This window comes from Hordeum vulgare, chromosome 3H (assembly GCF_904849725.1).
Source record: "Hordeum vulgare subsp. vulgare chromosome 3H, MorexV3_pseudomolecules_assembly, whole genome shotgun sequence".
NCBI classification, from domain to species: Eukaryota; Viridiplantae; Streptophyta; class Magnoliopsida; order Poales; family Poaceae; genus Hordeum; species Hordeum vulgare.
The window spans coordinates 388,501,763-388,645,941 of record NC_058520.1 but is presented as its reverse complement, the minus strand read 5'-3'; the positions used below and the strand labels follow the sequence as shown (position 1 = coordinate 388,645,941).

Below are 144,179 nucleotides of genomic sequence, written 5' to 3'. Positions count from 1 at the left end.
AAGCTCCTGGAAGCAGGTATTATCTATCCTGTTGCTCATAGTGATTGGGTAAGTCCGGTGTATTGCGTCCCTAAGAAGGGAGGATTACCGTTGTCCCTGATGATAAGGATGAATTGATCCCACACAGGATTATTACTGGCTATAGGATGGTGACGATTTTAGGAAATTGAATAAAGCCACTAGGAAAGATCATTACCCTTTGCCTTTTACCAACCAAATGCTAGAAAGACTGTCTAAACACACACACTTCTGCTTTCTAGACGGTTATGCTGGTTTCTCCCAAATACCAGTTGCACAATCTGATCAGGAGAAAACCACTTTCACATGCCCTTTCGGTACCTTTGCTTATAGACGTATGCCTTTTGGCTTGTGTAATGCACCTGCCACCTTTCAAAGATGTATGATGGCTATATTCTCTGAGTTTTGTGAAAAGATTGTTGAAGTTTTCATGGATGACTTCTCCGTTTAAGGGTCTTCTTTTGATGATTGCCTCAGCAACCTTGATCGAGTCTTGTCGAGATGTAAAGAAACCAATCTTGTCTTGAATTGGGAGAAGTGCCACTTTATGGTTAATAAAGGAATCGTCTTAGGACATAAAATTTCTGAAAGAGGTATTGAAGTCGATAAGGCTAAGGTTGATGCAATCCAGAAAATGCCATACCCCACAGATATCAAAGGTATAAGAAGTTTCCTTGGTCATGCTGGTTTCTATAGAAGGTTCATTAAAGACTTCTCTAATATTTCTAGGTCTCTTACCAATCTCTTGCAAAAGGATATTCCTTTTGTTTTTGACGATGATTGTGAGGAAGCCTTCGAAATACTTAAGAAGGCTTTGATAACTGCACCTATTGTTCAACCACCTGATTGGAACTTACTTATGAAATCATGTGTGATGCTAGCGATTATGCTGTTGGTGCTGTCCTAGGGAAAAGAGTTGATAAGAAGTTGAACATTATTCACTATGCTAGTAGAACTCTAGACAGTGCCCAAAGAAACTATGCTACTACGGAAAAGGAATTTTTAGCATCGTGTTTGCATGTGAAAAGTTCAGGTCTTACATAGTTGATTCCAAAGTCACTATTCACACTGATCACGCTGCTATTAAGTACCTCATGGAGAAGAAAGACGTTAAACCTAGACTTATAAGATGGGTTTTCGTGCTACAAGAATTTGATTTGCACGTTGTCGACAGGAAGGGTGCTGATAACCCAGTAGCGGATAACTTGTCTAGGTTGGAGAACATTCTTGATGACCCACAACCAATTGATGATAGCTTTCTCGGTGAGCAATTGGATGTCATCAAAGCTTCACGTAGCGCACCGTGGTATGCTGATTATGCAAACTATATCGTTGCTAAATATATACGACCTAGTTTCACATACCAACAAAAGAAGAAAGTCTTCTTTGACTTGAGACATTACTTCTGGGATGATCCTCACCTTTATAAGGAAGGAGTAGATGGTGTCATTAGACGTTGTGTACCTGAACATGAACAGGGACAGATCCTACAGAAGTGTCATTCCGAGGCCTACGGAGGACACCGTGCGGGAGATAGAACTGCACACAAGGTATTGCAATCAGGTTTCTATTGGCCCACTCTCTTCAAGGATGCCCGTAAGTTTGTCTTGTCTTGTGATGAATGTCAAAGAATAGGTAATATCGGTAAATGTCAGGAAATGCCTATGAACTATTCACTTGTCATTGAACCATTTGATGTCTGGGGCTTTGATTATATGGGACCTTTTCCAAAATCCAATGGGTATACTCATATCCTAGTTGATGTTGATTACGTCACTAAGTGGGTAGAAGCTATCCTCACTAGTAGTGCTAATCACAACACCTCTATCAGGATGCTTAAAGAAGTTATTTTCCCTAGATTTGGAGTCCCTAGATATCTAATGACCGACGGTGGTTCACATTTCATTCATGATGCTTTTCGTAAAACGCTTCCTAAGTACGATGTCAACCATAGAATTGCGTCTCCCTATCACCCTCAGTCCAGTGGTCAAGTAGAGCTAAGCAATAGAGAGATTAAACTCATTCTGCAAAAGACTGTCAATAGGTCTAGAAAGAATTGGTCTAAGAAGCTGGATGATGCATTGTGGGCTTATAGAACTGCCTATAAGAATCCCATGGGCATGTCTCTGTACAAAATGGTGTACGGTAAAGCATGTCATTTACCTCTTGAGCTAGAGCATAAAGCTTATTGGGCAATCAAAGAGCTCAACTTTGATTTCAAACTTGCTGGTGAGAAGAGGTTATTTGATATTAGCTCGCTTGATGAATGGAGAACTCTGGCATATGAGAATGCCAAGTTGTTCAAAGAGAAGGTTAAGAGGTGGCATGATAAGAGGATACAAAAGCGTGAGTTCAATGTAGGTGATTATGTCTTGCTATATAATTCTCTTTTAAGATTTTTTGCAGGTAAGCTTCTCTCTAAATGTGAAGGTCCCTATATTGTTGAGGAAGTATATAGTTCATGTGCTATCAAGATCAACAACACGGAAGGTAATTGTCCGAGAGTGGTAAATGGGAAGAGAATCAAGCATTATATCTCACGTACTCCCATAAATGTTGAAAGCAATATTATCAATACCATAACTCCGGAAGAATGCCTAAGGGATATTTATCAACCTGTTTCAGACTCCGAAAACGAAGAGGTATGTGTTCCGGTAAGTAAACAAACTCCAAAACTTTTCTAGTAGGAATTTTTCTCCGTTTTGGAATATTTAAAAAAATACAAAAATCGGAAGTAGTCCGGAAAGCGCGCAAGGAAGCGACAAGCCTGGCACGCGCGGGCCCACCCCCTGGCCGCGCCTCGGGGGGCTTGTGGCCACCTCGTGTGCCTCCCGGACTCCGTTTTCGTACGGAGTACTCCTTCTGGTCTGGAAAAAATCATTATATATTCCCCTGTAAGGTCTGACCCTCATATCACGCGATTTTCCTTTGTTTTCGTTTCGAGCCTGTTTTCTACCACATATTTAGGGCAAGATGTCATCTCAGGAATCTGTGGGGGAGAAAAATCTCCCTCAAGTCTATGGAGAAGTAAGTGTTGTTCTGAAAAGGATGGAAGTCATGGAGGCTAAGGAAAGGTTACCTAAAGAAACCAAGGGCAAAACTAAGGAGAAGAATCAGGCGTGGGACAAAGTGCAATCTGTGCTCAACAAGGAAGAAGTTGAAGAAGTGGATTTCCTCCAACCCTACCTCCACCTACTGTCTCCATCCTTGATTGAACTCTTGAGGTTTTGTGAAACAACTCGTGCTCGCAATACTTATCTCACTCGTGAAGTTGTTTTGCTAGAGAAACATATCACAGATCTCCAAGGTATAAATCAAAGATTAATGGCCCTCTTGGAATCAAAGATTGCAACAACTCCACCACCATCACCTCCAAAGGAAGACAACTGAGAATGGGTACGGGCAATCCCCTTGGCTTGTGCCAAGCTTGGGGAGTTGCCCCGGTATCGTATCACCATCACATCTTTTGCCTTTACCTTTGTTTTAGTTTGTTCCTTTTCAGTTTTCTCTTTCTCTTGTCGATTAAAAGTCTTAGTGTTTTAGGCTTGAGTTTTGCTTTGTGTCACCCCCGATGTATTCGAGCTCGTGATCCATATAATAAAGAGTGTCTTAGTTGAAGGGCTTTGCCTCTTGACATGATCAAAAGATTGAGAAAATAACAAAAGCATGAAAGATCATGTCATGATCTTATGGAAAGTGATGGCTTCACATATAAAAAGAATGATGAGTGAAACTCGTTGAGGGTAGACAAACGTAGACCTTGGTCATTGTTGCAATTAATAGGAAGTGATAAAGAAGGATAGGTTCACATATAAATATATCATCTTTGACACCATCTATGATTGTGAATTCTCACTAAACTATTGCATGCCTAGAGATCCGTTAGCATGTGACGCTTGCTTCAACCCTATATCAGCCAAAACTCCCGCAACAAGTAGAGATACTACTTGTGCATCCATAAACCTTCAACCCAGTTTTGCCATGAGAGTCCACCATACCTACCTATGGATTGAATAAGATCCCTCAAGTAAGTTGGCATCGGTGCAAGCAATAAAAATTGCTCTCTAATATGTATGATCTATTAGTGTGTGGAAAATAAGCTATGTACGAACCTCTGATGAGGAAGACATAAAAGCGACAGACTGCATAATAAAGTTCTTTATTAGAGGAGGCAATATAAAGTGACATTCCGTCGCACTAAGAGGACATGCATCCAAACCTCAAAAGCGCATGACAACCTCTGCTTCCCTCTACGAAGGGCCTTTCTTGTACCTTTACTTTTTGCCCTTGAAAGAGTCATGGTGATCTTCACCAATTCCTTGTTTCGCCTTTATCTTGGCTAACGTCATATGCTAGGGAAAGATCTATATTCATATGTCAACTTGGAAGCAAGTATTCATGAATTATTATTGTTGACATTACCCTTGAGGTAAGCAGTTGGGAGGGAAAACTACAAGCCCGTATCGTTCTCTGTGTTCAGCTGAAACTTTGATCTCATGAGTACCACGTGAGTTGTAGCCATTGTAGAGAACGAAAGGATGATTGAGTATGTGGATTTGCTTTACAAGCTATTATTTGACTCTTTATGATCTTGTGATAAATTGCAATTGCTTCAATGACTAAAGGCTATCGGCTATTACTTCTCGGTAAGGTTCTTGATCCATGCTTTTCTTTATGAAGGAGTTATCACTTTAGTATGAGAGATTATATGTTGTTATTGTTGTTCTGATCATGATCATGATGCCTGCATGTTCGTATCTTGTTTTGTCGACACCTCTCTCCCTAAACATGTGGACATATTTATTGAGCTAGGCTTTCGCTTGAGGACAAGCGAGGTCTAACCTTGGGGGAGTTGATACGTCCATTTTGCATCATGTTTTCATGTTGATATTTATCGCTTCTTGGGCTGTTATTTCACTTCGCGGTACAATACTTATGTCTTTTCTCTCTTATTTTGCAAGGTTTACATGAAGAGGGAGAATGCGGGCAGCTGGAATTCTGGCCTGAAAAAGGAGCAAGTTTGAGATACCTATTCTGCGCAACTCCAAACGCCGTAAAAATCAACGAGGATTTTTTCGGGAATTATAAAAAATACTGGGCCGAAGAAGTGCCACAGGGGCGCCAGCAGGTGGCCACAAGCCTGCTGGGCGCGACCACCCCCCTGGTCGTGCCTAGGGGGCTTGTGGGCACCCAGCTGGCCCTCTGGCTCCCCCCTTCTGCTACAATATGGGTTTCGTCCGGAAAAAATCACGAGGAGACTTTTCGGAGGATTCTCCGCCGCCACGAGGCGAAACTTGAGCAGAACCAATCTAGAGCTCCGGCAGGACGATCCTGTCGGGGAAACTTCCCTCCTGGAGGGGGAAATTGTCGCCATCGTCATCACCAACACTCCTCTCATCGGAGGGGACTCGTCACCATCAACATCTTCATCAGCACCATCTCATCTCCAAACCCTAGTTCATCTCTTGTAACCAATCTCCGTCTTGCGACTCCGATTGTTACTTGTAAGGTTGCTAGTAGTGTTAATTGCTCTTTGTAGTTGATGCTAGTTGGATTACTTGGTGGAAGAGTTTATGTTCAAATCCTTGATGCTACTCATTACCTCTCTGGTCATGAATATGATTATGCTTTGTGAGTAGTTACTTTTGTTCCTGAGGACATGGGATAAGTCATGCTATAAGTAGTCATTTGAATTTGGTATTCGTTCGATATTTTGATGTGTTGTATGTTGTTTTTCCTCTAGTGGTCTTATGTGAACGTCGACTACATAACACTTCACCATTATTTGGGCCTAGAGGAAGGCATTGGGAAATAGTAAATAGATGATGGGTTGCTAGAGTGATAGAAGATTAAACCCTAGTTTATATATTGCTTCGTAAGGGGCTGATTTGGATCCACTAGTTTAATGCTATGGTTAGACTTTGTCTTAATTCTTCTTTCATAGTTGCGGATACTTGCGAGAGGGGTTAATCATAAGTGGGATGCTTGTCCAAGTAAGGGCAGTACCCAAGCGTCGGTCAACCCACATATCAAACTATCAAAGTAACGAACGTGAATCATATGAACATGATGAAAACTAGCATGACAGAAATTCCCGTGTGTCCTCGGGAGCGTTTTTCCTCCTATAAGACTTTGTCCACGCTTGTCCCTTGCCACAAAAGGGATTGGGCCACTTTGCTGCATCGTTGCTACTTTTGTTACTTGTTTCTTGCTACGAATCATCTCACCACACAATCACTTGTTACCGATAATTTCAGTGCTTGCAGATATTACCTTGCTGAAAACCACTTGTCATATCCTTTTGCTCCACATTGGGTTCGACACTCTTACTTATCGAAAGGACTACGATTGATCCCCTATACTCGTGGGTCATCAATACGCAGCTCCTATCGGGATCGTCGACACATCGGGCGGCCTTGCTGGATTACTTTTACCTTTGACGAATGTCTTGTGCATCGAGATTCCGGTGACGCTTTGGGTAATCTCAGAGTTGAGGTTTTCCACTAAGGAGTCCGACGAGATCGCGAGTTACGTGATCGAGGACTTCTATGCGGCTTGTGGTAATTTGTGATGGACTAGTTGGAGCACCCCTGCAGGGTTAAATCTTTCGGAAAGCCGTGCCCACGGTTTTGTGGAAACATGGAAACTTTGTTTAACATCTGGTTCTAGATGACCTGAAGTAAAACTTAATTAAAACTTGCCAACTGTGTGCGTAACCGTGACTGTCTCTTTCGTGAGCTCCTTCTCCGACTAAGGACACGGTGGGGTTATGTCTAACATAAGTTGGTGTTCATGATCATTCATTTGATCATCGGTAGTTCACGTACGCTATGCGTAGATCTTCCCCCCTCATATTCTAGTACTCGTAAGTTAGCCACCTCATATAAATGCTTAGACGCTTGTTGCAGCCTCATCACTTAACCATTCCTCACCCATTAAGCTTTGCTAGTCTTGATACCCTTGGAAATGAGATTGTTGAGTCCCTGTGGCTCACAGATTACTACAACACCAGTTGAGGTACAGGTAAAGTGATACTAAGATGTGAGTGAGATGATTGTGCATTTGGAGTTTCTTCTTCTTCTTATTCTTCGTCAATCTAGGATGGGTTCCAGGCTGGCAGCCTGGGATAGCAAGGATGGACGTCATTCCTTTATCGTTTGTTTTCGTCCGTAGTCGGACCCTGTTTTTCTTCATGATGTTTATGTATTGTACTGATGTGACTCTGATGTAGCTTGTGGTGAGTGTAAGCTAATTCCATATACTCGTCTTTTCAGTACATGTACTTGTAACGATATCCATTATTGCAAAACGATGAGATGCGCTTCTATTCCTGTCGAGGCCCTCATGCCAAAATAAGGATAGAATTGCATCTTGGGCGTTACACCTAGGTAAAACATTGTCTTCTTCGTTTCTTGTTACCCGTCGACCCTAGATCCACAGTGCGGACCCCCTACTCGAGATGAGACGGTTTTGACACGGACACTCCCCTCTAATGTCCACTGACAGCCGAGCACGCGCGATTTTATTAACCCTAATAAAATGTTTTAGTTAATTTAACTAAGTGACAACCTACTTACTCTGCAGCTGCCCACCAGTCAGTCTTTTGTGACTTGGAGTTGACCCAGTCAACAAGACCCACCGGTCAGCTCGTGTGTGTGCTGAGTGGGTACAACTCTGGGAGCACTTAGCATTTACTGTTTTGTATATTTCGAATTAATAAATAAAATTCAATTCTAGTATATTATTAAAACATTGTAAATTCATATAAAATAAATTATAACCCGTTAGCTAGTTAGGGCCCGTTGGTGTTTTTTTCCGTGCAGCGTTTATTCGAATTTCAGAAAATGCATTGTTTTTAAAACGCTCGTAGATTCTTAACCGTCCACCGGATCGAAGTGATTTAAATATGTAACTTGACTAGAATTTTGCGTAGATTAATATTTTTCAACTCTCATGCATGATTAAAACTATTAACCTTGCTATTTACCTCGTTTTGCGTGTTGTGTCGTGTTTAAATGGTTTAGGTCGTAGTTTATTAACCGTAGCTTCGTTGGAGATGTTCCATGTGTGTAAAGGGACTAGAACGACGTGTAGTTTCACGTGAACCACTTTTTTCGTTTAACAAACATAAAATGTGATTAGGACAAATCTGGATAGATTTACAAAGTAACACATGGGGTCATTTCGGAGATGCTATATGTTGTTTCCGGACTCATTTAAATGCCTTGATAGGTAGATTATTTGTGCTTCACCCCTTGCCATGCTTAACAACATTTAATATTTCCGTGTACCTAAACGGGAGCGAACTAACGTGTAGAGTTTGCGTGATGTGAATTGCCATGTCGTGCCTTGCATAAATAACCCAGACATGCATCATATGTGTTGTGCATCATGTCATGCTTTTGTGATGTTACGTGTGTGATTGTTGTTCCAGTTGTTTCCTCTCGATAGAGTTCCGACCGCTTCGGAGAGTGAGGATACGTTCAACTACATCGGTTCGCCTGCTTCACGGAGTCATTCTTCTTCCAAGCGGGATCTCAGGCAAGATGACCGTTTCCCTAGATACCATTACTATCATGGCAATGCTAGTGTTTCATTTCTATCGCTATGTCTCGTTGCCTACGACATGTTAAATGTCAGCCTCTCAATATTGCCATGAAAGCTTTCAACATGTTCACAACCTAGCAAACCACTGATTGGCTATGTTACCGCTTGCTTAACCATGTGTTAGTTTTGCTAGTTGCAGGTGTAGTTGCTTCCATGTGATAACATGGGTTCCTTGCTATATGACCATATAATTGCTAATTAATTTAATGCACCTATATACTTGGTAAAAGGTGGAAGGCTCGGCTTTCTAGCCTGGTGTTTTGTTCCACCTTTGCCCCCCCTTAGTTTCGGCTATCGATGTTATATTCCATAATTGAGCGCTCCTAACACGGTCGGGGTTGTTATGGGGACCCCCTTGATAATTCGTTTTAGATTCAAACTGGTCTGGCAAGGCCCAACTTTGGTACTATATTTGCCTAATTAACTAGTGAAGCACATAGGGAGTAATTAACCCGATGAAACTTAATCAACCCCCGGGCCAGTGCTCCTCATGAGTGTTGGTCCAAACTAGAGCATCGTGCGGGGCCAACCCGGGGCAACTCGGGAGATCTCTATCAGGCCACCGTATGCTTCGCTTATCCGTCGTGTCCTGAGAACGAGATACGCGGCTCCTATCAGGATCGTCGACACGTCGGGCGGCCTTGCTGGATTAGTTTTACCTTTGACGGATGTCTTGTGAATCGGGATTCCGGTGATGCTTTGGGTAATCTCAGAGTTGAGGTTTTCCACTAAGGAGTCCGACAAGTTTGCGAGTTTCGTGATCGAGGATTTCTATGCGGCTTGTGGTAATTTGTGATGGACTAGTTGGAGCACCCCTGCAGGGTTAAATCTTTCGGAAAGCCGTGCCCGCTGTTATGTGGAAACGTGGAAACTTTGTTTAACATCCGGTTCTAGATGACCTGAAGTAAAACTTAATTAAAAATTGCCAACTGTGTGCATAACCGTGACTGTCTCTTTCATGAGCTCCTTCTCCGACTAAGGACACGGTGGGGTTATGTCTGACGTAAGTAGGTGTTCATGATCATTCATTTGATCATCGGTAGTTCACGTATGCTATGAGTAGATCTTCCCCCCTCATATTCTAGTACTCGTAAGTTAGCCACCTCATATAAATGCTTAGTCGCTTGTTGTAGCCTCATCAATTAAGCATTCCTCACCCATTATGCTTTTCTAGTCTTGATACCTTTGGAAATGAGATTGTTGACTCCCTGTGGCTCACAGATTACTACAACACCAGTTGCAGGTACAGGTAAAGTGATACTAAGACGTGAGCGCGATGATTGTGCATTTGGAGTTTCTTCTTATTATTATTCTTCGTCAATCTAGGATGGTTTCCACGCCGACAGCCTGGGATAGCAAGGATGGACGTCGTTCCTTTATCGTTTGTTTTCGTTCATAGTCGGACCCTGCTTTTCTTCATGATGTTTATGTACTGTACTGATGTGACTCTGATGTAGCTTGTGGCGAGTGTAAGCTAATTCCATATACTCGTCTTTTCAGTACATGTACTTGTAACGATATCCATTCTTGCGAAACGACGAGATGCGCTTCTATCCCTGTCGAGGCCCTCATGCCTAAATAAGGGTAGAATCACATCTTGGGCGTTACAAGTTGGTAACAGAGCGGTACCGACCTAGGAGCCCCCTTGATTGATCGAACTTGGTCGAGTCGAGTCTAGTGAAAAACTGCTTTGAGTCTAGTTATATATTGGAGAGTAGGATTCTTTTTTCTCCTCTTCTATGCTCTCGTGAGGAATCTTGACGTAATATTTTTTATTCTACTCCTCTTCTCACTAAAAAAAAATTAGGATCACGGGATATTTTACGAATCTATATGATGTCGATGTGACGGAGTTCTGTCTTGGTGCCTCCTGTCTGACTTGATTTCTTCCGGGGAGTTGAGCTCCAGGGGATTCTCGAGCACATTGTTATCATTCAGATTTCTTAGTATCTCAGGACAAAGTATGTTCGAAATTGCTTCAATAGTAGTAGTGGCGAGATGATTCTGGCTTCCCCAGTACTGGTGTAGATAGGTCCGGATGTATCGCCACACTTAGTATCGTTGTGATCGCGAGGATCTGAGATAGATGAGTTTTCGAGATCTCTGGTTATGTGTTGACGGATGTGATACAATTGACGGGTTAGTATAGGAGTTGAGTGATATTACTCCTTGTATCCATGGACCAGATTGCATGACCAGATATTTCGGAAGTTCTTAGGTGAGAATTCAAGTAGTTGCTTATAGGACAATCTTCCAACGGATGCATGATGTGAGGTTGGGATTCGACATCTAGTGGATTCGTTTGATCACGGTCGTCTTACAGCGGTTCACGTTGTGTCTTAAAGAGTCCTTGTAGCTTGCTACGACTCGGGGACGCTTCGTATGTTGTGTGCACTGCCTTGCACATGACGGCTACTGTAGTATAGAGCCCGTGCGAGCCTCATCCACGAAAATATCAGACGAAATCTCTCTCATGAATTTGTTCCGGCTTGTTTCATAAGCCTCATCCTTTGTTTTGTTGGAGTATGGTAATTTGAGTTGCTTTGATGCCAAGTGGTGAATTCATATCTTTCCCAACCGTGTTCTCATATTCATATGAGTGTGCAAATTATTTTGGTCAATCAAGTGTCTTATCAATTCTTTTCAACCAGAGTCGTCATGTCTATTGTTTTCCACCCAGTGTGCTTCTCTTCAAGTCAATTCAATCCTCTCCAATTTTGCAAGATCAATCTCTCATTTATTTCCGGAGTTCTTCTCATGTTTCCCAAGTTGTCTTTTTTTCACCGCCCTCCCTCCCTTTTCTTCAGTGATTAGATTATCATCCTAGTGCCTTCCTTTTCAGTGTTGCTTCCGCTATATTCTCTTCCATGTGGTATCCGGTGATTCATGTGAAGATTCTCAGGAGCTTCGTGTTCATCATTCTTCATTCTTGTTTTCTTCTCCCATGGATTCAATTCAAGTTATCCGTGTTGATCATATCCTTTTCATTCTTTAAATTATTTTCCATGTTGAAAATTCTTATCAAGTCTTTCTTGTTTTTCATCTCTCCTTTTTTACCCGGAGTGTTGAAGATATCCCAGAAGTTTCAAGTTTTCAATTATTTTAATTATTTCGAGGGCCTCACCTCATCAAGTTTTTATTTATACCAATGCAATATCTCCCTTCCTGAGCAATCCATTCATTCGGTGTTTTCTTGTAGTGGGCCCATAACCCATAGGTTTCTCCTAGGATCTTATCTGGTTCTTCAAATCTTTTCCCGGAGTTCTTTAATTCTTTTCAATTATGGCGTAAGTATGAATTCCATCAGTCATATTCCTTCTCCAAGATCGCTTCAAATTTATTTTCATCGTTGGCTCAACATATTCCTCATTCTTATTCCGGAGTGTCTTAGTAATTCTTGGTGGTGTTCTCCTCATCATTTTCAGCTTGGAAGACCGAAGGAGTGTTTCTCTCAAATCTTGTCCATTCTTTGAAGTTTTTCATCTCACCTCGTGCTATCTTCTCAATTATTCCCAATCATGAGAATCCCTTTCTTGTTATCCGGTGCATTTCTGAGTTGTTTTCATTCTTGATCCTCCGAAGGCCATCATTTCAAAAGTTTTCTTCGTTCTCAGCTTTCAGCTTTCATCCTCCAATTCTTCTCAATTACTGTCTCTTGGTTCGTCTCTCAATTATTCTGGTGGCTTGTTCATGTCTTTCTCTCAGGTGGATCATGATCTCTTCATTCTCATGCATATCCATTTATTCTTGGTATTCCCATTCATTTGCAATTCTTACTGGTGCTTCTTCCAAGACTTCTTCAAGTCTGTGCTCTATCTCTCTCTTAAATCTGTCTCAAGAAGAATAAGTGGTATGCTAAATCCGTTGTTTGGCGTCAATTTAACTTGATGAAGAATGAGCATAACATAATTCTTATTCTTGTTTCATCAGTGATTTCAATTCTTCTTCCGGAGTTGTTCATGATATCTTATTCTTTCATCCTTTCATTCTGGTGTTCTTCAAGAGGTTTTGTGGTGGTTTTTCAAGGATTCAATTCATTTTCAAGGTATTCTTCAAGATTCTTGTTGTAGAACCTCTAGTATTCTTTCTCTTGCATTTCAAAGAGCAATTCTTTCCCCTTATCCTTGTGGTGGTCTTATAGCGTTCTTGTTAGTGGAGGAGTCTTGAAGCGAGTTTGTTTCAAGAATGACATATTTAAATCCACCAATTCTTCGATCATGAGTTATTTCAACCCATATTTCTTCCATCGTTGTTATCGTGTTGCTCCCAATTTGTCCTTGTTTCTGTTACTGGCCGGTTGTCAACTCATTATTTGAGATGGTTTTCATAGTCCACAACAAGCTTGTTCTTTTCGTTGTTGGTTGCCAATAACTCCGTTCAATTCTTCTTTATAGGTTGCTTGTCAAATTCATTTGATAGTAGTTGTCATTCTCTTATTCATTGCTTCTTCTCAATGATCTAGTTTCTATTCTCTTGCTCCGGAGACATTGTGATGTTGCTCTTTTGGGTCAATCATCTTGTTCTATGAAGATCATGTTCTTTCCTTGTTTATTCAATTTGGTTGGATTGTTTTGAATCTTTCAAGTTCTTTCTAGCTTATCAAATTTTGTCCTCTTTTCCTACCGAAGTGCTGCTGAAATTTTGTGTGAATTCTTGCTTGTTTCTCATATCATTCTTCATCTCTTTGCACCTTCTAGGATTGCTAGTTTCATTCATTTGTCAAAGAAGCAACTAAGCTTTACCTTTTTGCTCTTCTCACCCTCTTCCCCTCTTCATTCTTAGATCTTGGGGCAAGATCTCTTGTTATTGTAGGAGAGTTGTGATAACCCGAGACCGACGCCCCAGAAGATTCCCCTTTTAGTCTATTGCCGCCCTGTGATTAGGTTGACTGTCGCATTCATCATCGCATCATGCGCATCATTCGCATTGCATCGGCACTCACTTGCCGCCAATTTTCAAACTTGCATCCGTTATTAGTTGATGGTTCTCTCTACCTTCGTCGTTGACCGTTTCGAGCCCGACCACACACGCACGCGCCCGCGGCATCGTCAAATCCTTGTTTTTAAAAGTGTGTATAAAATATTCTCCGATTGGGTTGAAACTTGGCGTGCGGTCTTATTTTTATATAGGTAGGCCGCCTGCCAATTTTCGTCGAAATCGAAGTCTGTCTGGTACCCGAATGGTCGACCGTAGTGGCACCGTCTTCGGTTTATCGTCGGACGTTTTTCGGTTTCAAATTTCGTTGTCGGGTCGCCTGTTTTCCCTCTTATCTCCGGCTAGTCTACTCTACACGGCCACTTAGCCCGTCCCCGCGTTCGAGACCGTCCGATTTAGATCACAAGGTTGAAACCAGGGCGAAAAATGGCTAACCATAGCCCTCTTTTGCTATAAATAGACCCCAAATCCTACCTATTCTAGCCCAACCCTAATCCCCACCTCGAAACATGTGCCAGTCGCCACCTGGTCGCCTCCCACCTCTCTCCGCGCCGCCAACCAGCCAACCACCGCTCTAGGCCCGCCAAAGCACATCGCGGCCCGCCCCGGGCCCGGATCGAGCCAGCCCCGCTCGCCTCGAGCTCCAGATCGGGGCTCCTCTCGATCCAGGAGCTCGCTTGAGCCGCTGTTCGCTGCAGTGCCCTCGCTCCCGCCGGATCCTGCGCCTTTCGTCGTGTTGGTGCCCTGTCGCAGGAGGCCCGCAGCAGATCCCGCCGCCCAGAGCTCCGGTCGCCTCTTCAGCCCGGCCACCGTCTCCCGAGGTGCCACGTGCCGCCTCGTTCCGTTGCCGCCACTGGGATCCACCTCTGCTGCCAGGATCCGACCTCCAACCGTCGTTCCGCGCCCGGACCTCGCCGGATCCATGGGCCCTCGCTCATTCCGGCCAGCTCTGTCGTGTCGTGCGCCGCTGGCGAGCCCGTCAAGCTCGTTCTCCATGAGGGAGACAACGGGCACGACGCGCTGGCGTTCGCCCAGCCCGCATGGGCCACGCCCCGCCGGCCCAGCAACCCGGTGGCCATCCGCTCCACCGGCTCGGCCCAGCGAGCGAGGCCAGCTCGCTACTCCTCGCCAGCGCCTCCTCCCTTCGGCCCACCTTCCTCCCTCCAGCCAGCCCGATGGACCAGGTGAGCAGCCTCGCCCCTTGCGCTATCTCCCTCCCCCGGCGTAGTATAGTATTTAGCGCGTGCCTCTTTTCGGCCCGTTAGCTAGTTAGGGCCCGTTGGTGTTTTTTCCGTGCAGCGTTTATTCGAATTTCAGAAAATGCATTGTTTTTCAAACGATCGTAGATTCTTAACCGTCCACCGGATCGGAGTGATTTAAATATGTAACTTGACTAGAATTTTGCGTAGATTAATATTTTCCAACTCTCACGCGTGATTAAAACTATTAACCTTGCTATTTACCTCGTTTTGCATGTTGTGTCGTGTTTAAATGGTTTAGGTCGTAGTTTATTGACCGTAGCTCCGTTGGAGATGTTCCATATGTGTAAAGGGACTAGAACGACGTGTAATTTCATGTGAATCACTTTGTTATGCCGTTTAACAAACATAAAATGTGATTAGGACAAATCTGGATAGATTTACATAGTAACACATGGGGTCATTTCGGAGATGCTATATGTTGTTTCCGGACTCATTTAAATGCCTTGATAGGAAGATTATTTTTGCTTCACCCCTTGCCATGTTTAACAACATTTAATATTTCCGTGTACCTAAACGGGAGCGAACTAACGTGTAGCGTTTGCGTGATGTGAATCGCCATGTCGTGCCTTGCATAAATAACCTAGACATGCATCATATGTGTTGTGCATCATGTCATGCTTTTGTGATGTTACCGTGTGTGATTGTTGTTCCAGTTGTTTCCTCTCGATAGAGTTCTGACCGCTTCGGAGAGTGAGGATCCGTTCAACTATGTCGGTTCGCCTGCTTCACGGAGTCATTCTTCTTCCAAGCGGGATCTCAGGCAAGATGACCGTTTCCCTAGATACCATTACTATCATTGTCATGCTAGTGTTTCGTTTCTATCGCTATGTCTCGTTTCCTACCACATGTTAAATGTCAGCCTCTCAATATTGCCATGAAAGCCTTCAACATGTTCACAACCTAGCAAACCACTGATTGTCTATGTTACCGCTTGCTTAACCATGTGTTAGTGTTGCTAGTTGCAGGTGTAGTTGCTTCCATGTGATAACATGGGTTCCTTGCTATATGACCATATAATTGCTAATTAATTTAATGCACCTATATACTTGGTAAAAGGTGGAAGGCTCGGCTTTCTAGCCTGGTGTTTTGTTCCACCTTTGCCCCCCTTAGTTTCGGCTATCGGTGTTATATTCCATAATTGAGCGCTCCTAACACGGTCGGGGTTGTTGTGGGGACCCCCTTGATAATTCGTTTTAGATTCCAACTGGTCTAGCAAGGCCCAACTTTGCAACTATATTTGCCTAATTAACTAGTGAAGCACATAGGGAGTAATTAACCCGAGGAAACTTAATCAACCCCCAGGCCAGTGCTCCTCATGAGTGTTGGTCCAAACTAGAGCATCGTGCGGGGCCAACTCGGGGCAACTTGGGAGATGTCTATCAGGCCACCGTATGCTTCGCTTATCCATCGTGTCCTGAGAACGAGATACGCGGCTCCTATCGGGATCGTCGCCACGTCGGGCGGCCTTGCTGGATTAGTTTTACCTTTGACAGATGTCTTGTGCATCGGGATTCCAGTGATGCTTTGGGTAATCTCAGAGTTGAGGTTTTCCACTAAGGAGTTCGACAAGTTCGCGAGTTTCGTGATCGAGCATTTCTATGCGGCTTGTCGTAATTTGTGATGGACTAGTTGGAGCACCCCTGCAGGGTTAAATCTTTTGGAAAGCCGTGCCTGCGGTTATGTGGAAATGTGGAAACTTTGTTTAACATCCGGTTCTAGACGACCTGAAGTAAAACTTAATTAAAACTTGTCAACTGTGTGCGTAACCGTGACTGTCTCTTTCATGAGCTCCTTCTCCGACTAAGGACACGGTGGGGTTATGTCTGACGTAAGTAGGTGTTCATGATCATTCATTTGATCATCGGTAGTTCATGTACGCTATGCGTAGATCTTCCCCCCTCATATTCTAGTACTCGTAAGTTAGCCACCTCATATAAATGCTTAGTCGCTTGTTGCAGCCTCATCACTTAACCATTCCTCACCCATTAAGCTTTGCTAGTGTTGATACCTTTGGAAATGAGATTGTTGAGTCCGTGTGGCTCACAGATTACTACAACACCAGTTGCAGGTACACATAAAGTGATACTAAGACGTGAGCGCGATGATTGTGCATTTGGAGTTTCTTCTTATTATTCTTCGTCAATCTAGGATGGGTTCCAGGCCGGCAGCCTGGGATAGCAAGGATGGACATCGTTTGTTTTTGTCCGTAGTCGGACCCTGCTTTTCTTCATGATGTTTATGTACTGTACTAATGTGACTCTGATGTAGCTTGTGGCGAGTGTAAGCTAATTCCATATACTTGTCTTTTCAGTACATGTACTTGTAACGATATCCATTCTTGCGAAACGACGAGATGCGCTTCTATCCCTGTCGAGGCCCTCATGCCAAAATAAGGATAGAATCGCATCTTGAGTGTTACACCTAGGTAAAACATTGTCTTCTTCGTTTCTTGTTACCCGTCGACCCTAGATCCACAGTGCGGACCCCCTACTCGAGATGAGCCGGTTTTGACACGGACACTCCCCTCTAATGTCCACTGATAGCCGAGCACGCACGATTTAATTAACCCTAATAAAATGTTTTAGTTAATTTAACTAAGTGACAACCTACTTACTCTGCAGCTGCCCACGAGTCAGCCTTTGCTGACTTGGAGTTGACCTAGTCAGTAGGACCCACCCGTCAGCTCGTGTGTGTGCTGAGTGGGTACAACTGTGGGAGCACTTAGCATTTACTGTTTTGTATATTTCGAATTAATAAATAAAATTCAATTCTAGTATATTATTAAAACATTGTAAATTCATATAAAATAAATTATAACCTGGATGAAAATATTTTATATATGAAAGTTGCTTAGAAAAATCCCATGAATCTCAATACGCTGCTGTTCATCTGTCACATGCGTGTAACATAGTGAACATGGACATTTGGTGTTAGGATCACCTATCCAGTAGAAGCCCGAGACCCGTGAAATATCGTCAGATATTTTCCTGCCCCGTCTGTGACATTTAGTATTGCGTTAGCTCATCCCTAGCACTTCATATTGCCATGACATGCATCATGTTGCATCTGCTTGCTTGTATTTGTTGTTTCTTCCCCCTCTTCTCTCCCGTAGATATCGAGACTGACGCTACTGCAGGGTCCGGCTACATCGCTGACATTTCGCCTTTTGTGGTATAGCAAGAAGGCAAGCAAAACCCCCTTGATCATTCTCATATCACCCATTCTTTCTCCCTCATGCTTGCATTAGATTTTGCTACTATTATAGTTAGCTCCTATTCTGATGCATAGCATGTTTTTGTTAAATTTCTATTGTACCAATTGTTGTGCTAAATGCTTAGTATAGATTGATTAGTGATCCCCACTGACCCTACTATGTTGCAGTTGCCCCTGCTTCAACATCGAAGACTCGACAACTCGAAGACTCAATCATCTTGATCGACGAGCCAGACCTGTCACATCACCGCACACCCCTCAGTTGTATGACTCTACACAGCTACTATCAAGTACTGAGGGTGATACCTCGTAATGCACCCCTCAGTTGTATGACTCTACACAGCTACTATCAAGGCCAAAAAGAAAGTTATCCCTACAAAATCATATAGTCTGGCTATCCTCTATCATCCTTGCACAATGAATTTAAATCATGCACAACCTCGGTATTGGCCAAGTATTTGTTTTCACACCTTTACTTTCTCAAACTTTTTCAACTCTCATGCAATACATGAGCGTGAGCCATGGTTTTAGCACTATAAGTGGTGTGGAGTGTGGTGGAGGTTGCAAGACAAAAAAGGAGAAGATGATCACATTAACTAGGCATATCAATAAGCTGTGGAGATTCTCATCAATAGATATCAATGTGAATGAGTAGGGATTGCCATACAAATGATGCACTAGAGCTAAGAGTATGTGAAAGCTCTTAAAGAAAACTAGTGGGTGTGCATCCAACTTGCTTTCTTACGAAGACCTAAGGCAATTTTGAGGAAGGCTATCATTGGAATATACAAGCCAAGTTATATAATGAAAATTTCCCACTAGCTATATGGTGGTGACAAAATGAGAGACTCTCAATCATGAAGATCATGGTGCTTAATATGCACAAGTGTGGAAAAGAGATAGTAGCATTGTCCCTTCTCTCTTTTTCTCTCATTATTTTTTGGTGGGCTCTTTGGCCTCTCTTTTTTGGTGGGCATCTTTGGCCTCTTTTTGTATATGGGCTTCGCTGGCCTCTTTTATTTCCTCACATGGGACAATGCTCCATCAATGATGATCATCACACTTACAACTCAAAACTTAGAGCAATGATGACTCTATATGGAATGCCTTCGGTAGTGTACCATGACAATGATCTAGCATGGCATAGACATCAAATGGAAACATCATGCTAGCTATCTTATGATCATGCAATGGCAATGTAGAAGAGGTGGCACATGTCATGGTGGTAGTTGCATGGCAATATATCTCGGAATGGCTTTGAAAAAGCCATAGTAGGTAGGTATGGTGGCTGTTTTGAGGGAGGCTAATGGTGGGTTTATGCACCGGCGGAAGTTGCACGGCACTAAAGAAGATAATGATGGTGGAAGGTGAAAGTGCATCTAAACCATGGACTCAACATTAATCATGAAGAACTCATATACTTGTTGCAAAAGTTTTATTAGTAATCGAAACAAAGCATTCAACGCATACTCCTAGGGGAAGGGTTGGTAGGTATAAACCATCGCGCGATCCCGACCGCCACACAAAGGATGACAATCAATAGACTAATCATGCTCAGACTTCATCACATAGCGGTTCACCATACGTGCATGCTACGGGAATCACTAACTTAAACACAAGTATTTCTAGATCCACAACACCTTACTAGCATGACTTCAATATTACCAAAACCACAACTCAAAACTAATTGAGATGAATCAAACTTCTCTAACTATTCAATGCACATGAAGGTGGAAGTTTCCGTATCCCTTTGGATAACTGCCCCTTTTGAGACTACTTTCAAAGCATAGATCAACTACCAAGCCACGCACCGCTGCACTCTAAAATATATAAGTGAAGCACATAGAGCAAAAGTATCTAGCTCAAAAGATATAAGTGAAGCACATGTGAGCTGAATTGTCTACCAAAGGATATAAGTGAAGCTCGACAAAATCACGGTGAGTGCATGTCTCTCTCTCTGTGTGTGCAGCAAGGATGATTGTGACACAAAAAAAAATACTCCTACGATACAAGATGCTCCAAGCAAAAACACATAACATGTGGTGAATAAAAATATAGCCCCAAGTAACGTTACCGATGGATCGAAGACGAGAGAGGGGATGCCTTCCCAGGGCATCCCCAAGCTTAGGCTTTTACGGCATCCTTGAATATCTTGGGGTGTCTTGGGCATCCCCAAGCTTGAGCTCTTGCCACTCTTTATCTCTTTGTCCATAAGAACTTCACCCAAAACTTGAAAACTTCACAACACGAAACTTAAACAGAAACTCGTGATAACATTAGTATAAGAAAGAAAACCACCACTTCCTTAGGTACTGTAGCAAACTTAAATTCTACTTATGCTGATGTTGGGTTACTGTATTTTCAATCTTCCATGGATAATACCCCCCCGATACTATCCATAGTTTCATCAAAATAAGCAACCAACACAGCAAAAACAGAATCTGTTAGCAGCAGACCAGTCTGTAGCAATCTGTATATTTCGTATACCTCTGGTACTTCAAAAATTCTGAACAATTACGAATGTCTGAAGAAATTGCATAGAAATCATAAGCAAAAGGAATCAACTCAAAACCTCTTACAGAATAAAAATGAAAATTCTTGTCGTGAGCAGAAAGTTTCTGTCTTTTTCCAGCATGATCAAACAATCATCACCAAGACTAATCATAACAGTTTTGCTTGGCACAAACACAAAAAGAAACACAAAAGACACAATCATAACAGAATTATGATGGTGTGGAGAAAACAAAACAGTAAGCAAAAAGCAAAGAAAAATTTGTTCATTGGGTTGCCTCCCAACAAGCGCTATCGTTTAACGCCCTTAGCTAGGCATTGATTTCAATGATGCTCACATAAAAGGTAAGGATTGAAACACAACGAGAGCATCATGGAGCAAATGGCTAGCACATTTGAGTCTAACCCACTTCCTATGCATATGGATTTTGTTATCGAACAATTTATTGGAGCAAGAATCAACTAGCATAGGAAGGCAAAACAAGCAAAGCTTCAAAAATTTCAACATATGGAGAGGAAGCTTGATACTATTGCAATAAGTAGAAGCATATGATCCTCTCTCATAGTAATTTTCAGTAGCATCATGAATGAATTCAACAATATAACCAGCACCCAAGGCTTTCTTTTCATGATCTACAAGCATAGGAATTTTACTACTCTCCACATAAGGAAATATATTCTCAATAATAGTAGTGGGAGTATCGTGAAAGACTTGAGCACTACAAATTGTGTCCACAATGAAAAAGCAAGGTTTAGCAAAGGGGTTTTCTAAAGTATGACAAGCTTTATCATCCCTATTCTTCAAAGCATAAGTATCCTCACAATAATCATCATAGATAGGGGGCATGCTTTCATCAAAATGATTTTGATCATTCAAAGTGGAAGAACTAAAAAGATCATATTTATCAAATATAGCATCCCCAAGCTTGTGGCTTTGCATATCATTAGCATCATGGGTATTCAAAGAATTCATGCTAAGAACATTGCAATCATGTTCATCATTCACATATTCTATGCCAAGCATTCTATGCAATTCTTCTTTCAGCACTTGAGCACAATTTTCCTTCCCATCATGCTCACGAAAGACATTGAAAAGATGGAGCATATGAGGCATCCTCAATTCCATTTTTTTTGTAGTTTTCTAGTGAAAGAACAAGAAAGAAAAGATTCGATTGCAAGATCTAAAGATATACCTTCAAGCGCTAACCTCCCCGGCAACGGCGCCAGAAAAGAGCTTGATGTCTACTACGCAACCTTCTCCTTGTAGACGTTGTTGGGCCTCCAAGTGCAGAGGTTTGTAGGATAGTAGAAATTTTCCCTCAAGTGGGTGACCTAAGGTTTATCAATCCGCGGGAGGCGTAGGATGAAGATGGTCTCTCTCAAGCAACCCTGCAACCAAATAACAAAGAGTCTCTTGTGTCCCCAACACACCCAATACAATGGTAAGTTGTATAGGTGCACTAGTTCGCTGAAGAGAAGGTGAAACAAGTGCAATATGGATGATAGATATAGGTTTTTGTAATCTGAAATTACAAAAACAGAAAGGTAACAAATGGTAAAAGTGAGCACGAACAGTATTGCAGTGCGTGGAAACAAGGCCTAGGGTTCATACTTTCACTAGTGAAGTTCTCTCAACAATGATAACATAATTGGATCATATAACTAGCCCTCAACATGCAACAAAGAGTCACTCCAAAGTCACTAATAGCGGGGAACAAACGAAGAGATTATTGTCGGGTACGAAACCACCACAAAGTTATTCTTTCTGATCGATCTATTCAAGAGTCTGTAGTAAAATAACATGAAGCTATTCTTTCCGTTCGATCCATCATAGAGTTCGTACTAGAATAACACCTTAAGATACATATCAACCAAGACCCTAATGTCACCTAGATACTCCATTGTCACCTCAAGTATCCGTGGGCATGATTATACGATATGCATCACACAATATCAGAATCATCTATTCAACCAACACATAGAACTTGAAAGAGTGCCCCAAAGTTTCTACCGGAGATTCAAAACGTGTGCCAACCCCTATGCATAGGTTCCCAATGTCACGAACCCGCAAGTTGATCACCAAAACATACATCGAGTACTCACATGAATCCACATGTGCCAACCCATATGCATAGGTTCCCAATTGTCACAAACCTGCAAGTTGATCACAACAGATAGACTCGTGCAAGACATACATCAAGTGTTCTCAAAGACTCAATCCGATAAGATAACTCCAAAGGGGAAACTCAATTCATTACAAGAGGGAGAGAACCAACTATAGTAGCAAAGCCCATGGTACATCGAGATCAAGACATCTCAAGAACACGAGAGAGAGATCAAACACATAGCTACTGGTACATATCCTCAACCCCGAGGGAGAACTACTCCCTCCTCGTCATGGAGATCGCCGGGATGATGAAGATGGCCACCGGAGATGGATTCCCCCTCCAGCAGGGTGCTGGAACGGGCTCCAGATTGGTTTTTGGTGGCTACAGAGGCTTGCGGTGGCGGAACTCCCGATCTATGTTTCTTTTTGGGGGTTTCTGAATTTATAGGAATTTATGGCGGTGGAATTACGTCGGTTCGGCCCACGAGGAGGTCACAAGCCTGGTCGCCACCACCTAGGGGGGTGGTGGCGGCGTCAGGGCTTGTGACTCCCTCGTGCCTCTTCTGGCCTTCTTTCAAAGCTTCGGGGGTCTCTTTTGGTCCAAAAAATCATCGTAAAGTTTCATTCCATTTGGACTCCGTCTGAAAATGGGCTAAAAACACGGAAAAAACAGAAACTGGCACTTGGCACTGAGTTAATAGGTTAGTCCCAAAAAAGATATCAAATACCATATTCATGCATATAAAACATCCAAAGTTGACAAGATAATAGCATGGAACCATCAAAAATTATAGATACGTTGGAGATGTATCAGTGATTCATCCCGGGTAACCTTGATGGTTACCTCAGATTCCTTTGATGTTATAGACAGATGGTTACTTTATCTTTACTACTTGAACATGATGAGATGTGTGGAGCGGGTGGATTCCCGAATGATAGTGATGAGGCGTGGCCGGGCATTCTTGGCCCTTGCCACAAGTCCTCGGGACAGGACGACGGGACCACATATCATGGATCATTGATCGTTGCCACAATTAAGGAGCGGGTGGATACCCGCGTGATAAGGGACGAGGCGTGGTTGGGCATTCTTGGCCCTTGCCACAAGTCCTCGAGACGGGGCGAAGGGACCACATATCGTGTATCATTGATCATCACCGAAGTTTAACAAAGCATTAATGGGTTTGGATATGTGATCTGAGAAGGCCTCTGGCCCGTTCTCGCACTAACCACCATGCGGGAATAAGTATGGGCACTCTGCGTCGTACATTTTCCCAAAAGCTCTTTGGATGTCACACTGAGCTGCACGTGCCCGGGGGGTGCGTAAGCATCGTCTTTGTATATAGAGGTGCCAGGACTGACACCGGCTGTCCTTGCAACGCGCAAGATTGTGAGGCGAGATTGGCCCATGACCCCTTTGCGGTTAGGATGTAGACCGACGTGTGACCCTCTGTTGAGCCCAAGTAGGACTACGACGTGTCAACCGGCCGAGGTCGGGCATTACCCGAGCAAGTGTGTCCGACCAGAGTTGATCAAGCTTGTTGGGTAAGTTTGTGCACCCGTGAAGGGAAGTATATCTATTCAAATAGTCGTGTCCACGGTAACGGACGATGAGCGTTGTATCTCGATCTAATACAACTAAAAGTGTGACTTAAATGGAAATGTTGGCTCCGAATTGCTTTATTGCACGGAGTCGAGGAAGGACCTCTTGGCATTTTTAAATAATTTTGCTACAACATAATTATTACATATGTGTGATCTACACTCTTCTAATGTTGCAAGACCCTGAAGATGCTAGTTTTCGATAGGACTAGGTCTTCCTCCTCTATTCTGGCATTTATGTAGTTTAGTCCAAAGATATAGCCCCGTTCCTTTAATACTGACGCATACTTAGCATAGTTCTGATGTCAGTCTTGCGAGTACTTTGGATGAGTATTCACCGTTGCCTTTTTCCTCTTGATACAATTGCTACGACAAGATGGCGGAGCACACGAGCCAGTTGACCCCGTTGTCATCTACTACTACCCCGATGAAGCATACTACTACGTGGAGGCTGCTGAGTAGTTACGAGGTTTCCAGGCAGGAGGACTTGCCTTTTCGATCCGTTGCTTATGTTCATACTAGCCTTATTAAGGTAAACTTGTTTACTTATGTATGTAGTCAGATATTAATTGCTTCCGCTAACTCGTTTGTAATCGAGCTTATGTATTCGAGCCCACGAGGCCCCTGGCTTGTAATATGAATCTTGTATGACTTTAATTGGTGTCTAAATTGTGTTGTGATATCTTACCGCGAGTCTCTAATCTTGGTCGTGCGCATTTGCGTGAATGATTAACGTACGATCAAAATGGGGGTGTCACACTAGGACAAGCTCAACACGGATGGGAGCTTCATCGCACCCACAAGAGCGGCTGGAGGAGGTATGATCCTTCAAGATGGTAGAGAAGATACCATCTATAGCACTTGTAGGGAGTTACATGCATATGATAATGCGTTGGAAGCGGAGCTCTTAGGTTGTAAATAAGTGTAGGATCGAAAGTATGTCTAGAGGGGGGTGATTAGACTACTTGACAAGATAAAAACTTATCCTTTTCCCAATTTTAGTTGTGGGCCAATTTTAGCAATTATGACTAGTGAAGTTCACCCTGCACATGCACATCTAAGAGTATAGCAGTGGAAAGTAAGGCATGTAGTATAGAGGGTAAGGTAAGAAGATCAAACGCAAAGGTTGACATGGTGATATTTGGCATGGTTCCGATAGGTGGTGCTATCGTACGTCCATGTTAGTGGAGACTTCAACCCATGAAGGGTAACGACTGCGAGAGTCCAAGGAGGGCTCCACCCACAAGGGGTCCATGAAGAAGCCGCCTTGTCTATTTCACCATGGCTTCCGTCCACACAGGACTAGCCTCACTCACGATAGATCTTCATGAAATGGGCGATCTCCTTGCCCTTACAAACTTCTTGGTTCAACTCCACAACACAAAGTGGGAGGCTCCCAAGCGACACCTAACCAATCTAGGATGCACCACCCTCCAAAAGGTAATAGATGCGGTAGAATGATGAACTCCTTGCTCTTGTGCCTCAAAAGATAGTCTCCTCAACACTCAATCACTCTCTCACAAGTTTGTGTTGGAAATATGCCCTAGAGGCAATAATAAATTAGTTATTATTATATTTCCTTGTTCATAATAATCGTTTATTATCCATGCTAGAATTGTATTGATTGGAAACTCAAATACATGTGTGGATACATAGACAACACACTGTCCCTAGTGAGCCTCTAGTTGACTAGTTCGTTGATCAAAGATGGTCAAGGTTTCCTGACCATAGGCAAGTGTTGTCACTTGATAACGGGATCACATCATTAGGAGAATCATGTGATGGACAAGACCCAAACTATGGACGTAGCATATTGATCGTGTCGTTTTGTTGCTATAGTTTTCTGCGTGTCAAGTATTTGTTCCTATGACCATGAGATCATATAACTCACTCGCACCGGAGGAATGCCTTGTGTGTATCAAACGTCACAACGTAACTGGGTGACTATAAAGGTGCTCTATAACTGGGATCCAATATGGGCATCCAGGTCCCGCTATTGGATATTGACCGAGGAGTACCTCGGGGCATGTCTCCATAGTTCTCGAACCTACAGGGTCTGCACACTTAAGGTTCGGTGATGTTTTAGTATAGTTGAGTTATATGTGTGGTTACCGGATGTTGTTCGGAGTCCCGGATGAGATCACGGACGTCACGAGGGTTTCCGGAATGGTCTGGAGACGAAGATTGATATATAGGATGACCTCATTTGATTACCGGAAGGTTTTCGGGCATTACCGGGAATGTACCAGGAGTGACGAATGGGTTCCGGATGTTCACCGGGAGGGGGCCAGCCCACCCGGGGAAGCCCATAGGCCCTAGGGGTGGCGAACCAGCCCTTGGTGGGATGGTGGGACAGCCCAAGAGGTCCCTATGCGCCAAGGATAAGAAATCAAAGAGAAAAGAAAAAAAAGGAGGTGGGAAGGAGGAGAAGGACTCCACCTTCCAATCCTAGTTAGACTAGGATTGGAGGAGGACTCCTCCTATCCTTAGCCGGCGCACCAAGGGGGCTTGGCCCTCAAGGCAAGCCTCCCCTCCCCTCCTCCTATATGTAGTGGAGTTTTAGGGCTGATTTGAGACAACTTTTGCCACGGCAGCCCGGCCACAAACACCACGGTTTTTCCTCTAGATCGTATTTCTGCGGAGCTCGGGCGGAGCCCTGCAGGAGTAGATCATCTACCACCACCGGAGCGCCATCACGCTGCCGGAGAACTCATCTACTTCTCCGTCTTCCTTGCTGGATCAAGAAGGCCGAGATCATCGTCGAGCTGTACGTGTGCTGAACGCGGAGGTGCCATCCGTTCGGCACTAGATCGGAGCGGATCGCCGGACGGATCGCGGGACGGTTCGTGGGACGGTTCGCAGGGCAGATCGAGGGACGTGAGGACATTCCACTACATCAACCGTGTTTCTTAACGCTTCCTGCTGTGCGATCTACAAGGGTACGTAGATCCAAATCTCCTCTCGTAGATGGACATCACCATGATAGGTCTTCGTGCACGTAGGAAATTTTTTGTTTCCCATGCGACATTCCCCAACAGTTTGACGTGGGTAGGAGAGATTGATCTTGTGGAAAGCAACTTGGGGAGGCTAGAAATCAAGGTTCGAATGGTTGGATTGGAACTCTTGATCTCAACACATGATTAGGTGGCTCTCTCTCAGAAAAATGGATGTGGCAAGTGTAAGCGTGTTCTAAGTGCTTCCTCTATGAATGAGAGGAGGTGGATGGGATATATATAGGCATCTCCCAAAATCCAACCGTTACAACATTATCGCCCAACTCGGTGACACTGAAGAGAATCTCGGTGGTACCGATTTGCACTAAATGTGGCAACTTTTAAATTCTCGGTGAGAACGATATATGAATCTCGGTGCTACCGATACGATGACCTAGACTAGTTTCCAAATCTCGGTGAGACCGATTTCAAACTCGGAAATTTCGATTCTTGAAATCTTCTCAACAGAAAGTTGGTAACTGAATCTCGGTGGCACCAATGTGAAAGTTGGTGGTACCAAGATAGTACGGTTTGGCATAGGATTTGTCTCGTGGAAAATCGGTAGGGCCGAGTAGAAATAGTTGGTGGCACCAATTTTGCTCATGTGGCTTTGGAGAGAGATATTTTGTGGGAGAATGGTTGAGTATTTTTGGTGGCTACCTCTAAGCACTTGAGCAACCAATTCATCGTAATACCTCACCCCCTCTTAATAGTATTGGCTTTCCTATGGACTCAAAGTGATTTCTCACAAATGTAAAATGTAGAGTCTTCTTGCTTGAAGCTTGAGCCAATCCCATTCCTTTCCTTCCATCAAGGGGCTTCTCCTCACAATCCTATAGCCAAGGCATCTTTGAACTTTTCTGAAATATACTTGAATAAGATCATTAGTCCAATGATGCATATGTTGTGATCAATTATCAGAACCACCTTGGGGAGTAATTGTGCTTTCAAGAAGGCCTAGACCTTGCCTTGCTGAAAGTGTGTTATATCGACTAGGGGGTGAATAGGAGATTTTTAGAATTTCATCACTGAGGAAATTCCTTTTGAGGAAATTCTTCACCGATGACTAACTTACAGCGGAAACAGTAAAGGATCAGAAGTGCGAAGTTTCACAACAGCAGTTTTTCGGAGTGAGGAATGTGAAAACAGATTGCACTGTGAGCAGGCACGCAGAATACAGATGAGGATTAGCTGACATGAAGAATTTGGGGTTGAGGAAATTCAGAGAAAGTCTTCAGAAAATTCTTCAAGCAGTCGCAGTGAAAGTCATCAACACATAATATGAGGAAAGTAAGGAGTTGAGGAATTAGAACCCGTTTCTCAGTGAAGACAGTCGTTGATGACCCAGTTCCAACTGCTATGACAGTCGTACATCTGGTTTGGAGCGGCTTGGTATTGAAACCAAAGGACACACAGTCCCGGGACACACAGTCCCTATCGTGTTCTCTTTGGGCTAAGAACACACAGTCCTCGCCCAACACTCGTGGTAAGTCTTCAGGACAGACTTCCAAACCCTCACAAACTTGGTCGAGTGGAATGCCGCGGACCCACGCTGTCACAACCTCCCCGATCACGCATTCTGGATGAGTCCGAGTGGAATCCTCAGGCCCCGTGTAGTGCCACATGGCGTGGTGTCGGGCTTGCAGCGGCTGTATGCGCCGACCCAGAAAAGTCTCCAGCAAATCCGTGCCGGTGACTCCCTTGCGGACGACAACTATCAGCACGTCGACCAGAGGTTGGATCTGGATCTTTTCCACCTTTGAGAGCGCAAGCTGCCTGGGAGGGGCCAGACGGTCTAGGCTAAAGGGTGGCAACCCAGTCGCGACATTCGGACAAGCGATGTCCTGGCAATAGAACCAGGTCGACTGCCAGTTCCTAACTGACTCGGACAACTGGAGAGGGGGGTAGCTACTCTTTGTTTTCTTCTGGAATCCTAAGCCCCCGCAGAGCTGGAGGAGATGGGTTTTATCGTCCGACTGGCTAAGCGTTTTGACAGTCTGGGACCTAGCGGAGAAGATGTACTTAAATAGACCCCAATGGGGGGGACATCCAATAAAGCACTCGCAAAGGGTGACGAATGCGGCAAGATGGGCTATCGCGTTTGGAGGAAAATGATGGAGCTGCGCCCCGAAGTGATTCATAATACCTCTAAAGAAGGGGTGGGAGGCAAGGAGAAGCCCCTGAACACGTGGCTGAGCAGCAAGACGTGCTCCCCCTCCTGCGGCACCGGCTCCATCTCGCCCTCCGCCGACAGCCTCCACGACTTGTTGGCGATCATGCCGTGCTCCACTAGCTCCAGCAAATCGTGCGCCGTCACCATGGAGGGGAGGAAATCCCCCTGGATCCACCCCGCCGGCAGTGCCCGCTGTCGCCGCTGAGCAGGGGCCGCCCCCTTCTTCTTCTTCTGCGACTCGAGTTTGCTAGTCTGCCCCTTCATCATGGTGAATGCAACAGATCCGGCGAGGAGGAGAGGAAGGAGGAGGCTTGGAGCGTGCAAGGAGCTACGGGAGGAGCAAGGTGAATGCGAGTAACAAGGGCAGCGCAATAAGAAACCCCCGCCGGAGAGACTTAAATAAGCTTCCGACTGAGTCACTAACAGGTGGCCCCGAAATCTTATCCCCCGACCAGCTGCTGCGATGTTAGTGGAGAAGATAACGGCGTGGCAATCGAGGCGGCAAAAACTACTCGATGGCGATGTCATCATCCCCGCTGAGCGCACGGCAACCGAAATTTGAGGATCCCGGAAAATCCGCCGCTGTCAGTTGGACCGGTCACATCGAAAGATTCCGCGGAAGCACTCGGTCCCTGACGGTTCGTTTCACTGGTATATTCACTCGGATCACTAGTCGAAAGGATAAAATGGATCGAGGCAAACAACGCCAAAGTCACATCCATACCAGTCGGATCCGTACTCCACGCATCACTTCGTCATTCCAACCCCGATCCATTCGGGGACTAATGATGGGGTTATAGTCCCAAGGTAGGGTCATAGGCCTGCCCTATAGGTCCTACCCAAGGACTACCCTTCATAGAGGGCAAGGCCCTTAGACAGTTCCGACTGAACTAAGGACCCCCCATCATCCAGTCGGTGACGAGCATTCGGAGCGTATTTATCGTACTGACTGAATTCCACTCTGTACATCGTAACCTCCCAGGAGGGCAACGGTCATACGTTTTCATACACCATTATTAGCATTTAAGGCATACGTTACTTGTAACATAGGCATTTATTCGCCACTATTCCACCCCTGTCCACCAGGCCGTTGTGGAGGGCAGCGCGCTCTATATAAGCCGCCCTTCCCCACTGGTGCAGGGGTTGGCATTTACTGTAATCCCATATTCCACTCGACACTAAGCTCCCAAGAGCACTGAGACGTAGGGCTTTTACCTCCACCGTAGAGGGGCCTGAACTCATACAACCTCGCCGTAGCTAAGGCTCTGCCCATGCTTTCATACCCTACACATCTACTGTCAAACTTATACCCACGATAGTTGGTGCCCACCTTGGGGCAGGCGTCTAAGCGACTTCCGGCGAGTTTGCAACTTCATCTTTTCATCATGTCGTTCGGCGGAGATTTATGCATGGTTCGTGAGATCCTCTTCGGCGCACTCTCCTTCATCGTCGACGATTCGGCATGGCTTCGGGATGCGTCTCTCGACGTCGAGGCGCTCCCCAGTCGTGGGGCTACACACTTCCGTGCCGGTGCCCGCGGCGTCCTTCTTCTCCAACAATCGGCCCCGGTGTCGATCTTTTCCCCCGTCACGCACCGCAACAAGCGGTCCTGCCGTCCGCGGCTTCAGCGTTGGGTGCGACACACCCAGGCGCGACAGAGCACGTCTTCTCAAGTGGCGGTCCTCGAGTCGGTTGTGGTCGCGTCGCCGTCCCAGTGCTTGGACTCAGTTCCGACTGAGTTACCTTCCGAGTACTTGGGTCGCGGGCCTGCAGCCGAAGGTCTCCTGGCCAATTCCCATGAAAGTCCCCACCGGACTGGTCGGAACGAGCACGAGGTCGGCGAATCATCCGGCGCTCGCCGTCAACACCACCGTTCTTCCAGTCGACGCACTCGTCAGAGCAACGTCGAGGTGTTCTGCACACCCGTCCTCAACCTGGCTGCCGCTGCCAAGATAGCTGATTCCCTCCAACCGACTGATTCAGAGGCTGGTAGAGGGATCGAGCAGATCCGTGCCCTGTTGCACACGGCACAGCAGCAGAATTCGGCGGTCTCCCAGTCGCACAACAGGATCCACAATAGTTCTGTTCACGTGAACACACATCGGTCGGTTTTCAGCCCCGAGTCTCATCAGGGACGCAGAGGGGGCAGCCGTTCCATGAATCCCGAAGATCGTCGCCGTTCATGCACCCCTCCGCGGGGTGGGCCTTACGGGCCCCGACATCACGATGATCGGCGTTCAGTCGGTGACACGTATGATCCAAGGCCCGACGCAAGAGGGTACATCACCCAGAGGAAGGTCGACAGGAGTCGAGCCCACTGTGATGGTCATGATAGAGACCGTCCGAGTGGAAGCAGGACCATCGTCTCTGGCCTCGAGCGCTTCAGTCGAGCCATCCGTTCAGCTGACATCCCTCCCAACTTCCGATTGGCGACGGGGATCAGCAAGTTCACAGGAGAATCCAAGCCAGAAACGTGGCTGGACGACTACCGAGTGGCGGTCCAGATCAGTGGCGGAGATGACCAGGTCGCCATGAAACATCTCCCCCTGATGCTCGACGGCTCGGCACAAGCGTGGTTGAACCAGTTGGCTCCATCAAGCATCTACAGCTGGGCAGATCTGTCCCGAGTCTTCATCAGGACCTTCGAGGGCACGTGCAAACGCCCTGCTGGTCTCATGGAGCTCCAGCACTGTGTCCAGAAGCAGAATGAGCCCCTGCGCGATTTCATCCAGCACTGGACGACCCTCTACCACACGGTGGAGAACGTCACTGAGCACCAAGCACTCTGCACCTTCAAGGCAGGCATGCGGTACAGAGATTTGTACCTGAAGTTCGGTCGGACAGGCGACATCTCCATGAGCAAGATGATGGAGATAGCCGCACGCTATGCAAATGGCGAAGAAGAGGATCGCATACATAGCGACAAGTATAAGGCAGTCGCCGACGGAGATGGAAACAGCAATCGGAAGCAAAAGCAGAAAGCTCCGTCCACTCCGCAGGCAGAGGCAGCAGCCGTTACCAATGCCAAGTTCAAGGGCAAGGGGAAAGCTCAGTACACCCCCAAGAAGAAACAATTCGGGAATCCCATCCTGGATCAACCATGTCCAATCCACACGAAGATGGACGAAGAAGGCAACGCCATATTCCCGAAGCACACCACTCGGCAAGGTCGCCTCCTGATCCAACGGTTTGGCGAAGGGCAGCCGAGTGAAAAGGACAACGAGCAGGATGATGAGGACAAGGAGGATCCGTTCCCCCAAGTCCATGCAACATTGATGATTTTTGCTGACGTGGAAAGCAAGAGTCGATTGAAGCTGGTGAACAGGGAGGTGAACATGGCAACCCCAACCAACCCCATGTTCCTCAAATGGTCTCAGACTGCGATCACCTTTGATCAGTCAGATCATCCAGCACACGTGCCCACCCCAGGGAGGCAAGCTCTGGTCGTCGACCCGGTGGTGGAAGGAGTCCGACTGCGCAAAGTCCTCATGGACGGCGGCAGCGGCTTGAACATCATGTACGCCAACACTCTCAAGGGGATGGGCATTCCGATGTCCAAACTTAGCGAGAGCAGCATGCAGTTCCATGGAGTCGTCCCAGGACGAAAGGCCAAGTCACTCGGCCAGATCGCGTTGGACGTCGTTTTCGGTTCCGACAAGAACTTCCGCAAGGAAAAGCTGACATTCGAGGTGGTGGACTTCCAGAGTGCATACCATGCAATCCTGGGCCGTCCGACGTATTCATGTTTCATGGCCCGTCCATGTTACATGTATTTGAAGCTGAAGATGCCGGGTCCCAAAGGTGTGATCACGGTCACGGGCAATCGGCAGCGGGCCGAGGAGTGTCTGCAGCGGGGGTCGAGGATTGCCGATCAGCAGATGGCTATCCTTGAGCTGGATGAGTACAAGAAGACAGCAGACCCCGCTGACTTGATGCGTTCGAAGAAGCCAGCTTCGGAGTCCGCATTCCAGTCGGCGGGCGACACGAACAAAGTCAGCATCCACCCGACGGACGAGACCGCCGCCCCGACGAACATCTCCACCACCCTTGATCCAAAATAGGAAGCCGAGCTCATCCAATTCCTCCGTGAGAACTGGGACATTTTCGCATGGAAGCCCGCTGACATGCCAGGTGTACCCAGGGACTTGGCTGAGCACCGACTGCATGTGGATCCTGCTGCTCGGCCCGTCCGAGAACGCCTGCGTCGGTCCGCCACGCACAAAAGGAAGGCTATCGGAGAGGAGGTGGCTAAACTTTTGGCAACCAACTTCATTTGCGAGGTACACTACTCCGAGTGGCTCGCCAATGTTGTCATGGTGCCCAAGAAGAACAAGTCTCTCCGTATGTGCATCGACTTCAAGCATCTCAATAAGGTCTGCCCGAAAGATCATTTCCCGCTCCCCCGCATTGATCAAATTGTTGATTCGACTGCGGGCTGCGAGCGTTTATCATTCCTTGATGCCTATTCGGGCTATCATCAGATCCGTCTGTATGGTCCAGATGAATTAAAAACAGCCTTCATCACCCCATTCGGGTGTTTCTGCTACATCACTATGCCATTCGGTTTGAAGAATGCAGGAGCAAATTTTATGCGCATGATCCAAAAATGCCTCCTTGACCAGATCGGTCGAAGTGTGGAGGCATATATGGACGATATCGTAGTCAAGTCACGCAAAGGTTCCGACCTGCTGACTGACTTGGCAGAAACATTCGCCAACCTTCGTAGGTACGATATCAAGCTCAACCCTCCCAAGTGTTCATTCGGTGTTCCGAGCGGAAAGTTACTCGGTTTCTTCGTTTCCAAACGAGGGATCGATGTCAACCCCGAAAAGATCAGGACCATCGTCCGAATGGAGCGGCCGGTCAGAATACATGATGTTCAAAGGCTCACGGGTTGCCTAGCGGCTTTGAGCAGGTTTATCGCTCGACTCGGCGAGAAGGCGTTACCTCTGTACCGACTCATGAAGAAATCAGATACTTTCGAGTGGACGGACGAAGCCCAAATTGCATTCGACGACCTCAAAGCCCTGCTTTCCACCCAGCCGGTTCTTACTGCCCCGCTCAGTAAAGAACCCCTTCTTCTGTACATCGCGGCTACAAATCAAGTCGTCAGCACTGTTCTCACAGTCGAACGCGAAGAAGAAGGCAAAGCATACAAGGTTCAGCGGCCAGTATATTATGTCTCCGAAGTCCTGACTCCTTCCAAGCAGAGGTATCCCCATTATCAAAAGCTTATTTATGGGATCTACATGACTGCAAAGAAGGTGGCTCATTATTTCAAAGACCACTCGGTGTCTGTCATTTCTGATGCTCCGTTGTCGGAAATCCTCCACAATCGAGACGCATCAGGCCGAGTGGCGAAGTGGGCTATGGAGATGTTATACTGCGACATCAAGTTCGAAGCCAAGAAGGCTATAAAGTCTCAAGCTCTGGCTGACTTCGTAGCAGAATGGGTAGAACAACAGCAACCGACTCACATCTACTCGGCTCAGTGGACTATGTTCTTCGATGGGTCCAAGATGTTGAATGGCTCCGGTGCTGGCGTAGTGATCATATCGCCAAAAGGTGATAAACTTAAGTATGTGTTGCAGATACACTTCGATTCTTCCAACAATGAGGCAGAGTATGAAGCTCTCCTTTATGGATTGCGCATGGCCATCACACTCGGCGTCCGTCGCCTGATGGTCTATGGCGATTCAGATTTGGTGGTTAATCAAGTGATGAAGGAGTGGGATGTTAGGAACCCCACCATGACTACATACTGCAACGCAGTAAGGAAGCTCGAGAAGAAGTTTGAAGGTCTGGAACTCCACCATGTTCCGCGACTGAAAAACCAAGCAGCTGATGAATTGGCGAAACTTGGATCCACTTGGAGACCAGTCCCGAGTGATGTCTGCCTCGAGCACCTACACCTTCCCTCAGTAAAATAAGATCCTTTCACAAAGGAACCAGTACAACCGAAAGGCTCAACAGATCCGACTGAAGTCGAGGTCCCTGCCGTGGTTGATTTGATCATGGAGATTCTTGCTCTCATCCCCGAATGGACTCTGTCGTTCATTGCGTACATCCTGAGGCAAGAGTTACCAGAAGATGAAGTCCAAGCTAGGCAAATCGTCCGTAGATCGAAGTCCTTCACCGTCATCGATGGCCAGTTGTACAAGGAAATTGTTTCAGGCGTCCTTCAGCGGTGCATCTCCCTTGAGGAGGGACAGTTAATCCTGGAAGAACTTCACTCGGGAACCTGCGGCCATCATGCCTCATCAAGAGCAATCGTCGCCAAAGCATTCAGAGCTGGTTTCTTCTGGTTGCAGGCGAATGAAATGGCAAAAGATATGGTCGACCGATGCGAAGGCTGTCAGTTCTATTCGAACAAGTCCCACAAGCCAACATCTGCGCTGAAGACAATCCCTCTTGTTTGGTCGTTCGCCGTGTGGGGATTAGATACAGTCGGACCATTCAGAACAGGCCAAGGGGGATTCACTCATCTGTTGGTAGCACTCGACAAGTTCACCAAGTGGGTTGAAGCCAAGCCCATCAAGAAGCTCGACGCCCTTACGGACATCAAATTTGTCAGAGACATCATCGCCAGATTCGGAGTCCTGCACAGCATAATCACTAACAATGGCACAAACTTTGACTCGGATAGATTCAAAGGTTTTTGCACACGCCAAGGTATCCGAGTGGATTTTGCATCCGTCGCGCACCCCCAAACAAATGCACAAGCGGAGCGGGTGAATGGACTCATTCTTCAAGGGTTGAAGCCTCGACTCCTGCGAGAAGTTGGACATGCCGCCGGCGCATGGGTCACCGAGGTGCCTTCGGTGCTGTGGGGCCTCCGCACAACTCCGAATAGATCGACAGGGCGATCCCCGTTTTTCCTCGTTTATGGAGCAGAGGCAGTCCTTTCGAGTGACTTGCTTCACAACTCTCCACGAGTCGAACTCTTCTCCGAAGCCGAAGCAGAGCAAGCCAGGCAAGAAGGAGTGGATCTACTAGAATAAGAGCGCGAGATGGCACTAACTCGCTCAACAATTTATCAACAAGATCTGCGGCGGTTTCACGCACGGCACGTCAGGAGTCGCACATTCCAAGAAGGCGACCTGGTGCTCCGAGTGGACCAGCAGAGGTCTCACAAGTTGGCTCCCGCCTGGGAAGGACCCTTCATCATCTCTAAGGTGGTGAACAACGGAGCATATCGACTCTACAACCTCCACAGAGAAACGGACGAGCCGCGAGCATGGAACGGAGATCTCCTGAAGAACTTCTACACGTGACTACCGATGGGGGCAATGTAAAGAACAAGTATCATTGAAGTAATACAAAGCAGACTCATTTCTTGCAGATCCAAAATTCTTCCGCGTTTGCAGACTCCGGTCTAAAAAACTCTCTCCGAGTGTGCACTAAAAGTCGCACTCGGAGACTTAGCTGCGACCCAGAGTCACCTAAGTAAAAAACTCTCTCTCTTCGAGTGTGCACTAAAAGACGCACTCGGAGGCTTAGCTGTGACCCAGAATCGCCTAAGTACAAACTCTCTCTCCGAGTGTGCACTAAAAGTCGCACTTGGGGACTTAGCTGCGATCCAGAGTCGCCTAAGTAAAAATCTCGCTCCGAGTGCGCACTAAAATCCGCACTCGGGGACTTAGCTGCGACCCAGAATCGCCTAAGTAAAAACTCTCTCCGAGTGCGCACCAAAAGCCGCACTCGGGGACTTAGCTGCGACCCAGAATCGCCTAAGTACAAACCCGCTCCGAGTATGCACCAAAAGCCGCACTCGGGGACTTAGCTGCGATCCAGAATCGCCTAAGTACAAACTTGCTCCGAGTGCGCACCAAAAGCCGCACTCGGGAACTTAGCTGCGACCCAGAATCGCCTAAGTAAAAACTCTCTCTGAGTGCGCACCAAAAGCCGCACTCGGGGACTTAGCTGCGACCCAGAATCGCCTAAGTACAAACCCACTCCAAGTACGCACCAAAAGCCGCACTCGGGGACTTAGCTGCGACCCAGAATTGCCTAAGTACAAACTTGCTCCGAGTGCGCACCAAAAGCCGCACTCGGGGACTTAGTTGTGACCCAGAATCGCCTAAGTACAAACTCGCTCCGAGTGCGCACCAAAAGCCGCACTCGGGGACTTAGCTGCGACCCAGAATCGCCTAAGTACAAACTCACTCTGAGTGTGCACTAAAAGTCGCACTCGGAATCGCCTAAGCACAAACTCGCTCCGAGTGCGCACTAAAAGTCGCGCTCGGGGACTTAGCTGCGACTCAGAATTGCCTAAGTACAAACTCGCTCCGAGTGCGCACGAAAAGCCGCACTCGGTGACTTAGCTGCGATCCAGAATCGCCTAAGTACAAACTTGCTCCAAGTGCGCACGAAAAGCCGCACTCGGTGACTTAGCTGCGATCCAGAATCGCCTAAGTAAAAAAGCTTCCTTCGAGTGTATCCCCGAGATCCACTCGGAGGCTTAGTAGACCCTCATTGAGGCTCATGTGGATGTGAAGACAACTGACAACTACATGAGTATCAACTCACTCCGAGTGTGTACAAGATGCCGCACTCGGGGACTTAGCTGCGATCCAGAATCGCCTAAGTAAAAAAGCTTCCTTCGAGTGTATCCTCGAGATACTCGGAGGCTTAGCAGACCCTCATTGAGGCTCATGTGGATGTGAAGACAACTGACAACTACATGAGTATCAACTCACTCCGAGTGCACATGAGATGGCACACTCGGGGACTTAGCTGCGATCCAGAATCGCCTAAGTAAAAAAGCTTCCTTCGAGTGTATCCTCGAGATCCACTCGGAGGCTTAGCAGACCCTCATTGAGGCTCATGTGGATGTGAAGACAACTTACAATTACATGCTCCGCATGTTTGCCATTGGCTTCACCAAGAAACGCCAAACAAAAACCACGAGCCAAAATCGTGTCAAAAAAAACTTGGCGAAAGAAGAGCAAAATATTCGATTCGAATTCAAAGTTGGATCTACGATCGGTCGGCTCGGTGTGGATCAAGCTTATCCACACCGAACCACGAATGTAACGGCCAACAGCAGTGCGCAAAGTTTGATACAGATAACACTCGACCAAGGTATCCGAGTGGATTTTGCATCCGTCGCGCACCCCCAAACAAATGGACAATCGGGGCGGGTGAATGGACTCATTCTTCAAGGGTTGAAGCCTCGACTCCTGCGAGAAGTTGGACATGCCGCCGGCGCATGGGTCACCGAGGTGCCTTCGGTGCTGTGGGGCCTCCGCACAACTCCGAATAGATCGACAGGGCGATCCCCGTTTTTCCTCGTTTATGGAGCAGAGGCAGTCCTTTCGAGTGACTTGCTTCACAACTCTCCACGAGTCGAACTCTTCTCCGAAGCCGAAGCAGAGCAAGCCAGGCAAGACGGAGTGGATCTACTAGAATAAGAGCGCGAGATGGCACTGACTCGCTCAACAATTTATCAACAAGATCTGCGGCGGTTTCACGCACGACACGTCAGGAGTCGCACATTCCAAGAAGGCGACCTGGTGCTCCGAGTGGACCAGCAGAGGCCTCACAAGTTGGCTCCCGCCTGGGAAGGACCCTTCATCATCTCTAAGGTGGTGAACAACGGAGCATATCGACTCTACAACCTCCACAGAGAAACGGATGAGCCGCGAGCATGGAACGGAGATCTCCTGAAGAACTTCTACACGTGACTACCGATGGGGGTAATGTAAAGAACAAGTATCATTGAAGTAATACAAAGCAGACTCATTTCTTGTAGATCCAAAATCCTTCCGCGTTTGCAGACTCCGGTCTAAAAAACTCTCTCCGAGTGTGCACTAAAAGTCGCACTCGGAGACTTAGCTGCGACCCAGAGTCGCCTAAGTAAAAAACTCTCTCTCTTCGAGTGTGCACTAAAAGACGCACTCGGAGGCTTAGCTGTGACCCAGAATCGCCTAAGTACAAACCCTCTCTCCGAGTGTGCACTAAAAGTCGCACTTGGGGACTTAGCTGCGATCCAGAGTCGCCTAAGTAAAAATCTCGCTCCGAGTGCGCACTAAAATCCGCACTCGGGGACTTAGCTGCGACCCAGAATCGCCTAAGTAAAAACTCTCTCCGAGTGCGCACCAAAAGCCGCACTCGGGGACTTAGCTGCGACCCAGAATCGCCTAAGTACAAACTTGCTCCGAGTGCGCACCAAAATCCGCACTCGGGGACTTAGTTGTGACCCAGAATCGCCTAAGTAAAAACTCGCTCCGAGTGCGCACCAAAAGCCGCACTCGGGGACTTAGCTGCGACCCAGAATCGCCTAAGTACAAACCCACTCTGAGTGCGCACTTAAAGTCGCACTCGGGGACTTAGCTGCGACTCAGAATCGCCTAAGCACAAACTCGCTCCGAGTGCGCACTAAAAGTTGCACTCGGGGACTTAGCTGCGACTCAGAATTGCCTAAGTACAAACTCGCTCCGAGTGCGCACGAAAAGCCGCACTCGGTGACTTAGCTGCGATCCAGAATCGCCTAAGTACAAACTCGCTCCGAGTGCGCACGAAAAGCCGCACTCGGTGACTTAGCTGCGATCTAGAATCGCCTAAGTAAAAAGCTTCCTTCGAGTGTATCCCCGAGATCCACTCGGAGGCTTAGCAGACCCTCATTGAGGCTCATGTGGATGTGAAGACAACTGACAACTACATGAGTATCAACTCACTCCGAGTGTGTACGAGATGCCGCACTCGGGGACTTAGCTGCGATCCAGAATCGCCTAAGTAAAAAAGCTGCCTTCGAGTGTATCCTCGAGATACTCAGAGGCTTAGCAGACCCTCATTGAGGCTCATGTGGATGTGAAGACAACTGACAACTACATGAGTATCAACTCACTCCGAGTGCACATGAGATGGCGCACTCGGGGACTTAGCTGCGATCCAGAATTGCCTAAGTAAAAAGCTTCCTTCGAGTGTATCCTCGAGATCCACTCGGAGGCTTAGCAGACCCTCATTGAGGCTCATGTGGATGTGAAGACAACTGACAATTACATGCTCCGCATGTTTGCCATTGGCTTCACCAAGAAACGCCAAACAAAAACCACGAGCCAAAATCGTGTCAAAAAAAACTTGGCGAAAGAAGAGCAAAATATTCTATTCGAATTCAAAGTTGGATCTACGATCGGTCGGCTCGGTGTGGATCAAGCTTATCCACACCGAACCACGAATGTAATGGCCAACAGCAGTGGGCAAAGTTTGATACAGATAACACTCGGCATTCCGAGGCAAAAGTGCGTTCACCATAAAGTTTTTCAAGCGTCACCAGGACTGCAGGCTCCACAAAGGTGTCAAGGTCGATCCCGTCTGCGATGCGAGTGGTTGTGTCGATGAAGGTCTCCATGAAATCCTCGAATCGAAGCTTCTTGGTGTTGGCGACCTGCAACGCCTTCAGCTTTTCTTCACGAGCTTCTTTGCAGTGCACTCGGACCAAAGATAGCGCCACGTCCGCACCACAACGAGCGGCAGACTTCTTCCATGCCTGCACTCGGTTCGGGACGTCCTCTAGCCGAGTCATCAACCCTTCTATTTCTTGCCGGGAATCGTCTTCGGGCCACAGCTCCTTGTCGATCCGGCCGATGACTTCTCTCAGGCGGCCGATGAAAGGTCCCACTCTGCCAAGGCGAATACGCGCTCGGAGCATGTCCCGGTTGGCTTCGTCGCCGAGTGGAACGTTCGGAACAACCGACCGTTCAATATCGGCTGCTTCAGCCTCAGCGTCCAGACAAAAATCTGCCAAGAAAAGACAAGCAGAAAGTAAGCGCAGAATAAACTCCAAAGACAAGAAGCACTCGGCAAAAAACTTACCACCAAGCAGTGCAATCATCTTCCTTGCCCAGTCGCTGACATACTTCTCCTGCGCCATGCACCGATTGTTGATCATCTGACCCATCAGTTCAGTTCTTTGCTTGCCCATTTTCTCAATTTCGGCCACCAATGCCTTGTTTGTCTCCCGGGACTCCTCCAAAGACTTCTCTCGGTCAGCAAGAGCCCCCTTCACACCAGCCAAGTCATTCATAGCCGCCTCCAATTCCGCAGCAAGCTGAATCTTTTCAGCCTTCAGAGCATTGTACGCGGATCCCATTTCGCAAGTCTTCTGCCAAATCAGCGCAAAGGGAAGATCAGACACATTCAACAAGGAAAACAAACAAAGCTCAAAGTTCTTCAGACCCCTGCCGATGCAAGCAATTGACAGCGGTCTCGGGGACTACACCCAGTGGGTTCACTAAGAGTGACCCCACTAGCATGAAGCTCGAACAGGCCGGCCCTATTGAGCTACATGACAAACAGACAAGCCTATGAGACTACTATTACCCGACCTGAGTAACACTACTCTCGGGGAGTACACCCAGTGGGTGCACTCGGAGTGCCCCCACTGGTACCATTCGGGCAGATCAGCTCTGATCTGATCAGGTCACGGGAAATGCATATAAAGACAACTGCCGGTGCAAGCACTCGACAGAAGTCTCGGGGACTACACCCACTGGGTTCACTCGGAGTGAACCCACTGCAAACTAATCCTACCGTATCGGAGTATGGCACTTAAATCCCCAGTGGGTAACAAGAGGAAAGTAAACACTTACTAGCGCACTTACTCGGATATCGTCCCGGAGTTCCAAGCTTCTCTTGTACAAAGACGTGATGGAGTCATACGCTCCCTTGGCGTCACCCACCATCATATCCACCTGCACCATGGCCTCCTTGGCGGTCGCTCCCTTGGCGTCACCCACCATCAGCTCCACCTGCACCATGGCCTCCTTGGCGGCCCCCACTTGGTCTTCTGGGAGATGTCGGGCGTCGTACTGGACGGTCGATGGACCCGGCACGACAGAAGACTCCTTGGGCATCCCAAGTTCCGCTCCATTCGGTTCCGCCGCGAGGGGCACCGTCTCAGTCGGCGGCATCGTCTCGGTCGGCGGCACGTCCATGGTGGGAGCAGCAACAGATGGGACAACCTCAAGGACAGGCGCCAAAGCTGGCCCTGACCCCCTTTGGTCGTCGTCCTCCAGGTGAATCACCTCCGAAGGAAGCCCGACTGAACAACATGAAATTACAGAAAAAGGGCAAGATTAAAGATAGCACTCGCGAAACAATAATACAAACTCTCGGAGTCGTGACACCGTACCTTGCTGGGAAGTGGCAGCGTTATCCGTGTCCATGGGATCATCACCTTGGCGCGGCAGAGAGGTGGCGGAGGTAGCAGCCCTGTCGAGTAAAATCCATTCGACGGATAAGCATGAGTTCAACTAGATACTGAAGCAAGATGGGAGAACAAGACACTTACGCTGAGGCGACTGGAACAACGATCCTCATCCGAGGCAAAGCTTTCCGAGGCTTGGGCCCGCTATGTTTTGCCACCTTGGATGGCTGATCCGTGGGCTCGGCAGCAGCGTCCCTAGTCCTCTTCACGCTCTGAGCACTTGGAGCCACGGGAGAGGCTGGTGGGGCACTCGGGGCCGCTGGAGGAGCCGGCGGAGCCGCAGGTTCGTGACGGCGCTTAGTTGGAGGCTCTGATGGTGGAGGTGGCGAGCTCTGCTCCCCAACCTCCCCCTCATCCTCTTCAGTCTCCTCCTCCGTCTCCCCACTGTCGGAGACGTACTCGGCGCTATCCATGCTGCCCTCCTGGCTGCCCTCCTCTTCCTCAGCTGGATTCCCATTCGAGACGGGAGAATACCAGTTGGTCCACTCCTGCACAAAACACAGTTGGCAACGTCAGACGTCAGGCGACGGTACAAGAAAAGCGATAAATCTAAGAAGATTGAAAGCACTCGACAAGAGGTGCTCACCTCATTCGGAGGAGGATTATCGGCGCGGAAGGGCTTCACCCGTCGGGCTCCTCTGGGGTTGTCGCACGCGCCTGTAATGCCGCGGACCCACGCTGTCACAACCTCCCCGATCATGATTACTGGATGAGTCCGAGTGGAATCCTCAGGCCCCGTGTAGTGCCACATGGCGTGGTGTCGGGCTTGCAGCGGCTGTATGCGCCGACCCAGAAAAGTCTCCAGCAAATCCGTGTCGGTGACTCCCTTGCGGACGACAGCTATCAGCACGTCGACGAGTGGTTGGATCTGGATCTTTTCCACCTTTGAGAGCGCAAGCTGCCTGGGAGGGGCCAGACGGTCTAGGCTAAAGGGTGGCAACCCAGTCGCGGCATTCGGACAAGCGATGTCCTGGCAATAGAACCAGGTCGACTGCCAGTTCCTAACTGACTCGGACAACTGGAGAGGGGGGTAGCTACTCTTCGTTTTCTTCTGGAAGCCTAAGCCCCCGCAGAGCTAGAGGAGATGGGTTTTATCATCCGACTGGCTAAGCTTTTTGACAGTCTAGGACCTAGCGGAGAAGATGTACTTAAAGAGCCCCCAATGAGGGGACATCCAATAAAGCACTCGCAAAGGGTGACGAATGCGGCAAGATGGGCTATCGCGTTTGGAGGAAAATCATGGAGCTGCGCCCCGAAGTGATTCATAATACCTCTAAAGAAGGGGTGGGGAGGCAAGGAGAAGCCCCTGAACACGTGGCCGAGCAGCAGGACGCGCTCCCCCTCCTACGGCGCCGGCTCTGTCTCGCCCTCCGCCGGCAGCCTCCACGACTTGTTGGCGATCATGCCGTGCTCCACTAGCTCCAGCAAATCATCCGTCGTCACCATGGAGGGGAGGAAATCCCCCTGGATCCACCCCGCCGGCAGTGCCCGCTGTCGCCGCTGAGCAGGGGTTGCCCCCTTCTTCTTCTTCTTCTGCGACTCGAGTTTGCTGGTCCGCCCCTTTGTCATGGTGAAGGCAACAGATCCGGCGAGGAGGAGAGGAAGGAAGAGGCTTGGAGCGCGCAAGGAGCTATAGGAGGAGCGAGGTGAATGCGAGTAACAAGGGCAGCACAACAAGAAACCCCCGCCGGAGAGACTTAAATAAGCTTCCGACTGAGTCACTAACAGGTGGCCCCGAAATCTTATCCCCCGACCGGCTGCTGCAATGTTAGTGGAGAAGATAATGGCGCGGCAATCGAGGCGGCAGAAACTACTCGATGGCGATGTCGTCATCCCCGCTAAGCGCGCGGCAACCGAAATTTGAGGATGCCGGAAAATCCGCCGCTGTCAGTTGGACCGGTCACATCGAAAGATTCCGCGGAAGCACTCGGTCCCTGACGGTTCGTTTCACTGGTATATTCACTCGGATCACTGGTCGAAAGGATAAAATGGATCGAGGCAAACAACGCCAAAGTCACATCCATACCAGTCGGATCCGTACTCCACGCATCACTTCATCATTCCAACGCCGATCCATTCGGGGACTAATGATGGGGCTATAGTCCCAAGGTAGGGTCATAGGCCTGCCCTATAGGTCCTACCCAAGGACTACCCTTCATAGAGGGCAAGGCCCTTACACAGTTCCGACTGAACTAAGGACCCCCCCATCATCCAGTCGGTGACAAGCATTCGTAGTGTATTTATCGTACCGACTGAATTCCACTCTGTACATTGTAAGCTCCCAGGAGGGCAACGGTCATACGTTTTCATACACCATTATTAGCATTTAAGGCATACGTTACCTGTAACGTAGGCATTTATTCGCCACTATTCCACCCCTGTCCACCGGGCCGTTGTGGAGGGCAGCGCGCTCTATATAAGCCGCCCTTCCCCACTGGTGCAGGGATTGGCATTTACTGTAATCCCATATTCCACTCGACACTAAGCTCCCAAGAGCACTGAACGTAGGGCTTTTACCTCCACCGTAGAGGGGCGTGAACTCATACAACCTCGCCGTAGCTAAGGCTCTGCCCATCCTTTCGTACCCTAGACATCTACTGTCAGACTTATACCCACGACATTTGGTTTGTGGTTTCGGTGTATGGTGTATTTCCTCACTAATGAATTACTCTCGAAGACTCTGAGGAATTGGGTTGCTCTTATGACAAGTGTCAGTTTCTAACGGAGCAGCCAACCAGCTAATGGTTGTGGGGGGTGGCTATTTATAGCCTGGGAGCATCCCGACATGATTTGACACTAATGCCCTTAAATAATATGACCGTTGGAGTGGATAAGACCAATGACTTGGCGTGGCTATCGAAATGGTCGGAACCCTCAACTGTGAGAGTCCTCATGTCACTCGTATTCCTCACTTGAGGCTTTTGGTAGGATTAGGCTTGGGTTGAGCATCATGAGGCAATTCATTCCAAAGTGTAACTTCGACCCCCTTTAATAGTACGGTGTTCCTATTACTCAAATGTGAAGAAAATTAAACAGAAAGAGTAAATCTTCATGCTTGAAATTCTTCAAAGTGATTTTCTTCAGGACACACCGAATTTCAGTACCTTCATGAGGAATATCAATTTCGTCGCAGATTCCTCGCGATTCATTTCTTCAGCTTCAGACCAATTTCTTCAACCGAAGATATACATTTTTAGGGGTCGATATTCTTCAAATATCTCAAACTCCTCAATGACTTATAGATCATGTGTACACTCATAAACACATTAGATACTTAACCTATAAGTCTTCAAACCACCATAATCACTAAGGGGCACTAGATGCACTTACAATCTCCCTCTTTTTGGTGGTTGATGACAATTAGGTTAAGTCTTCAACAGGGATCAAAAATATGAAGTGTAAATACTCATTTGAGGAATTTGAAATCAAGATTCAGAGAGACTCCCCCTGAAGATGTGCATATCTTGAGGATTTTGCTTTTCACAGCAAATGCACATTGATGATTTATATCATGGGAGATCTCCCCCTGAGTCTTGTAAATCATGCATACATGTAACATATCATATGAAGAAAATGAAAATGCATGATGACAAATGGTATCTGACAAATTCCAGCATGCGTGCATTAAAACTTGAGGAATAAGCATGCGAAGAAAAACGTTCAAAAGCGTCAGAGTACCATCGAGCTTAAGTTACAACTCATTACATAAAAACTTCAGAAGAGCCAAGAGTTTGTAACTTAAATATAGTTCATAAGCCCCAAAAATATCCCTCTTGAAGACTAACTCTCAAGTTTCTCCCTCTTTGTCATCAAGTGACAAAAAGGGACAAACTGAGGACTAACGCCCGTGAAGACTTCACTTCTTGGCGGTTGAGGAAGAGCCGTGATGCTTCTTGGGAGTAGTCTTCTTCCTTGGACCGGTAGCAGTGTCGAGCTGTTCTTCATCAGTTTCAGCAGTGCGGAATGAAGAAAAGGAGTTGTCTTCAAGGTCTGGAACTGGAATAGGCCTGAACTTCTTCTTGGGAGGCCACGACCATTCAAAGTCTCGCTCGAAGTCCATTTCTTCAAGCTCAGTCTGAGTCCTCAGATGTGCAAGTGTAGCCCAGGTGCGATCAAAAACCTCATGCAGATAATGATGGTTGAGCTTCACACAGTTTTGTGTTTCAGTGAGGGTTTTCACAATGGCGCCAAACTGGCGTTTGACCCACTTGTGATTCTGATCCACCTTCTGGTGAAGACTGAGGAGGAGCTCTCTTGTATTCATCACGCGAGGAGGAACGGGGCTTGCCGGACGAGTCTCAGTATCATCCCATGAAGAATAAGCTTCTGGCTCTCTGAACTGGCCATCAAGGGGCCTACTGCCTTCTTCAATCACTGATTTGCCTTTTCCTTCAATGGGCTCGAAAGTCTTCTTGTTGACCCGGATAGGAGGCATATAACCAACATGGTTTTGGAAATCAGTGTGGAAGTTGATGCCTGTCCTTGTCCTGATGAATCTCATGATCCATGGGGCATATATTTTGTGATCAAAAGGACACATAGCATTGTTGGCCAAAGTCCTCAAGAAGAAATCATGGATGTTGATAGGAATACCATGAATGATGTTGAAGAGTATATTCTTCATGAGGCCGACGACATCTTCTTCATCATCACGGCCTTTGATCGGCGCGAGCACACTGCAGAGGATTCTGTAAACAGATCTGGGTGTGTACTTGAGCTCGTGGACGAGGAAGGTTGTTCTCGGAGGTTTTCCTTCAGCCAAAGGCTTCATGAGGACTTCCATCATCCCATTGGGCAGCTCAAGCTCACCATAAAGCTTCACAGCCTCATCTGAGGGAATTAGTACAGGGAGTTCACGGAGGAGTTCAGTAGCAGGAGCCTTGTAGTGAGTGTTTTGTGTCATCCAATCAAACACCCAAGTGTTAATGTCTTCAGGGTTGCCCGATATGTGAAGAGTGGCATAGAACTAAAGAATTAGCTCGTTGTTCGAGTCAGAGATGTCGGATCACATTGGTAGTAAACCAACATCATGGAGTACACTGAGGACTGGCTCGAGGCACGGTATAGCTTCAAGTTCAACGTGAGGAATATGCCTGTGCTGGAATATCTTGTTTCATCCACATAGCACAGAGGCATAGTAATTCATCTGTGTCCTAGTCCAAAACTTCAGATGCCTCATTTGAGGCTTGTCATAGGGGTTCTCTCCAATGAAGTACATGCGTTCTTCAAAGAAATTTTCCTTTTGAAACTTTGGACGCTTGGAGAATGGCTGACGCTGAACTGGCTGAAGATTTTGCTGAGGAACAGGAGGGGAGACAACAATGGCAGTCTCTGGGTTGAGCACGACGAATGCATTGTCTTGGTCAGGTGCATTTTCCTCAGCATTTTCCTCAGGGTGAGGAATTTCAGCAGCTGGTACTTCAGGCTGAGGAGATGGTGCTTGTTGGGCGTCAGGCTGAGGGGCTTGCTCTGGCTGTGCATCAGGCTCAGGAATAGCTTCTTCTTGCTCAGTTGGAGGAGTTGGGTCAGCCTGTTCCTCATCTTGAGGATTTTGCTCAAAGCGTTGAATTTCATCAGCTTGAGGATTTTCATGTTGTTCTTACTCAGCTGGCTTGGTGGCACAGGCAGTTTCATCAGCTGGTGCAGCTGATCCTTGAGCAGTGTCTTTCTAAGGAATGACGGGCTGAGGACTGTCGTCTATATGAATTTCTTCGTCAGTGTGTTCCTCAAAGGCGGCATCCTTCATTTCCTCATCTGCCTTTTTCGCTTGATCATCAATGATGACCATTTCATAAGACGGAGCGACATTTTAGGGCACAGGGTCCAGAGGAGCAGTTTCTTCAAGTGCTTTGAGACGCTTGGCCTCGGTTTCTTCTTATGCTGAGGAGGCCTTTCTCTTTTTGGCTTCCTTCTCAGCAGCCCTGGTTTTCTTCACGTCTGATGCAGACGGAGTCATCTTCTTCACCTTTGAAGCTTTTGGTGAAGGGGTTCTCTCGACAGATTCTTCAGCTGGTATGGAGGAACTAGCTGGAACAGAGTCATCAGCTAGCTTTGATGAAGCAGCTGGGTCAGGGGCAGTCTCATCAGCTGCAGCAAATTCATCAGCTGGAGCTTCCATGATGATTTCTTCAATAGCCGGTACATCTGCACGGCTTTCTTGGTGTACTTCCTCAGCTTGAGGAGTTTCCTCATCATGAGGAGATTCGTCTGTTGGCTCCTCAATCAAGGGCTGAGAAGTTGGTGCTCGGGGTGCAGCCTTCTTGTTGTAGTCATCAACAGCTTTAGTGGCCAGCTCGATGAAATTGCGCTTGAGACTCTTACGATCTGACAGCTTGGAGTACTTGTCAGTCAATTTCTTCAGCTCTGCCTGTGTTGATACCAGTGCATCAGGACTCAAGTTGAGGAGATTCTGCTTGAGGAATTTCTCCTTTTTAAGCTTTGCAACTTTGGCCTGCTTGGCCTGCTGCTCTTCCACTTGGCTTCATTGATGAAAGTGGCCACTATGTGGCTAATGCCAGGGGAGTTTCAAATCATCAATCGGAGTGTTTGGGTCCTCATACCAGATGTTGATGTAGTCAAGGAGGACCTTGGGGTCCATGGCCAGAGGAATGGCACTGCCTGATGCTTGAGCTACTCTTTCCTGCTTGTTTCTGATGATGGCTTGCAGGGTTTGATCATCATATTCATCCTTGCCCTCTGATGCAGACGGGACGGTGATAATTTTGCTAGTGCTTGGCAGAGTTGCACGTTCAGCAGACACCTAAGTCTTCACAGGAGGTGGTGAAGACTTTGTCTCCGAGCTGGTTGCAGCTGGGAGTGAGGAGCTAGAGCTGGCGGTCATAGGCTTCATGACTTGCTTCTGTACTGGTTTCTCTTGAGGCTTTGGTGGTGGTGCTGAGGATTTTGAAGCTGAGGAGATTGGCACTGAGGGTTTTGGTGCTGATGGTTTTGGTGCTGAGGGTTTTGTAACTGATGCATGAGCAGATTTCTCTTGAGGCTTTGGATCCCTTGGCTTTGACGGCAAAGACTGCATTTGAGGAATTTCTGAACTAGAGGTCTCAACGGCAGAGGAAGTAGCAGCAGCTGAGGCAGCAGCTGAGGATTCCTTGAATTTCCTCACTGCAGCTTCTGCCTGCTTCTTGAGCTTGGCCAGATGCTTTTCCTTCTCATCTGGATAGTCATCAATGGTCTTGAGGCTTGAGGGATGGGCTACTCGATGATCCTCAAGTGGGTCCCGTTTGCCAGGGGGCTTCAGAGCGAATTTCTTTGCATACTTGGCAGTCACAAACCTGTATTCTTTCCATTCCTTCGCCCATCGGTGCTCTATCTTCTGCAGCTGTATCTTTCTCTTGGCCATTGTTTCATTTTCATCAGGGGTGCAATAGTCCAAGTAAATATCCTCACGGATATCCACAGCTGTGTTTTGCTCAAGTTTCTTTCCTCCCTTCTGTTTTCTGTCATCCTCCATTTTCTTCAGCTGAGGATTTTGCTGATGAGATTGAACTCTTGAGGATTCTGATGAGACTTGAAGATTTTCTTCCAGAAACGCTGCAAATGAGTTAATGTGATGAGAACCGAGAGATTCATCAGCTGACATGTGTGTACCTGTGAACAGAGTATAGTTGCGAGGAATTTGGAGAGGTCATATGCGTTCTCAGATTTGAAGAAAATGAAAAAGTTTGACAGTTGAGGAATATAACCAGTGGTTGAGGAATTTGCCTAAGCATACTGTTCTTGGGTTCCAGAGTTGTACAGATCCGAAAATTCGCACAATTGAGGAATCTCGTGGAAATCTTAGATGCTTAGTATAGTTCATCAATGATGTGGTGATAGGCAGTGTTTGAGGAATCAAGTGCTTATCGGTTCTTGAGGAAAAACAGATTTCACATAGAAGATGTAAAATTGTAGATCTAACTTGCGGTAAAAATGGGATTTTATTTACCCTTGAAGGAGCACACGAAGAACACAGAGAAGTTGTGTAGAGAGGATCTTCGGTCGCGTGTCCAATGCACCCTAACCCGGCGACAGAGGACGTCTACCGCGGCGGCAGACGAAGATGGTCCGACTCTGGCGTGGTTCCGGCGACGGAGAAGTCGAGGCACTGAAGCTCTTCCTCACCGGCAACGAGACTACCAGCGATGGCGCTAGGGTTCGGTGGTGTTTGCCGTAGCAGGAGAGCGATGGAGCGAAGAAGAGTTTGCCGAGGGGGATAAGGACATATTTATAGCCAGACAATTACTATTGGAGCGAAGATTTTGGACCAAACAACCCCTGTCTCTACGTCTCCGCAGGACATGTGTAGTTCCCGAACAAGGCGGTGGAGATAGTGGAGATCGTGGTTATCCGATCGTGGGAAGTGGGATTCAGTTACTGTGCATTAAAGAAACAATTTTTGAAGATTTGAGGATTTTCGTTACAAAATCATCAGCTGACAAGGACGCAGTGAGGATTTTGAACAAAGTTTCAAGTAGAATGCATATGAAGAATTGAATAGACTGGATGAGTATAGCATAGAGGGAAAGTAGGGTCCGATCACATTCACTTAGCAGAACTATCAACTTGAAGAAATAGCTATAAGTGAATGCTGTTGAGGACTTGAAATCACAGTCTATCTAGTCAAATGAAAGTCATCAAGTGTGTTTGAAGATTTTGTGATGAATCATCACAATGAAGAACAGCTGTTTTGAAGAAAAACACAATTTGAGGAAATGGAACATATGAAGAAAATTAACTTGAGGAATTTCACATTGGGCGGTGGCGTGACCCACCATATAATAATGTTGATTACAGACGCCGCGTACAATTGTCGTAGGGCCCTGAGAATCAATTTCTTCGTTGATTTCTTCACATTCAGAGTGACATTCTTCATCAGTTGAAGAAAATCGATTCATCATGTGTTGCACATCTAAGTCATCAATTTTGCATAAGTGTTAGGATGTGTGCATGCTTTTTCAAAACATTTGAAGATTCTAAGATATTTAGCTCACACCGCAACTTGCAAAACCTTTTCTCATCCAAGGGCTTAGTGAAGATATCTACCAGTTGATCATCAGTCTTCACATGGTCGATGAGGATATTGCCCTTGAGGACATGGCCCCGAAGAAAATGATGACGAATCTGGATGTGCTTGGTCTTCGAGTGTTGTACTGGGTTGTATGCAATCTTGATAGCACTCTCATTGTCATAGTAGAGAGGCACATTCTTCATGTTGATGCCGTAATCCTTGAGGGTTTTCTTCATCCATAGTAATTGAGCACAGCATGAACCAGCAGCAATGTACACAGCTTCGGCAGTTGAGAGTGATACGCAGTTCTGCTTCTTTGAGGACCAGCAAACTAGTGATCATCCGAGGAAATGGCATGTGCCAGAAGTTGACTTGCGATCCACACGGTCACTAGCATAGTCAGAATCAGAATACCCTACCAGATGAAGATTTGAGCCCTTGGGATACCATAATCCTAGTGTTGGTGTGTGAGCTAAGTATCGAAGAATATGCTTCACAGCCTTATGGTGTGATTCCTTCGGTTTTGCTTGAAAACGTGCACACATGCAAACACTAAGCATTATATCTGGCCTAGATGCACATAGATACAATAAAGAACCAATCATAGAACGATATACCTGCTGATCGAAATCTTTACCATTTTCATCAGTGCCGAGGTGGCCGTTGGTAGGCATTGGAGTCTTGGCACCTTTGCATTCATGCATGTCGAATTTCCTCAGAACATCCTTGAGGTATTTCTCCTGTGATATGAAGATTCCATTGCTTTGTTGACGAATTTGAAGACCTAAGAAGAATTTCAGCTCCCCCATCATGGACATCTGATATTCTTCACTCATCATGTAAGCAAATTCATCACTGTATCGTTTGTCAGTACAGCCAAATATGATATCATCGACATATATTTGACACACAAATAGCTCATTATCATAGGATTTAGTGAAAAGAGTTGGATCGAGTGAACCAGGTTTGAAGCCTTTATTCATGAGGAATTCCTTCAATGTATCATACCATGCCCGAGGGGCATGCTTGAGACCATAAAGAGCTATTAGTTTCATCGAACCGCACATCTAGATCAGAAGGCAATTGCTCTCTTTGCGAGCCATTAGTTTCATCGAACCGCACATCTACAGTCTTAACAACTTTCTTGTGATAGTTGTTGAATACTTTGTATGTGTGTGAGTCCTTCCCATAACCGAGTATAAAACCTTCATGTGCCTTAGGTGCAAATTTTGAGCTATGGTGAGGATCTCTAATCCAGCATTTTGCACCGAAGACTTTGAAATAACTTACATTGGGTTTCTTGTCAGTGAGGAGTTCATATGAGGTTTTCTTGAGGAATTTGTGAAGATATACCCTGCTGATGATGTGGCATGCAGTGTTGATTGCTTCAGGTCAAAAGCGACGAGGAGTCTGATATTCTTCAAGCATAGTTCTTGCCATTTCAACCAGAGTCCTGTTCTTCCTTTCGACGACACCATTCTGCTGAGGAGTATAAGGAGCAGATAATTCGTGAGTAATACCAAGTTCATCAAGATAATCATCAAGACCAGTGTTTTTGAACTCGGTTCCATTATCACTCCTGATATGTTTGATCTTGATGCCAAAGTTCGTTGAGGCCCTTGAAGAAAATCGTTTGAAGATTTCCTGCACTTCAGTTTTATACACTATGATATGCACCCAAGTATATCTGGAATAATCATCAACTATGATGAATCCATATAAAGATGTTGCATTGGTTAGTGTAGCATAGTGAGTAGGTCCAAATAGATCCATATGAAGCAATTCGAATGGACGAGTAGTGGTCATGATAGTCTTCGAGGGATGCTTGGATCTGATCATTTTCCCAGATTCACAAGCACCGCAAAGATGATCCTTGAGGAATTTGACTGATTCGATGCTGATGACATGCTTCTTCTTCGCGAGCGTGTGCAAATTCCTCATGCCTGCATGACCTAGTCTTCGGTGCCACAACCATCCTTATGAGGTTTTTGCTAGTAAGCATGTGGCTGGTTGAGGACCTGTAGAGAAATCAACAATGTACAAATCCCCTCTTCTTACACCTTCGAAGACTTTGGATCTGTCAGATTCCATGATAACTACACATCTATATCTACCAAAGATAACAATCATATCAAGATTACAAAGCATTGAGACAGACATGAGGTTAAAACCAAGGGATTCAACAAGCATCACTTTGTCCATATGCCTATCCTTGGAAATAGCCACTTTGCCAAGTCCCAATACCTTGCTTTTACCTTTGTCAGCATATGTGATTTGCTTCAGAGGTGATGGAGTTAATGGCATATTCATCAGTAAGCTTTTATCACCAGTCATGTGATGTGTGCAGCCACTATCAAGAACCCACTCAGTATTCTTGGGTTTGTCATCCTGCAGATGAATTAGTACAGCTTACCATCTCATATGCTTCAGATTTGAAGAATATGATATTAATTTCATCAGATCAGAATTTCATCATAACAGAAATATAAGGACATGTGAAATATCTCTATTTCATCAATCATTAGCTTGCGTCCTATCAAGCATTTCCTCAGGTCTCCAGCAAATTCTTCAGATGATGATTTTCATCTGGAGACCTGACCTGTAGAAGTGATTAGTTCGATTTCTTCACCACCCACATCTGAAGGGGTGGCAAAGCATTCATCATCCTGCCAGCACCATATGAGAAAGGTGGCATTGAAGCCAATGCACTTCTCTTATCTGTAGGAGGGTTAAAGTACTCATATGAATATGCAGAGAACTGGTTTGAGGATTTATGAACATAATGATTTGAGGAGTAACGCTCATATTCATATTCCTTGTAGTTTCCCTGCATGTTAGACGCATTAGCACGGGTGCGAGCATATTTTTGACCAGTTGAGGATTTTGATCCTCTTGAAGACTTTGGTCCTCCTGAGGAATTTGATCTGGGGTTCAGATTCTTCAGTGGTGGTATCATGAGGACATTCACCTGAAGATTTTCAAGACAGCTTTTGGGAACCCAGATTTTCCTCAAGGGAGGGCCATTCCTGCAGTTAGTTCCAACATATCGAGCAAATACTTCACCATATTGGGTTTTGAAGAGTTTATAGTTGGAGTCAAATGACTCATCTGAGGAATAGAATAATTCACATGAAAAACCAGTTAGATTAGATGGATCAAAAGGAGGCCTAGTAGCAGCAACCCATGAGGTTTTGGGATACTGCTCAGGTTTCCAATAAGATCCATCAGCATTTAATTTCCTCTCAAAGGCAATTCCTTCTTTCCTCGGGTTCCTGTTCAAGATCTGCTTTTTGAGCACATCACAAAGGGTTTGATGTCCTTTGAGGCTTTTGTATATGCCTGTCACGTACAATTCCTTCAACCCTGCATTTTCATCAGTAACATTTGTGTTTTCCTCAAGTGAGGAAATAGACACAACAGGTGCAGTTGAAGAATTTGTGGCAATAGTAGAATTTGATGGTTCTGGTGAGGAATTAGCAGTTTCGCGTTCAATGCATTTAAGACATGGAGGAATGAATTCAACTTGACCAACGCTGATCTGTTGAGCTAGTAATGAATCATTTTCCATACGAAGATCATCATGAGACATCCTCAGCTTCTCAAGATCAAGCTTCCTTTGAAGAAATTCATAGGAAAGCTTCTCATGATCAGTGAGGAGTGTATCATAACGATCCTAAAGATTATCAAATCTAGACTGAAGACTTTTCACATCTTCAGTGAGGATTTGGGTAAGGTTCATTTCATCATTCAATAGATCATCACTTTTATCTAGCAGTTTCTGAAGCTTTTCCAGGGTAGTTTGTTGTTTAGTGGCAATGATAGCAAGTTTACTGTAACTGGGTTTCTTATAATCATCAGGTTCACAGTCACTTGAATGAGAGGAGGAGGCATTATTTGGTACCTTTGAACCTTTTGCCATGAGGCAATAGGTTGGAGCGAAGTCATCAGCATAGTCATCAGTGTGGATGGTGCAATCATTTTCTTCAAGATTGAAGATTGACTTGCTGACGAAAGTGGTTGCCAGTGCAAGACTAGCCTGTCCGGATTCTGAGTCTACATCAGATCCCTCTTCTTCATCACATTCCTCTGATTCTGCCTCGGAGTCCATTTCCTTGCCAATAAGTGCCCGAGCCTTTCTGAAACTAGTCTTCTTGTGCGATGAGGGCTTTGAAGATGAGGATTTTGAAGATTTCTTCTTCTTCTTCGAGTCATCAGAACTGTCATCCTTGTATTTCTTCTTCTTTGATTCCTTTCCCCAACGGGGACAATCAGCAATGTAATGACCTGATTTCTTGCACTTGTGGCAGGTTCGTTTCTTGTAGTCCTCAGATGAAGATTCTGATTTCCTCATGTCTCTTCTTGAAGATTTACCAAACTGGCCACGTCGTGTAAATCTCTGGAATTTCCTCACGAGCATTGCAAGCTCCTATCCAAATTCTTTAGGGTCACCAATGTTGTCATGTGTGTCTTCTTCTTCAGATGAGGAAATTGCTCTAGCCTTCAGTGCACGTGGTCTGGAATAGCTTGGTCCATATAGATCTTTCTTTTCTTCTAGCTGGAATTCATGAGTATTTAGCCTTTCGAGTATATAAGCTGGATCAAGCATCTTGTAGTCTGGTCTTTCTTGAATCATCAAAACTAAAGTATCAAATGAAGAATCCAAAGATCTCAGCAGTTTCTTCACAACTTCGTGATCAGTGATGTCTCGAGCTCCCAGTGCTTGCAGTTCATTTGATATGTCAGTGAGGCGATCAAAGGTGTCTTGGCAGCTTTCATTGTCATGTCTCTTGAAGCGATTGAAGAGATTGCGAAGAATATCAACACGAGAGTCACGCTGGGTTGATACTCCTTCATTTACCTTGCACAGTCTCTCCCAGACCAGTGTCGCAGAGCCCAAAGCACTTACTCTTCCAAACTGGCCTGGTCTCAGATGGCCACAGATGATGTTCTTCGCTTGAGAATCGAGTTGCTTGAATTTCTTCACATCAGCAGCAGAGACACTAGCAGGGATGATGGGGACGCCATGTTCAACAATATATCAGAGATCATTATCAATAGCTTGCAGATGCATTTGCATTTTGTTCTTCCAGAAGGGAAAGTTCTTTCCTTCAAAGGTAGGACATGCTGCAGTCACCTTAAACATGCCTGCAGTCGACATAACTAAAACTCCAGGTGGTTAAACCAAAATCACATAGAACAAGGGAGTACCTTGCTCTGATACCAATTGAAAGTGTGTTATATCGACTATAGGGGGGTGAATAGGAGATTTTTAGAATTTCATCACCGAGGAAATTCCTTTTGAGGAAATTCCTCACTGATGACTAACTTACAGCGGGAACAGTAAAGGATCAGAAGTGCGAAGTTTCACAACAGCAGTTTTTCGGAGTGAGGAATGTGAAAACAGATTGCACTGTGAGCAGGCACGCAGAATACAGATGAGGACTAACTGACGTGAAGAATTTGGGGTTGAGGAAATTCAGAGAAAGTCTTCAGCAAATTCTTCAAGCAGTCGCAGTGAAAGTCATCAACACATAATACGAGGAAAGTAAGGAGTTGAGGAATTAGAACCCATTTCTCAGTGAAGACAGTCGTTGATGACCCAGTTCCAACTGCTATGGCAGTCGTACATCTAGTTTGGAGCGGCTTGGTATTGAAACCAAAGGACACACAGTCCCGGTACACACAGTCCCGGGACACACGGTCCCTACCATGTTCTCCTTGGGCTAAGAACACACAGTCCTCGCCCAACACTCATGGTAAGTCTTCAGGGCAGACTTCCAAACCCTCACAAACTTGGTCACTCGGCGATCCACAATTGACTGCTGGAAAGCTCTAGACCATGACGCCTAACCGTCTGGAGGATGCACAGTCCTCAAAGGTAACAGGCTTCAGTCCCACACAGGAACAACTTCTTCAGTGATGCTCAATCACTAGGTTTGGTTTGTGGTTTCGGTGTATGGTGTATTTCCTCACTAATGAATTACTCTCGAAGACTCTGAGGAATTGGGTTGCTCTTATGACAAGTGTCAGTTTCTAACGGAGCAACCAACCAGCTAATGGTTGTGGGGGGTGGCTATTTATAGCCTGGGAGCATCCCGACATGATTTGACACTAATGCCCTTAAATAATATGACGGTTGGAGTGGATAAGACCAATGACTTGGCGTGGCTATCGAAACGGTCGGAACCTTCAAGTGTGAGAGTCCTCATGTCACTCGTATTCCTCACTTGAGGCTTTTGTTAGGATTAGGCTTGGGTTGAGCATCATGAGGAAATTCATTCCAAAGTGTAACTTCGACCCCCTTTAACAGTACGGTGTTCCTATTACTCAAATGTGAAGAAAATAAAATAGAAAGAGTAAATCTTCATGCTTCAAATTCTTCAAAGTGATTTTCTTCAGGACACACCGAATTTCAGTATCTTCATGAGGAATATCAATTTCATCGCAGATTCCTCGCAATTCATTTCTTCAGCTTCAGACCAATTTCTTCAACCGAAGATATACATTTTTAGGGGTCGATATTCTTCAAATATCTCAAACTCCTCAATGACTTATAGATCCTGTGTACACTCATAAACACATTAGATACTTAACCTATAAGTCTTCAAACCACCAAAATCACTAAGGGGCACTAGATGCACTTACACTTGCACAGGACCACGTTGTCTATTATTGTTGAGATGGATAGTGCGAAGGTAGTGACGATGCTCAAAGCATCCATGATATATAGATCGCAACACCAGTCACTTATAGAAGAAATCGGCAGCTTAGTCGTTCTAGATGCTAGGAAGATTTTATAAACCGTTGGCATAACAATGTTAGTCATGAGTTGGCTGCGTATGATCGCAACACCCCTCGTGTGGTAGTCTGGTTTATTGGCGGACCAAATTTTATTGCAAACTCGGTTATGGCTGAGGGCCTCCTTATGAAACTAGTAGAATGCACGTGCATTGCTACGGGATTCCAAAATATCTTGTTGAAGTTATATAAACATAATGTATGTAAATTTCACATGTTGAGAAAAGGTAGCACAAGCATAATCGAATAATAATTACAGTCCACTTCACTTACAACGTAAATTGATAATAAAAAGGTAATTTGACAATATATACATATATAGTGATTATTCAACTAAAAATCGTTAAATTTAATATATACTTGATGCCCTTAACAAATTCTTGTACAATATCAAGAATGTTGTCTTTACTTTCATTTGCATCATATTAGAGCAAGTATAATAATAACTTCTTTCTCAACTCATATCCATCATGCACAAGCAATATATGTAGTCTTGAAATGTGTAATAGAGAATACACATCGTGCAAATCGGTCAAACCAATTATTTACCATTCCACTAGAGCATAAAATAAATAACATAATAGCCACACACATCTGTGTAATTTACTAAGTTATTATTATCTTGAAAATAGTAATAAAAAATGTTTGTATTTAGAATGTTATGATAATGAAACATATAAATTTACTCGTCTATATTCGCTGGAATAACAAGTGGAAATAAATGTTGTCATCTAGATATCTCACAATTCCACCCAGATTGCTTTATTTCGAGTGCATCGTTGAATTCCCTCACAAATCTTGTGTGCGCAACCTCGGCCAGGGCTTCTCCTTCTTCGACAATGTGATCACGGTTGCCGTTGGAGACGCCCTAACTGCACTAACCAAGAATCTTAGGCGCCTATATGCTCTCTTTTGTAGCAAACTAGTGATCCGGGACCTAGAGAGGCGGGTTTGCACCTAACCAGATAAAGGATTTGTCGGGTTTAGTTTTGCGATAACATAGACCTGAAAATAATCCCTTTGTTCTTGCATGTCCAAGATATTTATGAAGAAATACTATGAGTTTCATATGACAAGTCATCTGATCAAAGAACAATGCCACAAAGAGTGTTAATTCAGTAAATATAACTTACCATGATAGCATAATCCAAGCATTCTTGCTCCTACTTCTTGTACCCTTATGTATAGATTTGGTCATATCCTTAGCTTTTTATGTGATAATAAGAGGGAGAGCAAAAACGGATCATTCTAGGTAACAAAAGCCTTTTTTTACAAATTGTGACATGGGTCATGAATGTTTAGAGAAAATCTACAAGGCAAGATGAAGCGGCCACTCCTTCCGACTAATTCACCATCAGTTAAAATTACAGAGATGAAATACATTTTCAATCAATGGGGTAAATCATACACTATGTAACAACTCATTAACTAAATCATTCAGTAGTTACAATGGTACACGCATGACTGAAAATTTCATGACAAGTAGATTATTCCGCGTGGATTCTCACAAAAAAGGAAAATAAATTATTGTAGATCCTGCGCAACAAGCTCATAAATTTCAAACTTTTAGCTCATTATAAAAGTCCTTGAGCTTCCCGCTGGTTGTCAACTTCACCGGAATCGAATGGAGATGAGGGACAAAAGGGGAAACTCATCTGTCGAGTACTAAAATCAATGAGTCCCTATTTACGAGCGCATGGCCGCAAGCACATGAAAAACACCTACAACATGTGCATCAAGACGACCTCCCCGGTAGCAGCCTCAAAGAGACACCTCGCAACAGCGTTGACGATGTCCCACAACGCAAATCCTACGAGGGTTGAGTGCCATGAACTCAAGGATTACGGTGGTGGAGTTTAATGTAACAACGACCTCCCTCTTAAGACATAATGGAGTCGAGGAAGGACGACATCATGGAGGGCGGGGAGAGGGTGAGAAGAACACAAGGCGGCGGAGAAGGCGATGTGGCGAAGGGAGTGAAGGACTGAAGAAACGAACGGGCGGTCTGCATCATCATATCACGCAATAAATCAAATCACGATATGATTTTCTAGGAAAAACTTGACTTCCATGAAACGGGGCAGATGGACGGAAAAGGCAAAGGTGGCATCCAATCAAATCAGATCAGAACTTTCCTTCCGTGAACCAGGCGATATGGGGAAAACTCGAAGGAGGGATTGACGATAAGAACGAATGACGCACCATGACCTATCATTGAAATCACAATTGCTCCCTAGGGTGGTTTTGATAATTGATCACAACATATGCATCAGTGGACTAATATGTTTATCCAAGTATATTTCGGAAAAGTTCAAAAGATGCTTTGGATAAAGGCTTATGTGGGTATGCCCCTTGATGCAAGAAATAAATAGGATTGGCCCAAGCTTCAATCTAGAAGACTCTTCATTTTATATTTGTGAGAAATCACTTTTGAGTCCAGATGAAAGCCAATACTATTAAAAGGGGGTGAGCTATTAAAATGAACTGGCTGCTCAAGTGCTCAAAGTTAGCCACCAAAATACTCGGTCATTTTTTCCACGTAACCATTGTGTCCAATTCCACATACTCAAATTCGGTGCCACCAACTTTCCCATTTCGGCCCCACCGAGTTTGACTTCATACAAAACCCTAGCCATTCCCACCAAATCGGTGCAACCAAAACCATATCGGTGCTATCGAGTTCAGGGTGACCAACTTTCTGTTGCCTCGGTACACCAATTGGAATTTCCGAGTTTGCATATCGGTGTCACCCAGTTGTGTCATCTGACTGTTAGCCACCTTTTTGGTTCCACCGAGTTGTGTGTATCGGTCCCACTGAGATTCAAAAGTTGCTGCCTTTAGTGCAAGTCGGTACCACCGAGTTTATGACTTCGGTGTCACCGAGTTTGCCACTTTAGGTGTAACGGTTGGATTTTATGTGCTGCCTATATATACCCCTTCACCCACCTCTCATTCATGGGAGAGGTACTCAGAACACACACTTCATTTCCAGATCCATTTTTCTTAGAGAGAGACACCTACTCATGTGTTGAGACCAAGATATTCCAATCCAATCATTTGAAACTTGATCTCTAGCCTCCCCAAGCTCCTTTCCACCAAATCAATCTCTCCTACCCATGCCTATTCTATGAGAGAGTGATTTTGTGTTGAGGAGACTATCTTTGGAAGCAAAAGAGCAAGGAGTTCATCATTCTACCAAATATATTACCTTTTGGAGGGTGGTGCCTCCTAGATTGGTTAAGTGTCACTTGGGAGCCTCCCACTTCGTGTTGTGGAGTTGAACCAAGATGTTTGTAAGGGCAAGGAAATCGCCTACTTCGTGAAGATCTACCGTGAGTAAGGCTAGTACTTCATGGGCGGAAGCCATGGTGGAATAGACAAGGCCGCTTTTCGTGGACCCCTTGTGGGTGGAGCCCTCCATGGACTCTCGTAGTCGTTACCCTCCGTGGGTTGAAGTATCCACTAACATGGATGTACGATAGAGCCACCTATCAGAACCACGCCAAAAAATTTCGTGTCAACCTGATGCGTTTGATCTCCCTACCTTACACCTTACTTTACACTTACATGTTTTACATTCCGCCGCTACACTTTTAGAACTGCATGTGTAGGGTGTGCTTGACTTGCCATAACTGCCAAAACTGCCCCTCACCTAAATTTGGGAAAATACTAAACTCTTATCTTGTCAAGTAGTCTAATCACCCCCCCTCTAGACATACTTTCGATCCTATAGGTGGTATCAGAGCTTTGGTCTCCATTGCATTGGTTTCACAACCTATGAGAGTATGACATCTAGTGAGGGAAATTATCACCGTAGAGGTCCATACTTCGATGGCACTAATTTTGCTAGTTGGAAGCATAAGATGAAATGCATATTCCTGGTTTTAATCCTCATGTTTGGGTTGTTATTCGTGTTAGTGTGCAAGGTAATGTCTTCGGAGAAGGGCATGAACTGGATCGTGATGCGACATCCAATGAACTGAAGATGTTGCAACTCAATGCACAAGCCTGCGACATCATCTTCAACTGTCTATGCCCCGAAGAATTCAACAAAATCAGCTGCCTTGAGAATGCAAAAGAAATTTGGGATATTTTGATCGATATGCACGAAGGTACTCATTCTGTCAGAGAATATAAGTTGGATGTGCTTCAAAGTCAGCTTGACAAGTTCAAGATGAAGGATGGTGAATGTGTCGCTAAAATGTACTCTAGGCTAGCTCTCATCACCAATGAGATTGTCGGCTTAGGAAGCGAAGAGATGACCGACAAATTCATCATCAAGAAGATACTTAGAGCTCTTGATGGAGAGTATGACACTGTGTGCACATTGATCAAAATGATGCCAAACTACAAAGATCTCAAGCCAATTGAAGTCATTGGTAGGATTGTTGCTCATGAGATGTCACTCAAGGACAAAGATGAGCTGCACAACAAGTCAAGCGGTGCTTACAAAGCTTCATGTGATGCTCCCGCTACTTCAAAGGACAATATCGTCACTGATGAACAGATAAGCCTCATGGTCAGAAAATTCAACAAGTTCTACAAGAGTAGAGGCAAAGAGAGAAGCTCAAGCTCAAGACATGATGAGAAGCATTCGTCCAGTCGTGACCGAAACTGCTACAACTATGGGAAGCCCAGACACTACTCCAATGAGTGCTCTGCTCCCTCCAAACAAAGAGAAGATTCACCTCGAAGACGAAGCTCAAGGGATGAGTCACCTCGCGGAGAGAGAAGGAGTAGAGAAGATCGTTATGAACGAAGACACTCACGGAGAGGCAAAGAATCGGAGAAGAAGGACAAATACACCAAGATCAGCTCAAGAAGAAGACATCAAGCTCATGTTGGTGAATGGGTTTCTCGCTCCGAGTCCGACAACCAATCCGAGAGAAGATACCACTCCAACTCCGACTATAGTCAAGATGAAGGTGTTGCCGACATTGCACTTGTTTCCTCCAACTTCTATGAACTATTTGAATCACCAAATGAGGGGTCCGAAAACTGCTTCATGGATAAAGGCCCCAAGGTATCACACTCTAAGTATCTTAATTTTAATGGTGAGGAGGATGACTTGTTAGGAGAAGATGACTTGCTCTTTGATAAAACTAGTGATTACAATGAAAATGAACTTGCTAATTATCATGCTAGTCAAGAGAAATCGAGTGATGATGGTAAGAAAGAGATTGAATGACTAACTCAAGAATTAAATACTCTTAAATTAGCTCATGAAACTACTCTAGAAGATCATAAAGAGCTTGCAAGAACTCATGAGAAGCTATGCTTCGAGAAGCTCAATTTGGAGCAAGAGCACGAGTTCCTAAAAGCAATCAATGATGATCTTCGAAAGAAGAGTTCTTCTTATCTAGCCAAACGATTACTCTTGTCTACTTTTGTTCCACAAGTTAAACCTAAGAGCACTAGTAACAAAGCTAAGAATGTTTCTTCATCTAGTAACAACAATGCTAAAGCTAAATCTAATGTTGTTGATGCTAGTAGCTCTCTTGATTCCACTAATGATTCTCTTAGCCAAAGTTGCACTTGAGCAAGAAAACGATTTATTGAAAGGGATTATAGAGAGAGATGTCTTCAAGAGTCTTGACGGAAGTAACAATTTGAGGAAATTATGCGTAAGCAAGGAGGACATCGTAAGAAACAAGGTGTTGGCTACTTCAACGTCAACGGAGATGATTGGGAAGAAGGACCATATCCCATTCCTAAGTTTGTTCCTCGAGAGGAGAAGTATGATCCTACTCCTCCCAAAGGAACAAGCTCACAAGATGACCTTCTACCACAAGACCACAAGGGTAAGGGAAAGCTTCAAGATGACATTGACTTATTTGAAGAAGAACCCCAAGTCAAGGTCAAGTGGATTCCCAAGAACACTACTAGCACTACCTCATCTAGTGCTATCACAACTCCAAGGATTCCCATCAAGTTGATGTGGATCCCCAAGAGTAAGAACTAGAAAGTTCTTGAGGGGTGACTCCGCCAATGAAATTCACTCTTATTCATTTTGGCAAGAACTATATGCAATCAACCTCAACCATATGCATTAGCTCAAGGAGTCACACATTCCCTCAAAGGTAAGCAAGGAACAAGGTAATTAATGTATCTTTTGAACATAATCTCATATGTACTTCACTCCATGTCCATAGGTGTTCTTGCATATGTTCCTTTTGCTTTGGTACTAACCCGTGTAGGTGAGAAGAGTAAGAAACAACAAGGATTGCTCCCAACTCAAGATGATCTTCATCAACATTGAGCATCTACCACTACTTCACATACTTGAATTATTCTATGACAAAACCCAAGGTAGTTTATCCCTCTTAGGGAGCATGTCATATCAAGGGGGAGATCTACTCTAAATCTTGAGTATAAGCATCTCCTAAGGATATGAACACATTAATGCTTTATGTAAAAGTGGTAACCCCACTTGTGCTTAATGATGAGTATGACCTATGATCAAGTATTCTTACTTGGCTCCTAAGTCAATATACTCATATATAGATGACTTTTTCATCGCCCAAGTGCTTGATAGATGCTAGGATGTTTGTGCGTATTCACCATATTTTATCTATCATCTTATTGTGTGAGCATGTTGGTCTGCATGTGTTTGATCATTCGAGGACATCCAATTGTTGTCATTTGGCTCATGATTTATCTTTTGCCAATTGGATGGACAAGAATGCATAGGACCCTCCTCCAGCTATCTGTGCTATCTCATCTCTAGTTCTATTCATGCTTCATCACAAAATTTGAACAAGCACTTGTCGATCCCTCTATGTGAAGGAGCACTCGGAGTTTCGTATCATGAAAAGGCTGCCTTCCAAAATCTCTTTGTAAATCTCGATGAAACCAACCCCACAAATACGGTTCCACCGAATTTCCAAAGTTAATCTGGTTTTTTGAATCTTGGTACCACCGAAATCACCAACTCGGTTACACCGAGTTTCCATGTCAGCTGACAGCAGAGGAACTTGGTGACACCGATTTCGTAATCTTGGTGACATCGATAGCGAAGGGGTATATATTCTGGCGGACAGGATTTTGAAATCATTTCCTCAAAAAACCCTTCGTCGCAAACCCTAAGCTTCCCCGAAGGACCCCTACTCGTCGCCTTTGCCTCCTAGAGCACCTCTGACGTTGGGATTTGCCGTTGTCGACGGAATATTTGCCGTCGTCGCCGCCGTAGTCAGACCGCCACAGAGCTAGGGTACGGTTCCGATCTCCTCTTGCGCTCCCTTAATCCAACTCATGTGCATTAGGAAGTTTTCTCTGCAAGCCACCATGTGCAAACCCCTCCTTCCACCAGAGAATCTCGTAGCATAGAGAACGATGGAATTTAGGATCTGATCTACCGCAGCATGCAACTCGGTGAGACCGAGTTGGTAAAATCGGTTCCACTAATTTTAGTTCTAGGGTTCCTGAGAAGCAACTCGGTGAGATCGAGCAGTTCTTTTTGGTGACGCCGAAAAAGACTGCCAAGTCTGTATCATTCGAGTAGTTTTTCTTGGTGACTCCAAAATGATCAACCCAATGTTACCGATTTACATTCTGTAGAAGATCATACCCTAAGTTTCTGAATTCATTTTGAAAAATCTTTCTATGTTTTGTGATGCTCAACCCTTCTGCTCTTCTATATCTATTTCACAGGATTGATGTTTGTTGGTTTGCTGCTGGAGAAGATGAGATCCTAGCTCCTCCTAAGAAGAAGAATCTCATGGATGATGCCATGCCCGAGAAATCTGCTCCTAAGCCTCCTTATAAGGCTAAAAGGTTGTAGCTCATAGGAAGACTACAAAGGATATTCCTGCAGCTGCCAAGGGGAAAGGCCCTGCTTCCAGTGCCTTTGCTGCAGAGGAAGAATATGAGAATGCACCGATTCTCATAAAGCTCCAACCAAATCTGGCAGTGCACAATGCTTCTCATCTAGTAGCCGAATATATGAAGAAGAGGAAAGATTCAGGTTTGAGGAAATGGAGAGTTGCACATCCATATGCCATAAGGAGAAGAACTATTGTTGATCCAAGGTTTCACACCGAGGAACAACAAGACTTTTATGAGACTGTCTTATATGACAAAAGTCCAATTGTTAGTGACATGAGATATGTTGACTGAGCATACATCAAAGCCAATGAAAATTTCTTTCCACATGTGCAAGACAATTTCAATTCGGTAGACATTGAAGATTTTGTTGGAAAAGAGATGACCCCATGGAATGATGAATTAATTATGCAATTTTACTCAACTGTTCATTTCTCTGGAGATGACTCTAATGTCTCGATGACAAATGGTCACAAGTATGAGTCAAAGATTGATGAGTGGGCCACTATCATTGGTGCCCCTAAGCAGAAAGAGAGTGATGTTGATGTGTATTCTGAATCGAAGATGAGCCACTGTTAGAGTATATATCTCCATATGTGGTTTTGGTAATTGATGACAATTCCTATGGACTAATGGTTGCCTTAAGTTATATTTATAGGATTTGTCCATAGGCACTTCTTGAAGTCCATCTGTTGGGTTCAAGGAGTTTATATGATGACCAAGATGGTATTCAAGGTATTATCCAAAGAATGGTCATAGAGACACTAGCTAGGTTGATCAAGATCTCAGACAAAGAGTAAATGAAGATGATCAACATACAAAGCGTATAAGATGTACCGAGAGGGATCAAGTGATCCCATGGTATGGTAAGCATTGTCCATTACGTGTTTGTGTACTAACCCATGGTCTTTGTGAGAGTCCTATGTGGGGGGTAGGTTTGCTTCCATGGGCTTGCGTCAAAAGGAAGATCTCATACAACCCATGAAGGATGTCGTCAAGTGGTGATCGTCATCAAGATTGTGGTGTGCAAGTTCAAGTGGATCAGCACGAATATATCATTGAAACTATTGTTAATGATCGTGTGTTGATAAGGACAAGCTCATGTGCTAACAAGGAGAAGATCAAGATAAGCATTCCTGAGCACTGCATGCTTGATTCTTGTGGATGTTCACATGGTGTACAAATGAAGATGAATACATAAGCTAGGCTTTCCACATTGTGTATGGGAGAGCTGCTTGAAGACTCCGTCATGTCTTGCTTTCAACTTGAGCCAAGAAGGAACAACAACATCAAGCTCAAGTGAAAGGGCTAACTCAAAGGTATTAGTTCCTTTGACGTCAGTGGTGCGGAGTGATGATCAGCGAATGAAAGCATACACTCAAGTATGGATCATCAGTACCCCTTTTATGATTCTTGAGTCTTTAGGGATCCCGCACTATTAAGAGGGGATCACAGGTTTTGCGATGAACTTGCTCAAACTACATCTCTACTTTTCTGCTCATACCACATCTCCACTGCTTTGCTTATCTGAAAATAGAACCAATACCTCAGACATCCGGCTTCCTCCGGACGTCCGAGGGACGGACGCCCGACCACTTCGGAAATCCGGAACCTTATACCAGAGAAATCTAGAGTCAAATAACTCGGACTTCCGGCTCTCTCCGGACGTCCGAGGCCCGGACGTCCGACCCCCTTCGGAAAACCAGAACCTTGCACCAGAAGAAATTTGAGTCAAATAACTTGGACTTCCGGCCTCCTCCTGACGTCCGAGGGCCGGACGGCCGGCTCTCTCCAGACGTCCGAGGGCCGGACGGCCGGCTTCCTCCGGACGTCCGGTCCCTGTTCGACTACACAGTGGTTCCAGATATATATACATCCCTCGGACGACCGACCCCTGTCGGACGTCCGACCCCTTGTGGGAGTCCGGACATCCAAGAATTGCCGGACGTCCGACCACTGTCAGACTTAAGTGACCCCAACGGTCACTTTCCCTTCTCCATTATAAATACCCCCTCCCACTTTGTGAGAGGGGGCCCAACACAGCCATATCCTCATAAGAACACATTCTACCTCACACACATTTGCTCACACCAAATCTTAGATCCCAAGAGCATTTGTGAGCCCCTTTGAGAGTTGTTCCAATCAAAAGATAGATCGTCTCCCTCTTCTCCTCTCAACCCAAGCTATTTGAGATTTGAGCAAGTTTTGAGCATTCCCCGTGATCTTGTTACTCTTGGAGGTTGGAGACTCCTAGGCGGTAGGAGTTCTTCGGAGAGGAATCAATCGGTGTGATTTCCCCCGGAAAAGTTTGTGAGGGTTTGGAAGCCACCTCAAAGGCTTACCACTAGTGGTTGAGAAACGCCTTCGTGGTGTTATCTCAAAGGGAGAATAGGGTGAGCCTTCGTGGCGTTGGTGTGCCTTCGTGGTAACATCCACCTCTCTAACAGTGAGTAGCTTCCCTCCAAGGAAGTGAACATCGGGATACATCTTTGTCTCAGTGACCTTGGTTATCCTTAACCCTAACTCCTTACTTGCGGTTTACTTGTGTTACTTTATAATACATACATTGCATATTGTTTGTGCTCATTATATTGTGTTGGCTATTTCTTTGTACAAGATTAATCGTTCAAGCATACCATCTATATCCACACGTTCACACTTGCAGCTTTTGATATATCGTGTGATATAGTGTGATCTAGTATCTTGTGTCGTTCACCTACTTGTCGTGTGATATAGCTCAAGTAAGTTTGTGTAACTTACTTGTGCTTGTTAGTAATCGTGTTGTGTCCATCTTGGTAGATCGTGTTGTTGCTGCACGTTTTGGTGCCTATTGCATTTAGGATTTGTGCTGGAAAAGTATCCTCTTAGTTTATTTCCGCATTAGGTTTAGGCCAAATCCGAAGAAGTTTTTAAATAGCCTATTCACCCCCCCCCCTCTAGGCGTCATCGTGGTCCTTCCAATTGGTATCAGAGCAATGTCTCTCTTTAATTAGGTTTCACGACCTAGAGAGTATCGATGTCGACTATTGGATTAGTGCACAATGACACCTTTGACTTTGATGGCACAAATTATACCCTATGGAGAATTTGTATGCTTCATCACTTTTGGACCATGGGCCAAATACTTTACAAATTGTTCTTGTAGGGATTGCCGACAAAAAGGATGATGCATCTTCATTTACTAATGAAATGTATCTTGAGTGTGAGGCTTTTCTTGCCATTCATCGAACCATAAGTCCTGAAGTGTTTAAGTCTATCTCGACTTGCAAGTCAGCTCATGAAGTTTGGACTAAACTTGAAGATATATATGGTGGGTCCAATCTTGATGAAGACGATATTATGATGAAGGAGTTGGTGCATGAGCTCTTCACTCTTTTCGATCATAAAGAGTCCACCACTACTTCCATATCCGATTGCTTGCACACCTCAGCATCTTCAATCTCACAAGGTAATGACATGGTGAGTGAAGAAATATATGTTGATGAAAATGGCATAGCCTCTATGGACACGAGCATATCTAGCACCACACATAGTGTAAATTATTGTGCCGATAGGTCATGCACTTCACCTAAAGATCCCTCGACAAATGTCTGTGGTGATATGCCTGCTATCCCGTGTCCTCTTGATCAAAATATCTTGTTTCTCCCTAGTTTCTCTATGACTAATCGTTTAGGGGAAATCAAGAAATATGAAGTACTTTTGACTAAATGAAGAATCTGATTCACCAAAAGAATCATCATCAACTCCTCCAGTTCACATGTGCCTCATGGCAAGAGGTAATAATGAGGCATCATCTTCCCTGTGCAATAACGATGATATTTGCGATGAGGATGATGATGATGACTTGACTGAAAATATCTATGTGATCAGTAAAATTCTTCATAAAGCTAAAAATAACGCTCTTCAAAGATTCCAAGATGTTCTTGCTTACTTTGAAAATTGTAATGATTCACTTAATCATGAACAAGCTAAAAGTGAACAACTTGAACATGAACTTGAGAAGAGTCATCAAGCATGTAGAGACTTAAGATCTTCAAAAGGAGAGATTGAAGTTGCTCATGATAAACTTAAAAAGGATTTTGAGGTCTTCTCCTTGAATGCAATAATTTCAAGGGAGAGCTCATCAAAACCTCTAAGATCTATGAAGAGCTTCAATCTACTCATGAGAAGTCTCTATTTGCTACTTACTCCTCTCATATTGTTGATGATACTTGTACATCTAACTCTACCTCATTTGAAGTATCACATTGAAGGAGAATATTGAGCTACGTGCTCAACTTGATTTACTAACTAGCAATTATGGGAAGTTGGAAGAAAACCATGTAATGCTCACAAGCTCTCATGTCGATCTTCTAACATCCTATAATGTGCAAAAGTTAGCTCATGAGGCTATCATCACCAAGGTAACATCAAGTGAGCCTCATGTGGACAATGGCACTACTTCTAGTCAAAGTACTATATTTCCATGTGCTAGTCCTCGTAATTCGTCTACTCATAATGTTGCTACCTCGTGTGATGAATTACTTTCCTTGCCTTGTTGCTCTAACATTGAAGTTTACACTTCCTCTGGTACTTGCATTGATACTAACCGTGCAGAGGAAATTGAAGAGCTCAAGGCCCAAGTAACTTCTTTGAAGAAAGACTTGGAACAGTGTCATGAAGGGATGTCCACACTCAACAACGTCCTGTGTGAGCAAACATCTCCGAATGACAAAAATTATGTTGGAGTAAACTCAAACAAGAACAAGAGGGTCCTAGAACAAGTCAAGAATTCGGCCAAAATCATTTGCTTCAAGTGCAAAGTTAAAAGGCACCATGTTAGATCTTGCCCTCTGAAGACGAAGTCTCAAAGTCACAAGCAACGAGGGAAGCGGCCACAAGCTCAATCACATATTCAGCTACAAATTGAAGGAAGGCCTCTTCCCAATAAGACCCAAGCCAACACTCCCCGAGGTGAGAAATCAACTGGGAAGAAAGCAAAGGGTAGATGTTGCTACTTATGTTGTGAGAAGGGTCACGTCGCTTCGTCTTGCACAAGAGGTAACTTATCCAACCCAATCACTATTGATGATATATATTCCCTTGGGAAGGATAAGGTTGGCAATGTGTTTGCCAAGTTTGTTGATACTCAAAATGGTGTGAAGAAAAGAACCATTTGGGTTGCCAAGCCTATTGTGATTGACCTCTTAGGACCAACGTAGTTGGGGACCAACAAGCTCAAACTTGATCAATAGGTGACTATGGAGGACATTAGAGACTTGGATACATAATGAAGAATTAAGGGGTCTTCATCATTCATATTATCTCAAGCCAAGTCATTTGGATTATCGAGTTTCTATCTTATATCCAATGTGCCTCCTTACGGTAACTTATACTTAAACTGTTTACATTGTTAGGTGCTTTCCCCTTTGCATGTTGTGGTTTTGTACCTTGCATGCATTTGTATATGTTGTGCTTCCAACTTGCTTATCTTGAGTAATCGAGTATGTGCATGTTGGTTTGCATATCATGTACATGTGAGTCTTGTATTGAGCCTTTTTGCATCTTGTTTGTATTTTTGTTGGCTCTTGTGAGAGATTAATGGATTATCCCATTGTGGGGGAGTGATGTGCTTTGCACACCTCACAATCCTATAAATGTGTATACATGGGGAATACCACTTAGTTTTGATATTTCAAGAATATCTAGTTTCTATGTGGTATGTCTTACTCATGAGAAATTCAAATTCTATATGGTCCATTAAGTATCTCTTGTTGGTTTTAATTTGCCACTTGTTAATATTGTTGGTTTATCACATTATGGGGGAGTAATATGCTATGTGCACATTACAAACCTAGAAAATGTGTACATTTGAGGTGTTGCCACTTAGTGTTGATATTGTAAATTATCTTGTTCCTAGGTGGCATGTTAGCTCTACAAGTGTCATTTGCTTGCGTTTTATGGGTAAAGATGATCTTGGATATATTTGCGATCTACCAATGAGTATCACTTCCAAAATACTTCTTGTCCTTGACAATTGGTATTCCCATCATGTGATAGGAATTGCTAATCGTCTTTACATTGGATTTTGTGTTTCGTTTGTCTTTCTTTCCTCTTATGGATTTATTTTAACATGTCTAGTGTTTTTATAGATATACAGAAAGTGATGATCCCATCATGTGCATTTTGTATTTAAATGCAAATTATGTATAATGCACGTCCCTTGGGGGAGCTATCCTATTTTCTTTAGAACACTCTCTTTATTCATCCATCATAAACTCTTTTGATCCCCATCAAGTGTGTGTTGATGAGAGGCAATTCTTGCTCTTTATGATGCTTTGTGCCATCATGAAAATTTGTCGAGGGCTTGGTTTGTTGGAACCTAGCTCTCTTTTGGAAATTAGATACCTCGTGTTTGTTTTCCTTCAATTGGTTTCTTGTTTCCTTTTATTTGGCATGTGTCAATGGATATCTCATTCCTTGAGGTATCTTTTAATTGATATCCTTCAAGTCATAGTTTTTTTTGTTTAGGATCTTATTATCACTTGATACCTTGTCTTTTGGTGACTTATCAACTTTGTGTTGAGTTGATTCTTGAGAGTCTTGAGCATGCTTATCTACTATATACAACTTCTTTTGCTTGCTTTCCTTCTTTGACCCAATATATAGGGGAAACTCCACCTTGTCGTAAATTGGCTAAAGTGTGCATGAAATTCAAATTCATATCTATATGCACATATGTATGTGGAGTTTGTCCTATGTATTGCTAGTTTTCTAACTCTTTGGTCCCAATGAGTTTGGGCACCATTTTGTTTGTTTTGCTGTTCCAGGAACAACTGGAGATGCATTGGATGCTCGGCTCACCTATAAGGAAGGTGTTGAGACCATGTGATTATTGGAGCCAAGTTAGGATGATCAAAGAACAACTATCTACTAGATCAATCCAATGTTGTCTCGGTAACAAGTATCCACTTCATGCATTCTTTTCTTGCAAAGGCCCCAACCTGTCTTTTCTTTTCCAGGTTGCATCATGGCATGAATGTCTTGATTCGTTCTTGTAGTACTTGTTTGCTTTCTCAAAGCATCCGAACGATGATGTCTTACTACTAGTTGGGATGTCTTTGATGTTCGTATGTTGGAAGTTCATATTGTACAATAAGAAAATATTAGGCCATGTGCTATGCTTCCAAGCAAAAGATCTCATTGATATATTTATGACTTCCTTTTGGATATCTAGTTTGTTCCTTCTTGTAACCATTTCGTGTGTACATCCTTCTTTGTGGATATATATCATCATGATTGTCTTCTACTTAGAATCTTTTACACATGAGAGAAGTTACATCTCTAATTGATATTCTCTTTTCTTTCACGTCCATCATTGCATTTCCTTTTTCAGTTTTTGGTGGCTTCGTGAAAGGATTTGTTTTGAGTGCGTATCTTATTTTCCTACATCTTGATGCACTCTTTGGCCCTGAAGATTATTTTTCCTCATGCTTGTCTTGATGAGGGTTTTGCCATTTCAATTAGTATCCCTCCTCTTGACAAGGTTCTTACTTCCTATCTTCACAATGGGTTGTCACAAGCGTTGGTTCTTATTTTGTTTATTAGTAAGCTTGTGAACCCATTTTCTAGTATGTGTGTGTGGGAATGATATGTCTTGCACTTTGTATCTCATTTCATCAAGACTATGTTGATGAGTAATGCTCATCCTTATCTTAGTCTTCTCAAGTGCTTTGCCATGACTCACACACATTACTTTGGTTGAGCCTATTCTTAAGTTGCTTCTTTTACATGTTGCTCAACCATTTGTTTTGTGCAATTGATATGCTTATTGTCTCATCTATCTTCTTGCACTCGTTGTGTGTTTTTATTAATTTTGGGGGAGCAACGATCCTATTTTGTACACCTGTATCAAATACAAATATCTCGTATTAGTGCACAAATCATGGGGAGCTTCTCTAGTTTTTGATAAAACACTCTGTTGCCTTTATCATAATATCTTTTATTCATGTGGTTCGAAGGACAATATGATTGTTCCATCTGGAATCTTTTGATTGCTTGCCTCTATTTTTGTATGTCTTTGTGTCATACGATCCTTTTGTTTGCAATCTTTGGGTCCTCAATATAGTTTGTTTTCCTCCAACTACTTATCATTGTATTTGTGTATTTCTCTGCACTCATTTGCTGAGAAGTACACACTTTTTGGAGGACCACCTACTATATTGGCTTTCTAAACTTTTCGTCCATTTTGGCAATCAATGCCAATGGGGGAGAAGTTTAGAGAGTTTACTTTGGATATGTTTAGAGGGTTTTGCTTTTATTGAGTAAGCATTTACATCTTGCACGCATGCATTATTACCTTGTATGTGTGCGCTTGGTTATGCTTATTTCCTTATATAAACTCTCTTGAAGTGGTTGTCTTCAATTACCAAAACGGGGGAGATTGTTAGAGCATATATCTCCATATGTGGTTTTGGTAATTGATGACAATTCCTATGGACTAATGGTTGCCTTAAGTTATATTTATAGGATTTGTCCATAAGCACTTCTTGAAGTCCATCTGTTGGGTTCAAGGAGTTTATATGATGACCAAGATGGTATTCAAGGTATTATCCAAAGAATGGTCATAGAGACACTAGCTAGGTTGATCAAGATCTCACACAAAGAGTAAATCAAGATGATCAACACACAAAGCGTATAAGATGTACCGAGAGGGATCAAGTGATCCCATGGTATGGTAAGCATTATCCATTACGTGTTTGCGTACTAACCCATGGTCTTTGTGAGAGTCCTATGTGGGGGTTAGGTTTGCTTCCATGGGCTTGCGTCAAAAGGAAGATCTCATACAACCCATGAAGGATGACGTCAAGTGGTGATCGTCATCAAGATTGTGGTGTGCAAGTTCAAGTGGATCAACACGAATATATCATTGAAACTATTGTTAATGATCATGTGTTGATAAGGACAGGCTCATGTGTAACAAGGAGAAGATCAAGATAAGCATTCCCGAGCACTACATGCTTGATTCTTGTGGATGTTCACATGGTGGACAAATGAAGATGAATACATAAGCTAGGCTTTCCACATTGTGTACGGGAGAGCTGCTTGAAGACTTCATCATGTCTTGCTTTCAACTTGAGCCAAGAAGGAACAACAACATCAAGCTCAAGTGAAAGGGCTAACTCAAAGGTATTAGTTCCTTTGACGTTAGTGGTGCGGAGTGATGATCAGCGAATAAAAGTATACACTCAAGTATGGATCATCAGTACCCCTTTTATGATTCTTGAGTCTTTAGGGATCCCGCACTATTAAGAGGGGATCACAGGTTTTGCGATGAACTTGCTCAAACTACATCTCTACTTTTCTGCTCATACCACATCTCCACTGCTCTGCTGTTATCTGAAAACAGAACCAATGCCTCGGACATCCGGCTTCCTCCGGACGTCCGAGGGACGGACGCCCGACCACTTCGGAAATCCGGAACCTTATACCAGAAAAATCCAGAGTCAAATAACTCAGACTTCCGACTCTCTCCGTACGTCCGAGGGCCGGACGTCCGGCTCTCCCCGGACGTCCGAGGCCCGGACGTCCGACCCCCTTCGGAAAACCGGAACCTTGCACCAGAAGAAATTTGAGTCAAATAACTCGGACTTCCGACCTCCTCCTAACATCCGAGGGCCGTACGTCCGGTCCCTGTTCGACTACACAGTGGTTCCTGATATATATACATCCCTCGGACGACCGACCCCTATCGGACGTCCGACCCCTTGTGGGAGTCCGAACATCCGAGAACTGCCGGACGTCCGACCACTGTCAGACTTAAGTGACCCCAATGGTCACTTTCCCTTCTCCACTATAAATACCCCCTCCCACTTCATGAGAGGGGGCCCAACATAGCCATATCCTCATAAGAACACATTTCTATCTCACACACATTTGCTCACACCAAATCTTAGATCCCAAGAGCATTTGTGAGCCCCTTTGAGAGTTGTTCCAATCAAAATATAGATCGTCTCGCTCTCCTCCTCTCAACCCAAGCTATTTGAGATTTGATCAAGTTTTGAGCATTCCCCGTGATCTTGTTACTCTTGGAGGTTGGAGACTCCTAGGCGGTAGGAGTTCTTCGGAGAGGAATCAATCGGTGTGATTTCCCCCGGAAAAGTTTGTGAGGGTTTGGAAGCCACCTCAAAGGCTTACCACTAGTGGTTGAGAAACGCCTTCGTGGTGTTATCTCAAAGGGAGAATAGGGTGAGCCTTCGTGGCGTTGGTGAGCCTTCGTGGTAACATTCACCTCTCTAACGGTGACTAGCTTCCCTCCAAGGAAGTGAACATCGGGATACATCTTTGTCTCAGTGACCTTGGTTATCCTTAACCCTAACTCCTTACTTGTGGTTTACTTGTGTTACTTGAGCATACATACATTGCATATTGTTTGTGCTCATTATATTGTGTTGGCTATTTCTTTGTACAAGATTAATCGTTCAAGCATACCCTCTATATCCACACGTTCACACTTGCAGCTTTTGATATATCATGTGCTATAGTGTGATCTAGTATCTTGTGTCGTTCACCTACTTGTCGTGTGATATAGCTCAAGTAAGTTTGTGTAACTTACTTGTGCTTGTTAGTAATCGTGTTGTGTCCATCTTGGTAGATCGTGTTCTTGGTGCATGTTTTGGTGCCTATTGCATTTAGGATTTGTGCTTGAAAAGTATCCTCTTAGTTTATTTCTGCATTAGGTTTAAGCCAAATCCGAAGAAGTTTTTAAATAGCCTATTCACCCCCCTCTAGGCGTCATCGTGGTCCTTTCAGCCACAACTCCATGGCCAACATGTACAAGCCAATTCCTCACAAGTTTTTGGCAACTCACAAGATGGGCTCAGTATACTTCTTGCAAGCAGGGATACCCACAACTAACACCATTTTGAGACACACCTTGATGCCTAAATCAGGTGATGATAGGATGATTAGAGGACACTCCATCAATGTGGTGCACCATTTAGACAATCACAATAGATTCAGAGTGATGGACTTGATAGTAGAGACTATCTGGAGGACTGCTGCTGATCAGAAAAGATCTTGTGGATATGCCCCATACATTCAGATGCTTACTAATGCCAAGCTAGGGAAGCATGCATATCTCCTTGATCATCCCCATTTACCTCTTCAGCCATGAATTGAAGACAATGTAGTGATGGATGGATGATAATGATCCCAGCTCAGCTGCAGCTCGAATGGCAGCAGAGGCAACAAAAGCCGAGGGTGCTAGAAATGAGCCACCACCAATTCCAAAACTAAAAAATCAAGCTGAGCAAATGGCATTTCTAGTTAGCTCTGTCCAAGGTATGGAGAAGAACATTTCAGAGATGTTGCAAAATCAGAAAAGCCTAGAGAGAGTCATTGAAACAAAGTTTCATGACATGGATGTGAAGGTAACGGAGTTGACCACTATAGTCAGAAAGCTTCAACATGAAGTTGACTCAGTGCAGATTCCACCCAGATGATGATGATGACGACGATGATGATGATGATGATGAGTCGCCTCCTCTCACTACCACTCGGTTCAGCACCAAGCCTAGATCATCTGTTGTACATACTCCAAAGACAAGACAGACTTCATCAGCTCAAGCATCTGCACCTTCAGCTCGAGCACCAACTCTAGCTCAAGCACCTCCATTATCCACTCCTCCAGCTCTAGGACACTCAACGGATGCCTTCGTGGACGCTCTTCTGTCGACTCCGTCATCAGCTTCCCAGAGAGACGATTATCTCTATACTTTTTGAACTTTTTAGTAACTTTTTGCCAAAGGGGGAGAAATGTATAGATCATAGGGCTCCGAGAGAGAGAGAGAGAGCTTTTGACTATATTTGCTCTCATTTGATTTTACAAAACTTTGGTCTTTTGGATGACTTTATCCAGTTACATGTGTTTGATCATACGCTTTGGTTGGTTGATGCTACGTTATTATACTTTTAGCTATCTATGTGATGGTCATTCACTTATCTTGTTGGTTTCATGTGCATTACTATTCATTCTTATCTTGTATGCGCACCACCAAGATGTATGTGACATGGAAGAGTGACCCATGATCCTAATTGATTGTGCATTTGCATTCAAATGCAAATTTTAAATAATGCACAAATTTAGGGGGAGCTCTTGCCTTTCACATACTTCTCAAAGCATCGATGCTAATCCTTGATTATATCTTTTGTCGAAGCTTTAATCTATATGTTGTCATCAATTACCAAAAAGGGGGAGATTGAAAGCACAATTGCTCCCTAGGGTGGTTTTGATAATTGATCACAACATATGCATCATTGGACTAATATGTTTACCCAAGTATATTTCAGAAAAGTTCAAAATATGCTTTGGCTAAAGGCTTATGTGGATATGCCCCTTGATGAAAGAAAGGAATAGGATTGGCCCAAGCTTCAAGCTAGAAGACTCTTCATTTTATATTTGTGAGAAATCACTTTTGAGTCCATAGGAAAACCAATACTATTAAAAGGGGGTGAAGTATTAAAATGAACTGGTTGCTCAAGTTCTCAAAGTTAGCCACCAAAATACTCGGTCATTTTTCCCACATAACCATTATGTCCAATTCCACAAACTCAAATCGGTGCCACCAACTTTCCCATTTCGGCCCCACCGAGTTTGACCTCAGATAGAACCCTAGCCATTCCCACCAAATCGGTGCAACCGAAACCATATCGGTGCTACCAAGTTTAGGGTGACCAACTTTCTGTTGCCTCGGTACACAAAATCATAATTTCCGAGTTTGCGTATCGGTGTCACCGAGTTGTGCCATCTGACCGTTGGCCACCTTTTCGGTGCCACCGAGTTGTGTATGTCGGCCCCACCGAGATTCAAAAGTTGCTGCCTTTAGTGCAAGTCGGTACCACCGAGTTTATGACTTCGGTGTCATCGAGTTTGCCACTTTAGGTGTAACAGTTGGATTTTGTGTGCTGCCTATATATACCCCTTCACCCACCTCTCGTTCGTGGGAGAAGCACTCAGAACACACACTTCATTTCCAGATCCATTTTCACGAGAGAGAGCCACCTACTCATGTGTTAAGACCAAGATATTCCAATCCAATCATTTGAAATTTCATCTCTAGCCTCCCCAAGCTGCTTTCCACCAAATCAATCTCTCCTACCCATGCTTATTCTGTGAGAGAGTGATTTTGTGTTGAGGAGACTGTCTTTAGAAGCACAAGAGCAAGGAGTTCATCGTTCTACCACATCTATTACCTTTTGGAGGGTGATGCCTCCTAGATTGGTTAGGTGTCGTTTGGGAGCCTCCTACTTCGTGTTGTGGAGTTGAACCAAGATGTTTGTAAGGGCAAGGAGATCGCCTACTTCGTGAAGATCTACCGTGAGTAAGGCTAGTCCTTTATGGGCGGAAGCCGTGATGGAATAGACAAGGCCGCTTCTTCGTGGACCCCTTGTGGGTGGAGCCCTCAGTGGACTCTCGTAGTCGTTACCCTCCGTGGGTTGAAGTCTCCACTAACATGGACATACGATAGCGCCACCTATCGGAACCATGTCAAAAATCGCCGTGTCAACCTCATGCGTTTGATCTCCCTAACTTACTCCTTACTTTACAGTTGCATGTTTTACATTCCGCTGCTACACATTTAGAACTGCATGTGTAGGATGTACTTGACTTGCCATAACTGACAAAACTGCCCCTCAACTAAAATTGAGAAAAGACTAAATTTTTATCTTTTCAAGTAGTCTAATCACCCCCTTAGACATATTTTTGATCCTACAATCATGACGAGAGACTTCCGCTTTAGTAGTAGAGATGATAAAATATAAATATTATAGGAGTGGAGATATTGGTTGTTAGGAATGGCATGGATCCATGTGTTAGGAAAGTTGGAATTGAAACTGATTGCCATGAAAGGTAATATCGCTTCTTGCCCGTTTGTAACGCGTCTAGTTAGAAAAATCCCAACATTAAGTATACTTAATTAATCACACGCGCAATTAGTTATATGCCTATTAATTGCATTAATGTTCTGATTTTCAATTTGATGTTGTGCTCGGTTTCATTATTGTTTTTTGCATTAATGAATTTGGAACCAAAATTCCCTACTTAAACAAAGTTAATTAATAGCACGTCTAATTAATTATCCTCCTATTAATTGCATTGATGACTTGATTTTCAATTTGATTTGATGTGAGAAAATCTTTGTTGAAATAGACTTAATTAATTGCATACGTAATTAATTATTTACCTATTATTTGCGTTAATGGCTTGATTTTCAAATTGATTCGCTGCTCGGTTTCTTTACTGTTTTTTTGCATTAGTACCCGATTTCCTAATTGATTTGATGTGAAAAATCACAACCTAAACATTTTAATTATTTGCATCCCTAACTAATTGTCTATCTATTAATTGTATTAATGATTTGATTTTCAAATGATTCGGTGTTCGTTTTTCATTATATTTGCATTAAGGGTTAGGTATCAACGACGTACAAATGCTTCTTTACGAGGTGTGAGATGGAAAAATCAAACAGATTGATTGATGTTTTTTTATGGAAGAAAATGATTCCTCGATTGCTTTTTATTATGAACTGACTCAGGTTGAAAAGGCTCTGATTCACTCGATTACTTTTTATTATCCTTTAAGAAAGGGTGGTATCATAGAAGATGATATTGAGGGATGGGGATGGAGCGAACGAAAACTTATGGAGTCTTTGTTGGTTGGATGGTGCGAACTAAAACCAACGACAACCTACGGACTGAGTCTTTAGAAATAGAAATGAAAAGTTTTTTCCTTGAAAAAAAGGGTTGTAAGGTGACAAACCATATTTTCATTTAGATATAAAGAAAAACTGCACGGGCTACAGCCGTCCGATCACGCCGGCCTTTTCTTTGAACGCAATCCGATTACGTCGACCTTGTTGTGCACGCACACCACTCTCCAACCGGGAAAAGAATATCGAACCAAGCAACGAGAAGGGACACGCCACTACCATGGCGACCGCGCGCTTCCACCTTCGCCTCTGCCCCCGCTTCCGCGCCTTCGCTTCCTTCTCCTCTCGCCCCCTCCTCGCTACCCACCCCAGGACCCTGCCCCTACCACGCACCGGCCCGGCTACGCCGCTCGCCGCCCGCACGCGCCGCGGGTTCGGCTCCGCCACGTCCGCCGCCCCGCCCAATGAGGATGACGACTTTGCCTCAGGTTAGCAGCCGGTTCCAGGAACTCTTCGATACTCGGATTGTAGCTTCTATCTCTAATTTCTCTTACTAAGTTGTTGTTATTGCACGGTGTAGCTGCAGACTTGCGGTTCGAACCGCCGCTCAAGGTAGTGCAGTACCCTGACCCCGTCCTGCGCGCACGCAACAAGCGCATCAACACCTTCGACAACAACCTTCGCTCCCTCGCGGACGAGATGTTCGATGTCATGTACAAGTGAGTCTGAACGTAGAGCCATGTGCCTTTTACCTTGCCTCTGCTGTGTGCACCGGAGCTGTTTGATGAAATGCGCACGGGGTTGCCGTGCCACTTTCTTTACTGAATATGCACCGTATCGTTAATTTGAGCACCGTTGGTTTGTGGAATTCCGTATAGTGCTGTGATTTTTGCCTCTTCCTGTATACTCCGACTTTCCATACGCCCCGAGAGTTGCTAGGTGATTAGGGACCTTGACACCATCAATCAATAGACAAGAGACGCACATGTGTGCATCTCCTACGCTCTCCAGTATCTTATAGGCATTGCTCTTGTCAAGTTAGCAAATTGAGGTGTCATTTATACTCATGAGGCTATCTGAGCCCTGGAATAGTCAAGTAGGTGTGCCTGAGTGCACATGGGGGTACTGCTATTGTTTTTTTTATCTGGTCTGTCATCATATTACTCATTTACTTATGGTGGACCTGAAATGCCTTAGTCACATTCTAGTGGGGGCAAATATCCAATCATAACCTCGTAGGCCTCTCCGCTGTTTTCAGAAAGGATTGACCTGGTTTCGTGCCACAGGACTGATGGCATTGGTCTCTCGGCACCACAAGTTGGAGTGAACGTGCAGCTCATGGTATTCAACCCAGCTGGGGTGAAAGGGGAAGGAGAGGAAATTGTCCTTGTCAACCCAGTAGTGTACAAGTTCTCGAAGCGATTGTCAGTCTATGAAGAAGGGTGCTTGTCGTTCCCTGGAATATATGCCAATGTGCTGGTGAGAATAACCTTTATCTTTGCGCTTATAAAGATCTAAGTTGTTGGCAGTGTCTGTTCACCTCTTGAGTTACTAGGAATTACTGGTTGCCATCCATTCTACGGAGGACATACGGTTGAGTCAAAAAAAAATTTGAGATAACTTTTCAACATTTGCACAAAACCCAGGTGCTATGGTGGCATAAACATTTAACTGATAACTAGATGATACTCTGTGCGTTACTGCAAGAATTGATTGAAATACATTTTAATTAGATTTATTTGTATGTAATATAAATTTTAAATTAAGAATATAACTAAAATTTGAAATATTATATATTTTGATTAGATTTAGTTCTTTCTGGATAGTAAATTTGAACTTGTAATATAAGAACTAAATTTGAAATACATATGATTTACTATATTTAGTTATTTAGCTGAGTCTTTTCTCATGCATATTTGTATGTTAAGACTGGGCCTTTTTCATGCATGTTTGCACGCTGAGGTGGCATGTGTGCATGTTGAGAGAAATAGATTAGTGGGGGCTGACTATTTAGATATAGAAGATATGTAGCAAAAATAACTTCTGTGGAAAAGCACACGCATTAGCTAGTCTCGACACCAATACTAGCTGTGTTCTTGTTTGATAGCGAGAAAGATACATCTTTCATGTGTTGAATTTAATATTTGTCTCATTTGTCATGTGTTGCTTAATTCCAAATTCTGTATATTGTTATAGAAAAAAATTCACTTTACAACCCTGACCTATTGCAGGAGGCAGAAGTTCATTTTTCAAACTAGAACTGTAAATCTGGTTGTTTGAACATTGAACTCTTTAATCTGTTTACTTTGCCCCTGGCTCTTTCAAGCGGTTATGTGCTGACCGAGACAACATGTGCCATTGTAGAAACGGGAGGAAGAGAGGAGTACCTCCAACTCGTGTGTTTGTGTGTGGCGGCTCAGACAGGGAACAGGATGGCTGGGAGCCTCTTTCTAGGTCAGTCCCACTACATGGGCCTGGGCCGTAAGAGATAACTGGATGGGCTGGGCCATACCGGTTCAACACCCCCCCTCAAGATGGGTGGTAGATATCTATCATTCCCATCTTGTCACATGCCAAGTTACAATCCTTTGTTCCCAGACCCTTTATCAAACAATCTGCAAACTGCTGCCCAGAACTGACATGAGTAAGGCTGATGACCCCGGCATCAAGCTTCTCCTTAATGAAGAACCGATCAATTTCCACATGCTTTGTCCTATCATGTTGAACTGGGTTATTAGTGATGGCTATAGCTGACTGATTGTCACACCACACCTTCAAGGGCCCCTTCCTCAGAAGTTTCAACTCGCTCAGTAGGTACTTCACCCAGAGCATCTCACACAACCCTTGAGATAATGCTCTATACTCAGCTTCTGTTGTTGATCTAGACACAACCGGCTGTTTCTTGCTTCTCCATGATACCAAATTTCCTCCCACAAACACGCAGTAGCCAGAAGTTGATCTTCTATCATCTTGACAACTGGCCCAGTCAGAGTCACTATAACCATCCACCTCAAGATGTCCACTCTTCCCAAACCACAACCCTTTACCCGGAGTCCCCTTCAAGTATCTCAGGATTCTGTGCACAATATCAAGATGCCCACTCCTTGGTTCATGCATGTATCTGCTCACCACCCCCGTAGCATACGTAATGTCAGGCCTGGTATGACACAAGTACAACAACCTTCCAACCAGTTTCTGATACTCTTCCTTATTCACTAGCTCTCCTGATTGTGTTGTCACTTGGTGATTTTGTTCAATCGGAGTAGGGGCAGTACGACATCCCATCATGCCCACGTCACTCAAGAGATCCAAGGTGTATTTTCGTTGGCACAAAGAGATTCCCTTCTCTGTCCGAGCCACTTCAATGCCAAGAAAGTATTTTAGGTTACCCAAATCCTTTACCTCAAACTCCTTGCTCAAACAACCCTTCAATCTCTCTATTTCCTCCTCCTCATCTCCAGTGATGATAATGTCATCCACATAAATAGCAAGAATGGTGATCTTCCGATCAGAGTGCTTGTAGAACATCGTGTGGTCACCGTTACACTGACCATACCCCATACCACGGACAACACGTCTGAACCTATCAAACCAGGCCCTTGGTGATTGCTTCAGTCCATACAAGGATTTCTTCAGCCTGCATACCTTCCCCGTAGTCTCTGAAGTACCAAAACCTGGTGGTATTTCCATGTACACTTCTTCTTGCAACTCACCATGCAAGAAGGCATTCTTGACATCTAATTGATGCAACTTCCACCCAAAGTTTGCAGCACAGGAGACCAATATCCTTACTGTGTTCATCTTTGCCACGGGAGCAAACGTCTCATCATAGTCAATTCCATAAGTTTGAATATATCCTCTGGCGACCAATCTGGCCTTATACCGTTCCACCTTCCCTTCAGGATTCTGCTTCACTGCATAGATCCACTTACAACTCACTGCTTTCTTTTCTGCCGGCAATGTGGTTAGCACCCATGTCTTGTTTTTCCTTAGTGCTTCCAACTCTTCTATCATCGCTTCAGGCCACCTCAGATCTTGCTTTGCAGCCTTCCAATCCTTTGGAATTGACACAGTTTGAAGGGAGGCAACAAACGCCTTATATGTGGGTGACAAAGCCTTATAAGACACAAAATTGCCAATATCAAGATCATCACAAGCATCATCCTTCGGTAGAACCTTCCTTGCTACCCCTTTCTTGCCGCTTCACGTGTAGCCTTTCGCAATGCAATGGGCAGCTGCACTGTGTCAGATGAGCTCGTCTCACTGTCTTGTTGCTCCCCCTGCACTCTTGCCTCATTGCCTTGCTGCTCCCCTTGCACTCTTGCCTCATTGCCTTCTTGCTCCCCCTGCACTCTTGCCTCACTGCCTTGCTGCTCCCCTTGCACGTATGGTTGCCGTCGAGAGTACACTAGGGTGTTCGTCTGCCATCGATCCCGAACAGGAACCCGAAGAGCACCAATCTTAAGTGTATCGACGGTTGGCTCGACATGAACCTGCACATCATCATCAGTGAGAGTACTAACCGGAATTGTTCCCACTATTGGTTGGACCTGAACTTGCACATCATTAGCAGTGTTATTGCCCAAAGAATCACCCTGAGTATGAGACACATCCTTCTCCCCCTCTTGACCATCTTGCACATGATGTAGGTGGTCAAGCTCTGCAAATAGCAGACTGAGATCAGTCGGCGTACCATAGAATGGCTCAGACTCCCTGAAGGTAACATCCATACTCACGAACCTGCGTTTTTCAGAGGGAGACCAACATTTATACCCCCGCTGACTAGAAGAGTATCCCAGGAAGACACACTTCACTGCCCGAGGATCAAGCTTTTCAACAGATGGTCGGTGATCATGAACAAAGCAAGTACTGCCAAACAACTTTGGGGAAACAATAAACTTATTATCTCCAATGAGCAACTCAGACGGAGATTTCATACCTAATATCCTGGAAGGTGTCCGGTTGATCAGGTACGTGGCTGTCATAACTGCTTCATCCCATAAGAACTTAGGCACATTCATGGTAAACATTAATGACCGAGCAACCTCAAGAATATGACGATTCTTCCTTTCGGCCACTCCATTCTAAGGTGGGGTGTCCGGACATGAAGTTTGATGAAGAATCCCTTGGTCAGCCATGAAATCCCCAAAAATATTGTTCACATACTCTGTACCATTGTCAGTCCTGAGCACGTTGACCTGCACCTGAAACTGTTTCTTTACAAGAGCATGGAAGTTCTGAAAACAGCTAAACACCTCATCCTTGTGACGCATCAAGTAAATCCAAGTCATACGAGAATAACAGTCAATAAAGGTAACAAAATACTTCTTTTCATTCATTGACACTACTGGGCTAGTCCATACATCCGAATGAATGAGCATAGAAGGAGATATGCTCCTAAGCCCCTTACTCACATATGAGGCTCGTGTGTGTTTTGCATATTCGCAAGCATCACATGTCAACTTGCCCTTGCCTATTCCACACATGACCCATTCTACTCATCTTATCAAAAGATACATGACCCATTCTACAATGATGGATCATCGCCTGCTTCTCCTTGTCCTCCATGGTCGCAGCACACACCAAGTCCGGTTGCACCTCCTGGTCCATGTACCAGAGCCCCCTACGCCTGGTGCCAGTCCCAACCGTCTGGCTCGTCTGTCGCTCCTGAATCAAGCAACCGAACTTGTCAAGGATCACACGACAGTCTATTTGATCAATGAGAGTACTGAAAGAGACCAAATTGACAGGAAAAGCTGGCACATGCAAAAGTGACGATAAGGAGATGGCTGAAGTGCATTTGACTGTGCCAACCTCTACGACAGGCTGATTGGTACCATCGGCACTTTGTATAGTGCCCTTGTGAGTAGGAGCATGCTCATGGTAAGACTCAAACACACAGGAATTACCCGCAACATGCTTAGATGCTCCAGAGTCTAAGACCCACTCCGAAGCACTCTCATTAGGAGTAAGAAATGCCTTCATCGAATTACCTTCATCAGTGGAGGCCCAGTGAGCAAAGTGGGGCCTCATCAACTCCCTTGCCCTGTGACGTCCCAGTGTCCTCTTTGATGGGGTCATAGTCCTAGGGTAGGGTCATAGGCCTGCCCTACATGTCCTACCCAAGGACTACCCCACACAAGGGACAGGACCTTAAGTATGCCCCGACTGAATTAAGGTGCCCCCATCATCCAGTCGGTAACAGGCCCAGAATCATCCAGTCGGAGACTAACATTCGAAGAGCACCGGGCCTACCGACTGGATACACTCGGTACGTCGTAACCTCTCTGGAGGGAAACTGCTGTACGTTTCCGGGTGCATTTACTAGCATTTAGAGCATACGTTACCTGTAACGTATGCATTCAATCGCCACTACTCCACCCTTGAATCAGAACCGTTGTGGAGGGCAGCGCACTCTATATAAGCCGCCCTCCCCCACTGGTAAAGGGGTTAGCAAATCTTTGTACTCCATATCACACTCGGTAACAAGCTCCGAGAGCACTGAGACGTAGGGCTGTTACCTCCACCGCAGAGGGGCCTGAACTCATACAACCTCGCCGTAGCTAGGACTCTGCCCATCCCATTCGTACCCTACACATCTACTGTCAGGCTTATACCCACGACAGTTGGCGCCCACCGTGGGGCAGGCGTCTAAGCGACTTCCGGCGAGTTTGCGACTACTTCCTTTCGTCATGTCGTCCGGTGGAGGTTCGAGCATGGGTCAACAGATCCTCTTCGGCGCTCTCTCCTTCGTCGTCGACGATTCGGTGTGGCTTCGGGAGGCACCTCTCGACGTCGAGGCGCTTCCCCGTCGCGGGGCCACACACTTCCGTGCCGGCGCTCGCGGCGTTCTTCTTCTCCAACAATCGGCTCCATTGCCGGCTTGCACCTTCGTCACGCGCCGCAGCAAGCGATCTCGCAGTCCGCGTCTACAACGTTGGGTGCAACATGCCCGAGCGCGTCAGTTCGCGTCCTCTCAAGTGGCGGTTCTGGAGTCTGTTGTGGTTGCCCCGCGTCCCCAGTGCTCGGGCTCGGTTCCGACTGAGCTCCCTTCCGAGTACGTAGGCCGCGGGCCTGCAGCAGAAGTTCACATGGCCAACACCCATGAAGATCCCCATCAGGCCGGCCGGAACGAGCGCGTAGTCGGTGAAGCATCCGGTGCACGCCGTCCGCCTCGCCGTTCTGCCAGTCGACACGCCCGGCAGAGCAACATAGAGTTGTTCCGCACACCTCTCCTCAACTTGGCTGCAGCAGCCAAGATCGCCGATTCCCTCCAGCCGACTGATTCAGAGGCAGGAAGAGGAATCGAGCAGATCCGTGCTCTGTTGCACACGGCGCAGCAGCAGAATTCGGCAGTCTCCCAGTCGCACAATCGGATCCGCAATAGTTCCGTCCATGCAAACACGCATCGGTAGGTTCACAGCCCCGGCTCCTATCAGCACCACAGGGGAGGCAGTCGTTCCATGGTCCGTGAAGATCGCCGCCGTTCGCGCACCCCTCCGCGGGGTGGGCCCTATGGGTCCCGACATCATGATGATCGGCGTTCGGTCGGCGACACTTACGACCCGAGACCCGACGCAAGAGGGCGAATCGCCCAGCGAAGAGTCGACAGAGGTCGAGCCCACCGCGATGGCCACGACCTGGATCGTCCGAGTGGCAGCAGGACCATCGTGTCCGGCCCCGAGTGTTTTAGTCGAGCCATCCGCTCGGCTGACATCCCGCCCAACTTCCGATTGGCAGCGGGAATCGGTAAATTTACGGGGGAATCCAAGCCTGAAACATGGCTAGACGACTACCGAGTGGCAGTCCAGATCGGAGGAGGGGACGACTATGTCGCTATGAAGCACCTCCCTCTGATGCTCGACGGCTCGGGCGAGCTTGGCTGAACCAGTTAGCCCCCTCAAGCATTTACAGTTGGGCAGATCTCGCCCGAGTGTTCATCAGGACCTTCGAAGGGACGTGCAAACGCCCTGCAGGCCTCGTGGAGCTTCAGCACTGTGTCTAGAAGCCGAATGAGCCCTTGCGCGACTTCATCCAGCGATGGACGACTCTCTACCACACGGTGGAGAGCGTCACCGAGCATCAAGCAGTCTGCGCATTCAAGGCAGGCGTACGGTACAGAGAGTTGTACCTAAAGTTCGGCCGGACAGGCGACATCTCCATGAGCAAGATGATGTAGATAGCTGCTTGTTATGCAAATGGCGAGGAAGAAGACCGTATCCGGAGCGGCAAACACAAGATAGTCGGCGATGCCGACGGAGGTAACACTCGGAAGCAGAAACAGAAAGTTCCACCCACACCGCAGGCAGAAGCTGCAGCTGTGACCAGCGCCAAGTTCAAGGGCAAAGGGAAAGCGCAGTCTGCCCCCAAGAAGAAGCCGTTCAACAATCCCATCCTGGATCAGCTTTGTCCAATACACACGAAGATGGACGAAGAAGGCAATTCCATATACGCGAAGCGTACCACTCGGCAGTGTCGTCTCCTGATCCAGGGGTTCAGCGAAGGACAACCGAGTGAGAAGAATCCTGAACAAGATGAGGAGGATAAAGAGGATCCGTTCCCCCAAGTCCATGCAACCCTCATGATTTTTGCTGACGTCGAAAGCAAGAGTCGACTGAAGCTAGTGAACAGAGAGGTCAACATGGCCGTTCCGACTGCTCCTAAGTTCCTTAGATGGTCTCAGACTGCGATCACCTTTGATCAGTCGGACCATCCAACGCATGTCCCCACTCCAGGAAGACAGGCTCTGGTCGTCGACCCGGTGGTGGAAGGAGTCCGACTGCGCAAAGTCCTCATGGACGGCGGTAGCGGACTGAACATCATGTACGCCGACACCCTCAAGGGAATGGGCATTCCGATGTCCAGACTCAGCGAGAGCAATATGCAGTTCCACGGAGTCGTCCCCGGGCGGAAGGCCAAGTCACTCAGCCAGATCGCGTTGGACGTCACTTTTGGCTCCGACAAAAACTTTCGCAAGGAGAAGCTCACATTCGAGGTGGTGGATTTCCAGAGCGCTTACCATGCAATTCTGGGCCGCCCGGCGTACGTGAGTTTCATGGCACGCCCGTGCTATGTGTACTTGAAGTTGAAGATGCCAGGTCCAAAAGGCGTTATCACCATCACCGGCAACCGTCAGCGAGCCGAGGAGTGTCTGCAAGAGGGATCAAGGATCGCCGACCAGCAGATGGCTGTACTCGAGCTCGAAGAGTACAAGAAGACAGTCGACCCTGCCGACTTAATGCGCTCAAAGAAGCCAGCTTCTGAGTCCGCGTTCCAGTCGGCGGGAGAGACTAAGAAGGTCAGCATCCACCCGACGGACGAGTCTGCCGCCCCGACGAACATCTCCACCACCCTCGATCCTAAATAGGAAGCCGAGCTCACCCAATTCCTCCGTGAGAACTGGGACATCTTCGCATGGAAGCCTTCTGACATGCCGGGTGTACCCAGGGAGTTGGCTGAGCACCGACTGCATGTGGATCCCGTCGCTCGGCCCGTCCGAGAGCGCCTGCGTCGGTCCGCCCCGCACAAGAGGAAGGCAATCGGAGAAGAGGTGGCCAAGCTGCTGACTGCCAACTTCATTCGCGAGGTTCACCACTCCGAGTGGCTCGCCAATGTCGTCATGGTGCTCAAGAAGGACAAGTCACTCCGAATGTGCATTGATTTCAAGCACCTCAATAAGGTCTGCCCGAAAGACCATTTTCCGCTCCCCCGCATAGATCAAATTGTCGATTCGACTGCGGGATGCGAGCGTTTGTCATTCCTTGATGCCTACTCGGGTTATCATCAGATCCGTCTGTATGGTCCCGATGAGTTGAAAACAGCCTTCATCACCCCGTTTGGGTGCTTCTGCTACATCACTATGCCTTTCGGTCTGAAGAATGCAGGAGCTACCTTTATGCGCATGATCCAAAAATGTCTCCTCGACCAGATCGGTCGCAATGTGGAGGCATACATGGATGATATCGTAGTCAAGTCACGCAAAGGTTCCGACCTGCTGACTGACTTGGCAGAAACATTCGCCAACCTTCGTAGGTACGATATCAAGCTAAACCCAGCCAAGTGTTCATTCGGTGTTCCCAGCGGAAAGTTACTCGGTTTCTTCGTTTCCGAACGAGGGATCGATGTTAACCCCGAAAAGATCGGGACCATCGTCCGAATGGATAGGCCGGTCAGAATACACGATGTTCAACGGCTCACAGGTTGCCTAGCGGCTTTGAGCAGGTTCATCAGTCGACTCGGCGAAAAAGCACTTCCTCTGTACCGACTCATGAAGAAGTCAGATACCTTCGAGTGGACAGACGAAGCCCAAGTCGCATTCGACGACCTCAAAGTCCTACTTTCCACCCAGCCGGTTCTTACTGCTCCGCTCAGTAAAGAGCCCCTTCTTCTATATATCGCGGCTACAAATCAAGTCGTCAGTACTGTTCTTACAGTCGAGCGAGAAGAAGAAGGCAAAGCATACAAAGTTCAGCGGCCAGTGTACTACGTCTCCGAAGTCCTGACCCCCTCCAAGCAGAGGTATCCCCATTATCAGAAGCTTATCTATGGGATCTATATGACTGCGAAGAAGGTGGCCCATTATTTCCAAGACCACTCGGTATCTGTCGTTTCTGATGCTCCTTTGTCGGAAATTCTCCACAATCGAGACGCGTCAGGCCGAGTGGCGAAGTGGGCAATGGAGATGCTGTATTGTGACATCAAGTTCGAGGCCAAGAAAGCTATTAAGTCTCAAGCCCTGGCTGACTTTATAGCAGAATGGGTAGAACAACAGCAACCGACTCACATCTACTCGGCTCATTGGACAATGTTCTTCGATGGGTCTAAGATGTTGAATGGATCCGGCGCTGGTGTTGTGATCATATCACCCAAAGGCGACAAGCTCAAGTAAGTGCTCCAGATACACTTTGATTCCTCCAACAACGAGGCGGAGTATGAAGCTCTCCTCTACGGATTGAGCATGGCCATCTCACTCGGCGTCCGTCGCTTGATGGTCTACGGCGATTCGGATTTGGTGGTCAATCAAGTGATGAAAGAGTGGGACGTAAGGAACCCCACCATGACAGTGTACTGCAATGCAGTAAGGAAGCTGGAGAAGAAGTTTGAAGGTCTAGAGCTCCATCATGTTCCGAGACTGAAGAACCAAGCAGCTGATGCGTTGGCGAAACTCGGATCCACTCGGAGACCAGTCCCGAGTGACGTTTGCCTCGAGCACCTCCATCTTCCTTCAGTTAAAGAAGATCCCTTCACTGAAGAACCGATACAACCCAAGAGCGCAACAGATCCGACTGAAGTCGATGTACCTGCGGTGGTTGATCTGGTCACGGAGATTCTGGTAGTCATTCCCGATTGGACTGTGCCGATCATGGCATATATCCTGAGACAAGAACTTCCAGAAGATGAAGTCCAAGCCCGACAAATAGTTCGCAGGTCGAAGGCATTCACTGTCATTGACGGTCAATTGTACAAGGAGAGTGTTTCAGGCGTCCTCCAACATTGCATTTCCCCAGAGGAAGGACAGTTGATCCTAGAGGATATCCACTCGGGAACCTGCGGCCATCACGCTTCTTCGAGAGCAATCGTCGCCAAGGCATTCAGAGCTGGATTCTTCTGGCTGCAGGCTAACGAGATGGCCAAAGCTATGGTCGACCGATGTGAAGGCTGTCAGTTCTACTCCAACAAGTCCCACAAGCCAACATCTGCACTAAAGCCAATCCCACTTGTGTGGCCATTTGCAGTTTGGGGATTAGACACAGTCGGGCCATTCAAGACAGGCCAAGGAGGCTACACACATCTGTTGGTGGCAGTCGACAAGTTTACAAAATGGATAGAAGCCAAGCCCATCAAGAAGCTCGACGCCTTCACAGCCGTTAAGTTTGTCAGGGACATCATCTCCAGATTCGGAGTGCCTCACAGCATAATCACGGACAATGGGACAAACTTCGACTCGGATAGATTCAAAGGTTTCTGCGCGAGTCAGGGTATCCGAGTGGATTTTGCTTCCGTAGCACATCCGCAATCCAATGGACAAGCTGAGCGCGCGAATGGACTTATCCTTCAAGGTTTGAAGCCTCGACTCTTGCGAGAGGTAGGACATGCTGCTGGTGCATGGGTCACCGAGTTACCTTCAGTACTTTGGGGCCTCCGCACCACTCCAAACCGATCAACGGGGCGATCGCCGTTCTTCCTCGTCTATGGAGCAGAAGCGGTCCTTCCGAGTGACCTGCTTCACAATGCCCCGCGAGTCGAACTCTTCTCCGAAGCCGAAGCGGAACAAGCAAGGCAAGATGGAGTCGATCTTCTGGAGGAGGAACGCGAGATGGCACTCACTCGTTCAACAATTTACCAACAAGATCTGCGACGCTTTCATGCACGTCATGTCAGGAGCCGCACGTTCCAAGCAGACGATTTAGTGCTCCGAGTGGATCAGCAAAGACCCCACAAGTTGGCTCCGGCCTGGGAGGGGCCTTTCATCATTTCCAAGGTGCTGAACAGCGGAGCATACAGATTCTACAATATTCAGAGGGAGACAGACGAGCCGCGCGCATGTGTGCACTATACGTCGCACTCGGGGACTTAGCTGTGATCAAGAATCACCTAAGTACGCACTTCCTCCGAGTGTGCACTATACGTCACACTCGGGGACTTAGCTGCGATCTTGCATCGCCTAAGTACTAACCTCCTCCGAGTGTGCACTATACGTCGCACTCGGAGACTTAGCTGTGATCAAGAATCATCTAAGTACGCACTCCTCCGAGTGTGCACTATACGTCACACTCGGGGACTTAGCTGCGATCCTGAATCGCCTAAGTACTAACCTCCTCCGAGTGTGCACTATACGTCGCATTCGGGGACTTAGCTGTGATCACGAATCACCTAAGTAATAACTCCCTCCGAGTGTGCACTATACGTCGCACTCGGAGACTTAGCTGCGATCCTGAATCGCCTAAGTACTAACCTCCTCCGAGTGTGCACTATACGTCGCACTCGGGGACTTAGCTGCGATCCTGAATCGCCTAAGTACTAACCTCCTCCGAGTGTGCACTATACGTTGCACTCGGGGACTTAGCTGCGATCCTGAATCGCCTAAGTGCTAACCTCCTCCGAGTGTGCACTATACGTCACACTCGGGGACTTAGTTGCGATCCTGAATCGCCTAAGTACTAACCTCCTCCGAGTGTGCACTATACGTCGTATTCGGAGACTTAGCTGTGATCACGAATCACCTAAGTAATAACTCCCTCCGAGTACGCACTAAGTGTTGCACTCGGAACAACATTTCAACAAAAGACTAAATGTTTTCATTCCGACAACATAAGTTCATAAACGATAGCTGACTCAGTGCGGGTCAAGATTACCCGCACCGATTTAAAAGTATGACGGCCAACAGAAGTGGCCACAATATCTTACAGGTAAACACTCGGCATACCGAGGATAAAGTTTGATCACGCGTCAGCTGGGCCGGCGTCAGGACTGGAGGGCTCCACAAAAGTGTCCAAGTCGATTCCATCAGCGATGCGGGTAGCAGTCTCAAGGAACGTCTCCATGAAGTCTTCGAATTGAAGCTTCTTCGTGTTGGCGACCTTCAATGCTTTCAGCTTATCTTCCCGCACCTCCTTGCAATGGACTCGGACCAAGGACAGCGCAACGTCAGCACCGCAACGCGCTGCCGATTTCTTCCAGGATTGCACTCGGTCCGGAATCTCCTCCAGTCGCCCCAACAGAGTCTCCATCTCCTGCCGCGACTCGTCTTCCGGCCAAAGCTCCTTCTCAATGCGGCCGATGACTTCTCTCAGTCGGCTAATGAAAGGACCCACTTTGCCTACGCGGATATGCGCCCGGAGCAGATCCCGGTTGGCGTCCTCGCCGAGTGGCACATTGTCCTTCATGGACCGCTCCACAGCCGCCGCTTCAGCTTCGGCGTCACCACAAAAATCTGCACCAAACGAGCAAACGGACAGTAAAAACCAAGTGTTCGTCACACGGTACAACCACTCGACAAAGCATAAGACTTACCAGCCAGACGAGTCATCATCTGGACAGCCCAGTCGTTGACATACTTCTCCTGAGCTGTCCATCGTTTGTTCCGAACAGCCATTTGATTGTGCAGTTCAGTCCTCTGTTTCTTCAGTCTCTCCACCTCCGCCACCAACACCCTGTTTGCCTCCAGCGCCTCCTCCAAGGACTTCTCTCGAACTTCCAGCGCGTCCTTCATGCCGGCCATGGCGAGCATTGCAGCTTCCAGTTCACCAGCATACTGGTTCCTCTCCGCTCTCAAGGCTTCACAAGCAGTTCCCATTTCACAAGTTTTCTGCACCAAGAAACAAAGGGTAATCAGCAAGTTTATCAGTTCACAGGCTAAGTTCTTCAGACCCCTGCCGACGCAAGCAGTCGACAGCGGTCTCGGGGACTACACCCAGTGGGTTCACTAAGAGTGACCCCACTGGCATGCACCTCAAGCAGGCCCGCCCTATTGAGATGCATGTTTTCAGCTACGCCTCAGGGGCTAATACTACTCCACCTGCGTGCAACTTACTCTCGGAGACTCTTACCGCAAGAGCGCTCCGACTGCAATAAGTACTCGCACTCGGAAATCTTGTCTACGGACACAACCAAACTAAAGACCAAATGTATAAAGACAACTGTCGGTGCAAGCACTCGAAAGAAGTCTCGGGGACTACACCCACTGGGTTCACTCGGAGTGAACCCATTGCAAACAGCAGACAACACCCAGTGGGTTACAGAAGAAAAGTAAGTACTTACTAGACTACTTACTCGGATGTCATCGCGCAGCTCCAAGCTCCGCCGGTACAAAGCCGCAACGGAGTCATAAGCCCTCTTGGCCTCTCCGGCCATCAGCTCCGCCTGGATCATGGCCCCCTTGGCCGCTCCCACCTGCTCCTCTGGGACACACCGAATGCTGAATTCAGCATTCGACGAACCGGGAATCGTGGGAAGTTCCTGGGGCATCCCAAGGTTCGCCCCAGTAGGTTCCTCACCCACCGGCACCGGTTCAGTCGGTGGGGGCACTTCGGTCGGTGGAACGTCGGCGGCAGGGGCGGCAGCAGGAGGAGCAGCCTCACGGACAGGCTCCATGACAGGCTCCACGGACGGGTCGGCTCTCCCCTGGTCGTCCCCGTCCAGACAAGTCGCCCCTGACAAGCCGAATAACACGGCGCCTCAGAAAAAGAAAAGGATGACGCGGTCTACAGGAATAAAATACCCGACCCTCCCACAACATACCTGGCTGGGACGAAACGACGTTGTCCGTGTCCATAGGGTCGTCCCCTTGGCGGGCTGGCGAGGTCGCAGAAGTGGCAACCCTGTCGAGTGAAGTCCATTCGACTTGTAAAGCAGGAGTTCACTCGGTCAACAGAAAGGGCCGAAAGTTAGATTCACTTACGTGGAGGTGACGGGGATGGTCATCCTCATCCGCGGCAGAGCCTTCCGAGGTTTGGGCCCACTCGGCTTGGGCGCCCTGGAGGACTGGCCTGCAAGTTCAGCGGCTGCGTCCCTGGCCCTCTTGGTGCCTCGAACACTCGGTACCGCCGGGGCATCAGGCGGAGCACTCGACGACGCAGGAGGAGCTGAAGGGACGGCAGGCTCATGCCGGCGCTTGCTCCGATGCTCTGGCCGCGGAGGTGGCGAGTCTGGCTCTTCGTCCTCTTCTTCTTCCTCGCTGTCTTCCTCCTCCGACTCCCCGCTGTCGGAGACGTATTCGGCGCTCTCCACGCTCCCCTCCTGGCTGCCGTCTTCCTCCTCCTCCGGATTCCCGTTCGAGACGGGGGAGGACCAGTTGGTCCACTCCTGCATGAGGTTCAGTCGGAAACGTTAAGCATCACACGGAGATATAAATAAACGACTGGAATCAAGACAGTTCAATGCACTCGGCTGATGCTACTCACCTGATTCGGTGGAGGGTTGTCCGCGCTGTAAGGCGTCACTCGGCGGGCTCCTTTGGGGTTCTCACAGGGACCCGTGATTTGGAGCACCCACGAGGTCACCTTCTCCTCGAGTATGCCCTCCACGTTGGTCCGAGTGGAATCCTCGGGCCCTGCGTAGTGCCACATAGCGTGGTGGCGGGCCTGCAGAGGCTGGGTTCGCCGACCGATGAAGACTTCCAGCAGGTCAATACCGGTGACCCCCCTTCTGACAACATCCACGAGCGACTCGACTAAAGGCTGGATGTCGTTCTTCTCGGCTTTCGAGAGGGCGAGTTGCTTGGGTGGAGCAGGACGGTCTAGACTAAACGGAGGCAGCCCAGTCGACGCATTCGGACAGGCTATGTCCTGGCAGTAGAACCACGTCGACTGCCAGTTCCTAACCGACTCGCTCAACTGGAGAGCAGGGTAGCTGCTCCGACTCTTCTTCTGAAACCCTAAACCCCCGCAGAGCTGGAGGAGATGCGTCTTGTCATCCGACTGACTAAGACGTTTGATGGTTTGAGAGCGGGCGGAGAAGATATGTTTGAATAAACCCCAATGGGGGGGGCAACCGATAAAGCACTCGCACAAAACAATGAAGGCAGAAAGGTGGGCGATGGCATTCGGAGGGAAGTGATGGAGTTGAGCACCAAAATGATTCATGATGCCTTTGAAGAAGGGATGCGGGGGCAGAGAAAAACCTCTGTGAACATGGCTGAGGAGCAAGACGCGCTCCCCTCCCGTGGCGCCGGCTCGACCTCGTCGTCCGCCGGCAGCCTCCAGGACTTATGCACGAGCAGGCCGTGCTCTACCAGCTCCAGCAGGTCCCCCTCCGTCACCGTGGAGGGGAGAAAGTCTCCCTGGATCCACCCCGCCGGCAACGGCCGCTGCCGCCGCTGAGCAGCCGCCGCCTTGTTCTTCTTCTTCCTCGCCTCCATCTTGCTGGTCTGACCTTTGGTCATGGCGGCGACGGCGAGCTCTCGAGAAGGAGGGGAAGAGAAGGGTGTATGAGCGCAGGAGGTGGCGAGGAAGACGGAGCAGGCAAGAGCAAAGGATTCGACGAGCGTAACCGAAGGGTCTCGTCGCCCAGAGTTAAATAGAGCACCGACTGGGTCGCTGGCGAGCGGGCCCGAAATCTTATCTGCCCAACCAGCCGCGGCGATATCAGTGGAGGAGTTGAAGGCGCGAGGATCGAGGAGTCAGGCGCTACTAGAGCGCGCTGACGTCGTCCCCGCTAAGCGCGCGGAACCCGAAATTTGAGATCCCGGAAAATCCGCCGCTGTCAGTTGACCGGTCGCATCAAAAGATGCCGCGAAAGCACTCGGTTCCCGACAGTCTGTTTCGCAAAACACCTCCACTCGGATCATTGGTCAGGAGAGATAAAATAGATAGAGGCAAGCAACGCCCAAGCCGAACCTAGTCCAGTCGGATCTGAACCTCGAGCACTGCTTCGACGTTTCAACCCCAATCCATTCGGGGACTAATGATGGGGTCATAGTCCTAGGGTAGGGTCATAGGCCTGCCCTACATGTCCTACCCAAGGACTACCCCACACAAGGGACAGGACTTTAAGTATGCCCCGACTGAATTAAGGTGCCCCCATCATCCAGTCGGTAACAGGCCCAGAATCATCCAGTCGGAGACTAACATTCGGAGAGCACCGGGCCTACCGACTGGATACACTCGGTACGTCGTAACCTCTCTGGAGGGAAACTGTTGTACGTTTCCGGGTGCATTTACTAGCATTTAGAGCATACGTTACCTATAACATATGCATTCAATCGCCACTACTCCACCCTTGAATCAGAACCGTTGTGGAGGGCAGCGCACTCTATATAAGCCGCCCTCCCCCACTGGTAAAGGGGTTAGCAAATCTTTGTACTCCATATCACACTCGGTAACAAGCTCCGAGAGCACTGAGACGTAGGGCTGTTACCTCCACCGCAGAGGGGCCTGAACTCATACAACCTCGCCGTAGCTAGGACTCTGCCCATCTCATTCGTACCCTACACATCTACTGTCAGGCTTATACCCACGACACTCTTCAACTACCATATGCGCCCTCTGCCCTCCTGAGTTTCCTGAGTAGCCACCTCTGCCCCTAGAAAGTTGACCCCCTGAGTTCCATGGGTATCCACCTCTGCCTCGAGCATACCTGCCTCTGCCAGTTCCCCCTCTGTTGTATCCCCTGCCTCTACCACGAGTTGGACATTCCCTCTTCCAATGACCTACCTCCCCACAAATATGACATTTGTTGGGATCTCCCCACTCCATGCGCTCAGTGACTGCAAATGTCGAAGCCGGCACAAACTTCACGTTTGCATGCTCAAGAGATAGCCTCACCTCCTCTTGAGACATTGCTGCAATAGTCTCCTCAATAGTTGGCAGGAGAGGTTGGTGCAACAGGGAAGCCCCCCTGCCATGAAAGCAACCTCTGAGGCCTTCCAACAGTTCCAGCACACGCCTGCGTGCAATCCACTTGCGCCCTGACTCGATGCACGCCGCATCATAGAGTTCTAGAGGATCACAGTTATCCTGCTCCGCCCACAAAGCCTGCAGCTCTGCCACATATGCCATCACTGACATGTCATCGCCTTGGCGCAGCCGACTGATCTTCCCCTCAATCTGAGCAATTAGCATGAAATTACCCTTGCCTGAGTATTGGGTGGATAGAGTCTTCCATATCTCGGCGGACGTGGATAGTCCCTCCACAAAGCGACTAATGGAGGGCACCACTGAGTTGAACAACCAGCCAACAAGCACAGAGTTTATGACCTTCCACCGCTTTTCCTCCGCGGTAGTCTTGTCTCCGGGTTCATCAACCGCACCCAATAAGTGCCCATCAAGTTCCTTCTGTTCCACAGCCAGCAATGCCCTTCTAGACCAGCTCAAATAATTTGTGGCCCCCTCTAGCTTCATGTCCAGGGGTGACATTTCGAGCTTCTGAGCCACTTCCTGTCGAGGAACGATGGCCCCAGAGTTGGAGTTGGACTCCGCGAGGATCTTAGCGAGCTTCTCGAAAGCAGCAGCGAGAGCATTTGGTTCAGCCATCTTTGGTGTTCCAGCAGCACCACAGCCTCACTTCTCCACAGCAGAACCAACACACAGCAGCAAAACAGCAACTCAGATGCACAACAGCAGGAACAGCACAACAACAGCTCCACTAACAGCACAACAGCAGCTCCAGGAACAGACCACCACCAGCACCTTCTCCTCTAGCAGCAGCACCCAGCTCCCGGTATCAATGCACACACACGCACAGCAACACAGCAAACAGCTATTCAGTGCAGTCCCAGCTCAGCACCCTCCTTCCCATCAAACACCAATCAGCAGTAGCACCGTCCCTGTAGTGCACACCACCACCAGCAGCAACAGCAGCTGCAACCTCCTTCTCGGGCAAACAGCAGCAGCCGTCGATCCCCACCGGACCCCGCAGCCACGCCGGCCGGCGCCGCCGTCCGTCAGGCCTTGCTGGACCTGGTCTGATACCATGTAGAAACGGGAGGAAGAGAGGAGTACCTCCAGCTCGTGTGTTTGTGTGTGGCGGCTCAGACAGGGAACGGGATGGCTGGGAGCCTCTTTCTAGGTCAGTCCCACTACATGGGCCTGAGTCCCACTACATGGGCCTGGGCCCTAAGAGATAACTGGATGGGCTGGGCCATACCGGTTCAACAGCCATCATCTTGCCATGTCAGCAACTTAAATGAAAAAAGTAAGAATTAGTAATTCAGACAATAAAATAAAATAATAATAATAATCAGTTTTTTTTTGGAAAGATCTGTAACTTCCAAGCAATTCGCAAATAGTAGAAAGTCAATCGGAAAAAGTAAATTCTCTTTTTTTAGTGAAAGTCAAAAAAGCAGATTCAGTGGTTCTCAGATGACATGTTGCTAAACTTTTTTTAGTGTCAGTATTAAAAAACCCAAGTTCCAAAAAGTTTGTTTTTTGGTAGTCAAACTGAGAAAAAGACTGAATAGTCAATCCGAAAAAACTTCTCCCCGAATTTCCAATTGCTGACTGAAAAATCTGAGTACATGAGATTTAGAGTTTAAAGCTTGTTAATATTCACCATACTTATTATCTTAACTATCTATATTATGTCACTAAGCATTCATATATAAGACAAAAATATCAGATATCTAACAAATGATGGGAGTAGACAAGTTAGGGACTGCAACTAATATTCACCTTTCTTGATCCTATTATTTAGTAGGAGTACTCTTTTATATTTAGTATTTGCGTTCTTCTGAAAAAGGAGGATTTTACTAATTTATGGGATTATGGCATTTGCAATTATCTTTCACCACTGTGCTATGCAGAGACCGGACACTGTTAAAATTGATGCTCAAGATGCTAGTGGAGCAAAGATCAAAGTTAAATTATCAGAACTATCTGCAAGAGTTTTCCAGCATGAGTTTGATCATTTACAGGTATGGGCTTAACCTTGATCAAACTTAATTTTGTCATGTATTTATGCAAGATTTTGAATTAAATCTTCCACTTGAGTTCATTTATGTGAATGACATATTCAAATATTCAATGGCCAACTAAATCAAGTCTATTTCTCTTTACTGTCCATGTTACTTTTGATCCAACAAACCAATTGGGTCTAAGGACACCTCATTTTTCGTAATGAAGGGCTTATATTGGTGCGTGAACACATTCAGCACTATAGTCATGTGACCACTCACCATGAACTTGTGGATTTGCAGGGAATCCTTTTCTTTGACAGAATGACTATGGATGTTGTTGAGAGCATACATGAGCAGCTGAAGGTTAGTATATGTGAAGCCGAAGTAGGTGAAGTTACACTGGGAATATAATTTGATATTAGTTCTTGTGCTTATATGCTCTCTCAAAAGCCAGCAGTATTGTAATTATTGGAATAGTGGGGCACTGCAAATAAGACACCAAATATCCCTCCAAATTTTGCTTTTCTTTTGGGAGAGCATAGAAGCACTAATTTGTTTGTTGTTATCAACAGGGCTGTTGATGATGAAGACATGATCCTTTTTTTTGGGATAATTAGATTTATGCCCCTAGTTGTGTCCCACTCGGTTGTTTTACCCCTAATTTCCAAAAGTCACCGGTTCTGTCCAAGTCACTTCGCTCCTCTTATGCTTTTGCCCTTTGACCGTTTGATCGTCAGTTTGAAAACTTCATAACTAATTCATACTAAATCAGAAAAATGCAAATAAGATACCAAAATGTTCGGAAAAACATCACCTATATGTCAGTGTCATTTGTATTCATGACAAAGGTGTTGGAAAGTGCCACAAAATATTTGGTGGCAAAGAATGAGAAATGTTGTAAGTGCTTGCCAAGTTTCATCAGGCAACGACATTCGTGGAAGTCATGGCAAAAAAACAATCTATTTTGCCACGACTTCCACGAATGTCGTTCGCTGATGAAATTTGTCAAGCACTTAAAACATTTCTCATTCTTTGCCACCAAATTTTTTTTAGAATATTTTGATTTTTTTATATATTACTATTCATGGTGGTATCATAAGAGTTAAAACTCGGATGGGCACTTTCCAACACCTTTGTCATGAATGCAAATGACACTGACATATAGGTGATGTTTTTTCTGAACATTTTGGTATCTTATTTGCATTTTTCTGATTTAGTATGAATTAGTTATGAACTTTTCAAATTGACGGTCAAACGGTCAAAGGGCAAAAGCATAAGAGGAGCGAAGTGACTTCGACAGAACCGGTGACTTTTGAAAATTAGGGGTAAAACAGCCGATTGGGACACAACTAGGGGCATAAATCTAATTATCCCTTTTTTTTGTAAATGTGTTAATCTTTCTTGGCTGGAGTTTTTTTAATGCTCTGTTGGCTGGAGTTACATGACTTTGGGTTTTTGGTTTGTCAAGGTTTGGTATATTTGCTGAATAACATGCCATAAATATTTCTTGAAGCCTGTGCGTGTGTGTTTATGTTTTATTATGCCATATCTCATTTTGTAACTTTGCTTACGTCTAGTCGAACTTTCTCATTTCTAATAGAGTCTGGAAGAGAAATACGAGGAAATAACAGGACAAGCAAGCCCTGAAACTATAGCAAACTTCAGAGGGACAAAGGATGTCGTTAGTTTTTCAAGATGATTGCGTCAGTCTTCTTCATCTTAAACTGTCTAGTTTGTGTGTCTTTTCATGTTCTATTAAGCAATCCTGAAATCTTTGCCTGCTACTGTACAAACAGGTTCTGCAGACTTTCCAAGTGCATCATGAAGCTGAGCTACAAATTCAAGTGTTTGTGGAACTGTTTGTTGGTGCATGCATTGCTGCCAGTCTAGTTTTTGGCAGTTTTGCTATGTCTAGTTATGTACAACATTAATGAAATTATATACAGAAATTACACTATTTATGAAGGAAGTATCATTTTCCAACAATGAATATCTGAATAGTATTTTTGTTTGCATGCCATGATATCGGGGATATACTGTACTTTCTCTCTTTCCACAAGATTGTGTTGACCTCTTCTTTTCTCAAAATTGAAAGTACAAAGCAAAGATTACATCCTGGCCTTAGTTGTAACAACCAAATAACTGAGCCATGAATGTGTATTTTATACAATGGCAAGTTCATCGCCTTTAACTGGATAATGCGCAGTGACATTGGTGCATCTCTTGCATTGGCCAACATGTATTATACGTACTTGAGAACACATCATATGGCATGCTAGTATATCTTTGTATAACATGGCTGTATGACCCCATGTCCTTTTGCCATTATCTTTGTTTCAAGCATAGCAATATTTATATCTAACAAAGCACTAAGAAGTCCTAATGTTTCAGTGGTGACAAATCTGGTGCAACGAAGTCCATGCAAACATGAAACTTCTTCACAAGCTGTTTGATCAACATAAATAAGGATTATTGGGAAAGTTGCTTGAAAGCACATTGGTAGTAATATCTCAATGAGAATGGTGGTTGTGGTACATTTTTATGTTTATCAATTGACTTACATTGAGTTTACATATGTGCTATCGTTATGTATGATGAAATTCCGTAATAATATGGTTACACAAACTCTACTTTTAAGTGATAATTTGTTATAGTTCAGAAATGTGGTTAATGTAGATAGCGACATCCATTCCAAAATATATGTTGTGTGAATTTAAATATTGTAATTTTGATTCTTGATGGCAGCACTTTATTTAGTTAGTGTTGGTCGCGATAATTTAGGGATGAGAATATAAGCTCTATGGGCAAACTATGTAAAAGTTAATGCCTTACTCATCCGTGTGCATGGAACTGTCAGGCAATTAAGATTAAATGTTATAATAATGCTGGAAAGATGGTAAAAATGCTTAATTGCTTATGCGTTAACATGTTGGCTGTCCACCTAGAATTGAGATCACATTGTAAGGTTCAGTAATTATTGCACCGGTCTACATGTCTTCCATTATAGCTTATATTTGTTGTTCCCTTATTCATAGATAGCTGATTCTCGTCGAGTTACCATGCTAGAAAGATGGTAAATATGCTTATGAGTGATCATTATAACCTAGTCCTTCTGTAACTTAATATAAGACGTCTTTTAGTTACGGAGGGAGTAGTTAACAAATGGTCACTTCTCTGTCATGTTCTAATGGTTAATTTGCTTTCACTCATTCTATTTTTACACCATTATTACCTAATTAAGTTGATCTGTTTGGACATTTTTTTTCTATCCGTCCGTCAAAATCTTTCTAGCTAAGCCTAAAAAAGACGCATTTCCTTTTTGTGCTGCACTGTTACATGTCTTGAATACATAATGTGTATGTTGCAAATGCTTTTAGCATTTGTTGGCTTGTTGCGTAGAAGCTAGATGTATTGTACTTGTTCATTTTTCTAACAGTTCACTTTAATATCATTTTTCTGTTTCTTCTGCCCAAGTGCCAAAACAAACTTTTCCTTCGATTAATCAATCAGTATACTTTGTTAGTCATCTCAACATATATTATATTGTAGCAATCTGTTTCTGAATCATAATTTAGTTATTCCATATTATACATTCAACATTGTCATTGGGATTCTTCGGTCGTTAACATTTGCTTCGCCTTCACCGATGTTGGCACTGTTTGTATTAAATATTAAGGTGTAGCAATGTGTGAAGTGTTGTACTGTTATTTTTAACGCTTATACTTTGTATTAGCATCGAGAGCTAGTTGATACAACGATGGGAAGAGGTGTTGATATCCTTTGCATCCAAGAAACCAAATGGAGGGGACAGAAGGTGAAGGAGGTGGAGGATACCGGCTTCAAGTTGTGGTACAGGGGGATGGCTGCAAACATAAATGGAGTAGACATCTTGATCAATAAGAGCCTCAAGTATGGAGTGGTAGACTTCAAGAGACGCGGGGACCGGATTATCCTGGTCAAGCTGGTAGTTGGGAACTTAGCTCTCAATGTTATCAGCGCGTATGCCCCGCAAGTAGGCCACAATGAGATTTTTGGGAAGTCCTAGAGGACATGGTTAGGAGTATATCTATTGGTGAGAAGCCCTTCATAGGAGGAGACCTTAATAGCCACATGGGTACATCTGACACTGGTTTTGAAGGGGTGCATGGGGGTTTTGGCTATGGCATCAAGAATCAAGAAGGAGAAGTTGACTTAAGCTTTGCTCTAGCTTACGTCATGATCGTAGCTAATACCCTCTTTAAAAAGAGAGAATCACATCTGGTGACTTTTAGTAGTGGTCAACACTCTAGTCAGATTGACTTCATTCTCTCAAGGAGAGAAGACAGGCGGGCGGGCCTAGATTGTAAGGTGATGATACCCGGAGAGAATGTTGTCCCTCGGCACAAGCTTGTGGTGGTTGACTTCCGCTTTTGGATTCGTTTCTAGCAGGATAAGCATGCCAAAGTCGCTAGAAAGAAGTGGTGGAAGCTCCAGGGGGAGGTAGCTCAGCGTTCAAGAAGAGGGTCATTAAGGAGGCCCGTTGGGAGGAAGGAGGTGATGCAGACAATATGTGGATGAAGATGGCGACTTGCATTCTTAATGTGGCCTTAGAGGAGTTTGGAGTGCCCATGGGAAGTAGAAGAAGCTAAAAATACTTGGTGGTGGAATGATGATGTCCAAGAGGCTATTAAGGAGCAGAAAGATTGTTTCAGACACCTTTACCTGGATAGGAGTGTAGACAACATAGAGAAGTATTAGATGGCAATGGACGCAAAGCGAGCTGTGAGTGAAGCAAGGGGTCGGGCGTATGAGGACCTCTACCATCGGTTAGCATGAAGGAAGGCGAAAGGGACATCTATAAGATGGCCAAGATTAGAGAGAGGAAGACAAGGGATGTCGACCAAGTCAAATGCATCAAGGACGGAGCAGACCAGCTCGTGAAGGATGAGGAGATTAATCATAGATGACATGAGTACTTCGACAAGCTGTTCAATGGGGAGAATGAGAGCTCTACCATTGAACTGGACAACTCCTTTGATGATACCAGTATGCGTTTTGTACGGCGAATCCAGGAGTCTGAGGTTGAGGCTTTAAAAAGGATGAAAGGAGGCAAGGCGATGGCCCCTGATTGTATCCTGTTGACGTGTGGAGAGGCCTCGAGACATAGTGATAGTGATAGTATGGCTAACTAATCTTTTCAACCTCATTTTTCAGGCAAACAAGATGCTAGAAGAATGGAGACAAAGTCTATTAGTACCAATCTTCAAGAACAAGGGGGATGCTTAGAGTTGTACTAATTACCGTGGAATTAAGCCGATGAGCCATACAATGAAGCTATGGGTGTTAGGGCATATTTCTCCATGTGTGGTTTTGGTAATTGATGACAATCCCTATGGACTAATGGTTGCCTTGAGTTATATTCGAAGGATTTGTCCATAGGCACTTCTTGAAGTCCATTTGTTGGTTTCAAGGAGTTTATATGCCGATCAAGGTGGTATTTAAGGTTTTATCCAAAGATTGGTCATGTGAGAGTTAAGCTTATTGCAAGCATGTCTTGAAGAACAAGATTGTGCGAACATTCATGTTTACCTTCAAGACATCATCTTTATGAAGAGCGAAAATAAGTCTCAAGGTTGATCAAGACTAAGTCAAAGTGTGAATCAAGTTGATCAACACACAAAGCGTACATGATGTACCGAGAGGGATCAAGTGATCCCATGGTATGGTAAGCATTGTCCATTGCGCTTTGTGTACTAACCCATGGTCTTCGTGAGAGTTCTATGTGGGGTTAGGCATGTGTCCATGGGATTGCGTCAAGAGGAAGATCTCATACAACCCATGGAGGATGACATCAAGTGGTGATCATCATCAAGTTTGCGGTGTGCAAGTTCAAGTGGAGCATCATGAAGAGATCATGATTGAAGCTTGACGTCCATTGTGGTCACAATGGACTTGTGAAGATGTGCCGAAGAGTGGCTCACCCATAGTCGAGTATGGGGGAGCAATCTACTTGTATTCATCGAGCCGGCGCAATCAAGAAATGTGTCCATCTTGAGGACAAGATCGTCATCATCTAGCTCAAGTGGACTATGCGCAAGGCAAAGGTCTATCCTTTATAGGTTTTCTATTTTACCGGTCTCAGGGTGTTAGTTGGGAGACCGGGTTATAGGATCGATTGCCGTACTATCAAGGGGAGCTCTCAAGTGAGTAGCTTGACCGTATCGTTCATTGAGAGCTCAAACCATTTGCATCCTTGCATCATCTTTCTTGATTCTTGTTTGATGTTTCTATTTGCGAGTTTTAGAGCTTATGGTCATCTTCATGACAAGGTCGAGTTCATCGAGAACGGAGTCCATATGCATCTTCTATGGTGTTTTCGATGTTGGGGTTTATGCCGGTGCTTCTATGATGGAGGTTTCACTTGTTATGACCAGAGGCCCAGTTAGCCAAACTGGCCCAGTTATCCTAATAATATTAGGGGCTTAGCCCAGTTTATTATAGCCTAGGGAACTTATATATAGTCATGTAATCAGCGCTTTTGAGATTAAGCAAAGATCAATCTATTTTGATCGGCTTCAACTAGGAGCCGGTGCCCTATCCCTAGCCGCCTCTTCCATCGCGCCGCCGCCCCCATCCGTGCGAGACGGCGCCCCTGCGCCGGCGACCACAGCCGATCCCCTCTTTCCCCTACAACCTCCGGCAAAGACCCGGTAGAACCCTAGTTTCTACCAGTTTGGTATCAGATAGCTTCGGTGCGATCATGTCTTCGCCGCCGCCCACCTCAACCCTTCCGCTGCCGTCCACCACCACCACCCCGATGACCACCACGTCTGGCGTTCCGCAACTACCCGCGCCGGCCTCTTCTGCCGCGCCGCTTCCTGCTGTCCTCACCCCGGAGGAATTGACCGGCGCGATCCGTGACTTGGCCACCGCCGTTCAGGGTATCCGGCTCTACCTGGCCGCCCCCTACGGGCCGCAGCCGGTTGCGCCACCACCAGACCGCGCCGGGCCGTCGTGGATGCCCTAGCAGCCGCCACAGCTGGCGGCAACCGCCGCGCTCGCCTGGCCGCTGCAGCCAACACTGCAGCTGCCTTCGCCACCCTCGGCCGGGCCGCTGCAGCCGACCCTGCAACTGCCGCCGCCGCCACAAACCACCTCCGGGCCGGGCCCTACCTTTGCGCGGGGGGTGCCGATCCACCAGCTCCGGTTTCCCCCCTCGCCGTCGCCTCTACCGGCCTGGGTGATCGTGTCGTCACAGCCGGTGTACACGACGGCCTCGGCGTCGCCGCACATCCAGTCGCCACCGGCGCCACCCCTGCATTACGGCGTGCCCTCCAGCTTCGCCGGCCCTGATGGGTACCCGGCGCCGACCCCTGCACTACACCGCGCCGACGAGCCGTACTACCAGGGCGGCCCTACCCACACGCCGCCGCGGTTCGCCAAACTGGACTTCGCCACCTATGACGGCACTGAGGACCCCCTGAGCTGGCTCAACCAATGTGATCAGTTTTTTCGGGGGCAACGGACGCCAGTGTTGGATCGCACCTGGCTCGCTTCCTATCACCTCCGAGGCGCCGCACAAACGTGGTATTACGCTCTCGAGCAGGACGAGGGCGGCATGCCTCCATGGGAGCGTTTCCGCGAGCTCTGCCTCCCACGCTTCGGGCCTTTGATCCAAGGGAGCCGGTTGGCGGAGCTTGGCCGCCTACCCTTCACCTCCACGGTGCAGGACTTCGCTGACCGCTTCCAGGCCCTGGCGTGTCACGCGCCTGGCGTGACGACTCGCCAGTGGGCTGAGCTCTTCGTCGGGGGCCTCCCCGACCACATCCGCGTGGACGTCGAGATGCGCGGACCACAGGACATCCAGACGGCCATGTACTATGCCCGCACGTTCGAGCAGCGGGCGGTGGCTATGCAGCAGGCGTTCCCGGCCCAGGCACGTCGCCCACCCCCTCAGCCGGCTATGTCTGCACCCAGCCGGCCTGCCCAGCCGGCGACAAGGACGCCCGCTACAGCAGCAACTCGACCGTTCCGTCGGCTAACCCCGGCCGAACAAAACGAGCGTCGTCGCCAGGGGTTATGTTTCAACTGCGATGAGCCCTACGTGCCAGGCCTCGTCTGCCCGCGCCTCTTCTACCTGGAGGCGGACGACTATGTTACGGAGGATACAACTCCCTCCGAGCTTGCCGAGGCGGCAGCCCCGGCGTCAGCCACCGCTCTCGTGGTCTCCCTGCATGCCCTTGCCAGCATACGAGCGGAAACAACGTTGTTGCCAGTGACGGTTAATGGGGAGTGCCTCTTAGTTGTCCTGGACACGGGCTCTACACACAACTTCCTGCCCGCGTCTATTATGCGTCGCCTGGCCCTCCAGCCGACGGGCGGCGAGCAGCTCCGAGTTACCGTGGCTAATGGTGACCGTCTCCGCTGCCACGGAATTGCGCAACAGGTTCCAATCCTCATCGGCGACGAGTCCTTCGCCATCACGTGCATCGGCATCGACTTGGGCGACTACGACTTCATCCTCGGCGTCGACTTCTTGCGGACGCTCGGACCCATCCTTTGGGACTTCGACGCACTGACCATGACTTTCTGGCGTCAAGGGCGCATGGTGCAGTGGAAGGGCGAGGGTGGCACTTCTCCAGCAGTTCCCTCTCAGCTGTCGACCGCCATAGCAGACTCCGAGCCGCCCCTGTTGGCTCATCTCCTGCAGCGGCACGACGACCTTTTACCGGTGCTCCTTGTTCACAAGCCCGAGGGCTCGTGGCGTTTCTGCCTCGATTACCGTGCTCTCACTGCCACGACGACGAGGATCAATTTTCCTATACCGGTCGTGGAGGAGCTCCGGGAAGAGCCGCCAGGGCCACGCTTATTCCCTACGCTCGACTTGCGTTCTGGCTACCATCACGATCACTTCGAGTTTTTGGTGATGCCTTTTGGTCTCTCAAATGCGCCGGCGACATTCCAGGCCTTGATGCACGACGTACTTTGGACCAGCTCAACCCTCCGAAGGCACCTTGGGAGCAGCTCAAGGAGTTCCGCCAACATTTTCTAGATGTCCAGCTCGAGGACGAGCTGTTTGCGCAAGCGGGGAGAAATGTTATGACCAGAGGCCCAGTTAGCCAAACTGGCCCAGTTACCCTAATAATATAGGGGCTTAGCCCAATTTATTATAGCCTAGGGAACTTATATATAGTCATGTAATCAACGCTTTTGAGATTAAGCAAAGATCAATCTATTTTGATCGGCTCCAACTAGGAGCCGGTGCCCTAACCCTAGCCGCCTCTTCCATCGCGCCGCCGCCCCCATCCGTGCAAGATGGCGCCCCTGCGCCGGCGACCACAGCCGATCCCCTCTTTCCCCTACAACCTCCGGCCAAGACCCGGTAGAACCCTCGTTTCTACCATCACTCCTCTATATCATAGACACACTCCCCCTGCCTCTTTTTAATATAATCAGTCGCTATTTGGATAGTATTTGTCGTCATCTATCCAACAAGCTTGAGTTTGCTCAACTCGGAGCTCATTTGCAGAAGTTATGACAGTTCTGGTGTTCCTGCATTCATCTGTTTCTCTGTTCCGGAAGGAGCCAAGTGGAAGTACCGTGTAAGGCAACGGTACTACCTCTTATCTACGGTAGTACCGTTTATGGGCGGTAGTGCCATTGCGCAGTACCACACGATGTACCGCTGGCTTCGGTGTCTCGACTTTTCGTGTCGGACTGAGTGGTTTCTGGTCGGTAGTACGACGCGATAGTACTGCTCCCAAGCGGTAGTACCACATGTTACTACTGTGCTACTACCGCCCTTCTTTCTGGGCATAGAACCCTCAGCAAACTACGAGCGGCAATAGGGCGTGGTACTACCTATTATCTACGGTAGTATTGCTCTCGCAAGCGGTGGTACCGCTTAGGCGGAACTACATTCGCTCCTACCGCCCCTCTATTTGTAGAGTTGCTGCTCTGCAACCCAAGCGGTAGCACCGCTCCGGCGGCACTACTGCCTCGTGGCCTCGTGCCATTGCTCTATGCGGCTGGCTCAGCCGCCCAAGCGGTAGTACCGCTTGTGTGCGGGCTGAGGGGGTAACGGTTGGATTTTTTCCTCCTATAAAAGGGGTTCTTCTTCCCCATTGAACCTTATCTTTTGAGCTCGTGTTCTTCCCCCATTGTTGACCTTCTTCGAGCTTGCTATCTCTTAATCCCTCCAATGGCTCTTGCCAGTTCTTGAGGGAAAAGAGAGAGGAGACCTAGATCTACGTTTCCACCAATCACTTTCTCCTCTTTGTGAGGGGAACCCCTTGGATCTAGATCTTGGAGTTCTTTGTGATCTCCTTGTTGTTCTTCTCATATCCCTCCACAGCTTTTGTTGTTGTGGTGGGATTTGGGAGTGAGGGACTTGACCACTTCGTGTGTTCTTGCCATTGCATTGGTTGCATCGGTTTGAGTTCTCCATGGTGATACGTGGAAGTGAAAAGTTGAGAATCTTATTACTCTTGGGTGCTTGGTACCCTAGAGCTTGTTCCTCTTGGGTGCTTTGGCGCCCTAGAAGGTTGGTGGTGCCTTGGAGCTGAATCATTGTGATGTAAAGCTCCGGGCAAGCATCGGGGTCTCCAATTAGGTTGTGGAGATTGCCCCGAGCAATTTGTACGGGTTCCGGTGACCGTCCCCAAAGGTTACCAAAGTGTACCGGTTCGGTGACCGCACCCAAGGGTTGCCATTTGTACGGGTTTGGTGACCGCCCTCAAGGGTCCCGTAGTGGAATCACGTCATCTTGCATTGTGCGTGGGCGTGAGGAGATTACGGTAGCCCTAGTGGCTTCTTGGGGAGCATTGTGCCTCCACACTGCTTCAAACAGAGATTAGCATCCGCAAGGGTGTGAACTTCGGGATCCATCGTCGTCTTCGCGTGCCTCGGTTATCTCTTACCCGAGCCCTTTACTTATGCACTTTACTTTGTGACTGTCATATTGTTTCTCGTTATATATCTTGCTATCACTTAGTTGTTTATCTTGCTTAGCATAAGTTGTAGGTGTACATAGATGAGCCTAGTTGTTTTAGATTTCGTGCTTGACTTATTAAATGCTAGTTTTATTCTGCATTTGTTTAAGCCTAAACCGTAATTATTTTAAAATGCATATTCACCCCCCTCTAGGCGACATCCACGTCCTTTCAACGAGAGAGTCATTGAGCACCGCTTAAGAAGAATGACAGGCGTGACCAAAAATCAGTTTAGTTTCATATCTGGGAGGTCGACCATGGAAGCCATTTTCTTGGTATGACAATTTATGGAGAGATACAGGGAGCAGAAGATGGACCTACACATGGTGTTCATTAACTTGGAGAAGGCCTATGCTAAGACACCGTAGAATGTCATGGTGGGCCTTGGAGAAACACAAAGTCCCAACAAATTACATTACTCTCATTAAGAACATGTACAATAATGTCGTAGTGTTCGTACAAGTGATAGCGACACAGGTGCCTTTTTGATTAAAATAGGACTGCACCACGGTCAGCTTTGAGCCCTTATCTTTTTTGCCTTGGCGATGCATGAGGTCACAAGGGATATATAAGGACATATCTCATGATGTATGATCTTTACAGATGAAGCGGTGCTAGTTGATGATAGTGCGGACATGGGTTAATAGGAAGTTAGAGCTATGGAGACAAACCTTCGAATCAAAAGGTTTTAGACTTAGTAGAACTAAAACCGAGTACACGAGGTGTGGTTTCAGTACTACTAGGCATGAGGAGGAGGAGGTTAGCCTTGATGGGCAGGCGGTGCTTCAGAAGGACACCTTTCGATATTTGGGGTCAGTGTCGCAGAAGGATGGGAATATCGATGAAAATGTGAACCATCGAACCAAAGTCGTATGGATGAAACGGCGCCAAGCTTCTGGCTTTCTCTGTGACAAGAGAGTGCCACAAAAGCTAAAAGGCAGGTTCTATAGGACGGCAATTCGACCCGCAATGTTGTATGACTTACTGTTGGCCGACTAAAAGGCGACATGTTCAATAGTTAGGTGTGGTGGAGATGTGCATGTTGAGATGGATGTGTGGCCACACAAAGAAGGACCGGGTCCAAAATGATGATATACGAGATAGAGTCGGGGTAACACCTATTGAAGAGAAGCTTGTCCAACATCATTTGAGATGGTGCATAACGGACGGCTAAAGCATGCTGATAATGTCAAGAGAGATCAGGGTAGGATGAACTTGACATGGGAGGAGTCTGTAAGAGAGTTCTGAAGGCTGGAGTATCACTAAAGAACTAGCCATTGTCCAACATCGTTTAAGATGGTTTGGGCATATTTAGCACATGCTTACTCCAGCGCAGAGCGGACGACTAAAACGTGTTGATAATGTCAGGAGAGATTGGGGTAGGCCGAACTTGGCATGGGAGGAGTCTGTAAGAGAGTTTTGAAGGACTGAAGTATCGCTAAAGAACTAGCCATGGACAGGGGTGCGTGGAAGCTTGCTATCTGTTGAAGTGTATATGTGGATTGCCTAGCCCTTTCCATTTGTTCGGACTTTTGGTTGCGTTAGCTAGTGCATGAAGCTTAACATGGTATTAGAGTCCAAGGTCTTGAGTTCAAGTCGTGGCTTTCACAATTTATCAAAAAATTTGCTGATGCTCCCCTTTGTCCACGTATAGGCCTCTTGAGCCATACCTCTGAGTTTATCCATGTGTTGACTTTCCGCGTCACAAGTGAGAGGGGGTGTTGAAGTGTATGGTGGATTGCCTAGCCCTTTTCATTAATTCGGACTTTTGATTGGAGTGGCTAGTGCATGAAGCTTAACACTATCCATGTGCCAGAACCATGGTTGCGATATCTTATGGGTTTCACCTCTAGTCTACCCAACTTGTTTGGAACTAAAGGCTTTGTTGTTGTTGTATACTTTGTATTAGCATAGAATAATATGATCTATATTTTTTCAGCTAACACACATAATCTGTCTGCCTGCCCATTTTATATGAAAATATCTATGTTTGCTTTACCACAAACATGACACACTTGCCATGATAACAAAACATAAATTAACTGTGTATATATGCACATGACGAAGCAATGGTGCAAAGGGTCGGAAGCATCACAACGACCACTCACGGATAAGCACCAACTAATGGATGAGGATACTATCTGTGTTTCAGCATATGTCATGGTATGACTGCAAGTTGTTCCCAGCAGGTTTTCCAATCTGCAGACAAGCTATGGGAGGGATGGTTGGCGTGAAGAGTTCCCCAAAAGCTTGCCAACAGAATGGATTGTTTAGGTGGTAGTGCGCTATTTGCACGGGTTTAAGTTGTACTCCGGTAAGTGTGATCCCTGAACAAGGTGAGCTGTCACTGCATGCAAAATGGAGAGGCTTGATTGTAAATGTCCCTCTGATATTCTCATACTGAACGCCTGATACCGCCACTGCTGATGTTTGATTTGTGCAGGTTCTTTTGTCGCAATAGAACTGGTCTATCATAATAGGTGTTTGAACTTCGGAGACTTGTATGTTTGAGAACCTTATGTCTTGAACCAGCCCTATACCACCCTGCAAGGAGAATTCAATTGGCTTAGCTCAGTAGGTATCATGAGTTTATTCTGCATGCTCTTTCTGATCTTACCTGCCAGGTCTTGATTCTGACACCAGTCATTGTTCTGAACATGTTGACATCTCTTACTGTAACATTAGAGACGCATGCTTTTGTGTTGTCCCGGCCTAGTCCACCAATGCTGATTCCATGGCCTGGTCCACAATTCACATTGTGTATGTATATGTTGCTACATCCTGTCTGGATGGAGATGCAATCGTCACCTGCATCGAACAAGACAAAAGATGCCATGTGATCTGTGCTATATACTTATTGTACCATTTGTGTGTTACTGCAAAAGATGCTTCGATATGATTCACCGCCTTTTTCCAGTGTACCCTAAGTCTGGAACTGTCCCTGCACTGCAGAGCTTGCAGAACAGAGGGACATGCTTTCAGTTGATCATATGCCTTATATTATACTGTAGTTTATTGGAATATATAAATTGTCTTGTGTTCTCAAATTCTTGTTGAAGATATGTTTCACGTGGACCCGTGTTGGCAAAACAAAATTGCTAAACATAATATGAATGCATGCTAGATTGGCAAAACAAAATTCTTCTTGAAGTTAGTCATAAAGAGGAATTACCGCAAGCCAAGTTGGTATGATGAATGCTGACATCTTTGGAGTTCTGCAGGTGTATTCCGTCGGTGTTGAGACTGTTCTCAGGGGAGGATATTGTCAGGTCGTGGACCAGCACCCCTTGACAGTTGTCAAACTTGAGATGGCACTGTGAGCTGTTGACAATTGTGATGCCAGCCACTACGACATTTGAAGAACCATAGAACCTCAATGCCTGCATCAGAGTATGGAATCAAAACTGTGAGAGGTTTGTTTTGGTATACAGTTCTGAAAGTGCACTAAAGATACTGATCTTACCGTAGGTTTAACCCGTGGCATCCTTTCAAGCTCCTGATTGTACTGCTGGAATGTATCCAAGGTTAGTGATTAATAGACCAACTTTTGAATTGAGTGATCTAGTAATACTAGATGGTCGGGTCTTACTGTGTCGTCATCCTCATCGTCATTTGGGTCTGAGTAGGTCCACCACTGTTGCCCCCTACCATTTATGGTGCCACTGCCTTGAATTGATAATCCACTTAGTTTGGTGAATTCAAGCCATTGAAGCAAGCCAGAACCCCATGCTTTAGCATTTGTTGGGGCTAAGATCGTTCCTTCCAGCTACAAAATTAGCACATCATTTAGCCCCATTATGTTTTTGTGTTTCACCTTTGCCAGATTGGAGTTTGTTTCTCTTTGTACACATGAAAAATTTCGTTTCATTTTTATTTCAAATAGCCCGCCACTTGAAACCTGCTGTGGTATGGTCTTAGACATAGAAACAATTTAAATTATTATGTTTCATTGGAAATGTTTTACGGTCTTAAACATGAAGAAACTTTGAGTTATTTTGACATATCGGATGTAGCATTGCAATCTTTTACATGCCCATAACATCAAGAGATCATTTTCCCTGCATATATAAGAGTAAATAGGATGGTGTATCTATACTACTCCCTCCGTTACTAAATATAAGTCTTTTAGGAGATTCTACTAGGGACTACATATATATATATATAGACATATTTTAGAGTGTAGATTCATTTATTTTGCTCCGTATGTAGCCTGTAGTGAAATCTCTAACAGACTTATATTTAGGAACGGAGGGAGTAACATAGAAACTTTATCGCTAGAATAATGTGGGCCTGCAGGTGTTGTAAAAACCTACCACTTCTCTAGAATAAGGAGTTGTATTGTTCAATGCAACTAATGGAGAAAGCTTGTTCAGGTATATATTTGGCATTAGGTGCAGAATTACCTGGAAAAGAATGTTTGGTTTGCAGTAAGGCCCAGAAAACGAGATTGGCCCTACAAGGAACTCTAGTTCTGATGGTACGAGAACTGTAGACGCTCCCTGCTTGCACGCAGCAGCCCACGCTGATTGAAAAGCCTGCATGCACAGTAATTTATTAGAGTTTTGTTCTCAAAAGACTAGACTCTAGTACCATAAAATGAACCCAGCGGCAAAACGCACTTGTAGAGCTCAGATCCCTAAGCTAATCATAGTATATACTTCCACTGTGCCACTACCTAGAAAGCGAGAATTTCTTTTGGCTGAAAAGAAGCCCAAATACACTGTTGAATGTTGGTCGAAGCTTAATTTTTTGGAAACTTGCAATGCATCTCCCAGTTTTCTAGAATTTAACTACCATTGAATCTTTTTTCCTGTTATGTATTTTGGATTTCAAGTATGCCTCTACATAAAACATTTCAATCTTTTTAATTTTTTAAGATAATATTTAAAGAACTGGTTTTCCAGAACTATGTAACACTAAAAAAAGGTATATTAGGTTCATCCCAATTTTTGCAATCAATATGTTTCTTGCGTGCAAAAAACACTTGAAAAAATATCGATATTTTTCTTGTGAACCCTGTTTTTTTAGTTGCTTGTTAACCCTGAATTGATGCCCACTTTGTTCACCAGGAGACCGTGATTCCTCAGAAAGGAAAAAAATAAAAGAAAAGCCGTACGAGCTTGGAGTATGGACATGTGAACAACAGAAGAATCCAAAAATACACAAATAAAAAATTTCCGGTAAGCACAGGCAGTCATGTAAATACTGACTAGAGAAAGCTATGTCACTAGTGACAATTTCCTGCGGCTCTGCACTGGGAAATATGCGAGGGTAGTCAGATGATCGTGGATTATGCATGCCGTGATGTCTGGCAAAAATCCAAATCTTCACACTAGCTGAAGTGCCACCCCAAACATACAAACACCGAAATTCTAATCTGGGAAAGCCCATGCCTAGTTTTCCTTGACTGATCAACACGGAACCTGTCATGGATTGCAGAAAGAAATGCGCAATGCAAAATGGAATTGGCAGTGAGAATTTGTGAGTCGGGGAATGCATGATGCTACACAAGTTAGCGAATTCTCTCTCTGGATAAAACAACGATTCTAAGGGAGGGGCAGCGATGTTGACCGACCTTTGTATCGTCTGAAACTCCATCACCCTTGGCTCCGAAGTCAACCACGTTAAATACCGCGCCCGGTGAGGCCACAGGCGCAGGTGGTGGCTGCGGCGGTGGCTGTGTGCCCTTTCCACAGCTTGGAGATGGAGGCTGTGGTGGACTTGTATGTCCATTGCTCTTGGCAGGGCTTGGTTTCGGGCTCTGGCTCGGAGTTACAGGTACATTGGGGCTTGGGTATCCTTTGCCAACAGCAGGGCCTGGTGGCGGGCTTCGCCGGTTGCTCCCGTGCTGCCGGTGAGAGCTGCCCTTCTTTGTCTTCCCTTTCTTCTTGAGCAGAGAGGAGCTCGGTGAGCTCCTTGGCCTCCAATGTTTGCCTCTCCTTGCGTCGCAGACATCAATGGTGGAGCATAGAGCGAGCAAGACAAGGAGAAGCAGAAGGCCCAAGCCCTTTACTCTGAGCTTCATCCTTGTGTCTGTTGTACCTGTTGGCTAGCTGTGTGGAGAGTGTTTGTACGTGCGTGGGAAGTAGATAGATAGGCAACATACACAAGAGGTGTGGATTGCTTGTGAGGAGGGAAAGACAGAGGGTTCTCTTTAAATAACAAGCTTCAGCTTGAGGGTGGCCATGTTTGCGCCTCTCAAGATTAGATGAAAATGAATGGGGGAAAATGGGGCCCCAACTCACGTGCATGCAAAGGTCTTGTAGCTGCACAGGGGAATGGTATTATGGTAGTGATGTCTTCTTGTTGCTTATGTTCCTCGTCATAATCAATATTTCATCCGTTCACAAATATTTGTTCACTCATTTCATATTGTACATAGTCTGTAGTGAAATAACTAAAATAACTTATATTTGTGAACGGAGGAAGTACTTCACAATTTCTTTATAGCAGTCAGTTGAGAACTTGAACCGCATCTCTTATGACATATTCTGTAGTCTCTCTGTTTTTGGCTCTCTGCTATAATCACATCTATGCCGTTTGCTCCGCATCTTCTTTGACACCGATTTACTGAAACAGGAATGAAGCATACACAATTTATTCACGAGCGGGGAGGAATAGTTTCGGCACCAGATTTTGTGGGGGAAACAAATCGGCCATGGTCCAAGAGATCACGTGCAATTAGACCGCCAGTATGTCCAGTTTGGCAGCTAATCCAAAATCCATATGCCATTATGGAGGTTATCGAGGTGATGTGTTCTTCATATCGTAAGACCCACTCGTCAATAGGACATTTTCCCCCCAAGCTCTTATATGGATGGTCATTCTGCCGATCGGCTTAATATGAGGACTCTACTAGAGCACATGCATCTCGCTGAAACAATATGCTTGTGTTATGTTTGCGGCTCTAAGAAACAATGAAGGAAGTAATAAGTAAACAAGAATGTCATCTCAGGCAAAGCTAAGAGCTCACTTGCTTCCCAGAATTTAGTACACAGAATGCTTTACCCGGTATCCTCGGTGGTTTTGCGCCCGTGTTCAATGATAGAGAGAGTTTGCTGTACGTTTATTTAATCTACTAGAAAGAGGAGTCATCCCAGATCCCCTCTCTTTTGTTTTTATTAACCTGTGGCTGTGGGGTGGAAGATTGATGCGTCTCTGGCATGGCTGTGCGCGCAGTAGAGTTATGTGTGTATGTGCCCACTTCTCGATCGGTTGCCAAAACCAAAGGCAGACATGTGATCGATCACTGACGGGACGAGCTAGCATCTAGTCCGTTCCTCAAGCATACGTACGTGCTCCCGTGCTCGTGGCAACGGTTTTGAGCTGCTCGCGCACACCAACGTTGTACGTGAAGGTGAAGGCGAAGGTGGTGTCAAGGAACGGAAGCCCGCCCACCGAATCAACGTCTGGCCATGAACAGCCGGGCAAGGGAAGAGGGGAGCGGTAGAAGACGAGCGCGCACATGCCCCGGGTCACATGGGCGACGGTCACGGGCGGAACGGAAGGGGCGCGCTTTGTCCGCGCATCGGCCGGGCCGCAACCGCTGCCTGCCCGCATCCGCATGCGGACGCCGTCGCCATCTCTGATTCTCTTGTCCCGTGCTCCTTCCTTCCTTCCTTGCTTGTCCAATCATTCATGCATGCATCCATCCATCTCCGCCCTGCCGCTCACGGCCGTGCATCCATCGGTGGCCACCAAAACAGGTTGCCCCGCTCGGTCGGTGACTTGATCAGCCGTGACCCCGCCCCTAGGACAAGACAATGGGTGCTCCATGCCCACACTTCTCTCCTACTTGTACGTGAATGAATGATTTTCAGGTAACTATAACTGGTGCTACATTTTGTGATGGCAAGACATAGGCCAATTAAAGAGGCCCTGGCCTGAATCCACATGCCCTTGCTCAGAAACAATCACCGCCCCCCCTGCACTGCACTGCGCCCGACGTCAGGCGTCCTACCGCGCTGTCGCAGAGGTGGCTCCAACACGTAGGAGGACATGTGGCCTTTCCTTGTCCTACCGTCGCGTTCGCTACGGTCAGCTTCGTGTACACCTCTCGCCTAATCTTCATTGCTTTCTGCGCTCGTCCCATTCTTTTATTGCACTGCTGCAGAATCCATTTGCAAGAATCTAATCTACGCTCAGATTGTCTTGGCGCCGGTCCACCTTCTCTTCTTTATACAACCGCATTCCGCAGGTGCCTGAATGATTTATACGCACGCAAGCGTGTCCTGCTGACAAGTCACAACTCACAACAGCAGCATTGATAATCTGATTGATACAGGTTCCTGTACATTAGTAGTACTCCATTCGTTCTTAAATATAAGAAAGATTACATACGGATATGTATAGTCATATTTTGTTTCATACGTATGTAGTTTTTTTAGTGAAATCTCTATAAAAATTTATATTTAGAAATGGAAGAAGTGTTACTTCGTTGCAGTCCATCTAAGGCCTTGTTCGGTTCTTTTAAATTTGAAGGGGTTTAGAGGGGATTGAGAGGGATTAAATCCCCTATAAGTTAAATTCCACCTAAATCTCATTCAATCCTCTCCAATTCCCTTCTGGAAGGGATTAACCGAACAAGGCCTAATATGACGTATACAGGCAACGGGGAGGTACACCCCCACAAGGCACAGCTGCTCTCCGTACATGAAGTTACTATAGTATGCAGTAACAAACACTCGACTGGTCACTCATCAGGCTAAGCCTCACATGATGCACTTTTATCGCAAGCGCCAACCTGCTGGTTTGACGATGAATCGGCATTTAGCAGCAACTGCTCGGTGAAAGACAAGCACAATAGCTACTACTGGCAGGGTCTCGTGTCCACTGCTTAATTCTCAAGGCGCCAACATATTAATACAGACATTCAGATAAATACACACCTTACAACTTGCTAGTAAAACAACGAACAAGCTGAACGCTGGATGCAGAATACTACAAGTAGTTGCAAACGAAGCAGCAAGTACGTAGTTTTGCAAGCTGTCCGGTCCAGACCTGTCGGCCTGACAGTCCTGGTATACAAAATTACAAATGAGGAAGCTCCTGCATTTTTTCTATAAAATAGCTTTTTATTATCTCACGATGTAGTACCAAGTGAATACAAATCATAGTGAACAATACCTTTGGATACAGAATCAAACACCAACAGTCTGAGAAAATAAAAAACAAAAATTGACGTATCAACAATAGTAAAGTCATATAGAACCGACATAGTGCGTATGTCAAAGGAAGCAGTGGACCGACCTAGAGATTATGTTACTATGAGGTGTTTGGTTCATTACTTTGTAATGTAATCGGTTTACACCGGTAAGAGATAACGTTAGATTTTGTTTGTTTTGACCGAGTGTAATCAAATAACGGAGGAATCAGATCCCAGCTTAGTTGTAATTCGATTCCGTCCAAACTCATGGGTAAACCGTTACCGCAGAAAAAAGGAAAATCCTATCTCTTTGCATGGGTCTTCTTTCACGATGTGGTTTTCTTGATAGCCTCCGGCAAGCCAACCGCCGCGGCCGGGCTCGCTCCATGTCCTGCATGGAGCCCCGTGACACAGACGCCCTCTCGTCCCTCCACTCAGCTCCTCCATGAACCCTCCTGGGTAGCCACACACTACAGCTGCTTCGGCGGCGCGACGGCGGAGGCCTTGTTAGAGCATATATCTCCATATGTGGTTTTGGTAATTGATGACAATTCCTATGGACTAATGGTTGCCTTAAGTTACATTTATAGGATTTGTCCATAGGCACTTCTTGAAGTCCATCTGTTGGGTTCAAGGAGTTTATATGATGACCAAGATTGTATTCAAGGTATTATCCAAAGTATGGTCATAGAGACACGTGGTTGATCAAGATCTAAGAGAAAGAGTAAATCAAGATGATCAACACACAAAGCGTACAAGATGTACCGAGAGGGATCAAGTGATCCCATGGTATGGTAAGCATTGTCCATTACGTGTTTGTGTACTAACCCATGGTCTTCGTGAGAGTTCTATGTGAGGGTTAGGTGTGTTTCCATGGGCTTGCGTCAAAGGAAAGATCTCATACAACCCATGAAGTATGACGTCAAGTTGTGATCGTCATCAAGATTGCGATGTGCAAGTTCAAGTGGATCAACACGAAGATAGTATGCTTGAAGCTTGTCGTCCATTGTGGTGGCAATGGGCTTGTGAAGATATGCTGAAGAATGGCTGACCCATAGTGAGTATGGGGGAGCAATCAACTAGTCTTCATCAAGCCAACGCAATCAAGAAAGATGGTCCATCTTGAGGAAGCCAAGATCATCATCATCTAGCTCAGGAGGACGAGGTGCAAGGTATTGGTTTGTCATTGATAGGTTTTCTGTTTAGGATAGATTGTTGTACTATCAAGGGGGGCTCTCAAGTGAGTAGCTTGATCGTATCGTTCGTTGAGAGCTCAAACCATTTGCATCCTTACATCATACTTCTTGGTTCTTGTTTGGTGTTTCTCTTTGTGAGTTTTAGAGCTTATGGTCATCTTCGTGACAAGCTCGAGTTCATCGAAAACGGAGTCCATATGCATCTACTATGATGTTTTCGATGTTGGAGTTTTTGCCGGATTCTTCATTCATAGAGGACTCGCATCTCTATATCATTGGCATTTTCATATCTGCATGGTCTTAAGATTTCCTTGTCGTCCTGAATCCAACAAGCTTGGGTTTGCTCGATTCGGAGCTCGTATGCGAAAGTTATAGCTGTTTCAGTGGCGAGCGGTAGTACCGCTAGAGTTGGCGGTAGTACCGCTGGCCCTAGCGGTAGTACCGCTAGAGCTGGCGGTAGTACCGCTGCCCAGCGGTAGTACCGCCCCTGGCCAGCGGTAGTACCGCTCCAAGTTTTTAGTTTCGTCATCTTTGCGGTTGTACTGCGTCGGACATTTTTGCGAAGACTTTCTTGGCGGTGGTTGGCCCGGTAGTATCTTTGCGCTACCATGGGCTCAGCGGTAGTACCGCTGCAGCCAACGGTAGTACCGCTGCAGCCAGCGGTAGTACCGCCGGAGGGTCAGCGGTAGTACCGCTGGGCTCGGGCTGTAAGTGGGGGTAACGGTCTGATTCCTTCCCCCACTATATAAAGGGGGTCTTCTTCCCCCTTGGCCTTACTTATCCGTTGAGCTCTTATTCTACCTCCATTGTTGACATTCTTAGAGCTTGCTAACTCTCAATCCCTCCAATGATTCTTGCTTGTTCTTGAGGGAAAAGAGAGAGGAGATCTAGATCCACAACTCCACCAATCACTTTCTCCTCTATGTGAGGGGAACCCCTTGGATCTAGCTCTTGGAGTTCTTTGTGAGCTCCTTGTTCTTCCTCTCATATTTCTCCATAGCTTTTGTTGTTGTGGAGGGATTTGAGTGTGAGGGACTTGACCACTTCGTGTGCTCTTGCCATTGCATTGGTTGCATCGGTTTGAGTTCTCCACGGTGATACGTGGAAGTGAAGTTTGAGAAGCTTATTACCTTTGGTACTTAGTACCCTAGATATTGTTCTTCGTGGATGCTTTGGCGTCCTAGAAGCTTGGTGGTGTCTCCGAGCTCAATCATTGTGGTGTGAAGCTCCGGGCAAGCGTCGGGGCCTCCAATTAGGTTGTGGAGATAGCCCTGAGCAATTTGTACGGGTACCGGTAACCGCCCCCAAGGGTTGCCACGTGTACGGGTTCGGTGACCTCCCCCAAGGTTTGCCATTTGTACGGGTTCGGTGACCGCCCTCAAGGGTCCCTTAGTGGAATCACGGCATCTTGCGTGTGCGAGGGCGTGAGGAGATTACGGTGACCTTAGTGGCATCTTGGGGAGCATTGTGCCTCCACACCGCTCTAACGGAGATTAGCATCCGCAAGGGTGTGAACTTCGGAATACATCATCGTCTCCCCGTGCCTCGGTTATCTCTTACCCGAACCCTTTACTTATGCACTTTACTTTGTGATAGACATATTGTTTATTGTAATATATCTTGCTATCACTTAGTTGTTTATCTTGCTTAGCATAAGTTGTTGGTGCACATAGGTGAGTCTAGTTGTTTGTAGGTTTTGTGCTTGACATATTAAACGTTAGTTTTATTCCGCATTTGTTCAAGCCTAAACCTTAATTATTTTAAAGCGCCTATTCACCCCCCCCCCTCTAGGCGACATCCACGTCCTTTCAGGCCTGCTCTTAGCACGACGTTGATGAGCGCCCTAATGGTGGACACGAGAACGAGCTCACCTTGTATAACGCCAGCCCAAGCCTGCATTCGGCGCTGTGAGCGGCTAACTGAGGAGCGAATTATGCCACCATGGCGTACTTATGGCGTCCTGGAGCAGCCAGGACCCAGGAGATGGCCCGGCGGGCGCACGAACTCCAGGCCATGGAGTCACGACGCTTCGGTGACAAGGACCGCGCGGTGGTTTGTGAGCAGCATCGCACCGGTGGTAAAGGCTTCGCTGTGTGACAACGCGAGCTAGAGGGAGATGGCATCGAGGACAAGAGCCGGCAAGCGATAGCGTTACAGCCGCTAGCCAAACAAATTGCGATTTTATTCGACTACGCTTACACTGACGACGTAACTTCATTACGTTTACATTTCCGTTGCTTCATCCGAACCAAACACCTCCTATGTTTGGTAAAAGTCTTTATGACCGTTCGCTCCAAAAACATATGCATCATCTTGAACAAATGTTGATATTCCATTCGGTGTAGGTAGACCATGTATGCACCATACAGTAATCCTACACCTAAGAAGGGTTACGAAGGGAGTTACATAACTTTCCTTCACTAATTCCCCACCCACCCCCCTTCGATTTTCAGGTGGGGGTGGGCCCCTCCTTCTCTTAATCTCAATCCCAATCTACCCTATTTAGCGCCACACGCGTCGGTTATCGGCAAATTTTGCTAACCGGCGCCGGTAGCGCTCCGCAAATAGCCGACCCATCTATAGATCCTGTTTGTGTTTTAATCCGTGAACTTTTTTTCAAATTGATGAACTCTTTTGAAATCGTTGAACTTTTTTGAAAACCGATGAACTTTTAAAAAAACAGGTGAACTTTTCTGAAAATCGGTGAACATGATTTAAAATTCATGAACTTTTTCAAAATCAATGAACTATTTTTAAAAATTGATGAAGTTTTTTTGAAAATCGATGATTTGTTTCGAATTCTATGAACTTTTTGAAAATCCATGAACTTATTTCAAACACCAGTGAACTTTCTTTCATAATCATTGAACTTTTTCACAAATCTAAACTTTTGAAAATTCTATGAAGTTTTTTTTTTGATTTTTTAATGACCAACGCATTCTACATGGGCCGGCTCATGAGGAGGAGTGCTGAAGGCGGTACATAGGAGGTCCAACATAATGAGAGGAGTTTTGCCATTTAAGGGCTTTTTTCTTTGCTAAACTGGGTCTTTTGGTCCAAAATTTCTACCACGTGTTGGAGTTTGTTCTAGGGCTGGTTTCCCGGGCAGATCATGTTTGAGGCTTCAGACGTCCGTTATAGGCAAGTTTGCAAACGGGGGTCTGAAGCACACCCCTCTTCTGGCAGCTGGGTTGGCCCGTCTTAACGTACCAAAAATAGGTGCGATAGCGACGTCCAAACTAGCGACCTCTTACAAACCAATCCGTGGTTGGATGGTTAGGAGGACTGTGGTATTCCCTGTCTATTAGAGTTTAAGTTTCAGAGTTGACATTGATTCTTGCATTTTCTTCGATTTATTTCAGGTCTTCCGGCGATGTGCTTTTAGTGTGAGGAGACGTTCCCGTAGACAACGAAGGCGTCAGTGACGACTTCGTCAATCTCAAGATGATGTGCCGGTTTAGTCTCTCGAAGGTGCACATAGGGGTAGGGTGTGCGTGCGTGCGTTTATAGGGGTGAGTGTACGCTCGTGTATGTGAGCGACTTCGATTGTACTCTGCTAAAAAAAACTAGCGCCTCTTATATCCTCTTCTGTCCGCGGGATTTTCTATTTTATTTTCCTTGGAACGGTTTTGTTCGGGTTTATTCTTTCTTTTTCTTTTTTCTAAACGCATGAACCTTTTTTCTCAAATTTGTGATTTGTTTTTTCAAAATTGATGAACTTTTCAACCGGTGAACTTTTTTCAAGATAAATAAACGTTTTTAGAATTAATGAACTTCTTTGCAAATTGATACCTTTAAAAAAAATGATGAATTCGTTTTTCAATTTTCATTAACTTAAAAAAACTCGATGAACTTTTTCCAAAAATTGATGAGCAGTTTTTAAAATAGATGAGTTGTTTTTCCAATGGATGAACTTTTTAAAAATCTTCAAACCAATTTTTATTTCATAGTTTTATTTTATAATAACCAGAAAAATCAGGCTGTTTTTTACCAGACCAACAACACACAAAACGAAACAAAACAAAACCTTGGCTGATTAGCGAGCGGCCGAACTCTCCTGGTCCGCGGCCTGCTAGGGGCGCAGATCCTGTTTGACGTCTTTAAGGGAATTCTCTATACGCCGGTCATTGCCACAAGCCCACAAGTAGTTGTCGCTTCGCACAGGGGCAGCTCACATTGGGCCGGCCCATTTGATGGTTTTGATTCACGAGATAAAACATCAGCTCACACTGGGCCGGCCCATTTGATGGTTTTGATTCACGAGATAAAACATCGCAAAAAGTATTCGTGCTAGTTATCGAACTGGCAATATCCTGATGAGGTACAAGCTACGGCAACCATCCCAACTGAATCCTCTACGTGAATGAATAACAACGCGAAATATAAACAAAACTAACAGCAACGGCAAAATTTAAACCAATTCGCGAACTTTTTGTCTTTTTATTTTCTTCACTGACTTATTCTATTTTTTTTTCTGTTTTTGTTTCAAAAATGTTCTGGATTTTCAAAAAATGTTCCATAATTTGAAAAATGCCCTGGTTTTAAAAAAAATGTTCTGGAATTTGGAAAAATGATCCGGAATATAGAAAATGTTCAGAAATTTAAAAAATGTTTTGTAATTTGAAAAATCTTACGGAATTTTAAAAAATGTTCCGGAATTTGAAAAATGTTCCGGAATTTAAAAAATGTTCCGGAATACGAAAAATTGTTCTGGAATTTTAAAAAATGTTCCGGAATTTTTAAAAATGTTCCATAATTTAAAAAATGATCTGGAATTTTTGAAGATGTTCAAAGTTTTTGAAAAAATGTTCTCAAATTTAAAAAAATGTTTCGGATTTAAAGAAAACGTTCCGAAATTTAGAAATAATGTTCCGGAATTTGAAGGAAATAGGAAGGAATTACTGGTTTTTTTTTAAAGAAAAAAACAAGCTGGGCCTGCCCAGTTAGGTTCACTGCATGCGTCATGTGCTTATTTGACGCAAAATGCGTCAAATAGGAGCTCCCGTCTTTAAGCGTCACTTATAGACAATTTGGTACACGACCCACACCCCTCTCAGCATTACGGCGAAAATCGGCGTCTTGTGTTTTTTTTCACACATTCACGCCGATTTTTTGAGAGGTTTTTCTTGATATGGGTTTTACTCGTTTAAGTTTTTATTTTTCTTTTTCTATTTTCTTTTTTGTTTCCCCCTTTTTATTCAAATGCGGGATATTTTTTCAAATTTAAAAACCTTTTGGGAATTGGAGAGCTTTCTTCAAATTTGTGATTTTCTTCAAGTTTACGAACTTTTTTTAAAATTAGTGAACTTCTTTCTAAAATTACAAAATTTTGCAAATCACAAACTTATTTCAAATTCGTAAACTTTTCTTAAATTTGTGTTTTTTGTCCAAACTTTGTGTATTTTCTTAAAATTTACAAACATCTTTTAATTTTTGTGAACTTTGTCAAATTTGTGATTTTTCAATTCATGAAGTTTTTTTTTCAATTTGTGGACTCTTTTGAATACATGAACTTCATTTAAATCACGAGCGTTTTTGGAATTAACAAAAAAATTGCATGTTCGTAATTTTGTTTTGAAATCTACAAACTCTTCAATTTCTGAACCTTTTCGAATGGCCAATGGTCAAAAGGCTAGTCAATGGTTAATAGGGTCAAGTCAACAAATGAAACCAAGTCCGTGTCCAATAAAAATAACATACCAAAGCCATATTTTCTCTCGCGAAGCTTTTATTCACGCGGGCCAACATTTAGAGGTATAAACGAAAGGTCATCTAGGTTGCCTAAGCAAACATGACAACCAATCCTTAATTTTAATACAAGCTTTGCTAGATTGTGAGTTTCGAAATTCGAGCTCCTAAACTCATGAACATTTGTGCAGGAATTAAAAGTGGTAGAATGATGTATGATTTCATGTAGTATGGCTCCATATATAGCTGGTTGGAGCTTTCTGTTTGATATCCTCCACTACCACCTTGCAGTCTGATGCAATATGAATTCTGCTAAGGTTGAAATCTTTCAGCGAGGGCGAGCGCCTCCCGAACCGCTAGAGCTTTTAGGGTTGGTGGATCATTGATTCCCTTAAGCACTAGTGTTGATGCTCCCTCGAAGTGACCCAACTGGTCATGGCAAATCGCGGCAGCAACACCCCATCCTCGGCTTTGTCCAACCGCTGCATCAACATTTATCTTTGCACACAAGTTTGGTGGTGGAATTGAGTGAGCAGGCCGAACCACTGGGATCTTCACTTGAACATGTCCCACTCCCTCACCAATGTGGAGGTATGATATGTATGCTTGGATGAATTGGTGTATTGCGTGAGGGTTGTGGAAAACTTCTTCATATATGGCCATGCGTCTTGCTCTCCACACTGCCCAAAGGGTGACCACCAGGAGCACAAAGTTCTTCTATGATAGTTGGCCATGCATCGAACAAAGCCATTTCTTTGCGCTGGGATCGCTGTTCTCACTAAGATTTTCTACTTGTTCCTCCTCCGACAATGCACATATTCATCTTGAGGTAGTACACTCTAGGAGGGCATGTCTCCATGAGTCTTCTCACACGCACAACACACATATAGATCTGTATCTGACATGTGTGTGTGGTGGAGTAGATCTGATGTCGACATAGAGTGCCTTGCAAGTCTCCATTAGACCACCTTAAGCTTGGCGAGTACCTGGATATGCCATAACTTAGTCCAAACATTACCCCACGAGCTTAGCTTTGAACCCCATGCAATTCCTTGCATCCAATTCTCCTTGCATTCTCGGTTGTGCATTACCATCTGGTAAGTAGATCTGACAGAAAAGTTACCATTTCTCTCGGTTGCCCAGGTCCAGAAATCATCGATGGCCCTAGTGAAGATTGGTAACCTCATTATAGTATCAACATCGAACGGGATGAACGTAGACCGGATCACGTCTTCCTTCCATGATGACGTGGTCGAATCAATTAGCTCCGACACCATGTGTGGGGGACCCGACTTGAGAGATGTTATAGGTCTCATAGGACCAGTCCTCGGTAGCCAGTTTGTTTCCCATATATTTGTCGCATCACCATTCCCAATTCGTTTTATTATGCCTTGTTGTAGAATTTCCCTTCCATCTAGAATGGCTCTCCAAATCTGTGATGGGTGGTCGGCAAGTTCCGCTTCGAGCAAGCAAGTGTCAGGAAAATATGCCTCCTTCATTATTTTTGCACTTAGCGAGAAGCCTCCACTCTTGACGGGACAATAGTGCATGGTTGAATAATTCCATGTCCCTAAAACCCATCCCGCCCAGGAACTTTGGCTTTCTCATAATATCCCAAGCAACCTAAAATGCTTTGCTATTACGATTCTTACTACCCCACCAGAATTACCGAATTAGTGAGATGATGTTATGACATAACCCGCGAGGTAATCGGAAGCAAGCCATTGAGTAGACCGGGATGGCTTGTGCCACCAATTTGATGAGCACCTCTTTTCCTGCAGCCGACAGGAGTTTCTCCATCCATCCTATGATTTTGTCCCAAATTCCACCTCTTAGATATTTAAAAGCACCCATATTTGATTGACCAACATCCGTAGGCATGCCCAAATACCTTTCGCTCAATGTTACATTAGTCACCTGCAATATTTGCTTGACTTGATCTCTCGCACTTTATGGACTACCCTTGCTGAAGAAGATAGAAGATTTTGCACGACTGATTCTATGTCCAGAAGCATTACAGTAAATCTCCAATAGGTTTAAAACCATCCTTGCCTCCTCAACGATTGACTTGGAAAGCAACACGCTATCATCAACAAAGAGAAGATAGTTAACATGCGGAGCTATTGGAACCACCTTGATCTCTTCAAGATCTGCCGATCGAGAACTGGATTTTAAAAGGCACGAGAGGCCTCTAGTGCAATCAAGAAAAGGTAAGGGGAGATAGTATCTCCATGTAGGACTCCTCTAGAAGGATTAAATTGCTCTAATTTCTCACGATTAAATAAGACTGAAAAAGGGACTCATTGTACCATATTCATTACCATGTAGATCCAAGAATGTGCAAATCCGAGTTTCTCCATCATGGCACATAGTGTTGGAAATATGCCCTAGAGGCAATAATATATTGGTTATTATTATATTTCCTTGTTTGTGATAATCGTTTATTATCCATGCTAGAATTGTATTGATTGGAAACTTCAATACATGTGTGGATACATAAACAACACACTCTCCCTAGTGAGCCTCTAGTTGACTAGCTCGCTGATCAAAGATGGTCAAGGTTTCCTGGCCATAGACAAGTATTGTCACTTGATAACGGGATCACATCATTAGGAGAATGATGTGATGGACAAGACCCAAACTATAAACGTAGCATATGATCGTGTCAGTTTATTGCTACTGTTTTCTGCATGTCAATGCATCTGCTCCTATGACCATGAGATCATGCAACTCCCGGACACCGGAGGCATACCTTGTGTGTATCAAACGTCGCAACGTAACTGGGTGACTATAAAGGTGCTCTACAGGTACCTCTGAAGGTGTCTGTTGGCTTGACGTGAATCGAGACTAGGATTTGTCACTCCGTGTGACGGAGAGGTATCTCAGGGCCCACTCGGTAATACAACATCATAATAAGCCTTGCAAGCAATGTGACTAAGGATTTAGTCACGTGATCTTGTATTACGGAACGAGTAAATATACTTGCCGGTAACAAGATTGAACTAGGTATGGAGATACCGACGATCAAATCTCGGGCAAGTAACATACCGATGGACAAAGGGAACTGCATACGGGATTGATTGAATCCTTGACATTATGGTTTGACCGATAAAGATATTCGTAGAATATGTAGGAACCAATATGGGCATCCATGTCCCACTATTGGTTATTGACCGTAGAGGTGTCTCGGTCATGTGTGCAGTGACGCTAGAGTAGTATTGGGATATGTATGTTGGTGACCGCATGTTGTCCGGAGTCCCGGATGAGATCCCGGACGTCACCAAGATCTCCGGAATGGTCTGGGGGTAAAGATTAATATATGGAGGCACAATGCTCCCCAAGATGCCACTAAGGCCACCGTAATCTCCTCACGCCCTCGCACAATGCAAGATGTCATGATTCCACTAAGGGACCCCCGAGGGCGGTCACCGAACCCGTACAAACAAGGTTGGGGCTATCTCCACAACTTAATTGGAGGCTCCCAACAACACCATGAAGCTTCACCACAATGGCATATGGCTTCGAGGGGACCACAAATGCTGGGGGAAATCTCCACAACTTAATTGGAGACCCCGACGCTTGCCCACAACTTTACACCACAATGATTGAGCTCCGAGGTACCTCCAAGCTTCCAGGGGTACCAAGTACCCAAGGATAATAAGCTTCTCAACTTCTCACTTCCACGTATCACCGTGGATAACTCAAATCGATGCAACTAATGCAATGGCAAGAATACACGAAGTGGTCAAGTCACTCAAATCCCTCCACAACAACAAAAGCTATGGAGAAATATGAGAGGAAGAACAAGGAGATCACAAAGAACTCCAAGATCAAGATCCAAGGGGTTCCCCTCACATAGAGGAGAAACTGATTGATGGAGATGTGGATCTAGATATCCTCTCTCTTTTCCCTCAAGAACTAGCAAGAATCATTGGAGGGATTGAGACTTATCAAGCTATAAGAAGGTCAACAATGGGGGAAGAACACGAGCTCAACGGATAGATAAGGTCCAATGGGGAAGAAGACCTCCTTTATATAGTGGGGTAACGAATCCAACCGTTACCCCCACTCAGCCCGACTCGAGCGGTACTACCGCTGCTCGGAGCGGTACTACCGCTCCTAGAACATCCGAGGGAGCGGTACTACCGCTCCGAGGGCGGTAGTGCCGCTCCACGAGCGGTACTACCACTCTAGGAGCGGTACTACCACTGGCACCATGAGAGGTACTACCGCTGGATACTGAAGCTGCTCTAACTTTTGCATACAAACTCCGAATCGAGTAAACTCAAGCTTGTTGAATTCACAATGACATAAAATCTTAAGAACATGCAGTTAGAAAATGCCAATGATATAGAGAAGTGAGACCTCTATGAATGAAGAACCAGCAAAAACTTCCAACATCGAAAACATCATAGAAGATGCATATGGACTCCGTTTTCGATGAACTCGAGCTTGTCATGAAGATGACCATAAGCTCTAAAACTCACATAGAGAAACACCAAAAAAGAACCAAGAAATATGATGCAAGGATGCAAATGGTTTGAGCTCTCAACGAACGATTCGATCAAGCTACTCACTTGAGAGCCCCCCTTGACAGTACGACAATCTATCGTAAAATAGAAAACCTATCAAGGGCAAACCTATACATTGCACCTAGTCCTCTTGAGCTAGATGATGATGATCTTGGCTTCCTCAAGATGGACCACCTTTCTTGATTGCCTTGGTTTGATGAAGACTAGTCGATTGCTCCCCCATACTCACGATGGGTGAGCCACTCTTCAGCACATCTTCACAAGTCCATTGCCACCACAATGGACGGCAAGCTGTAAGCATGATATCTTCGTGATGATCCACTTGAACTTGCACACCGCAATCTTGATGACGATCACCACTTGATGTCATCCTTCATAGGTTGAATGAGATCTTCCTCTTGACGCAAACCCATGGAGACACACATAACCCCACATAGAACTCTCACAAGGACCATGGGTTAGTACACCAAAGCGTTATGGACAATGCTTACCATACCATGGGATCACTTGATCCCTATCGGTACATCTTGTACACTTTGTGTGTTGATCATCTTGATTTACTCTTTGCTTAGTCTTGATCAACCTTGTGTATTTATGACCAATCTCTGGATAATACCTTGAATACCACCTTGGTCATCATATAAACTCCTTGACACCAACAGATGGACTTCAAGAAGTGCCTATGGACAAATCTTTCGAATATAACTTAAGGCAACCATTAGTCCATAGGGATTGTCATCAATTACCAAAACCACATATGGAGAAATATGCTCTAACAATCTTACCCATTTTGGTAATTGATGACAATCAGTACAAGAGAGTTTATATAAGGAAATAAGCATAACCAAGCGCACACATACAAAGCTATAATGCATGCGTACAAGATGTAAATGCTTAAGCAATAAAAGCGAAACCCTCTATGCATCACCAAACTAAACTCTCTAAACTTCTCCCCCATTGGCATCAATTGCCAAAATGGACAAAAAGTTAAGAAAGCCAATATAGCAGGTGGTCCTCCAAAAAGTGTGTACTTATCAACAATAGTGCAAATAAATACACAAATACAATGATAAATGTTGGAGGAAAACGAACTATATCGAGGACCCAAAGATTGCAAGAAGGATCGTATGTCACAAAGACATACAAACGAGAGAAGCACACAATCAAAAGATACCAATAGGAACAAGCAATCATATGGTCCTTCGAACCACATGAATAAAAGATATTATGATAATGAAAATAGTGTGTTTTATCAAAACTAGAGAAGCTCCCCATGATTTGTGCACTAATAAGATTTTTTTTTTGTATTTGATACAAGTGCACAAAATAGGATCATTGCTCCCCCAAAATTAATAAAAGTACACAACAAGTGCAAGAAAATAGATGAGACAATAAGTATATCACTTGCACAAAACATATGGTTGAGCAACATGTAAAAGAGGCAACTTAAGAGTAGGCTCAACCAAAATGATGTGTGAGAATCATGGCAAGGCACTTGAGAAGACTAAGGTGAGGATGAGCATTACTCATCAATATAGTCTTGAAGAAATAAGAACAAAGTGCAAGGCATATCCTTCCCCCCCACACACACTACTAGCAAATAGGTTCACAAGCTTACTAATAAACAAATTGAGAACCAACGCTTGTGACAACCCATGGTGAAGAAAGGAAATAATAACCTTGTCAAGAGAAGGGATACCAACCAAAATGTCAACACCCTTGTCAAGACAGGTATGAGGAAAAATAATATTCACCACCAACGAGTGCATCAAGATGCAAGGATAAAAGATATGCACTCAAGACAAATCCTTTCACAAAGCCACCAAAAACTGAAAAAGGAAATGCAACGGTGGATGTGAAAGAAAAGAGGATATCAACTAGAGATGTAACTTCTCTCATGTGTAAAAGATTCTAGGTAGAAGAAAATCATGATGATATATATCGACAAAGAAAGATGTACACACAAAATGGTTACAAGAAGGAACAAACAAGATATCCAAAATGAAGTCATAAATATACCAATAAGATCTTTGCTTGAAAGCATAGCACATGGCCTAATATTTTCTTATTGTACAATATGAAATTCCAACTTATGAACATCAAAGACATCCCAACTAGCAATAAGACATCATCGTTTGGATGCTTTGAGCAATGAAACAAGTACCACAAGAAAGAATCAAGAAATTCATGCCATGATGCAACCTACGAAAGGTTGAATGCAAGAAATGTATGCATAAAGTAGATACTTGTTACCGAGATAGAACTAGGTTGATGTAGTAGATAGATGTTCGTTGATCATCCTAACTTGGATCCAATAAGCTCATGGTGTTAACACCTTCCTTCTAGGTGAGCCAAACATCCAATGCCTCTCCAATTGTTCCTAGAACAACAAAACAAACAAAATGGTGCCCAAACTCATTGGGACCAAAGAGTTAGAAAACCAACAATACATAGGACAAACTCCACATAAATATGTGCATATAGATATGAAATTAAATTTCATGCACACTTTAGCCAATTTATGACAAGGTGGAGTTTCCCCTATATATCGGGTCAAGGAAAGAAAGCATGCAAAAGAACCTATATGTATATAGTAAATATGCATGCTCAAGGCATTCAAAAATCAAATCAACATGTAGTTGATAAGACACCAAAAGACAAGGTATCAAGTGAAAATAAAATACCAAACGAAAAATTGACACTTGAAGGATACCAATTAAAAGATACATCAAAGAATGATATCCATTGACACATGCCACACAAAAGGAAACAAGATACAAATTGAAGGAAAACAAACACGAGGTATCTAGTTTCCAAAAGAGCTAGGTTCCAAACAAACCAAACCCACTAAAATTTTTCATGATGGCACAAAGCATCATAAAGAGCAAGACTTGCCTCCCATCAACACACACTTGATGGGGATCAAAATATTTTATGATAGACGTATAAAGAGCTGTTCCAAAGAAAATAGGATAGCTCCCCCAAGGGATGTGCATTATATAGAATTTCCATTTGAATACAAAATGCATAAGATGGTATCATCACTTTCTCTATATCTGTAGAAACACAAGACATGTTCAAACCAATCCACAACAGTCAAGGAAGAAAAACTATACATAAAATCCAATGTAACGATGATTAGCAATTTCTACCACATGAAGGGAATACCAATTGTCAAAGGACAAGAAGTATTTGGAAACAATTTCCATTGGTAGGTTGCAAAAATATCCAACATCATCTTTACTCCTAAAATGCAAGCAAATGTCACTTGTAGAGCTAACATGCCACCTAGGAACAAGATAATTTACAATATCAACACTAAGTGGCAATACCTCAAATATACACATTTTCTAGGCTTGTAATATGAACATAGCATATTACTCCCCCATAATGTGATAACCTAACATTATTAACAAGTGGAAAATGAAACCCAACAAGAGATAATTAATGGACCATTTAGAATATGAATTTCTCATGAGCAGGACATACCAGCTAGAGACTAGATAAACTTGTAATATCAATACTAAGTGGTATTACTCATGTATACACATTTATAGGATTGTGAGGTGTGCAGAGCACACCACTCCCCCACAATGGGATAATCCATTAATATCTCAAAAGAGCCAACAAAGATACAAACAAGATGCAAAGAGGCTCAATACAAGACTCACATGTACATGATGTGCAAACCGATATACACATACTTGATTACTCAAGATAAGCAAGTTAAGTACAAGTTACCGTAAGGAGGCACATTGGATATAAGATAGAAACTCGATAATCCAAATGACTTGACTTGAGATAATATGAATTATGAAGGTCCCTTAATTCTTCAAGATGAAACAAAGTCTCCAATGTCCTCCATGATCACCTATTGAGAAAATTTGAGCTTGTTGGTCCCCAACAACGTTGGGTCCTAAGAGGTTAGTCACAAGAGGCTTGGCTACCCAAATGGTTCTTTTCTTGACACCACTTTGAGTACCAACAAACTTGGCAAACACATTGCCAACCTTATCCTTCCCAAGAGAATAGATATCATCAATAATGATTGGGTCGGATAAATTACCTCTCATGCAAGAAGAAGCGAAGTGACCCTTCTCACGACATAAGTAGAAACATCTAGCCTTTACTTTCTTCCCAATTGATTTCTCAACTTGAGGAATGTTGGCTTGGGTCTTCTTGGGAAGAGGCCTTTCTTAAACTTGAAGTTGAGTATGTGATTGAACTTGTGGCCGCTTCCCTTGTTACCTGTGACTTTGGGGCTTCTTCTTTAATGGGCAAGATCTAACATGGTGCCCTTCAATTTTGCACTTGAAGCAAACAATCTTGGCAGAATTCTTGACTTGTTCTTGGCCCTTCTTCTTAATGCTTTTGGACTTGTTATTCTTGTTAGAGTTGAACCCAAGTCCAACTTTGTCAATTGGGGATTTTTGCCCACACAAGACATTGTTGAGTGTGGACATCCCTTCCTGACTCTTTTCCAAATCTTTCTTCAATGAAGTGACTTGGGCCTTGAGCTCTTCGATTTCCTCTACATGGTTAGTATAAACACAAGTACTAGAGTAAGTATAAGCTTGATTGTTAGAGCAACAAGGCAAGGAAAGTAATTCATCACAAGATGTAGCAACATTATGAGTAGATGAATTACGAGGACTAGCACATGGCAATATAACATTTTGACTAGAAGTAGTGCTAATGTCCACATGAGGCTTACTTGATGTTACCTTCGTAGTAGTAGCCTCACGAGCTAATTTTTAGCACATTATGGGATACTAGAAGATCGTCATGAGAGCTTGTGAGCATTACATGACTTTCTTCCAATTTCCCATAATTGCTAGATAGCAACTCAAGTTGAGCCCTTAGCTCAACATTATCCTTTAAAATGGATGCTTCACAAGAAATAGAGTTAGCAGCACAAGCATCATTATTAACAATAAGAGGAGAAGGTAACTTGGCAAGCTCTTTAGCATATGAGCTTCAAGTTGAGCATGAGACTCGGTGAGTTTGATGAGTGAACTCCTAATAGCCCTTGAGCCATTTTCGAGGTGCTAATAGTCCTCAAGGAGTTTAACATGTGAAACTTCAAGCTTATCATTTTTAGTTCTATAATCATTAGCCACCTCGAGAGCTCTATCATGAGATTCCTTTAATCTAGATAATTCTAGAGCAAAAGTCTCCTCAAGAGATTTCTTGGTGGTTTGTTCATTTTCAAGAGCTTGAGATAGCTCCGCGATCTCATTAGCGTAATCACGCTCATGACCTTCCATTCTCTCAATGGTGGCCTCATGCTCGTCGAGACGAGCTTCCAACTCCTCAATATATTTCTTGCCCTCAGTGGCAATAGACACGATTTCCATGAAGTTGGAACAAGCAAGTTTATTCTTATAAAGAGATTTAAAAACCATTTCACCCTTAATTTTTAAGGATGCAATATCGTAACTCTCTTCATCTTTATCCTCATCCTCATTATCACCAACATCATCATCATGAGATATATTGGGATTCAAAGTAGGAGATACCTTTGAAGCCTTAGCCATAAGGAAAAAGTGAGAAACAATATATGATGATGTGGGATCCCTTGAAGCATCATTTAAGGCCACATCTTGTTCCAAGGAGTGATAGATTTCCTCTACATTGTTAGCACAATAACTCGAGGAAATAGATACATTTTTATCATGGCAACAAGATATAGAAAGCATATCATCATGAGATTTAGTCAAGCAGTTTGTACATGATATGCACGGACTATCAACACAAGCATGTAAACATTTAGAGTGCTCAAAGTGTTAACGCACGAAGGTGAATCATTGTAATAATATAGTGATGAAGGATCATCAACAATAAGCCCACTATCATCATTGCAATGATCTCCACTACTCACCATATCATTACCTTGTGGCAATCCACATGTAGATGAAGTAGATGAAGTTTAGAAGACCACACGACCGTAGGTGGAGGGAGAACAATCATTCCCACTAATCTTGGACGTACCATATTTATCTTGAAGCTTTGTCCACAACACATGAGTATCCCAGAATGGCATGAGTTGAAATATTACTACATTGCTCAAAGCATCAAAAAGCACATTAGAAGCTTCAGCATTGAGATAAGAGTTTTTATCATCCTCTAAACATATATTTTGAGAATCCTTTGGAGGAGAAAAACCCATATCTACAATTCGCTCCAAATTTGGGTCCATGACCCTAAAGTGATTAAGCATGCGAATTACCCAAACATCAAAATTTGTGCCATCGAAACTAAGAGTGTCAGAGAATCCTAAACCCCTAGTCGACATCCTTACTCTCTAGGTGGTTAAACCTAATAAAGAGAGACCTAGCTCTGATACCAATTGAAAGGACGTGGATGTCGCCTAGAGGGGGCGGGGTGAATAGGAGCTTTAAAATAATTACGGTTTAGGCTTGAACAAATGCGGAATAAAACTAACGTTTAATTTGTCAAGCACAAAACCTAAAACAACTAGGCTCACCTATGTGCACCAACAACTTATGCTAAGCAAGATAAACAACTAAGTGATAGCAAGATATATAACAAGAAACAATATGGCTATCACAAAGTAAAGTGAATAAGTAAAGGGTTCGGTTAAGAGATAACCGAGGCACGCGGAGACGACGATGTATCCCGAAGTTCACACCCTTGCGGATGCTAATCTCTGTTTGGAGCGCTGTGGAGGCACAATGCTCTCCAAGATGCCACTAAGGCCACCGTAATCTTCTCACGCCCTCGCACAATGCAAGATGCCGTGATTCCACTAAGGGACCCTTGAGGGCGGTCATCGAACCCGTACAAACAAGGTTGGGGCAATCACCACAACTTAATTGGAGGATCCCAACAACACCGCAAAGCTTCAGTACAATGACATATGGCTTCGAGGTGACCACAAATGCTCGGGGTAATCTCCACAACTTAATTGGAGACCCCGACGCTTGCCCGGAGCTTTACACCACAATGATTGAGCTCCGAGGCACCACCAAGCTTCCAGGGGTACCAAGTACCCAAGGGTAATAAGCTTCTCAACTTCCCACTTCCAGGTATCACTCTGGAGAACTCAAACCGATGCAACTAATGCAATGGCAAGAACACAGAAAGTGGTCATGTCCCTCACACTCAAATCTCGCCACAACAACAAAAGCTATGGAGAAATATGAGAGGAAGAACAAGGAGCTCACAAAGAACTCCAAGATCAAGATCCGAGGGGTTCCCCTCACATAGAGGAGAAAGTGATTTGTGGAGATGTGGATCTAGATGTGCTCTCTCTTTTCCCTCAAGAACTAGAAAGAATCATTGGAGGGATTGAGAGTCATCAAGCTCTAAGAAGGTCAACCATGGGGGAAGAACATGAGCTTAACGGATAGATAAGGTCCAATGGGGAAGTAGACTCCTTTATATAGTGGGGGAACGAATCCAACCATTACCCCCACTCATAGCCCGACTGGAGCGGTACTACGGCTGCTTGGAGCGGTACTACCGTGTGGGGACCCCGACTTACGAGTCGAGATCGCCGAATGAACGTGCTCAGTGATCCCAGAGATCAATGCTCACCGAACACTCATATACCGAATAAAAGAGTCTTACATCCAAGTACCGAATTATTACATCATATGACCGAATGGTCAAGTTCACAAGGTAGGGCCTAAGGCCAAATCATACTAGTACAACTAATAGCGGAAATCATAGGGGCTAAGCGGGTGCCCATGCCATCAAGCCTACACCGACAGGCATTCTGACTCGGAAGCGTCCTAGTTCACAGGCGCGTCTCCGAAGACGTACTTATCTCCAAACTCCGGTCCTTCCATGTCTGTTCAATAATATAACCAGTGGCAAGACAATTAGTACTTTTGAATGTACTCGCAAATAGCCCATGACATGAACAATGAAAGTGAAGGATAACAATAACATGCATCTTTGGTGGAATTCATCTTGGTTGAATGATCATGAATATGCATCAAGTTAAAGAATTACATTTAAAGAACAGGTTACAGTTATCAATATACCTATCGAGGGTTGAACCATCCGGGTTCACCCTATATTCCAAGTCACCGAACTTGGTCATATGACTTCTTCCATAATAACTCCATGTAACACATACACACACACACACACTTGGTTTATGTGGAAACAATTGGACGTAGTTTAAGCAGGATTACCCAACTGTCCTTGACCGTGGACACGACTATTCAAATAGTTTTACACTCTCTAGAGGTAGTACGCTGGACCCACGAGATCTGGGAAACTTCCATGTCATCCACGACTCGCGGTATATAACATACCCGAGGTAAGTACCCGATCAATGCCTTTCCCTGACGATACTAGCCAAAGCGGTCCACTCGATTGGTACCCAGTCCACATGTTGTACGTCTTACGAGCACGACTCTGGATAGTATCAACCATGCGGGGACCAGCGGTGTGCCTGGAACACATAAAAATGGCATACTCGCTCTACCTGGCACGACCCTATCACGAGAGTGACCACACATCACTCCCGCCACTAGTAATGTGGCTCTTTGCTAGCACCTACAGAGTAATCAACACAGCCCCGTCCCATAAGGAGTAACGTGGTTGTACATGTAAGGTTGGGACGGTCGACACATCAGAAATCTAATCCCATTTCCGAAACCATACACACTCAAATACCCGATGCACCACTTCACCAAAAGTGGCCACCCAACTCATCATCACACTCGAGCATTAGTGGCACCCGACGTTTTTTTTCATAAACCTTTAATTTATATCAACAACATGCTCATGCTATTATTACTCTATTATTACTTGTCAACATGGTACTAGCAAGATCCTCAAAGGTGGTAGGATCAGTATTAATGCATGTGCTCCGGAAGAGCCATCGATAACATCACCTTAGTGATTTACCAGCACTTATGATCATATGCAACGGAAATACTCGCTATATTAACATGCAATACAACATATGCTCAGTCATGGTCAAAGGGTTGCTTGCCTTGGTCAGCTAGGTATCCAGAGTCTTCGAGGTCTTCCGCTCCGTTTCCCTCGTCACGCGAATTTTCTATCATCGTCAAAAGAATAAATAAGAAAGAGCTCACTCAAAAACAGATCACAAAGTCATTTTAAATTTTTTGATTATTACTGATAATTCTAAGTTGTTATTTAAAAAAATATTTGCCTCTAATTCCAATGAAGGAACATTTTTAAAATCAACCAAACAGAAGCAAAACTATTCCAATTTAGTCCTTTTTATTATTGTAAAACAGAATAGTTGGTGAATAATTCAACCAATGGTCGCATTAAATACTACATATTTTTAGATGAATATCAGTAAAAAAATTATAACTTTACACTAGTTAAATATTTTTATAAAAATCTTTGAAATCAGATCTTAAAAACAAAAGAAAAATGGGCTAAGTCCATGGCCTCGATCGGCCTGGAACTGGGCCGGCCCAAGGCCAGCCGACAGCCTGCCCAGGCACGCGCGCCGTCAGGTTTGAACCTGACGTGCGGGGCCCTTCGGTCAGCGGCTGCGGGAAGCGAGGGAGAGGGAGCTGGGCCACCGACAGGTGGGGCACACCTGTCGGGGTCGTCTCCTACCTCTGGCTAGAGAGGAGGAGGAGCACGCCGGTGAGGCTGCCGACGTTCTCAAGCCCCAACGAAGACAGAAATTGGTTTGGCTTGTCGCCGCCTACCTGCTGGGGGTCAGAACAACGACGAGATGCACGGGTTCGCCGGTGACGAGGAGGCCGCGGCGGAGGAGTTTCGGGAGGTGGTCGAGGTGGTGGCTAGGGGCACGGATAAGCTTGGAAAAGCTGGGGGAAAGCTTCCTCAGGTCGAGGGGAGTGTTTTGGTGGGTCGAGGAATGCATGAGCCATCGTGTAGCCAGAGATCGACCGGAGCTCTGAGGCGGAGGGGCCTCGGTCGATCTCGAGCACCGGGGATCTGCTGGCTTCCCGGGGTGGCTAGGGAGGTGCTACTGGTTGTGGCGAAGCTGTCTGAGGGGTGCTGGAGCGAGGGGAGGGCTATAAATAGGCCCGCGATGGTGAGCCAATTCGGGAGCGCTGGTGACTCACCGTGGAGCGCATGGGGGTGCAGATAAGAGCTTGGGTCGAAACGACGGTCTCAGGACGTGGGTTTGGACTGCCAGAACCATCTGCAACAGAGGGAGAGAGATGAGTCGAGCATCAGTGGCCGCACAACCTTGTCCGATTCTGGTGCGCGAGGGCACGCGTTGCACTAGCTCTAGCGCGGAAGAGGAGGGGCCCTGATGGTCGCTCGATGCAGAGGGGTTGTCGGGGAAGAGATTGGACACCTCGGGGGAGGTTGGAACTGTCCGAGGGCGTTGCCCCCACCTCGGTGGCTTCGTGTAGCGCGCCCAGAGCGCAGTTTTGGCATGCCACGGCATGCTGGTGCGCTGTGAGGTGCTTTGGACGTGTCTAGCATGTCCTGGGCACTGGCTGTAGTGAGGCTAGCCGTTGGGGTCCCATGGGAGCTTCGACTGGTCAAGGGAGACAAGGAATACAGGTGCTGTCAGCTTTGAACTGAAGCTTAGATTGGAGTTTTTGGCATTTCTACTTTGAACCAGAGAGGGGCGAGTTGACTGGGGCTAGGCATTGATACTGGCCACCTAATCTGAGAGTTTGGAGCAAAGGGGTTGGGTTTAGCTATGGTTTAAAGGGGCTTTTACCCATCTGTCAGAAGGTGCTCGACAGTGGTTTGGGGTAGTTGCACCCCACCAGTGGTGCTGCAACTTAACAAGTTTGGGTTTGGTGCTAAAACATGGGGTTTCACCAAGTTCGAGCTCCATTGGACAAGTTTAGCTTTGTATACTTGAAAGCTTCACCATTTGACCAGATCTGTCCCTTCCAAAGAGAGTGTGGGCAAACTAAGTCCCACAAATCCCATTTTTGGTGTGGAACCCTCATTTGAGGTATTAGGCACCCCTGCAAAGTTTCAACAACATTGGACAAACTTTGCTATGTAGAGTTGCTCTAACTTCAATCTAGACAGAAGGGGTTTTACAGTTATTTGGGGTCCTTAATCACCTTGTATCAAAGTGAAACTTTATGTGGACACCAAATATGGCTTAGGGATACCACTGGAATTTTCTAGGATTTTATTGAGAATATTTCCTTTGGAAATATTTCAAAAGGTCAAAACAGACAGAAATGGTTTTCAGGGTTTTACTCAAATAATAATAATATAAATAGGGGTTACAAATCTTATGAATGGAAAATATATGTCCTTCTGATCATTTCCAAATTTAATCAGATTTTTCTAAGGCAGAAAAGTATTTTTCCATGTAGGAATACCATTTCTGGCCTGAGAAATGGACATGCAAATAAATTAAGAAAACAATTCACAAAATAATTATTTTGTGGTTTTAGAGCACT

General features: G+C 45.5%; 3 protein-coding genes and 2 long non-coding RNA genes across 8 annotated transcripts; 3 read left to right on the top strand and 2 right to left on the bottom strand.

Annotated features, from left to right (window-relative positions):
* Window positions 1–81,147: 81,147 nt before the first annotated feature.
* Window positions 81,148–103,259, top strand: LOC123443943 (peptide deformylase 1B, chloroplastic). 2 transcript variants are annotated; one of them, XM_045120510.1, is made up of 7 exons: window positions 81,148–81,429; window positions 81,528–81,660; window positions 82,228–82,420; window positions 101,181–101,291; window positions 101,574–101,636; window positions 102,874–102,976; window positions 103,070–103,259. In XM_045120510.1, the coding sequence occupies exons 1-6, from the start codon at window positions 81,222–81,224 to the stop codon at window positions 102,970–102,972; spliced, it is 807 nt and encodes a 268-aa protein (XP_044976445.1). In that variant the 5' UTR covers window positions 81,148–81,221; the 3' UTR covers window positions 102,973–102,976; window positions 103,070–103,259. The 2 variants fall into 2 exon arrangements, with proteins under 2 accessions (XP_044976445.1, XP_044976444.1); XM_045120509.1 differs by having other exon boundaries at window positions 81,149–81,429; window positions 81,522–81,660.
* LOC123443942 lies at window positions 94,245–100,278 on the bottom strand. Its single transcript, XM_045120507.1, has 3 exons — window positions 98,624–100,278; window positions 94,955–95,249; window positions 94,245–94,874 (listed from the first exon to the last, which is right to left on the bottom strand). Exon 1 carries the CDS (start codon window positions 99,910–99,912, stop codon window positions 98,857–98,859), a length of 1,056 nt encoding a protein of 351 aa, XP_044976442.1. The 5' UTR covers window positions 99,913–100,278; the 3' UTR covers window positions 94,245–94,874; window positions 94,955–95,249; window positions 98,624–98,856.
* A 10,938-nt stretch (window positions 103,260–114,197) lies between the features above and the next one.
* On the bottom strand, window positions 114,198–118,489 carry LOC123443940 (polygalacturonase At1g48100-like). Of its 2 annotated transcripts, none has more exons than XM_045120505.1 (7): window positions 117,819–118,489; window positions 116,647–116,778; window positions 115,833–116,009; window positions 115,707–115,751; window positions 115,416–115,623; window positions 114,861–115,051; window positions 114,198–114,787 (listed from the first exon to the last, which is right to left on the bottom strand). In XM_045120505.1, exons 1-7 carry the CDS (start codon window positions 118,266–118,268, stop codon window positions 114,392–114,394), a joined length of 1,599 nt encoding a protein of 532 aa, XP_044976440.1. In that variant the 5' UTR covers window positions 118,269–118,489; the 3' UTR covers window positions 114,198–114,391. The 2 variants fall into 2 exon arrangements, with proteins under 2 accessions (XP_044976440.1, XP_044976441.1); XM_045120506.1 differs by having other exon boundaries at window positions 115,707–115,748; window positions 117,819–118,487.
* LOC123443941 lies at window positions 115,541–119,364 on the top strand. Of its 2 annotated transcripts, XR_006630890.1 has the most exons (4): window positions 115,541–115,633; window positions 115,712–115,767; window positions 117,313–117,423; window positions 118,823–119,364. It is a non-coding gene; the product is annotated as an uncharacterized LOC123443941 (long non-coding RNA). The 2 variants fall into 2 exon arrangements; XR_006630891.1 differs by lacking the exon at window positions 117,313–117,423.
* A 522-nt stretch (window positions 119,365–119,886) lies between these two features.
* Window positions 119,887–120,661, top strand: LOC123440011. Its single transcript, XR_006630253.1, has 2 exons — window positions 119,887–120,279; window positions 120,357–120,661. It is a non-coding gene; the product is annotated as an uncharacterized LOC123440011 (long non-coding RNA).
* The last annotated feature ends 23,518 nt before the right edge of the window (window positions 120,662–144,179 follow it).

What these genes read in the sequence shown, in the direction of transcription:
- LOC123443943 (XM_045120509.1), top strand. Translation starts at nt 81,222, where the DNA reads ATGGCGACCGCGCGCTTCCACCTTCGCCTCTGCCCCCGCTTCCGCGCC. An exon ending in GGATGACGACTTTGCCTCAG is followed by an intron (nt 81,430 to 81,521) that starts GTTAGCAGCCGG and finishes TGCACGGTGTAG; the next exon opens with CTGCAGACTTGCGGTTCGAA. An exon ending in ATGAGTTTGATCATTTACAG is followed by an intron (nt 101,292 to 101,573) that starts GTATGGGCTTAA and finishes GTGGATTTGCAG; the next exon opens with GGAATCCTTTTCTTTGACAG.
- LOC123443942 (XM_045120507.1), bottom strand. Translation starts at nt 99,912, where the DNA reads ATGGCTGAACCAAATGCTCTCGCTGCTGCTTTCGAGAAGCTCGCTAAG.
- LOC123443940 (XM_045120505.1), bottom strand. Translation starts at nt 118,268, where the DNA reads ATGAAGCTCAGAGTAAAGGGCTTGGGCCTTCTGCTTCTCCTTGTCTTG. An exon ending in ACGATGAGGATGACGACACA is followed by an intron (nt 115,752 to 115,832) that starts GTAAGACCCGAC and finishes GATACATTCCAG; the next exon opens with CAGTACAATCAGGAGCTTGA. An exon ending in TCAGAATCAAGACCTGGCAG is followed by an intron (nt 114,788 to 114,860) that starts GTAAGATCAGAA and finishes TTCTCCTTGCAG; the next exon opens with GGTGGTATAGGGCTGGTTCA.